The 144,179-nt window shown below is 45.1% G+C and overlaps 1 protein-coding gene across 1 annotated transcript; it reads right to left on the bottom strand.

Moving 5' to 3' along the window:
- Positions 1-83,638: 83,638 nt before the first annotated feature.
- On the bottom strand, positions 83,639-119,956 carry Fam174b (family with sequence similarity 174 member B). Its single transcript, XM_045146102.1, has 4 exons — positions 119,801-119,956; positions 119,390-119,703; positions 91,848-91,979; positions 83,639-85,411 (listed from the first exon to the last, which is right to left on the bottom strand). Exons 1-4 carry the CDS (start codon positions 119,954-119,956, stop codon positions 85,408-85,410), a joined length of 606 nt encoding a protein of 201 aa, XP_045002037.1. The 3' UTR covers positions 83,639-85,407.
- Between the last annotated feature and the right edge of the window lie 24,223 nt (positions 119,957-144,179).

Here is a 144,179-nt window from a genome sequence, read left to right as displayed (position 1 = left end):
CCTCCTCAAGTGTTATTTCCACCAGGAGCCCTTCCCTGACCTTCCCATCCCAAGTCTGGGTTAACTGGCCCTCCTTTGGGCTTCCATAGTACCCTAGTGCTTCAGTGTTAGGCAGCATTCCATTACCCTAGCAAGTGCCTGATATAGCATATAAAAAGTTTGTCTGCTTGGGCTCACAGGTTTAAAGTTTCAGTCCAGGAATGATTGGCTTTGGAGCCATAATGTCATTATCATGGTGGGAATACGTGACAGAGAAAACCACTCACCTCATGGCCTAATAACAAAAAGAGAGAAGGGAAAGGGGTTGGGGGGGTGGGGTCTCAGTATTCTCTTTGAAGAAATCCCCCAAAGGTATAAGACCTGCAACAAGGCACAATCTCCTAAACCTCTACAGGGATCAAACCAATAACTCATGGGCCTTTATGGAACATTCTAGATCCAAACCATAGCAGTTTTACTCCTGTTCGGTGACCTTCATCCCTGCTAGTGTACACATTCTCCGGGGAAGGAGTGATGTATACCATTCACTCCATATACCAGTTCCTATCATGTAACAGATGCTCAGTGAATATGCATGGTAAATGAATGAATGCTTTACTGGTACCTACTGGAACTTTCTGTAGATGGTCTCCAGGAAGCCATTATCTATTCCCCACTATCCAGCCATACTGTCTGTCCAAAACTATGCTTGTTATTCTTCTGAGAAAACCCACCAAATAATATATTACTGGGTTCACCATGTATTGCAGGTTTCTTGAAAATTAAGCCTGTAAACCACTGAAACAGCAGAGCCGCTCTGGACACCATTGTCAAGTGCAGTGAGGGCCTTGCTGGAAGTGTTCGAAATTTGCTTTGCTCATAGAATTGAGAAATTTTGCGTAAGATTTCTACCATTAATGATTTTGGAGGCCAACAATAAAGCCTTTTGCTTTGTTTTCATTATTCAACAGCTCTTTCAGGAGTCAATGCCAGGCACTTGTTCTAGAATGTTCAGGAGCTGTAAGAGTGAAAACACAGATAAAAATCTCTGAATTGGCGGGACTTATGCTACACTGCAGAGAAAAGGTGATAATGAGATATAAACACACAACACATAAAATGTTAAACAGCAGCACATGCTAATAAGAAAGGTATATGAGGGGAAATATAAAATGTTAAGGGATGAGTATTTGTTAAATATTTTTATTTATTTGCAAGAAGAAAGAGAGAGAGAGAGAATTGGGCATGCCAGGGCCTCTAGCAGCTGCACACGACCTCCAGATGCATGTGCCACTTTGTGCGTCTGGCTTTACGTGGGTATGGGGGAATCCAAAAGCTCCGCAGGCAAGTGCCTTAACTGCTGAGCCATCTCTCCAGGATTGAGGGATTTTAGATACTCTAAGAAAGGCTTCATCAAAAAAGATGGTTTACAGAAAAAGACCTGAAGGAAGGAAAGGTTCCAGCTAGGCGGATGTTGGGGGAAAGCACAGCTGGCCAAGGGCACTGCTGGTGGTAAGGCCCTGGGCAGGAGAGCAGCAGGTATGCCAAATGCAACCGAGGAGGCCAGTCTGTCTGGGGCAAGGGAAAGAGGAGAGAGGAGCAGTCAGAAAGGTCCCTGAAGCTCTGTCAACAAGTGCAGCTTTCCCTCTGGGAGTAAGTCTCTGGAAAGCATGGAAGACAGCTGAATATTTAAAATATTGTCATATGTCAAGACACAATCCAATATGTTCTATGATCAAAGCTAGATAAAAATGTAGCATTTAATCCCTAACACACACACATGCGCGTGCGCGCACACACACACACACACACACACACACGCACACAAAGGTAAAAATGTGCATGTGCATCTTTCTGTTTGGTCATTTTCCTACAACAAGCTATCCCTCACAATATAGTTACTTTTTAAAATTGTCAATAACTGTAATATGACTAGCATAATGGATATAGAAAGTATAAAATTACAAACATGACGAAAGTTAAAATTAAATGAATGCTATACAATGATAATCACTGTTTTTAGTATATTTCCTTTTTTATTTATAAGTATTGCTTAAATTTGTCCCCACCCCACCCCCTTTTTTTTGAAGCTGGATCTCATTGTAAGCCAGGCTGACTGGGAACTCACTCTAGTCCAAGTTGGCATTGAACTCATGGCAATTCTTTTTATTTTTCTTCAATATTTTATTTATTTGCAAGCAGAGAGAGAAAAGAGAGACAGATAGAGAATGGGCACACCAGGGCCTCTAGCCACTGCAAACGAACTGCAGACACATGTGCCTTTTGTGGATCTGGCTTACGTAGGTCCTGGGAATTCAACTTAGGTCTTTTGGCTTTGCAGGCAAACACCTTAACCGCTAAGCTATCCCTCCAGCCACAAACTCACAGCAGTTCTACCTCAGCCTCCCACATGCTGGAATTAAAGTTATATGCCACCATGCCTGGCTAAACTTTTTCTAAATGAGGGCTGGAGGGATTGCACAGTGGTTAAGGCATTTACCCACAATGCCAAAGAACCCAGGTTCGATTCCCCAGGATCCATGTTAGTCAGATGCACAAAGGTGACACACACATCTGGAGTTCATCTGCAGTGGCTGGAGGCCCTGGCATGCCCATCCTCTGTCTCTCTCTCCCTCTTTCTCTGTCAAATAAATAAATAAAATATTAAAATTTTTCTAAATGAGATATAAGTACATTCCCACCTATATGTGAGCATCAATACACAGGCACATGTGTTTCCCTCATCTTTTATCATAAACATATTTGCAATAGCATCAAAAATAATTTTAAAAGCCGGGCATGGTGGCACATGCCTTTAATCCCAACACTTGGGAGGCAGAGGTAGGAGGATCGCTGTGAGTTAGAGGCCACCCTGAGACTCCATAGTGAATTCCAGGTCAGCCTGGGCTAGAGTGAGACCCTACCTCAAAAACACAAAAAAATAATTTTAAATTATTTTTGACATAATATATTTTGGTCATTTTCACCCTCCATTACCCTCTCTTATTGCCCTCCCACTTCCACTGATTTCAGTGAATCACAAAAATATGTTTGTTTTAAAAGGGCTCCAAAGCATTTGACCACATTGAATGAACCTTAATTTCCTTATCATTCACTTCACTTTTTTCCATTCTTTCGAGCAGCAGCTCCACTTATGAAACAGGTAGTTTCTAAGGATTGTTCCCAACAGCAGAGAGAGCAGGTGGGATGAGAATGGGGGTTGGGGGGAGGGAATATCCTTAGGTTGGCCATCAGGGTGGGGATATTCTGTGAGTGGATACCCAGAGGTCACTACTGTTGCCTTGAAAATGTAAATCTGGCATCATTTCAATGGTGGCCTTTCCTGGAGCTTAATCCTTCCCTCACCCCTACTCCTGTGTAATCAGTTGTGAAGGAAGACAGAGAAGCCTGCCCCCTGCCCAGCTCCAGGCCCCTGGTGTGACAATAACACACTCCTGACAACGAGGCCGCTGATGCTGTCGGCTCACTCCCCTGAACTCAGCCATCCTCTTTCCCAGCCACACATCTCAGAAATTGAAAGACTCAAGTCACAGACTCTGGCATCCTCCATGTTGTTAATACTACTCCTGTGCTCCCTAAAACGTTCCCAGATTCCAGCCTTCCCCACCCAGGTATCCAGTGAGAGTGACTTCCAGGTTGGGGTGGCTGAGTCACAAGGGCACAAGGACTTTGTCCTTGTCTTTCTGGTCCATGAGGAAGAAACAAATCAAGCTTCTATCGCCCTCCATCTCATGGTGGAGAGTCTAATCCTCACTCATCATTTTCTGATAAACTAGGCACAGCTAGGATGCATAAAGACAATAGTTCTCAACCCTATATACACATTGCTTGTTGGAAATACAGAATCTTGGGCTGCACTAATGAACCGGCTAGTAAGTCAGCTAATGAATGGGAGCCTGTCCTTTAACAAATGCCATAAGGGTTCCTCCATAGGGTAATATCTGAGAGGCATTACTACAGGCCAGAGGTTCTGACTTGAGCATATATCAGAATTACCTGGGATGCCCGATTGTCATTCCACCATGAAAATCAATGGAAGTTTGATACATCTACAACACTAGGGATGGACCTTGGAAAGTTTATGCTGAGTACCGCAAGCCAGGCAAAGGAGAACATGATATTATTCTGCTCATGTAACATACCCAGAGTAGGCAAATCTGTACAGACAGGAAGTAGGCTAGAGGTCACCAGGGACAAGGAGGGGTTGAGGTGGGGAAGCAGTCATTGCTTAGCAGATAGGAATTTACTGCAGATGATAAAGATGTCTGGGGTATAGACAGTGGTGATGGATGCACAATATTGTACATGTCTTTAATTACTTATAAATGAGTAAAATAATAAGTATGCATGCACCGCAAGGAGGAGGACTTGAGTTTGATTCCCAGAGTACACCTTTTTTAAAATGCCAGGCATGATGGCACAGGCTTATACTTCCTATGCTGAGGACGCAGAAAGAGTCAGATCCATGGGGCTCACTGGCCAGCCAGTTTAGCTTAATTGGTGAGTTCCAGAACAATAATAAAACAAAAAACATGTCTCTAAAGAAGATGGACAATTCCTAGGGAATGATACCCAAGGTTGTCCTCTGGCCCCATAAATGCATGTGAGCTCATACACACACACGGGGGGGGGGCATTTTTTAAAATTGCTTTGTTTATTTTTATTTATTTGAGAGCGATAGAGAGAAGGAGGCAGAGAGAGAAAGAGAGAGAGAGAATGGTTGCGCCAGGGCTTCCAGCCACTGCCAACAAACTCCAGAAGCGTGCGCCCCCTTGTGCATCTGGCTAACAGAGAATTGAGCTTCGAACCGGAGTCCTTAGGCTTCACAGGCAAGCGCTTAACCACTAAGCCATATCTCCAGCCTGAGAGAGACATTTTTAAAAAGCTGATAAGAAAAAAAAAATAGAGGGCTGGAAAGATTGCTCAGTGGTTAAGGCACTTGCCTGCAAAACCTAAGGACCTGAATTCAATTTCCCAATACCAATGTAAAGGAAGATACACTGAAGTGGAGCATGCATTGGAGTTCATTTGCAGTGGCAGAAGTCCTGGCATGCCCATACTCGCTCGGTCTATATCTGCCTTTCTCTCCCTCTATGTGTGTGTGTGTGTGTGTGTGTGTGTGTGTGTGAGATTTATTTATTTGATAGAAAGTGACACAAAGAAGAGAGGTAGAATGGGTGTACCAGGGCATCCAGCCACTGCAAATTAACTCCAGATGCTTGCATCACCTTGTGCATCTGGCTTACATGGGTCCTAGGGAATCAAACCTGGGTTCTTTGGCTTTACAAGCAAGTGCCTTGACCCACAAGCCATCCCTGAAGCCCCACCCCATCTCTCAAAGAAATAATAAATTGAAAAAAGATTTTGAGCACGTTTCTTCATTAAATTAGATGAGAAAGCCCATAGAAAGGATTCTAAGGCCAGTTTAGTGAAACAATGGGTTTATCAGGGGATTCAAAGGCAGCTGAACTATCAGGAAGTTCCCTGTGCAACTTATGGATACCTATACCACCAAATATATATAATTTGAGAGACAGCAAAAGAGGCCGATAAAGAATGAGCATGGCAATGCTAGGGTCTTCTGCTACTGCAAATGAATTTAAAAATAATAACCAGGGCTGGAGAGATTGCTTAGCAGTTAAGGCATTTGCCTGCAAAGCTAAAGGATCTCAGTTCAAATCCCCAGGACCCACATAAGCCAGATGGACAAGGTAGCTCATGTGTCTGGAGTTCATTTGCAGTGGCTAGAGGCCCTGGCATGCTCATTCTCTCTCTCTCTCTCTCTCTCTCTCTCTCTCTCTCTCTCTCTCTCTCTCTCCATATTTCTGTATCTCTCTCTCTCAAATAAATAAATAGATAAAAATATAAAAAATAATAATAATAACCAAATGTTTGTTTTCTACATGAAACAAACTTCACCAGCAAAGACATATACAAATTGAAACTAAAAGGATGAAAATGACACCTCAAGTAAATGGAATCCAGAAGGAACTAGTAAGAACTATAAATGTAAATTACATTCATCTAGCAAAGCGGATAGATACACTACTGAATTTTACTAGACTTTGAAAGAAGAATGAACACCAATGCTTCTTAAACTATTCCACAAAGTAGAAGGAATGTCTCCAAGCTCAATCTATGAAAGCACTATTAAATTGAAAAGAAAAACAGAAGAGGATGCAACTTAAAAAAAAAAAAAAAAAAACTTTAGGGCAATGTCCTTAATGAACAGAGACACAAACTCCTCAACAAAATACTTGCAAACCAAATTCAGTATTTAAAAGATCATACACTATTATCATGCTGATTTCATTCCACAGTTAGAAGGATGGTTCAACATATACAAGTCAGTAAAAATCATACATCAAAAAGAATAAAGGACAAAAAATAATCTCAATAGTTGTAGATAAAGCCTTTGACAGGCTTCAATATCCTTTCATGATAACAGTCCTGAAGAAATACATCAATGTAACAAAGGCACTATTCAATAAACATATAGCCAACATCATACTTAACTAGGAGAAGCTGAAAACATTTCCTCTAAAATCAGAAATGAGAGCTGGATGTGGTGGCACACACCTTTAATCTCAGCATTCAGGAGGCTGAGATAGGAGGATCATTGTGACAAGGCCAGCCTGGCCTACAGAGTGAATTCTAGGCCAGCCAAAGTGAGAGTAAAACACTGCCTCAAAATAAATAAGGGTCAGCTGCGGTGGCTCACACCTTTAATGCCAGCATGTGGAAGGCAGAAGAGGTAGGAGGATTGCCATGAGTTTGAGGTCACCCTGAGACTGGTCAGCCTGAGCTAGAATGAGACCTTTACCTTGGAAAAAGTAAATAAACAAAATAAATTCAGGAATGAGACAAGGATTACCATGCTCATCACTCTTACTTAAAATTGTACTTGAAATTTTAGCCAGTGCAATATAACATGAAAAATAAATAAAAGAGACATAAACACAGAAGGAAGAACTCAACTTTCCCTGATTTGCAGTGAATATAATCCTACATTAAAAAGACAATAAAGACTCCTCCAAAAGACTTTCTTTTTGTTTTCATTTTTTTTGTATATATTACAGCAGGTTATACTCTTATCCCTTCACTCCTGCTTCCATTTCCCCCTCCTCAATGGGGTTATGGTATTCATTGTGGGGTCATGAAGGCCTCAGTCAGTCCCTGTGAGGTAGTGAGGTACCATGCCTCAGGGTATTCCTACCTACTCTGTAGCTCCTATAATCTTTTGCCCCCTCTTCCACAATGTTCCCCAAGCCATGGCAGGCTTGCTGACAGTCTGATTTAGTGTTGAGTTCTCTGCAGCTTCTGGATTTCTGCTTTGATGGGTTCTGATTAATCACCATGTCTGTCACCATTACCCTGGAGCTGGTTGTCAGTGTAGCAGTAAGAGAAGTATTCATGTTGACAGCTCTTCTGCAGTTTCTCCTGGGCCTCAATAGATATAGTAGAAGTGGTATGCCTCATGGTAGGCAGTCAACTATCTTTTTGTCTTATTGATGTAGCTTGGTTTTCCTCCATTTTTCTCTGCCTTCTGTAAAACAAAACAGATTCTCCAACCAAGAGTGAGAGCATCTTCAGTTAAAGGGGATATGGAGGTTGCAAGCCCATTCTTCTTTGCCGGAAAGCAGTGGGGGCTTCTCTCTGAAGTTGATGAGTTTCCTGACCATGGGCTCCTGACTTGATTTCCAGTACCAAATATGTGTTCTTTCTCCCTGAGCAGCCTCTTGTCCAACCAGAGAGCAGCAGAAGCTGCATGCCACTATTGCACAAGTGTGTACTTCTTGTCTGGTGAATTGATTTCATAGTCTACAGGTCCCCTGCTTATTCATGCTGTTTGTGACCATCGTCTTCCAGCAGCTCCCATGGGGCTTTCCAGCACTATTAATGCTAACCAGGAGGGAACTAGTTTCCCTTTTGGTTCCTGCATGCTATTCTGATGTCCCATGACTACAGCCTGTGGTATCTTGAGCAATAAGTCTTACCTTCCAAAAGACTTTCACATATCTTGAGTTTGTGGAGAGCTGTGGTGTGAGTGGATAAACAAATAAACCTGATAAACAAATTCAGAAGAGTATCAAGATATAAAATTAACAAACATAAAAATCAGTAATGTTTGTATATAGCAACAAATCCACTGAGAAAGAAATCAAGAAAACAATCCCATTCACAATTACCTCAAAAAGAATAAAATGGTGACTTCTGGTTAAGATGGAGGCATAGGTACCATGCCAAAGCAGCCTAGGGGGGGTGGGGGGAAAGCCAAAAAATAAAACAGAAAAATACACACTTTTACTAAAAAGTGAGTTACATAGGAAATTGAAATGGCAGCAGAGAAGGAGGAGAGATCCAGAGCATCCAGAGCCCATGTAGGCCAGCAGAAGCACCTCAGGCAGGTCTGCACACAGGACCATGACAGTGGTGGTGGCGGTGTGCTAGCCAGCCACCAGGCTAAGCTGGAGCTGCAGGAAAAGCTAGGTGAGGGGACTTTCCACTCACACCAGAGCTCTCCACAAACTCAAGATATGTGAAGGGAGAATGGCAGTGAACAACAGAGGAACAGATTATAAGGTCGAAGGTAGTGGAACAGCGAGAGAACTAGAGCAGCGTCAGCAGCATCCTTTCCCCCAACGCCAGTGCCAAGCTCCAGCGAACAGAGCAGTGGTCCAGGGACCTGGCCATGCCTATACGAACAAACAGCAGGGCCCAAGCAGGAGTAGAGGTAACTGGGATTACACCGGCGAAGGCTCTCACCTGGTCACAAGCTGACTTGGAACCTTCAACAGACCAGAAATCTTAACCTCCTTGCTCTCAGGATTAAGGGAGTGGGTGAGGCACCACACAGCCTAAGGGACAGACAGAGAATCTGGTTGTCATAATACCTACTCTTGGATAAATACTCTGACCTGTTTTTCATTGAAAGTGTACATTGTTTAGTTACATTTTAGAAACTATCTGTATTTGGTTCCACTCAGTGTACTTGAATACTCTCATAGCAGGCAAACCCAACACCTAGGGTCACTTTTTTAGATACTCTGAGAGTCTTGAGAGTGACACCTAGAGACTTAAGTCCTTACCCTGAAGCTATATAACATCAGATTGATTGATACAACTGATAATACCCAGCTAACTAGAAAATCCAATCACTAAATAATCCAGGATGCAAAAATATAAACATTGTAACACAAGAAACACCAAAAATCAAGACAATGTAAATCCACAAAAACTATTAATGCATCAGAAATGACCTCCAGTGAGAACGAGTTAGAGGAAATGCCTGAGAAAGATTTCAAAAGAATGATTATAAATATGTTCAAAGAAGTCAAAGAAGGAATGAAAGAGGAAATCAATGGTATCAAAGAAAACAAAGGACAACATTTTAATAAAATAAAGAGGTCAATACTAGACATAAATAAGGAAATAGAAATAATAAAAAAATATTCAGAATTACTAGCAATGAAAAACACAAAGAAATAAAAAACTCTGTAGAAAATCTCACCAGTAGAATGGAAAAAGGAGAGGACAGAATATCTAAGATAGAAGACTAGCTGGCAGATCTAATACAGTCCAACAAAGAAAAAGACAAACTAATAGAAAAGTATGAGTGGGAATTTCAAGATATTCAGACACTATGAAAAGATCAAACATAAGAATTCAGGGCATAGTAGAAGGAGAAGAACTTCACCCCAAAGGCATAGTAGGTGTCTTCAACAAAATCACAGAAGAAAACTACCCCCAAATTGGGAAAGAGATGCCAATGCAGATACAGGAATCCTTTAGAACCCCAGCCAGACAAAACCTGGAAAGAACCTCTCCTCACCATATTATAATCAAACTACCAAACACACAAGCCAAAAAAAAATATTGAAAGCAGTTAGAGAGAAAAATCAAGTTACCTACGAAGGCAAGATTATCAGGATTACAGCAGATTACTCAACACAAGCTTTAAAAGCCAGAAGGGCATGGGGTGATGTATTCTAAGTCCTAAAAAATAACAACTGTCAACCAAGGCTACTTTATCCTGCAAAGCTATCAATTCAAATAGACGGAGAAATAAGGACATTCCAGAACAAAAACAAGCTAAAGGAGTATTTGAAGACAAAACCAGCTCTACAGAAAATACTTGAAAGAATCATCCATTCTGAAGAAAAAGAAAAGCACACATATAAGGAACCGGAAAAAAAAAACAAACAATACTCAAATACTAGTTAACACAAGAGAGCAAAGCTAAAACTGGAAGAGCTACAAAAAATTGACAAAAATTAATACACACCTTTCAATAATATCTCTTAATATCATTAGCCTTAATTCCCCAACCAAAAGGAATAGGTTTGCAGACTGGGTTAAAAAGCAGGATCCTTTAATTTGTTGCCTCCAAGAAACCCACCTTTCTAGAAAGGATAGACATTATCTTAGGGTGAAAGGTTGGAAAACAGTGTTTCAAGAAAATGGACCTAGAAAACAAGCAGGGGTTGCTATCCTAATATCTGACAAACTAGACTTCAGTCCAACATTAGTTAAGAAAGTTAAGGAAGGCCACTTTATATTGATTAAAAGCACACTCCAACAGGAGGACATTACAATCCTAAACAAATATGCACCTAACATGTGGGCCCCCAAATTCATCAAACAAATGCTATTAGAACTAAGGTCACAGATAACACCAAACACAGTGGTATTGGGTGACTTCAATACCGCACTCTCATCAATTGACAGGACATCCCAGGAAAAAATGAACACAGAGGCATCTGGACTAAATGAGGGCATAGAAGGAATGGACCTAACAGATATCTACAGGACATTTCATCCAAATGCTACAGGATATACATTCTTTTCAGCAGCACATGGAACATTCTCTAAAATAGACCATATATTAGGACACAAGGCAAATCTTAACAAATTCAGGAAAAATTGAAATAATTCCTTGCATTCTATCTGACCACAATGGAATCAAACTACAAATCAATAGCAAGAAAAGCTATAGATCATACACAAAATCATGGAAACTAAACAATGCATTACTAAATGATGAATGTGTCAATGAAGAAATCAAGAAGGAAATCAAAAAATTCATAGAGTTAAACAATAATGAGAACACAACATACCAAAATCTCTGGGACACAATGAAGGCAATCCTAAGAGGTCAATTTATAGCTTTAAGTGCCTATATTAAGAAATTAGAAAGGTTGCAAGTAAACGACCTAATGTTTTACCGTAAAGCCTTGGAAAAAGAAGAATAAGGCAAACAAAAAATCAGTAGATGGGCTGGGCATGGTGGCGCACTCCTTTAATCCCAGCACTTGGGAGACAGAGGTAGGAGGATCTCTGTGAGTTCAAGGCCAGCCTGAGACTACATAGTGAATTCCAAGTCAGCCTGGACTAGAGTGATACCCTACCTCAGAAAGCAGAAAAAAAAAAAATCAATAGACGGGAAGAAATAATAAAGATTGGGGCAGAAATTAATGAAATAGAAACCAAAAAATCAATCCAAAGACTCAATGAAACAGAGTTGGTTCTTTGAAAGGATAAACAAGACTGATAAACCCTTAGCAAATCTGACCAAAAGAAAGAGAGAAGAGACCCAAATTAATAAAATTAGAGATGAAAAAGGTAATATCACAACAGATGCCAGAGAAATTCAAAGAATCATAGGGACATACCATAAAAACATATATTCTATAAAGTATGAAAATCTGAAAAAATGGGTGATTTCTTTGATTTATATGACCTACCTAAATTAAATCAAGATGTGATTAATCACTTAAATAGGCCTATAACAAGCATGGAGATCCAAGCAGTTATCAAAAATCTCCCAACTAAAGAAAGTCCAGGCCCAGATGGATTCACTGCTGAATTTTACCAGACCTTCAGGGAAGAACTAACACCATTGCCTCTTAAGCTTTTTCATAAAATAGAAAAAGAAGGACTCCTACCAAACTCCTTCTATGAAGCCAGCATCATCCTGATACCAAAACCAAGCAAAGATAGAATAAAAAAAGAAAATTACACACCAATCTCCCTCATGAACATAGATGCAAAAGTACTCAACAAAATATTGGCAAACAGAATACAAGAATATATCATAAAGTTCATTCACCTTGACCAAGTAGGCTTTACCCCAGAGATGCAGGGATGGTTCAATATATGCAAATTGATAAATATAATACATTATATAAATGGACTGAAGGACAAAAATCACATGATCATCTTATCAGATGCAGAGAAAGCATATGACAAAATCCAACATCCCTTCATGATAAAAGTCCTACAGAGACTGGGAATAGAAGGAACATATCTCAATATAATAAAGGCTATTTATGACAATCCTACAGCCAACATATTACAAAATGGGGAAAAACTGGAAGCTTTTCCACGAAAATCAAGAACAAGACAAGGGTGTTCACTGTCTCCACTTTTATTTAATATAGTACTGGAAGTCTTAGCCATAGCAATAAGGCAAGAGATGCACATAAAAGGGATACAAATTGGAAAGGAAGAAATCAACTTATCATTATTTGCAGATGATATGATTCTATATATAGAGGACCCTACATACTCTACCAGCAAACTGTTAAAGCTGATAAACACCTATAGCCATGTAGCAGGATATAAAACAAATACACAGAAATCAGCAGCATTCCTAGATGCTAACAACAAACACACAGAGGATTAAATCAGAGAACCACTCCCATTCACAATTGCATCAAAGAAAATAAAGTACCTTGGAATAAACCTAACCAAGGAAATAAAGGATCTCTACAATGAAAACTATAAAGCACTCAAGCAAGAAATTGCAGAAGACACAAGGAAATGGAAAAACATCCCATGATCCTGGATTGGAAGAATTAATATTGTAAAAATGGCAATCTTACCAAAAGCAATCTATACATTTAATGCAATCCCCATCAAAATCCCAATGGCATTCTTCACAGAAATAGAAAAATCAATCCAAAAATTCATTTGAAATCACAGAAAATCTCAAATATCTAAAATAATACTGAGCAACAAAAATAAGGCAGGTGGTATCACCATTCCTGATTTTAATCTATACTACAGAGCCATAGTAACAAAAACAGCATGGTACTGGCACAAAAGCAGACATGTAGATCAATGGAACAGAATAGAGGACCCAGATGTAAGTCCAGGTAGCTATAGCCACCTGATATTCGATAAAAATGCCAAACATACTCATTGGAGAAAAGACAGTCTCTTCAGCAAATGGTGCTGGGAAAACTGGATATATATCTGTAGAAGGATGAAAATAGATTCTTCTCTCTCTTCATGCACAAGAATTAAGTCCAAATGGATTACAGACCTTAACATCAGACCTGAAACTCTGAAACTACTAAAGGAAAAAGTAGGGGAAACCCTTCAACATATTGGTCTTGGCAAAGACTTTCTGACTATAACCCTAATAGCTCAGGCAATAAAACCACAGATTAACCACTGGAACCTCATGAAATTACAAAGATTTTGTACTGCAAAGGACACTGTGAATAAAGCAAAGAGGCAACCTACAGAATGGGAAAAAATCTTCACCAGCTGTATATCTGATAGAGGATTAATATCTAGGATATACAAAGAACTCAAAAAGTTAAATAATAAGAAATCAAACAAGCCAATTAAAAAATGGGCTATGGAGCTAAAGAGAGAGTTCTCAAAAGAAGAGTATAAGCATCTTAAAAAATGTTCTACATCCCTATACATCAGTGAAATGCAGATTAAAACTACATCAAGATTCCATCTCACTCCTGTCAGATTGGCTACCATCATAAAAACAAATGACCATAAATGCTGGCAGGGATGTGGATAAAGAAGAACCCTTCTACACTGTTGGTGGGAAGGCAACCTGGTCCAGCCATTGTGGAAATCAGTGTGGAGGTTCCTAAGATAGCTAAAAATTGATCTACCATATGACCCAGCTATAGCACTGCTAGGCATATATTCTAAGGATTCATCTCATTTCCTTAGAAGCACATGCTCAACCATGTTTATTGCCACTCAATAAACATGGGGAAATGGAACCAGTCTTTATGTCCCTCAACTGATGAGTGGATAATGATGACATGGCACATTTATACAATGGAGTTCTACTCAGCAGTAAAGAAAAAGGAAGTTATGAAATTTGGGGAAAATGGATGGATCTGGAAAGGATTATATTAAGTGAGGTAACCCAGGCACAGAAAGCTGCATATTCTCTCTCATATGTGGATCCTAGCTATAGGTGATTGGGCTTCTGTGTGAGAAGGAAAAAACTCAGTAGCAAAGGACATTAAGTTAAAAATTAGATATAAATGGAAGAGAAAGGAAGGGAGGAGGATACTTAACAGGATGGTATTCTTAATAGGTTGGTATTGTATGTAATGTAAGTAGAAGAATAGATTAATGGGAGTGAAAAGGCCCAAATTGAGGTCAGGGGAAGAGATTGAGTAAAGGAAAGGTGGAGGGAGGGCTAATCAAAATCTAAGAGGATACAAATAAATCATATGGAATCCTCCAGTTTTGGACAATGGAACACTCAGGAGCCATAGATCTTTGTTAGACAATTTTCAGTGCCAGGGATGGGATTCCTCCAGTGAGTTGTTGGCCAGGGAGGTTCCTGATGCCCCCAAAACATTATAGGCCATTGCCATGGCCCTTGGTTTCCCACCAGGAATAGATGGTAAGACCCTATTGCTGAAGACTCCACATACTTGGGCTGCAAGGCCAATGAGAAATCCTGCTGAAACTGAGCTGATAACCTCCTCCATGTAGACCAGCTGACAGAAAGCTGGAAGAAGACATTCTACATGTAGTTCAATGAGAGAAAGAGATACCACCAGTGAAGATACTCAACAGTGGACACTGCAAGCCTTATAATTGGCCAGCCAGCCCAAATGAGCCAACGGGTGCAATAGTGGCACATCTGTCATGATGGAAACCAACTGCCCTCCAATTGGACTGGAGGCCCACTCCATGGGGGAGCGGGGGAACACATCCCTGATACTGAAAACTTAAAACAGAGGTAGTCATGAGCCCTAGGGGTGTAACATCTGCTGATGTCTGGCAAAATACTTATCAAACTGCTCAGTAAGCACTTCTCTTAATATTTATACCCTTATATTAATGCTACTCTCACTTTGGGTAGAGAATCTTCTCTTTTCAGATGGCAGTGACCTTGGGATGACTCAGAAGGTATCATAGTGCTGGAAAGAAGTGACTGGAGTACTGAGTAACATCTCGATCACATCTTCCAAGGCTCAGGGTCTAATGCGGAAGAGGTGGCGGAAAGAATATAAGAGCCAAAGGAAGGGTAGGACTCCTTACAACGTGCTCCCTCCAGACATAAAATGGCCTGGATATCCATGGCCTCAAAGTACCTGACACTACCTACACAAGACCATCATAAGAGGAGGAAAAGATCATGACATCAAAATAAAAGAGAGACTGATTGAGATGGGGAGGGGATATGATGGAGAATGGAATTTCAAAGGGGAAAGTGGTTGGAGGGAGGGTCTTACCATGGGATATTTTTTATAATCATGGAAAATGTTAATAAAAATTGAGAAAAAAATTAAAAAGAATAAAATACCTAATAACAATCCTAACCAAGGAAGTGAAATATTTCTACAATGAAAACTGAAATTAGTACTTCCTTATAATCTAACCATACCACTCCTGGGTATTTACCCCAAAACTCAAATCATCACACTACAGAGATACCTATGCTTATTGCAACACTGTAGACAATAGCCAAGTTATGGAATCAGCCAGTTGCCAATCAGTGGGTTAATGAATTAAAAAATTATGGATATATAATTATAAAATGTGTATATATGTAATTGTGTGTGTGTGTGTGTGTGCACTATTCAGCCATGAAGAATGAAATCATATTGTTTGCAGGAAAATGAATGGAGGTTTTCATGTTAGGCAGACTAATCCAGACTCAGAAAAAACAAGTGCTGCATATTGAATTGAGAGTTGGGAAAAACATTAAAGAAGAAGAAGGACTCTCATGGAAAAAAGAAGATTAGCATAAAGGGTGACAGGATAAGAGAGTAATAGGAGTGAATATGATCAAAATATGCTATGTGCATGTATGCAAATGTCACAATGAAGCCTGCTTTTTATGCAATTAATATGCATGCATAAAAGCAGAAGAACAGTAGTTTGGGTTGTCCTGTGCTTTTTATGCATGCATATTGGTTGCATAAAAAGCAAGCTTCATTGTGACATGACAGCCCGAGGCAGGGTGATGGTAGCAGACACTGAGGACGCTCAAAACCTACCAAAGCAGAAGCCCAGAGGCTGCTGAGCACCCAACAACGGAAGCAGATTTAAAGCACACCCACCAAGGCTCAGGGAATTTTGCGGAAGAGTGGGCGGAAAGATGGTAAGAGCCACGGGGTGAGAAGGAGTATCCAGAGCCATTGCCCCCCAGCAACAATGGCTGCTCTCACAACTCACAACCCACAACCCCATGGTGGGCACCAGCAACCCAATCAAGAAGGGCCCCAGTGGAATGGGGGCAAAGAGGAGGGAAATGATGGCACCATCAGCACATGATTTGTCCACACAGAGTTTCTACTTAATAAATTAAAAAGCATGAGAAGAGGCTGGGGAGATGGCTCAGCAGTTAAAGGCCCTCGCTTGAAAAGCCTGCTGACCCAAGTTCAATTCTCCAGTCACCCATTTAAAACTGGACATGAATTCATTGGCAGCAGCAAGAGATCATGATGTGCCCTTACACATGTGCATGCACACACACACACACACACACACACACACACACACACACACAGGTAAATAAAATTATGTTTTTAAAGCATGAGGAAAATTCAGTTTTTCTAAAAGACAACAAAAAGAATTCACTTCTTCTTAGCTTTCTGAAACCTCCCCTCCCCTCGGCTCTCTTCTCTGTACCCCACACTGTATTCACACAGGCAAACCCCATCATATCACTGTTGCTGCTCCAGCTCCTGCTCTTAATTGAACAGACTAACCTCCTACACAAATAAAGAGCCCCACTTGCAACATCCCTTTAGAACTGCTAACAGAAAATGCTGGTCTAGGGGTCAGACCTTTGCAATAAGGGTGATAGCTAAGGATTGCAAAACCTCATGAAGGGGCCAGACAGGCTGGAGAGTTGGCTTAGTGGTTAAGGCATTTGCCTGCAGAGCCAAAGGACTTTGGTTCGATTACCCAGGACCCACATAAACCAGATGCACAAGGTGGCACATGTGCCTGGAGTTCACCTGCAGTGGCTGGAGAACCTAGCATGTCCATTCTGTTTCTCTACCTGCCACTTTCTCTATCAAATAAAAAAATAAAATTAAAATATATTTTTTTAAGCCAGGTGGTGGTGGCGCAAGCCTTTAATCCCTGCATTTAGGAGGCAGAGGTAGGAGGATCACCGTGAGTTCCAGGCCACCTTGAGACTACATAGTGAATTCCAGGTCAGTGTGGGCCACAGCAAAGATCCTACCTCAGGGAAAAAAAAAAAAAAGAAGAAGAAGAAGAAGAAGGAAGGGAGGGAGGGAGGGAGGGAGGAAGGGAAGAAGGGAGGGAGGGGACAGACATTTTTGGCAGACTAAGGGGTTTTATTACCTACTTGTGCTTCTCTGGGCTACCAAATTTGTGCCAGTTGGTTACCTTAACTGTAAGCCCCTTGTAGGGGGAGCTGGTTAAAGCAATAGGATGAGCATGTCCAGGGGAGGATTTAAATACTCCAGCTGGCCCCAGTGCAGATTCTGGACTTCAGGGGATAAGAAAATAAGAAGTGAGCTCCAGGTGGCTTTGACTGAAGTCTTTCCCTTCAGAGAAGATCCTACTCAGCCTAAATATCATGAGTAAAGATGTAGCCATAAGAGACGTAGATGCTAGACTTTGGAAACTTTTCAACAGTAACTGAGAGAGATGCAGCTAGGGGTCTGAGAGGGGACTTGTTCTCTCTTTTTGTAGATACATAAACATCTAAAATAAGTATCTTGGAAGAATGAATTGAAATGGATAATTGCCAATTTGGAAAGAACCCAAGCATGTGGCTTAATATTTTCAAAAAGCCCTAGAAAGTAAATAAGCTAGAAATGAAAACAACTCCTGGCTATTCCAATTGAACAACTGAATCCCAAAGTTTAAAAAAAAAAAAAAACCTGTGTTCTCACAGAAGCAAGAGTCAGTGAATAGGAACACCTGAGGAGAATGGGAGAATGCGGACTATACAGCTATTGAGCACACCAGTGTCACATATTAGTTATGAAGCAGAAAACAACTGTCCAAGGCTTAGCCAAGGGTGCAGCAGGAAGAGAGAAGCATTCAAACTTGACCAGTCCCTGCTCTTTATGCACACACATAAGGACAGTAATTGAGGGCCTAGAGAGATTGCTCAGTGGTTAAAGTTCTCGCAAAGCCTGATAGTCTGGGCTTGATTCCCCAGTACCCACATAAACTTAGATGCATAATGTGGTGCATGTGTCTGGAGTTCGTTTTCAGCAGCAGGAGGACATTGGTGCGCCCACAGTCCTCTCTCACTCTCTGTCTTTCCCTCTCTCCTCTCGAGAACAAATGGGTTTTTTGTTTGTTTGTTTGTTTGTTTTAAATGGATGATAATTGAGCTTTCTTGTCAACACAGGGGTCTCTCTATAGATAGCAGATCCCCTTACTACAGCACATTCAGATGGCTATAGAGAGCCAAAACACACAAATGACCATAGTTTGTAACAATCCTGAGCCCGCTTGCTTGCCTCAACCAGTGACAGCTACCTCTGGACATTGGCAGGAAAGCACGCCTGTCTTCCCAATGACAGCTCCATCCTGCTTGGTGAGGAGGTATGGAGTGTGCGCGTGGAAGAGACAACTAACATAGCGCTCTCTGCAGGAGCCCGGGAGTTCTACCTGCTGTGCACTCTTAAGTGCCTGCTCTATGTACTATTTAAAAAACAAGAGTTAGCTATAGTCTCAGAATCCCTAAGGACCAAAGGCAATATGAATATAAATAAACTAATTGTAGCAGAGGCTTAAAAGGTCAAATTGATTCTTCCAAAGCTTTGTCTAAACTTCCTGAGTGCACTATTGAGACTGAAGCCAAAGAAGGTCTTAAGCCTATTACAAGCAGCTTAATAGAAACAGATTATTCGTTCTTTGCACTGGTTCCTGCAATACCTGTTTCGTTTGTTTAAAAAAAAAAAAAAAACATGTTAGCAGTTAATGACACAGGTTGTCTGAGATCTTTCGCAACTAAAATAAGTGGTTATTTGTCCCCAGCAATGCCTATCCCAAATGCTTCATAACTCCTAGGCTCACCTAATGCCAAATACTTTGCTGAAATATTTTTATGCTCACTTTTCTCTACCAGCCCAATTAGTAAAGATAACAGAAATGCATTTGTCTTCACCTCCAGGGAATCGGCAGTCCTCTACGATTCATTCTTTCATGGGGAAAAATTAAGCAAATTTATTAAGATATGGGAAAGGACCAGAGTTAATGGAGAAACACAATTTGTAGAGGTGTGCACACACATCACAGCACGTGCCCACCACACATACTATACACACACTCACATACACCACAAAAACAAACTGGACGCTGCCGGTCAAGATGGCATCCGCCCCACCACGCTGCACCTCCCGGGGAAGGAAAGGCAAGACATTAAGGGCTCACTGGGTCTTCTGGGGAAGCAGTCCCTAAGAGACCTCCAGTGGGAGGGTACAGAGGGGCAGAAAGGGAATCGGCTGATTCCCACGCTCTCGGGTAGCCCACCAGCCCTCATACCCTCCAGAGCCGTCCTAGCCATAGGCCCAGCCACAGGTTCCTCCTGCACTAACTGCAGGCCAGGGGGCCCAGGCCAGCGTAGCTGCACCTGCGCTGTAGCGAGCGGCTGACTGTCTGATTCCCCCTGCCCCGTGTGACCGCCACGCAACTCCCCCTACCCCCGGAGGCCATTGCCCCACTCCTCTGCCCCAGTCCCCCTTGACTGCCATGCCACTCCTCCTGCCCCTACCATTATCACATTCCCCCACCCCCCATTCCCCCACCCTCCACCTCAACCCGCTCCCTCTGCTCCCACAAACTTTGTCAAGCCACCCCACTTGCCAGTGCCCCCCATCCCCTTGTGAACCCAGGAAAGACAGATTAGCTCCACCCACCCATCCAGGCTCCTAGACACCTTCCCTCTGGCCACCGCCCCCCATCGCCCTGTCCACTCCGGGCCTCCTGACCATGCACTCCCATACCTCAAATCACAGAACAACAAGCCTCTACATCAGGTCATTGGATCCCCACCACAGCCTCATTGGCTCCTTCCTTGTGAGGAGGTAGGCCCAACTGCCACCAGAAAAATAGTGGAAGCAAACATAAAAGGGAATAACCAATGAACATATTTCAAGGGTAGACTATAGCTTGCTCCTAAATTAAATAAGGCTTGTACACTGTGATATGCAGACCACAACGCAAAAAGGAATAACATGAAAAATCAAATGCAAGTAAATCCAATAAGATCGCTCAGTCCTACAATGGATGTCTCTAATCAAAACACAGAAGAGACATTAGGATCAGAACCCCAAAATGAAGTTATCAGCTGTGCAACCCTGTCCAAGAAAATGGCAGAACTTTCAGAAAAGCAACAAAGAACTGATAATCGTATGAATGGTGTCATCGCTAGACTAGACCTAATAGATAAGACCTTGGAAGGTGTCCAAAGACAGTTAAATGAGCTGAAGGAGAGAGAAAAAAAAAAGAGGACCTCAATAACCATCTGGCTAAGTTCGTAGAAGACATAAATAAATGCAAGAATGAATTCCAAGAAGCATCAAGAAAATCCGAAAATGACGTGAAAATGGAACTTGACAGAGGGATGGAAACTATACATACAAAAGTAGTAGGAAGCCGGGTGTGGTGGCACACGCCTTTAATCTCAGCTCTCAGGAGGTAGAGGTAGGAGGATTGCAGTGAGTTCGAGGCCACCCTGAGACTATGTAGTGAATCCCAGGTCAGCCTGGGCCAGAGTAAGATGCTACCTCAAAAAAGAAAAAAGAAAGGAAGAAAGAACGAAAGAAAAGTAGTAGAAAATGAAAAAACAAATTGAACAAGCCCAAAACTCTATAGAAGCTCTCAGGAATAGAGTCAGTCATGTGGAGGACAGAAATTCAGAACTGGAAGACAAAACAGAAGAAACAGTTCAAGAGTCCAAAAGTTTCAATAAATTCAAAAATTTCTGTGAGGGAACTATGGGATACCATTAAATGTCCTAACATTTGGATCATAGGAATACCAAAAGGGGAAGAAATTCAGACCAAAGGCATGGAGAAATTATTCAACAAAATTATTGAAGAAAACTTTCCCACTCTCAAAAAGAAGGCCCATCAAGTTATAAGAAGGTAACAGAACTCCAAACAGACTGGACCAAAGGAGAAACTCCCCAAGACATATTGTCATTAAGACTCTAAACATTGAGACCAAAAAGAAATCCTAAAAGCAGCTAGGGAAAAGCAACAAATTACATTTAAAGGTAACCACCCCAGATTTACTTCAGACTTCTCAATGGAAACCCTGAAAGTCAAAAGGGCCTGGAATGTAACACTGCAAAGTCTAAGAACCTATGACTTCAAATCCAAACTACCCTACCCAGCAAAAGTATCTCCCATAATAGATGGTGAAAGAAAAACTTTCCACAATAAAACTCAGCTTTACAACTATATGAACACAAAGCCAAACCTGCAGAGAGTACCTCAGGAAATTCTCCACAAATCAAATAACCAACCTCAAGTGCCTACAAGAAACAGATCACAATAACCAAACTCAGAGAAGGCACAAAAAACTACAAAGTCCAAGAAAACAGCAAACCACATAAACCACCATGATATGGCAGAGATCAAATCAAACCTAACAGTCATTACCCTAAGTATTAATGGCCTTAATTCACACATCAAGAGACATAAACAGGGTGGATCAGAAAATTAGACCACTAGGGCTGGCCAGATGCCTTAGTGGTTAAGGCATTTGCCTGCAAAGCAAATCCAGGTTCAACTCCCCAGGAGCCATGTAAGCCAGATGCACAAGAAGGCTCATGCATTTGAAGTTCCTTTTCAGTGGCTGGAGGCCCTGAGTGCCCATTCTCTATCTGCCTCTTTCTCCTTCTCCCCACCTCTCTCTCTAAAATAAATTAATGAAAATAAAAATATTTTTTAAAAGAAAGAAAATTAGACCCCTCAATCTGTTGTCTTCAAGAAACCCACCTCACCACTAAAGACAGACACCTCCTCAGGATGAAAGGGTGGAAAATGATATTCCAAGCAAATGGGAATAAGAAACACATAGGCGTAGCTATACTAATATCGGATAAAACAGACTTCAAACCAAACGTTATCAAAAAAAGACAAAGAAGGCCACTTCCTACTTATCAAGGGAATGATCCAACAAGAGGATATCAAAATCATAAATATTTATGCACCAAACACAGGGACACCACAATTCATAAAACAAAACCTACTTGACAACAAAACAGAAATAACCACCAACACCATCATAGTTGGGGATTTCAATTCTCCACTATCAGCAATAGATAGATCATCTAAACCAAAAATCAACAGGGAAGTGAGAGAGCTCAACAAGCCATAGAACAATTAGACCTAATGGACATCTACAGAATATTCTCCCCCAAATTCACAGACTACACATTCTTCTCAGCAGCCCATGGAATCTTCTCTAAAATAGATCATATACTGGGTCACAAAGCCTGTCACTACATATTCAGGAAGAGTGACATAATCCTCTGCATCAGATCACAATGCTATATTGCTAGAAATTAACAACAAAAGAAGCACCAGGAATCCCATCAGCTCCTGGAAACTGAACAACATATTTTTAAACAATAAAATGGGTAATGGACAAAATAAAAAATGAAATTGCAACACTTTTAGAAATGAATGACAATGAGAGCATATCGTACCAAAACTTATGGGACACAATGAAGGTGGTCCCCAGGGAAAAATTCATGGCACTAAATGCCTTCATAAAAAAAGCAATAAGACAGGAGAAAGAAATTCAAGGGATACAAATTGGAAAGGAAGAAGTTAAATTAGCTCTGTTCACAGATGACATGATCCTGTATGTAAGAGACCCAACAGCCTCCATCTTAAAATTCTTAAAGGTGATTAACTCCTTCAGAAAAGTATCAGGATACAAAGTCAATGCACATAAATCAGTAGCCTTTCTATATGCAAAAGACAAAGATACAGAGAAAGAAATAAGTGACATTGTTCCATTTTCAATAGTAACAAAAAAAAATTAATGAAATACCTTGGAATAACATTAACCAAGGATGTGTGAAAGACCTATACCATGAAACCATAAAAACACTCAAAAAAGAAACTGATTAGGACTTGAGAAAATGGAAAGACCTCCCATGCTCCTGTATAGGCAGAATTAACATTGTGAAAATGGCAATCTTACTAAAGGCAATATACAGATTTAATGCAGTTCCAATCAAAATCCCAACATTGTTCTTAGGAGATAAAAAAAAATGATCTCAAAATTCATATGGAAAGGCAGAAAGCCTCAAATATCCAAGCATATCCTCAGCAAAAGAAACACCTCTGGGAGCATCACCATACATGATCTAAAACTATAATAATAAAACAGCATGGTACTGTCATAAAAACAGGATTATAGACCAATGGAACAGAATCGAGGACCCAGACTTTGGGTCAATTAACTACAGCTACTTGATATTTGACAAACGCCCTACCAATATAGGCTGGAAAAAAGACAGCATCTTCAATAAATGGTGCTGGGCAAACTGAATAACCATATGCAGGAAAGTGAAACTTGATCCACACATCTCGCCATACACAACAATCAAGTCCAAATGGATCAAAGGACTCAATATAAGACTGGAAACTCAGTTACTACTGGAAGAAAAAATAGGAGGAACTTTCCATGATATAAGAATGGGAAAAGACTTCATGAACAAAATCCCAGTAGCACAAGATCTTAAACAACCACTCATCCATTGGGATCTCATGAAGGTGAAGTTTCTTCACAGACAAGCATACAATAAGCAGATCCAATAGATTACCCACAGAATGGGAGAAAATATGTGCTGGCTATTCAACTGACAGAGGCCTAATTTCTAGAATCTACAAAGAACCCAAAAAACCTAAACAATAAAAAGTCAAATAACCTACTCACAAAATGGGGCAAAGAACTGGACAGACAGTTCTCAGAGGAAGAAATACAAATGGCAAGCACACTTAAGAACATGTTCACCAGGTGTGGTGGTGAATGCCTTTAATCCCAGCACTCAGGATGCAGAGGTAGGAGGATCACTGTGAGTTCAAGGCTACCCTGAGACTACAGAGTGAATTCCAGGTCAGCCTGGGCTAAAGTAAGACCCTACCTCAAGAAAAGAGAGAAAGGAGGGAAGAAAGAAAGAAAGTGTTCATCATCCCAAATCATCAGGGAAATGCAAATTAAAACAACTATGAGATTCCATCTTACCGCAGTAAGGACAGCAAACATTAAAAAATCAAATGAAAATAAATGCTGGTGATGATGTGAAGAAATAGGAACCCTTATTCACTGTTGGTAGGAATGTAGGATGGTAGAACCACTATGGAAAGCAATATGGAGACACCTTAAAAGGTTGACTATAGAGTTACCAACAGACCCAGTTATTCCCTTACTGGGCATTTATCTTAAAATCTCCATGCCTCAGTTCAGAGAGATTTGCTCAACCATATTTACATCTGCTCAATTCATAATAGCTAAGAGCTGGAATCAACCCAGATGTCCATCATTAAATGAATGGTTAACCAAGATGTGGTATATCTACATGATGGGATTCTACACAGCAGTAAGGAAAAATTACACAATGAAATTTGAAGAAAAATGGTCAAACCTAGAACAGATCATTCTCAGTAAACTCAACAAATCACAGAAAGATAATTGTCATATAGTCTCACTCATCTGTGGCTCCTAACATGAATCTACCTGAGATACCAACATACCTAATAAGCATCTTGAGGACCAGACAGTAGGGTGGGTGGGGCAGGTGGGGAGAGGAGAGTATGGGTGGGGGTGAGGGACAGAAAACTGGACCCAAATGGCAATGGTACCATAAAATTCTACATCCTAAACAACAGACTAAATGATTGAACCTTTATCAGGCCCTTAGAGGGAACACCTGAATCATAAGGCCCTGGAGAGAGTATGATGAAGACTGACCTTAATCTCCTGTTTCCCTCTCCCTCTCTCTCTCTCTCCATCTTCTCTCTCTTCTCTCTATCACTTTTATATTACTTATCATTTTCCTCCTTCTCTTCTTGGGCACTGACCTGTGACTCCCAGTACCAGCATGTGGCTAACATCCACAATGAGCTGTTGATCAGAGAAACCTACTAGCTTTCCCAAAAGAAGACAGATTTCTGCCAGAGTACTTGATGACCCACCAAAAGTTAGTGATAAGACCCTACTGCTGAAGACACCATATGTTGTTGGTATGTAAAATGGAGTGACCTGGCTGGAATCTGGAAGAGAGTCAGTCTCCAGACAGTTAGCTTGTCTACTGCCAGAAAGTGCTATATGAGTGACTGGGAGAAAATGACCAACATCTATTGAAGCAACTCGTGGTCTAAGCTACTCAGCAGCAAACAACAGGATGTAATGCTCACACAAATGCAGTAGTGGTGCACAGCCATGATGGGAAACCAACTGCTCTTGTTTTGGCTAACTGATCTACACAGTGGAACGAACCCATAGCTGGAGCTGGGAATCAAGTCAGAACCATATCCAATAATGACCCCACTCTCCATTATCAAGCTCCCACCAATAATTTGCTACAAGAGGGCCTATACCTATTAAATTCTCTCCTTAAAAGCCAAAGTTTATCCCATTTATCTGGCACTAACTTCACTGTCCATTGGAGAATTTGCTTCTCTTGTTAAGATAAATGCAGGTTCTACAGAGACAACCAGTCCATCACACCTCAAAAGGGCCCCAGCTGAAACTAAGAGTATTTGGAGAAACAAGCAAGAGTGCTGCTTCCTTCATGAGCCTGGTACCAGCACAAGGGTAAAGGAGATAAGCACAGAGAATAAATACTCAATTCCTACCAAACCAGATATCCAGAGACACAGAGGCTCCCAAGAACTCATCACTGAAGTAGACCTAAAATGAATCCAATGTGGCTCAGGGAAACTTGCAGCAAAGGGGCAGAAAGAATGTTAGAGCCACATGTTGGTTCATGATACACAGAGATATTGCCTCTTACCCATTTAGTGATGGCTAACCCCACAGTGTACAGCCAACATTCCCCAACATGGAGGGTCCCTGCAGAGGGGGAAGGGCAGGAAGGAGGCTAACACTGGTACCAACATCACTGTATACACACTATGTACATAACTATTAAAAAAAAACTTTAATTGAAGCTCTGTCAAGCAGCATGCAAAAATAAAGATTTTTTTAAATGAACTGGAAAAATAGACTTAACATAGCAAGAGATATTAAAAGAATCTACTTCACAAATTATATAAAAATAACCCAGGATGGATCAAGGGCTTAAGCATCAAAAAGTAAATCTTAGGACTATTAGATTTCAATGTAAGGGAAAGTTGATAAGGAAGGATTCTTTAAGAAGCTAAAAGATTCAATAACATAAAAGACTGACTAATGTGTCCATATCCATATGGAGGGGATGAGGAGATGGTTTAGCGAGTAAAACACTTCCCACGCAAGCACAGGGGCCTGAGTTCAGGTCCTCAGCACCCATGTGAAGTCAAGTGTGGTGGTGTGTGTGCCTATCATCCCAACACTGCGCAGGCGGAAAGGAGAGCATGCCTGGGCGGGCTGGCGGGCTAGTCTAGCTGAAATAGTGAGCTCGGCAGTGCAAGACCCTTCCTCCAATATAAGGTTCAGAGCAACTGAGAAAAACATCTGCCATTGACTTCTGGCCTTCACATACACATGTGCACATGTGCATGCACATCTGCACACACATATACGAGCGCACATACACACATGCATGCACAACACATGCATGCAATTACAAAGAAAAGAACTTTCCTGCATAGACAAGAGACTGGGCAACTCTTCACAAGAGGTAAAGCAAAAGGTGGACGGGTTTGATGGAGTTGAGAGATTTCCTATCTCATGACTCCTTTTTCCTCTGTGACATAGAAGGCAAGTTCATGCTTGGAGGGCGAGTAGGGTAAATGTGGGCACAGAAGGTGACAGGAAGGAAAGTTGAGTCCAGAATCCAGGGGCGTAGGGATGGTATACTCTCATCACCAGGAGAGGGGAGTAAAACCCAGGAACGTAATCAGCCGTCAAGACTTGCTGAACCCTAGGCCTGGTAGATGCCTACATTCGTGCCTCCATCTGTCCCGTAGTTTGGCTGTCTTGAAGCCTCAGCTGCAGGAGGACAGGGAATGGTTCCACAGCCAATCCTCCAACCTATAATTAGTATCAAGTCCTCCCTCCCTGTGGTGGTTTGATTCAGGTGACCCCCCATAAATTTAGTTATTCTGAATGCTAGTTTTCCCCCCCAATGGCAATTGGAAATCAAAACATCTTAGAGGTATTGTGTTGTTGGGGGTGGGTTTGTGGGTGTTATAGCCAGTGTCCCCATGCCAGTGTTTGGCACACTCTCCTGTTTGCTATTGTCCACCTTATGTTGACCAGGGAGTAATGTCCACCCTCTGCTCATGCCATCATTTTCCCTGCCATCATGGAGCTTCCCCTCAAGTCTATAAGCCAAAATAAACCCTTTTTTCTCAAAAGCTGCTCTTGGTCGGGTGATTTCTGCCAGCAGTGCAAACCTGGCTGCAACACGCCCCCTTCTGGGTCCGCAACCCCATCACAGTCCCAAACTCCTCACTACAGTGACTTTCCATCTCTTCTGTAGATTCTTGATATTTGAGTCACAAAAGGCTTCTCTAAAGATACTGAGGAGGTACCGCCCAAAACCCTGCTCCACTAATTCCTAACTGCCCATTGGTCATAGTTTAATTGTTTAATTGCAATATTTCACCCAAAATTAATTGGCAATCGTGCCTGTAACTGTGTGAGCTCTGCAGGGTTGATCTCGTTCTGCTCGTCAGCCAGGCACCCCAAAAGAGCTCTGGGCTAGTCCCTCAGGCACTACCTTCTCCCTGTGACCTGAACACTGGGCATCACTTGGCCATACCGTAAGGGACTTGTACTTTTTTTTCAGAGCTGCAAATAACAATTCTTTAGCTTCTCTTGAATGCCCAACTAATAGGAAAACTGCCCACAGCCACATGGCCATCTTGATGCCAAGTACAAGACTCAAAGTTCTCCCTAAGTTCACCCATCATCTTCACATCCTGAGAAGCCCTCCGGATTCTTATTGTGTGCCAAGTTCCCTCAGGGAACAACTTGTCAATTTGCCCCTGTTATAATACCAGCTTCCAAGCTCAGGGGAAAACAAGAATACCAAAGAGAAAGATACTGTGGGCTCTTTGTTCTAGGTCCTTCCAGTGATATTTTCCTGGACTCTGGACCTAGAAATAACCAGAAATAATTTGGTAAAGGTATAAGATATTATCAAGCATTTGCTAAACCCATAATGTTGTCAAGGTTCTGAATTCAATGTAAGGTATAGTTTAATGATCCTGGAAGATTCCATTCTCTTGTGCCTTATTCCTGGCATATTTCTATAATCTTATGTCCCAGGCAGTCAACACATTTTACCACAGGACTTTTTTTTTTGCTTTTTTTAAATCATTTCAACAGAAAACAAAATTTCCCAGGAAGGTTATTTGATTGCCTGTACCTCTCCTGTGGAGATCGGGTAACAGAATTCTAGCCCTGGTTCTGTCATTCATTAGTTAACTAGTTAGGTAAATAGGCTTTGGCAAAACTATTTTTCTGCTCTGTGGTTCTTCCTTTTCTAATCTAAGAAAGAAAGAAAGAATGAACATGCAGAGCTACCTCCTACCTCACCACAGTGTTGCGTGCATTACATATGATGGACATCAGAGTACTTTGCAAAGTGCAAATCTAAGGCGTTATGTTTCCCTTGGTGAAAGTAAATATAGGCCATGCATCTTCTCTGCAAGAGTGTAAAAGTTTGGAGTTTCCACTAAAGGCAAAATTGCCGATATTTATCGAATGCCTTTTGTTTGCATGCATGGCTAAGTGCTGGTACATATACCGTCTCACTTTGCCTTCATAGTATTCATAGTGAACCTGTGCAGAAACTGCTATGAGAGCTACTCCATGGATAAGGACATTAAGATCCAGTGAAACATGACCAAGTAACTCACCACCTGTCACATATATCTCCTTCTCCACAAACTCCTCCAAGACACAGGCTCCTTCTAGCTCACGACATTGCCATCTGAGGAGGTGGTCCTCCTCATCCCAGATGGAAAGCACCACCATATTCCAAGCAGGAGAAAGAAGGAATGGAAGCAGGCTAGCGTCTTCTTCCCCCAGCCATCAGAAGGTCCATAGCTCCACCACCTGATAGCCCACCCCCAACTCAGAATGCATGAGCAGCCTAGGTGGTGTGGGAACAGGGAGAGGGGGGGACACATAGCATGGGGGTAGGACTTGAGGTTCAACTATTTCCCTACCTTCCCCTGCCTCTCTTACGGGGTGAGAACAGTAAGTTTCTAGATGTGAATAAGAAGGCTCTAACAGGGCATAGTGAAGCAGGCCTATCATCACTTAGAAGGCTGAGGCAAGAATGTCAACAGTTTTGAGGCCAACCTGAGCTACGTGATGAGTTCAATGCCAGCCTGAGCTATTATTTCTAAGAAAAGCATTTTAAAAAAAAATCTCTAAACAGACAAAAGTATCTTGTTATAATCCCCTCTTCCCACAGACTCACAGTGCTGAGCCAATAAACCATTAGAGATGTAAACACACAACCCAGCATTTGTTCCAGGAAATAAAACCACTACCAGAGGATGCCTTGTTCACTCACATGTTAACATTTAAAACCTGCAACATCAAGTTCTATTTATCATGGACACCAATTGCTACTTTTCATACTTTGTCTTTCAAAACATTTTGCACATTATCGATTGATTAGAGAAAATAACTACTAAGGCATCTTCAACATTTCTTATTATTTCCATTTTAGCAAACATTGTCCTCACTGAAACCCACAAGCAAGGAAGGCAGCCTGTGGGTCAGAATGAACTTATTTCTCCCACCATTCTTTTCAGTGTTCAAAGGAAAGTAGGAGGTTCTTCAAGCTGTGACAATGAATTCAAAAGAATTTGAAAATAATTCATTCAAGTTTAATTATTTTCATTTCATGATTTTTATTAACTTTAGGTTATCACACAAAGTAATCATCTTTACAATGTTCATAAATGTGTCATTATCATTTTTATTTTTATATATTTTTATTTTAATTGTAGAGAGAGAAATAGAATGAGAATGAGACTGGACTTGCCAAGGCCTCTTGACACTGCAAATTCCAGATGCATGCACCACTTTGTGCATCTGCTTTAATGTGGGTATTGGGAATCAAACCAGGGCTGGAAGGCCCTGCTTGCAAGCACTTGTAACTGCTAATCCATCTCTCCAGCAACTCAATATTATCATTTTTTATACCAGCTTCCAAGCTCAGGAGAAAACAAGAATACCAAAGAGAAAGATACTGTGGGCTCTTTGTTCTAGGTCCTTCCAGTGATATTTTCCTGGACTCTGGACCTAGAAATAACCAGAAATAATTTGGTAAAGGTATAAGATACTATCAAGCATTTGCTAAACCCATAATGTTGTCAAGGATCTGAATTCAATGTAATGTACAGTTTAATGATCCTGAAAGATTCCATTCTCTTGTGCCTTATTCCTGGCATATTTCTATAATCTTATGTCCTAGGCATAAACCATTTGTTCCTGGGCAGGCTATCAGAAGGAAGAGCTGAATTTTTCTCAAAAAAATTTTTACAAAATCCATATGAATTAAATACATTTTAAGAATATAAATTAGAGCCGGTCGTGATGGCTCACGCCTTTAATCCCAGCACTCAGGAGGCAGAGGTAGGAGATCGCTGTGAGTTCAAGGCCACCCTGAGACTCCATAGTGAATTCCAGGTCAGCCTGGGCTAGACTGAGACCCTACCTCAAAAAAAAAAAAAAAAAAAGGATATAAATTAGAGTGATCAGAGCTAACATATGAATTCTTAGTACATGCCAACCATGGCTCTATATATGTTTTATATATTAATTCATTCGATAGCCAATAATACATCCATAACCCAATAAGTAAGATATTATTTGTCATAGTTTATATTGTCACCTCGACAGGGCCTAGAGTCACCTGTGACGGATTATCTTGATTAGGTTAATTGAAGTAGGAAGTCGCACCTTAATTGGTGGCACGATTGCATGGGCTGGGGTCCTAAACTATATTTTAAAAAGAGAGAGAGAGAGCTGCGTACACAATGGCATTTGCTGTTCTTGGCTTCCTCGCTGTGCTGAATATGAGCAACTGCCTCCAGCTCTTTCCACGGTCCTTCCCCTCCATGATGGACCGAAACCTGGAACTGTAAGTTGAAATAAACACTTCCTTCCTTAAACTGAATTTTGCCAAGTATTTTGCCTCAGCAATGAGAAGTTAGCTGGTAGATGACTTTAGTCCCCAGTTTACAGACAGAACTGAGAGACAATAAAGTCCAAGGAGCCACCCAAGCTCTTACTTAGCAGTAAAAGTCTCAATCCCAGCAATGTCCCTCTATGGTCTGTGTATATATGCCCCACTTTGTAAACATGCAAGTCAATATAAAACTAGATTTAAAATCAACTGTTTCCTAAGAAAATTCATACATTTGATGTAGAGCTAGTTAATACTGACTCTTTCTCTCTCTCTCTCTCTCTCTCTCTCTCTCTCTCTCTCTCTCTCTCTCTGTGTGTGTGTGTGTGTGTGTGTGTGTGTGTCTTTCAATATGATTTGTGAAGGTCTATTGATGTGTGTGTGTGTGTGTGTGTGTGTGTGTGTGTGTGTGTGTATGAATAGTCAAGTTGGTACATTGGATAATTTTAAAATCATGATCAGCATCTTTTCCTATGTAAGTTTCCAACACATTTGCATTACTGTGCAATCATTTGAAGAGTCTAACTGCTGCCTGACACCAAAACCAAATTGGGAAACAAAAACAGCTCTCTGTTTCCAGGAAACCCAAGGTCACCTGAGTTATGGACTTGAGTCCCATCTAGCGTTTCTAGCACAAAGAACAGAACTTTCCTCTCTTCTAAAAACTTATGAAAAACAAGAAGCTTCCTTTGTTATGTGGATTTCTCTCTTTCTCTCTTTCTCTTTCTCCATCTCTCTCTCCATCACTCTTCCACTCCTCCTCCCTTCTCTTTTTCTCTCCCTCTCTCCCTCCCTTCCTTTCTCTCTTTGCCTTCGGACCCAACCATGCCATCTGTGGTATAACACTACAACTCTCCTAATCAAGCTTGATTCTAAAAGGACATTTTGTCCCAATGTCTCTCATCAAGCCAGTCTGTTCTGCTGTTTTCCATCTCATGTCACTGACCAAGTCAAAAACAATCTAACTAGGGGTGTAGAACAGAGAGTCTAGAAATGGTGCTATGGAGTCAATGTTTGTGTCTCTTCAAAATGTGTACATTGCCCTGGGCATGGTGGCGCATGCCTTTAATCCCAGCAGTTGGGAGGCAGAGGTGGGAGGATCACTGAGAGTTTGAGGTCACCCTGAAACTACATAGTTAATTCCAGGTCAGCCTGGACCACAGTGAGACCCTACCTTGGGAAAAAAAAAAGTGTAGATTGCAACTTCCTCCCAAATGTGATGGCCTTTGAAGGTGGGAGGTGGGGCCTTTGAGAGGTACTTAGGTCATGAGGGTAGAGCCTCATGAATGGGATCAGTATCCTTTTAAAAGACCAGGCCAGCACCCTAATCTCAGACTCTCGCCCTGCAGAACCGTGAGAAATAAATGCCTCGTAGTTAGAACTGCTGGGTTGCTGACAACAGACTGGGCTGACTAAGACAGATGGATTCAATTTTTCCCAAATTCTTGGTTCTCAGTAAACCAGAAGTAGCTTAATAATGGGCAATGCTGAGCAGCAGGTTTTCAGCCAGGCCTCGGCCACCCTGGCTCTGCCGATGCACTTCTGGGTTGCTTCTGCTCCAGAGCCTGCAGAACTTTCCCTACTCAAGATGGAGCCTTCGTCCTCTTGCAGTCCAACACAGAAGCCACCAAAGTCTCCCTGAGACGGAGACTGGACATCTCAGTGCTGAAGGCACCTCCTCATCCCCACCCTCCTGGAACCCACCAGCTTCTGGAATAGGCTCCCCCAAGACACTTCTATTCGTATCCACCAGGACAAGGGAATTAGAAGTTACTCCCCCAAAATTTTACCTCATGCTTCTGTTTCTCTCTCCTTCCAGGCTGACCTGAAACTCACTCTGTAGCTCAGGCTGGCCTTGAACTCATGGCAATCCATTTACTTCAGCCTCTTGAATGCTGAGGTACAGGTGTGTACACCACCACACCTGGCCTCTGGGAGGTTTCCTTAATCATCCAGTCTGCACACTCCACAGCTGTCAGAAGCCAAGTGGGAAGAAGAAACAGCCATCATTTATCATCTCGCCTTTTCCAAATAAGACAAATTCCTAAAAGTGAATCTCTACATTCAACCTTTCTAGCCCGGGATCTTCTGGTAGAAGAGTCCAGTGCCCAACAAGGGGCCTTACCCTTGAGAGCGACACTGCAGACATTGGAGCCCAAGCAGAGTATAGGGTCACGTCTAATCCCACTGCAAGCCAGCTGGCCCCCTTCCCTCCCTTTGTAACACCACTTTCCACTACATACCAACAAGCTCACATCGTGCAACATCCATGCAGCCGCCGGGGAGCCACCAGGGCAGCAGCTTCTCTGTGGAAGGGTAGACCAACACAAGCCTCCAGGGCAATGGCTGCTCTGCTTTGAACTGACTCTTCCTTGGGACAGGTCAGGCTCACCTCCTTTCTACCAGCTGCGGGATCAGACAAAGAACTTTAGACTTCTTTCCTGCCCAGGACTCACAGGTATTTTGCACCCCTTTGGAGGTAGGACCACCACCTTTTCACAGCTCAGTCATCAATGCCCACCTAGAAGCTATTTCCGCAAAATATGTCCCTCTGGGTGACAACTTTCCTCCTCATATTCTTCCTTGATATTAGGTCTCCTCAGAAACCCGATACTCAAGATTTCCTCCTCTTTCCCATGCAACCTTTTTGCTCACCCTCTCTCTCAGCTTCCACCCTGCTCTCATCACCATACTCAGCAGAACCATAGTCTAGAGCTTTCACTAAATCCCTGCCTTACTTCAGCATCTCCTCCCAATGCTGGTCCATTCACAGCTTCCTCTACCCTTTCAGGATCTTAAGCTCTGTCTATCTTGGACAGACTTGCACTATTTCATAGAAAAGGGGCTCATTCTTGGTGATACCACCCCCCATGCCCTCAGCTGCAGGATGTGGGCTCTCACCTGGATAGTACACACTGTGATTCACTTGCCCTTGTTCACCCTTGAGGCTCCAGGATTTTCTTTTTCACCCTGTCAGTTGCTGGTGATGAAGGGAAACTCTGTAGTACTATGCTTAAGTGACTTGTCCATGATCCAGCAATGCACTGTAGTACTATGCTTAAGTGACTTGCCCATGATCCAGCAATGCACTGTGATCCCTTCTAGGGAGCAGGGCTGCCGTTCTCAGTTGCCTCACATGTCTCTTCTCAATGTCTCATCTTTCTTCAAGACTCAGTCTCAGAGTTCTGATGAATTAATTCCCAAGCAAGGATGTCTTGAGTTGGTGTTCTTGGCCAGATTTCCTCTTTGCATGCAATAGGTCAAGTGAAATGGACAGCTGGGCAAAATGAAGTGACTTAGAGGGAGGCAACTTTATGAATAAGACCCAACCCCTTCTGTAGGCATCTGCTTCCCAGGCATTGGTTTGCTTTATCCAAGTTATACTCTCTGTAGTAGAGTATGTCTTTTTGTGTCTTCCCGTCAGGCACTGAACTTGATGGGAGACTTGTGTTGCCCGTTGGACCACCTGTCTTGCAGTTGGGCTGTGTACCAAAGTCACCAGCTTCATCACACTTGGCCACTGGATCAGACTCACCAGCAACAATGCAGAGTGAATCCCCAGCAGCTGAAAACCTTTGTTTTCTTCCAGCGGCCAGCCCTGGTCCAACAGGGTCTCCATATTGTGAAATTCACAGCAGGAATTGCTGTGCAGGAAGAAAATGTCACTGTCAGTTATAAACCAAAGGTTGGGGCTCACTCTGCAGCTCCTCTTCATGGCTTCCTAAGGGAGAACTTCCAGGATTTCAGACTCTTGAGGCCCTTGGTCACTGAGCTCAGTATCCCCAATGGGGCACTTAAAAGCTGCAGTCCTAAGAACCCATGCTTCTGCTAAATAAGCTTTGAATGTATAGCCCAAAGCCATTTTAAGTCCATGCAGTCTAAGTCTGGACAAGAGTGAGGCATAGGTGCAGCAGAAAGAATTGAAGAGACAAGAGCCCAAGTCTTTGGTGCATCAGGCAGAGTTCTTAGGGCTCCAGAGACAGATGGCCCAGGCTCAGAGGAGATCATTCTCTCCTGTGGAGCAAACACTTGGAATTCACATAAACTCTTTGAGGACAAGTTTCCTTGTATGTAAATGAGAGTGCTGGACTCTGGTGTCTAAATCAACTTCCCAACTTCCTATAGCAGACAGGGTGACATCCCTCCAGAGTCGCTCACGTCCCTCTCCCTGGGATCTTCAGAGATGTTGTGCATCAAGAGGGGATTAAAGGCGCAGATGAGGTTGAGATTGCCCACCTGTTAACCCTGAGAGGAGATGACCATGGATGACCCAGAGTAAAACCATTACATCTACAAACACCCTTAAGAAGGAGAGAGGGGGCTGGGAAAGGCTGTATCAGAAATCAAAGGCAAATGTGAAGGTGCTGGCTTTGAAAAGGAAGGAAGGCGGTATGTGCCAAAGGGTGTGGGTGGCCTCAGAAAATGGAGAAAAAGAATTACTTTTCCATGAAGTCTCCTCAAGGGACACACTTGCTCACATTTCTATGTCAGCTCACAGAAATAACGCCTTACACCTCTGGGGTCTAGAACTTGGAGACTGTATATTCATACTATTTATTTGTTACAGCAGCTGTGTGAAACTAATTCACCTTCCCTGTGGAGCTGTTTTCTCCCAATTAAACACTCCTTTGCTGGAAGGAAAAAAAAATAGTCTCTGGAGACTCAGAAAGTTCATAACATTTAGAAGGCTAAGGAAGCTCAGAAGTTACAAAATACATAAGGTTATAACAGCAGTAAGGAGTTGCTGTGGAGGGTGGCTCCCCCGTGCAGCTGCCCGCAGTTGGGCTGGGAGCGGCAGGAGTGGAGCTTTTGTGCTGCCGCCGCCACCGTTGAGTCACCCGTGAGAAGCCCGTGGGCTCGCCAAGCTGGACTTAGGTGAACTTGTTTCTTTGGCCTGTCACTAGCGTCCATCTGGGGTGAATAAGCATTTCTCTAGGGAAAGCCACACAGCAATTTCTAACATCCACACCACAGTTAACATCCATTTGAATTCTTCTTGGCATCACTCCATCTACTCTGTGTTTGACTCGTGGAACCCCAGCTACTGGCCCCACTACAGAATCCTCATAGCATGTATTTGGATGCTCTGCAGAAAAATAACCCAGCATCTTTTTTGTCGTTTCCCAACCACGGTCATTTAAAGCAAATCACTTCTCCGGTTCTCTTGCACACCAGCTACTCCTCAATGGCTCTCCCTGGTAATGCAAAGCCAATAGTCCCTTCAAGGAATTCACTGTACAGTTTGAAAAGAAAAAGGTAGATATCCAGGACTCCTTGATGTTTCAAAAGTTAGAATGGAGTTGAAGGGACCCTCTCTGTGTTAACCTGGGCCAACTGTAACATTGGAGCCACAGCATCAGCAGGAGCCCAGCTGTAAGCCCACCCAGACACGTGAGATGTTATACTAACGAGTAATTCTGAGTAGGGCCAGGACACAGAGTTCCATAAGGATCTTTTCATGTTCCACTTTGTGTTGCATACTTCTTCGGACTTCTTCCTAGTAACAGGGAGCAGTAGGAAAAACATCTGTATGATGAACAACAGAACATATCTTTTGCCTCATGCCCCCATCACTTCCCCTTCCTAATTCTCAAAATGGCATTTCAAATGTCTTATATATCTTTTATATAGATAGATAGGACAAGCTCAAACTCTCGAGTTGTTCTTTTGTTTTTGCAACTTGGAACAGGAATGCCACTAGGACCTGGAGTCCAGTCTATATCAGGGAAGGTGAGTGATGAAGGAAACGTGCCCTCAGTCCCTCCTCCTGGCGTGTCAAGCACTGCTCAAATGGCCAGATGGCACTAGATCAGGAAATAGTCTGGCACGCCTTTTAGATGTACTATCTAAGAAAAAATGCATTCGGGTTGAGGGTTTCCTGTTTCTATAGTAAGATGGGGTGTTTTCTGAATCCAACCAAGTGAAACCAGCCATTATAGAGTTATGAGTCACACTGACAATATCAGAGCTATAACAAAAGCAACCTGTAAACGTTCTGGAGGCAAGAAATCTTCTGGCTTCCTTAGCCAGAAGTTCTAAACCTAATTTATAAAATTTATAAACCTAATTTGTAAAAGTGCAATCAACATCCAGCAAGAAAAGGGGCCCAGGTAGCTTCAAACATTTCAAAATCACTGTCACCTAGGAGGAGCTAGCAAAAGACGCCAGGAGCTATCATGAGAATAAAACTTTCTTTGTTGGACTGGGGATGTAGCTCAGTGATAGAGCACTTGCCTAGTATGTGCCAAGGGCCCTGGGCTTGATCCTCAACACTGGTGAGAAGAAAAGAAAAAGTCTTTGTTATTTTTACTTTCAATTTTTCTGTCATCCAAACAAATGATGAGCTGTGTTGGTGTCTTTCTGTTCCCAGCTCTTGCTCTCCCACACCTCACTCTTTCCTCTCTCTGGCTGCCCAAATTACTAACCAAGTGTCCACAGGCAGATGGGGGCACTACTTCTCCTGGATGCTTTTCCACCTCGATAGAGCCTCAAGGACTCGCTTCTCCTCCAGTTCCCGCTTCTTGTGGAGGACAGACCTCTTTTAAAAGGGCCCATGAATCGGTTCCCTCTTCTAGTGAAAGAGCACTCTCAAAGTAGCAGAGCTTCTCTTCCTGCCCACCCCCACGTTTGTCTTATCACAGGACTCCACCACTTCATGGCAGCATGGAGCCACGCACTCTCACACAGCGACCCTAGCGAGGCGTTCCCACTCTAAAGCAAGGGCCTGCACACTTGCGTCAGTGGCAGCGTCCACAAGCCAACTGTGTGAAGATTGATTGTGTCAGGACCAACTGGTCAAATCCAGGACCCCAGAAAGTAGAATAGGTGCATCTTTGGGTAAAATGTAGGCCCCAGTGGAGGGTAGAATAGCTCTAAATTGAAGAAAGTTTCCTATTGTGGCACACAGTCAGCCTATGAAATGATCCACTTGCAAATGCTCTCCTGAGAAAGGAGAGATATGGCATGGGTGTTCAAGGAAAACATTCAGCTAACAGACAGAGAATGCAGGCAGGAGACCAGAGAGCTGACGATACATTCAACAACATAGGAGACCTTACCCATGTGACTGGAGGAGGGCAAGTACAGAGCAGTAGATAGGTGAGGGACAAAATCATCATTGGGACCAGACTAAGATGGTCTCTTTAAATTGAACTAGAGAGACAGGACTTTATTCTGTTGGTGGTGAGGAGTAATTGTAGGATTCTGGAGAAAAAATAAAGCACTCCTGCTACATGAAGCTTGAGAACTACAACTCCAATCAAATCTGTGGGAAGAGCAGGTAGATGGGAGTGTCCGAAGGCAGAAAAGCTATAAGGGGCTGAATATTATCCCACCAAAAGTCATGTCCCTCAGAATCCCAAAACGTGGTATTATTTGGAAATTTGGTATTTGCAGATACAGTTACCTAGACAAAGAGCTCATTCTGGACTTAGGTGGGGCCTTCAACCCCGTGACCAGTTGATCTACAAGAGGAGAGTACACCAAGGCTGTACCTAAGGGAAAGACTGAGTACTAATCAAGGCTGATTGAGGAACTCAAAAAACTGCCACCAGAAGCTAGAAGAAGGACGTGACATGGGCTTTCCTCGCAGCTCCCAGACAGAATCAGCCCTCGCAACACCTAGATTTTGGACTTCTCATCTCCAGAACCAGTAAAGAGTAAATGTGTTGTTTTGGACCACTCACATTGTAGTAACCTGAATGACAAAAACCCCAGGAAACTAGGACAGAGACCAATAAATAAATCGGGCTAGAGTGAGGGCCTGGAAATGGCATCTGATACCAAAAACAAAAAAATAGACCCTAGAAAGAATCCAGCTCTCTATGGTGTCAATATCAAAGAAGCCTATGGCCTTTGGGGGTGGCCATTGTACAGAAGATAAACTTGATCTCCAAGACTTAGAGTCATTCTGCAAGCAACACAGAGACTTATGGTAATGCTAACCCAGAGATAAGGACGTGTGTGTGTGTGTGTGTGTGTGTGTGTGGTTTCTCTTCTGTTGCCCCATATTCTTTTTGGAAGGGGCTCTATGTAGTGTGTGTGTGTGTGTGTGTGTGTGTGTGTGTGTGTGTGTGTGTGTGTGTGTGGTTTCTCTTCTGTTGCCCCATGCTCTTTTTGGAAGGGGCTCTATGTAATCTACATACTAGCCCAGTGTGGACTGTAATGAAACCAGGATAGACGCTGAGCTCCTTCACCAGCATGAACAAGGGAAGTGGGGAGTGGCATTTTTTGAGAGTAACTCCAAGCAGGGGTAGGGAGTGAGTGCAGAGGAATAATTGTGCCCCTGCCAACATCCAGGGTCTTTCCATATTGGGGAGAAGAGAGAAGAACATTTCCGGGTCCTGCCGTCCCCTTTTGACAGGTGACATAGAAATAGCCCCTGGCCTTCCTTCTGCGATCAAGACTCACTCACCTGTACATGAGAAGGCACAGTGGCATGTGCTCTCATCCCAGAGCCTGAACAAGGGACAAAGTCTAGAACAGCTAAGGGGCTAGTGTAAGAACTACCAGCACCCTGGGCAGCTGTCAGCAAAAGAGCTCCTAGCATTGCCTCTTCAAGAGGGAAAAGCCCACAAGCACTGGGAGCTTGCGTGATGCCTGTCCCTGGACTCTCACCTTCGGGTTCTCATTCTCCCAGACCCCTCATTCTTCTCATACCCTGTGTTGTCTTTGCCCTTGACACCTGGGAGTTCTGAAAGTGATAAACGGCCTCGTCCGCCCACCTTTGCACAAGTGGGCACTACAGCCACCTCCATCTATAGCATGATTTACCTTTTTTTTCCCCCCCAGGGGACCCCCTGGAAGGACACTCATCCGCAGCCTTATGCATAATAGCAATATACAACTGAGCATCTAAAGAGCCAACAGGGATGATCATTTTTGATAGATTCTGGAACATTTATGCAGTGTAACATTCTCTAACCACTAAAAGTGATGTTTGTAAGATCAAAGAGTTACAGCCAGGAAGAGGAACCTAGTGACTAAGAGGTAGGGACCAGAAGGAAGGGCGCCGCTCACAGAATATTATTCCTTTGCATCTGTGGTATTTGGAACCATTTGAATCTTAGAAACAAAATAGGTAAGTAAAACTTAAAGGATTTGGGGAAGAAAAATACAGAAATGTTTTCAAGAAATATTAAGTGAAAAAGATAATGCACTGGGAAAAAAAAAAAAAAGTATTCCCATAGTCCTCTGTCCCCCACTCCCAAAAAGGAATCAAGGAAAGCAAATAAGACCTAGCAGGAAATTATTCAAGGTGTGGCAGAATCAAGGGTGGCCATGCTGCCACCCGCGCGCGGGCCACTCACATACCAGAGAGTCTATGAATACAGCCCAACACATTTGTATATTGGTATGTCACATTGTCAAAAGCCTGGACGCCCCTGCCCGCAGTGGAAATAACAGGTGACTGCTGTCATCCTCTTCTTGTTTATACCTACATCCCTAACTTCTCCGGGGAACACACTGTTGAGACAGGGAGGCCAGCCAACACGCCGTACCCTTCAAAAAGAAGTGCCTTTCTCTTTGCGCTTCTTTTTTGTCTTGGATAAACTTCTAAAGGAATAGAAAGGCTGTCTTCAATTTCCTCGCTTCCCACCATACCCAGAACCGCCACCCTGAAAACTGCCTCTTCCCACTGCTGAAGTTGGTTTCTCAAGACCGGTCTGACTGGTGGCATAACACACTGCCCCCACCATTGCCAGACCCCCTACAATACCGCTTGCAGCACCCCCGCCCCTTACTCCTACTGCCCTCTGGGCTACATCTGTGTTCAGACATTAATTTAGCAACTTCTATGTGCTTCACACATCACTAGGCATCTTGCGAGACACATCAGCCTTTCAGACTTTGTCACTGTCCTCAAGGAGTTTGTTTGCCAGTGGGACAAGAGAGAGTGGGCGTAGGCCCTCCTGAGGCACGTGGGGGGGGGGTAGCTCTCTCAGGCTGAACCATGCTCCCCTGTGTGTTTGGCCAAGTTTCCTAACCCACCTTCCTCTTCCTCTTTGCCTCTGTCTTGCTCCTCTGTCTATACATATGCCCCAGAAAGCCTTCCTTGTCCTTGCTTCCCTCCCTGAGCTATCTCATCAGCTCTTGTTAGGGAAGCTCCAGGACGCAGCGCTCCAGCAGGCCAGCCTGACCACACAAGACAGACAAGACATACCTCTATGTCCATGTTCCTAGAGACCACAGGGGACTTCATGTCTCTCCAACTCCCAGCTCCCAACTCAATTCCAATTTTTTTTTTTTTTTTAGGTAGCAGCAACCTTTCCTCAAGGCCAGCTGACTCCCTCTCTCCCTATGCCCTTTCTGCCCCCCACTGCCTCTTGCCTTCTCCATGGCCAAGACCGCCTCTCTTGACCCCCGTCTTGACCTCGCTTTACCCTTAAAAAAAAAATGCCTTTCTCTTTGCACTCTTTTTTGTCTTGGATAAACTTCTACAAGGAATAGCAAGACTGTCTCCCTCTCTTCCCACCATGCCCAGACCTGCCACCCCCAAAAACTGCCTCTTCCCACTGCTGAAGTTTGTTTCTCAAAGCTGGTCTGGCTGGTGGCACAGCAGCAGTCACTTAGATCTGTCCCTTGCAGACCAGGCCCTGAGAATTGCATCTAAAATGCCCACATGACCCTTCCGCTGTCCAGCTGCTCACCAGAACCCATGGAGTGAATTCCAGCGTGAACCAACCCCATCGACTCCTCTCCTACTTCCCTCTGTGAGCCCCTTTTCCTCCCTGTCTCCCCACACCTCCTGCCACGGCATACCTCTTTGCCCATTCCCAAGCTATGCGTCTCACACCAACAGCCCCTGCCTGAGCCCTCACAACCACTGGGCTGGCTATGTCCTCTTTTATGCAAGTTTAGCTCAGATTGGATCAAGTGCCAGGTGGATGGCCCTTCCTTATGATTATCGCCGAGCAGAGAGCTCACTTGGTTATACTGCCGTGATACGTGTGCTTTTCTTCCGTGCGGGCCTGGGGGCAGGGGGGCAAGGGGGCAGCCATTTTGAGTAGTCACTGTAGTCCTCCACTCTTGGCATGAGACCTGACTCACGCAGCCACGTTGTGGAGTGAACCAATAGCCATCATCGCCATCAGAGGAGGAAGCCAGCTATTTCTTAGTTGTGGATGCATTGTGGACTGGAGTGGAAGCCATTCAGAGCTGAGCAGGGTCATGGGCTCTGCCTGGGAGGCAACAGTTTCCATGTCTCTTTGTCTGAAGGTCACCCAAACCAGGAGGAAGATCATACCTAGTTCCACTCCCCTTCCCAGAAGCACAAAATAAGGAAAGTAAGGTCTCTGGCAGGAGATTCCTTCCCAAAGTGCCCAGACTGATGTTGGGAATGGGGTGCTGGGAAACCAGCATAGGCAAGTACTGTGTCCTGAACCTCATTGACAAAGACCTTGAACCAAAGGCTTCAAATGTGATCTCCAAATAAAGCTTTACATAGCCATTCTATTTTTATGCATGTCGTTATTATTATTTTTTTTTTTAGAAGGAGGGCTCCTGTCCAGCTCTAAAATGTGCTCTGCAGGTCTTGATACAGGGTAGAGGATACAAAAACATCTGAGCTGCCTCTTTTCTATCCCTCCTCCTGACCCTACCCCTGCACACAGTAGAAGACAGCAGAGCTCAAAAGCTCTGCAAGGCACAGCCAGGGTCTGCCAGAGCAGCGCCTCCCACCAGAGGTAGGAAACATGAACAACTCATCTTCAAGAAAGTTGGCCCCTTCTTCTTGTCGTTGGTAATGGCTTATTAAACCCAGCACTGGGCTCTCCACAAAGCCCTGTCAAGGCACCTGCCTGGAAGGACATGGGCCATGGCAAAGAATGAGCAGGAGCAGGAGGCAGGGGAAGGGCTGTGTCAAGGTCAAAGCCCCCTGGCCACCAGAACCTCCCCTAGCTGGCACACCAAGTTTTCCTTTAGCTACTAAGGTGGAGACATTAGAGGGTCTCACATGAAGCTGAGACCACCCTGAAACCTGTGATGAAAATTAAGTTATTAAATTAACTCATCACATTTTCACTGGGCATTTCCAGTGACCTAACTTCTGGGAATCTACAAAGCCATCTGGACTCCAGTCCTTATAACCTGAGAGAGAGCCCACCTGACCATAGAACCAGGGAGCCAACCACTGAGAATGTTAAGAAGGGAACATTCCAATGGCAGTTGAAGGCAACTGTCATGTAGTGAGGCCCCCAAGACAGCAAAATCTGCAGTCCTGGGAGAGGCACAGTTGGGAGTTAGGGAGAAAGTGATGGAGAGAAGAGGTAGGGAGTAATCCACTTGGCCCCAAGGACCTGAAAGGAAAAGGCAGGGAAAACAAGGAAGGAAGAGTTGAGGCCACTATTACCCAATGGCCTCACCGGAACCTTCAGTTTGGTAGCCACTGAACTGGCCCTTTGGTAACCCCACAGGCATGGCTACCAGCTGCCTCTGGCACTGAATCATGGGTGATCACCATGAATCAAAATGCATTTGGTGCCAAGCCAACAACCTTTTTTTCACATAAACTAATTAGCAATGGCATGTTCAATGAAGCTGGTCCCAAACAAGAGTCAAGGGGATGGCACACACATGTCTATGGATCACATTTCCCTGTTTACATGCTGATGGTACAAGTGCAAAAGAATTAGCAGAAACATTCTCAGTTTAGGATACCTCACCCATCCCAGTAAACTTGTCATGCCCCAAGCAAAGGAAAAAAAATAAAGCAGCTGGGTAGTTCCCTTAATAGGTCCTTAGGTCTACTTGACTTAACTGTGTGGGGCTAACAAATGTCACTTTGAAACTTTTTAGTATCCCGTAGGCCTCCTGGGAGTTTGGTGCACCTCATCACAGTATTTGAAAATGGCAAGCCATTACCTGGGAATCTTGGTGGAGGCCATTCCACTAGAATGGGATGATAAATAGGCATGTCTTGGATCTCCATAAAAATGTGTTGTTATAAAAGCAACTATCTGTGCTCATGGCGTAGTTTCTAAATCAGTTACTTTATTCTGCAGCCCTATAATCCCAAACCCTCTTGGAAAGATTTGCCCATAAGTAATAGTTTAGTGGACTCAAATCCACAGTGAACATGGAAACATCTATAAGGATGCTTCCTCCAAAGGTCTCCACATTGCCCCCAATGTACACAGAAGTTTAATGTACAAAGTTCACCCTATTGTAAAGCAACCAACAGTGAATCCTGCTCTAGACTCTTACATGTTATCTCATCCTAGCCATCATTGTTCTCTACTCTGTGTCTCTGTGTGTGTCTTTCCCTGATCATGCAGAACATGCTACAGGCCAGAAACTAAGGTCTCCATTCTTCTCAGGTTCCCGCATTTGCTACATGAAGTGCTCATCAGTGGGGAAGGCCCTGCACTGATGCCTGTGGAAATAGTTGTAAGAAACAGCCAGTCCCTGCTGTCATATGAGTTCAGTGATGAGTCTCTTGAGTTGGGATCACTTCTTATTTCCCAAATGGGAATAAACTGACAAGTCAAAACTGAGAAGTAGACTGTCAACTTTGTCCTGGGAACAATACCAAACACGTACATGTGCATAGCTTCTCTTTGTCTGGTGCATTTTTCTACCCTCTTCATAGTGTGTTGAATGCTAGGGAGCTAATAGCCCTGGACGGAGTAGGGAAGGGGGCATTAAGGAACAAAGGACAAGAGAAAGAGGGGATGGAGGAAGTGAAAGGGGTTTTGATAGGGGTTTTCAATTCCTAGTCAATGTTGCCCCAATTTCAGTTGTATACAAATGCTGGCCATACCATAGACATCCTTGAATTGTCTTTCTGGTGTCCACAATGATTAATAAACAGAATTTTGTAAACTTTTTGAAAATGACTCCTCTAAGTTAAGCAGGTGGCCCATTCAAAGCAGTGTGTTCTATATTCACTGTTTCCTTAGTAAACTGTAATCACCTCTGTGTGCCATCTCTACTGCCCTCACTCTGAGGTGACTCATCCCTGTCAGCCGCCTTCACCATGAAGCCCCACCCCAGAGCATCCTGTGTCCATACACAATGCACTCCTCCCCTCTCCACTCTGGATGCTGTGCTCTGATCCCAGGATTGCAGCTCATTCTTGCAATGAATGACAAAAGCCTTTTCCTGTTTTCTATTGCTCAGATGCAGTTTATAGCTAGCCAGAGGCTACTGATTTGATGAAGAAATCCAGCAGGTCCAGCCTTCCCCAGCCCTTTGGGTTGTTTGTAATGACCTTCTTTCTTAGTTACTTTGATCTTCCAGGATGGTAAACAAACTCTTTTTCACCCCACTTTTTTCCGGGGTTTGGTTTCATGCTGTCAAATAAGCAGTTACCTGCCCTGTCCCAGGTCCCATTTCTCATCCCAATCCCCTGAGCTCGATAGCAGTCTGTCTTATAAGGCTACTGATAAATTCCTATTTTCCCATTCTGTCTCACCTGTCTGGTTCCCCCAACTTCCCTTGGGCTCTCTGTTCCTGGTGTGCACTTCTCCAAAGCCAACATGAGGCTCCCAAAGCAGTAAGAAGCCACAGAATGTAGCCAGCCTCCTCCAAAGAGGTTTCTGGAAACAGGCCTATCTCCACAGGCCCAACAAAATGGGCCACCTGATTCCAGGAAGGGCCCCAAAGTGCTTTTGAAAAATCCATGAGACCAAAACTGAGCCTATACCTTAGTTCTGACATAACCCACGGGGCTTGTCTTCCCAGATTCTCATTTAGACCTGCTTTTCAACTGTTTTTAAACCACAATTGGAAATTCACTAAACCTCATCACTACCAGGGGAGGTCCTTAGATAAATCCAGGTGTGTAACTTGAGTACCCATACGAAGCTGTGGATGCATCTTGACTCTCTTTGTAAGTGAAAGCTTAAGGATTGTGTCTTTATTACTTCACAGTACTAGCTGTAAACCTCTACATTGATTTCACAACCCACCAATGATTTGTGACCCACAGGATGGAAAACAGTGTTGTACGAGATAGATGATAGGTCTGGTTTGGCTTTGCACTCCCAACAGGATATGGAGGAAAGTTCTAACCCTGAGCTAATCCCAGAGGGTCCTCTCTACCCCATCTCCCTCCAGGCCTGGCACAGGGCAGGTCAAGCATGTGATGCATCTCTTTCTCCATGGCTATAGTCTCTCTTATCTCATTCTGGATCCTCCCGAACCAACTCTTCTCATTGATGAGATTGTGGGGTGGGACGGGGGCTGAGCACAGGTGTCCCCAGAAGCTCCTGTGGGAAAAGGGAGTGGGTAGGTAGGCAGGGAGGAGAAACCAGTACATGGAGAAGAGAGAGGGGTGACATCCTGCTTCTGACCCCAGGACAAGGGGCTGGCTGGCAACACAGCCCAGGGAGTTCGGGCATGTAGCCTGTGCCCATGGTCTACTCACCAAGCAAAAGACCCATCTCGCAAATTACATGCCTCTTCTCTCCACCAGAAAACCCTTTAGACCATCTGTGACCCTGAGACTCCATGAGGGGTATGCTGTGACCCACACCCCAAATGACTGTGGTTCACGTGGAAACCACAGGGAATCATTTAATACGGAGCTTTTCAGTATTGTCCAAAGAAATTTGGTTTAGTCTGACTTCCTCTAGCGCCCGGTCACCGCCTGGGTAAGCAGTTGGTACAGAGGACAGCGGGCCTCTCTCCCACCTTCCAAAGCTGCCCAAGCGCTCAAACACACTCACATTTCTTCCTCCATCCCTCCCTGGACAAGGCTCCTGTGCTGGCTTGGGACATTCATTCAGTTTAAATGCGTGACACTTGTCATGTGTATCTCTGCCCACCTCCCTGCAGGCCTGTAAGCCAGTTGCTCTGAAAGCTCAGGATGTCCTCCAAAGTGGGGTTGGCAGCATGGACCTCTGCAGTGACAATGGATCAAGCCACTCTGGGGCTAAAGTTTTGTGGGTATTCCATGTCCTTTCATTGCAGAGAGTTCCCTTGTCCCCCAGGATATGAAGATGTATCACTCTGGAACAGGGTACTTGGGGTCCAGGAAAGTCCTTGAACCCCCAACTTTAGGTTCATTTCTAATTTTAATCAAAGAATTAAATAAAAAAGAAGACTGACAAGAATAATTATTAAATTGTTATATTTGTTGAGGGAAGTGCAGGGCCAAGGAAAGGCACCCACTTGGCCACAGATCCCACATGGAGGGCCTGGGAAAAAAGCGTGGAAAGAGAAGAGAGAAAAGGAAGTTCAAGGAGCTCTTACCATGTGGGGAGCTAGAGGGGATAAAGAACCTATGTGGAAAGTAAGGGCCAAGGGGCCTTCCTGGCTAGGCCTGAGCAGAGCCAGCCCAGCCACAGGAAAAACTCACCCACAGCAGGAATTTCCCAAGTGGTCAGAAAGCCTGCCCCCCCCCCTTGCAAAGGCATTTATAACCTTATAGGGGTGGGCTGTCTTTAAGCTCAGGTGAACCAGAGGGACAGCTGGTGGGTAAGGGCTAGGGGCTGTCTCAGGAAGAGGCTGGCCCTAGCCCTGACACAAGGTTCCAAAGGCTGAACTTGACCAGCCATAATGTTTAAATCCTATGAAAGACCTCCATCCTAGGAAACCTCCATCCTAGGAAATGTCCAAGATGTTTGTGGGAAAACAGGTCTAGGGAACTAGGCAAGAGATAAGAAGTCAGATCATCTTTGATTTCTAGGAAGAGCAGACTTTCCTGCTTTCTTTTTACATTCAGGGGCCCAGTTACCCTAACTGTACCCCCACTCAGCTCCACTCTGTTCTTGCATGTTCTTTCTTTGCATCTCCCTGCATACATTCTCTCTGCCCAGGCTCCTTCCAGGTCAGAGATGACCTCAAGGTAGAATGTGCCAGCCCTTGCCTAGAATGCTATGACTCCATTAGGCCAGTGACTAGGACTCATGGAAAACTCTAAAACTCATAAGCCAGTGGAGACCATGGTCTCCACACCCTCCATTCAAAGCCAAAAGCTGCGAATGACCCTAAAATGCAACCCATGCCCACAATGAATTTACAGTGTGTCTGGAGAGAAGAGCACAAAGCAAGAGTGCAAGGGAGGAAACGGATCGGTTTGTAAAAATGTCAGGGAACGAGACCCTGGCCTAGAGGGAAATTTAAGTTGGAATCAGAGCAAAATTCAATTCAGGAACTGGGGAGAGCATTCCAAAGAGGGTGGGGGAGCCCCGGAAGTGCTCACAAACAATGGCAGAAACTTCTGGACAGGGAAAAGAACTAGGTGAGGTCCAAAGCAAAAGGTGGAAGGTGCCAGCTGGGCCTCATAGAGCCTGGTCTTTTGCACCAGGCTAGAGAGTTTGGGCTTTCGTCTGTGGGCAATGGGAGGCTCCTGGAAGCTTTGTGAGCGGGGTGCTACAGGTACTAAGCGGTATCTGGGGAGAATGGATGGGGAAGGACCAGAAGGGTTGAGTCTGAAGGTTGGAAGGCCAGTCGGCCAGCCAGGAGTGTAGAGGGACTTAACGATGATTTGCTAACTAACGGTTATGTTAGCGTCAAAGGCGACATCCAGGTTTCTAGGCTGGAAATGATAGGTACCTTTCATAATAAAAGAAAGGGCAGTTCTTGAGAGTATAGTCCAAAGTTCATTTGAAGAACTCTCTCCATGTCTCATGGCTGAAGTCCTGTCCAAGGGATGCCTCACTGTTTACCAGAGCTGTCTCTAGGTTACAGTCTAGATCCGGGCAGCCCTGACAGGGCAGGCTGGGCCACCCTCTCTCCATGGGTCAATTAATAGTGAAAAGCAAAAACAAGGGGAGGGATATGTATTCAATGTGGCCCCATGGGGAATGTTCTGAGTCCTAATGTGAGGTTTAGGTTTAAAGAGAAAGCAAGAGGTATACACAGCTAAGTAGTGTCAGTCAAGGTGTGTTCCTACCCATCATGATTGTCTTGGCTCCAATCTCTCCTGCAAGGTGGTCTGACAAGTGAGAACTGCATGAAATCTCTTTCCAGCTGAGACAAGCCACCCCCCACCAACACACACACACACACAAACTATGACTGTCACCAGGTCCCCAGCCTTTTCCTTCTCCCACCTTGAGACTCCAGGGAAATTCCAATTTGGGTGATCCATTGTTTCAATAACTAAGATAGCCAAAGGGAGGAGCCCAAGGTTTTCTTCGAAATATTTTCATTCTCACCAGGCTGGTTACATGGGTGGCCCACCATCCACCCACCCACCTCCAGCTCCCTTTCACTGCACGCATCACGCCTGAGTGTTACTGTGCCTTTCATGGCATTCTGTCAGACAATGAATTGAGAGCCCAACTCCCTGGCCAGCCAAGCTGCCCAAGCAGGAGCAGGAGCCACGCTTTGTCCTGGCAGGGTCTAATGGTCCAGGGCAGGGGGCACCTGCAACCAACCGCACTAAGCCAGGGACTGACTTGTCCTTGAGGAAGTCGTCCATGTCCTTTTCTTCTCCCAGTGTGAGGTAGCCAGCAAGCCCACCAGCTCTACTTTCCCTAGTTCACCTTGGCCTTCTTTCTGACCAGCACATTGGGAAGGTCAACAGAAATGTCTATAAAGAAGTAAAGTGTGTCCAGGAACAAGGTCAGCATTGTTTCCCCATGGTCTGATCACCTAGCAAGTCTGGTTACTTTCACATACAAATGCAGTCTACCTTTCTCTATCATTTAGATGTTTCTCTTGGTGCCCTGAGCCCAGCTACTGCCCCTAAGATGCCATTTGTGTTCACACTCTGGGCAAGAGCAGTCCTTGCTCACCTCTCCTCTTTCGTATTGCCAGAGAACCTCTGTGGCCTCTGCCTCTAATAGTACCTGTGACAAACAGCAAAGGCACCTCTCCCAGCACTCTGGCCCCTGGTGCCCCCTCTATGGGGCAGGCTTGGCATTGATCAACATACATGGGAGTAGGTGAAATTGCTCCAGAATATTATCTGAGAGAAGTCCAGCTCAGCCTCCGAGGTTCCCCCAAGTCCAGAACAGTGGAGCTGGAAGACAAAACAGACTAGAGAAAGCCCATCTGTGTCTTGTCCTCTGTTCTTTGGTCTTGATGGAAGCTTCAGGCCACTAAAGACGAGATTCCCCCTGGCGCTTTTGAGTCTCATGACTCTTCTGCCTAAGATTTTAGTGCTAAAAATTTCCTGTGCTCCATGAAGGGACTGGCCTTAGGAAGCGCACGGCACAGAGGCCACTGCAGACTGAGACTGACGAGGCACAAGGATGCCCGCCCTGGTGACACTGGGCGGGGATGCGCACTGGACAGGCCTCAAAAGAGCAGAAGCGAGGATGGAACCAGCACGCCCCTGCAGGCCCCTGTCGCCTAGGATGTGAGATGAGGTCTTGGGGCAGGCGTGCGTGTGTTACGCGTCATTTTCTGCAACCTGTCAGCGCTGGCTTCTTCATCCAACACAATGAAATCCTTCCTCGTAAATGCCATGGCTGCAGCGCAGCCCCAGCTCCATGTCCTGCTCCCATCCTAAGTGTGCTGACATTTTCCTGAATGGCAAAACTCTCAGGATGCTCCTTGGAGAGACCTTCCATCTCCAACGTGGAATGCTTTTGGTGGTTGGTGCACAGTATCAGCAAAAAATGAGTGATCCCACGGCCACGCCTGGGGCAGAGGGAGAGGCAGGCACAGAAGCAACAGTGCAAATGCCCTGGCCTTTGCCGGTGGATTGCAGCCGCGCTCCCCCATCAACATGGAGTGTGACGGCTGTCAGAATCCGCCTTCAGAGTCGGGTGTGGTGGCGCACGCCTTTAATCCCAGCACTCGGGAGGCAGAGGTAGGAGGATTGCCATGAGTTCAAGGCCAGCCTGAGACTGCACAGTAAATACCAGGTCAGCCCAGGCTAGAGCGAGACCCTACCTCGGAACCACCCCCCCAAAAAAAAAATCTGCCTTCAGAATCAAAGGGACAAGTGATATCCTCATTCAACCTGATGTCACCCTTTGTTAATCAGCTCTCCACCTCTGTGACAAAAATGCCTGAGAAAAGCAATTTAAAGAAGGATGGAAAGAAAAACACAGAGTTTTTGTGGCTCACGGTTTCAAAGATTTTGGCCACAATCGCTGTGGGCCTGTGTCAAGGCAAAACAAACTTAATGGCACATAGCATGTAATAACAAGTAAAATTTAAAAACAAAAAACAAAAAAAAAACAAGGCTGCTCACCTCTTAGCATCCAGACAGCAAAGAAAACAGAACACGCTGAAAACAAGATGTACTTCCCCAGGGAACTCCCCATAAGAACCCATTCCCTTCAACTTGGTTAAAAGTGTGGACCACCTCCCCCATAGCCCATTAAATTAAAAACCCATCAATGCAGCAATCTGTTAAATCAGACCCTTTAATGATCCAATTATTTTCCAAAAGTCCACCCACTGGCATCTAAGCCTTCCACACATAGTCTTTGAATGATATTTTATATATAAATCCTAACCATGTTTTGTGTGTTTTTAAACTTTTTCTGTTTCTTGGCTTGGAGGAGATTAGGATCTTTTGACAGTCAGAAGTTTTTTTTAAAAATATATAATAATTTTTTATTTGAGCATGCACACATGCATGAGGGAGAAAAGGGGGAATATTCCAGGGCCTTTTGCCACTGCAAATGAAATCCAGACGCATGTTTCATTTTGTGCATCTGGCTGTGAGGCTTTGCAAGCCTTTAACCACTGAGCCATCTCCCCAGCCCTTAAGAAGCTTCTCACATTCAGGGTATAATTTTCTTTGGAAGTGTGTTCAGGGCTCTGTTCCTCATCTGAAGCACAGTCCCCTGGTGGTATAAGTGGAGAGGTATTTTCCATACCTGAAATTGGGGGAAAATTTTGACAGGCAGTGGCAGAAACCTGTACCTGGTATTGGCCCTCACCCAAGGCTTCCTAGATGGTGTCATTTTCTCAAGCTTCTCTTTTTACCCTTCTCATCTTCATCCAGCTCCCACCTGAGGAAAACACCAAACCTCTAAGTTTGGGTGACACCTAAAAGCCACAGTAACTGGTCTCATTACTCCAGCCTTCACTCAGACCAATCAACCTTGACAAGAAAGACAGAAACGTCACTGTATAAAACTAGCATAGGTGTGTGTGTGTTGGCCTTGGTGGGCAGAGTTTCAGAAACAGAAACTCTATACACATTTTACCTACCTCTGGTGTCTTTAACCTCCTGGCCTGAGTTTTCCTCACAATCCCTTCTAAGTAGGGTGCATGGGTAAGGATGCTCCCAAACCTCTCCATGAGAGTTGTCCCATTGCGATGTTCAGGTAGAAGCCTGAACATCCCTACGTGTGACTGTCACTGGACAGTAAACCCAACCGTTAGGTATGCATGGGATGATCACATTTTCAGGGTGGATCTAAGAGGGCCTTGGCCCCCAGGTGAGCCACAGCCACACCTGGCCCAGCAGACTCCCACTTTCAACAAAACACAAAGCTGTAAATCGGGGCACAGTCCTGGCTTTGGGCCGAGCAAGCTTTCTCCGGTTAGTCCTTGACAAGTCCCTCATTTGACCCCCCAAGTTTCGCTGTCAGGAATTTGACTCAACAAGCCCCACTAATTTTTGGCCTTCTCTAGGCTGGTTGGGCTCCTATGCCAGTTGTTGGCTGTTCAAACTTCCTGAGGAGAGTTGAATGCTGAGGGGCTCTCTCTTGCTTTGGGGCCTTGTTGCCACATGGTAGCCCTGTTGAGCCCTGACCCAGAGACAAGTCAAACTGACAAATACCCTTGCTGGTCTTCCTTCAAAAGGAAGGTGGGCGCACTCTGACAATTTCAAATTCAGTAGCAGGTATGACCATACATATATGTGCCTAGGCCACATGTTGCCTCTTCCCTGCCACATGCTATACTAGAATGCTCAAAGAGCATTATCTCTGGTATTGTTTCAGTCTTAACTTTGGAGACATTTATGAAGGTTGACCAGAAGTACACATGCCCACTTACATCCATGTAATTATTTTTGCACTCTGAATATTTGGGCAGGTCACACAAAATTCTGGAACACTCATGTTTGGGATGCTTCTGCATGACTAAGCAAGAGTCTTTTCAAGGGAAGAGACTCTATTTCAAAAAGCTGAAGCCAACCCTCCCACTCCACAGGGTCAGCTAGGAGGAAGGACCACTGAGCTGCAGTTTCTTGAGGTGGCATTTATAACTTTTGTAAGGGACAGAGTAAAAAAAGCTGAAGCCACCTATATTCACATTCCTTCAGTATGTGTGTTTGGACCATGCTGCTTGCTTTGGGAATATGGTTACGCTTTGGTGATAACTTACTCTGTGTATTTCAGTGTTGAATTATCTAAACAAAAATTCTGTCTTTATCATAGACAATGGTGGGGGGTCCTCTTTGTTTAGAGCTGGAGACGAGAAAGCCTTCCATTGGACTGGTACTCTAAAAACAGAATATTAGCAGAAAAACCATCAGCCCCTAAGCCCTCTCCTCATAAGTAGAACCTGTCATGTTTGATGTTGAATATGGTATAAATTTGAAGAATATTAACCTTATTTCTGCTCTGGGGCTAGAATTATTTGAGCACATTAAAGTTGGCTCTGCTTATCACTTTTCTTAAATATCACAAGATTTAGTAGGCATGACCAGAAGCCTGAACATACATGCCAACCTGTGTTGGCCAGTGTTGTGCTCTGTTGTAGACCCCCCCAACACACACACACACACACACACACACACAGAAAAAGAGAGAGAAAAAAATCTACAGGAAACACCTCAGGCCAGTATTTTTCCCTCTCTGCCCATCAAGTGACTTCTCCTTCTAAATGTGCTACTTACGGATGGCTTCATGAAGACTGTTGAGGACCAGCCCCCTACCAAATGAAAAGAAATCTTCCCAGTCAAAGGCAACTTCTTTTTCATCCTATTATCATCATCATAAATAAGACCCTATTGCTGAAGACTCCACATACTTGGGCTGCAAGGCCAATGAGAAAATCCTGTTGGAACTGAGCTTATAACCTCCCCCATGTAGACCAGCTGACAGAAAGCTGGAAGAAGCCATTCTACATGTAGTTCAATGAGAGAAAGAGATACCACCAGTGAAGATACTCAACAGTGGACACTGCAAGCCTTATAATTGGCCAGCCAGGCAAAATGAGCCAATGGGTGCAATAGTGGCACATCTGTCATGGTGGAACCAACTGCCCTCCAATTGCACTGGAGGCCCACTCCATGGGGGGGGTGGGGGAACACATCCCTGATACTGAAAACTTAAAACAGGGGTAGTCATGAGCCCTAGGGGTGTAACATCTGCTGATGTTTGGAAAATGTATGTACTACACTTATCAAACTGCCCAATAAGCACTTTTCGTAATATTTATACCCTTATATTAACGCTACTCTCACTTTGGGTAGAGAATATTCTCTTTTCAGATGGCAGTGACCTTGGGATGACTCATAAGGTATTATAGTGCTGGAAAGAAGTGACTGGAGTACTGAGTAACATCTCAATCACATCTTCCAAGGCTCAGGGTCTAATGCGGAAGAGGTGGCGGAAAGAATGTAAGAGCCAAAGGAAGGGTAGGACTCCTTACAACATGCTCCCTCCAGACATAAAATGGCCTGGATATCCATGACCTCATAGTGCCTGACACTACCTACACAAGAACATCATAAGAGGAGGAAAAGATCATGACATCAAAATAAAAGAGAGACTGATTAAGATGGGGAGGGGATATGATGGAGAATGGAACTTCAAAGGGGAAAGTGGTGGGGGGGAGGGAGGGTACTACCATGGGATACTTTTTATAATCATGGAAAATGTTAATAAGAATTGAGAAAAAAAATTCTCTTTACCATAAGAAAGGAAAACAAATCCTTGTTGAAGGACCAGAGTTTGTCCATCAGAGCTAGGAAGAGAGTTGTTTGGGGGCAAGGAAAGTATGGGGTTAGAAAAACCTTAATGGACAGATGGCCCAACTTCTAATAAGCCATTATAATTTCTGACCCCATAATTTAACCAATAGACCCAAATAGCAGGTCTATAATTATTTACTGGGGTGACATTTTGGAAATGTGTATTCCTTGAAAAATATAGGAAACTACTTTTCTCAGTTAATTGAGCATTTTAGAGTGATGTTCAGAAATGTGTTTCTAAGCCAGAGGCATATCTGATTATACTAGTTTTCATAATGAATCAAGCTAAAAGAAAAGGCAGAGTCAATAAGTATGTTTTAAAAATTCATTTTGGGGCTGAAGAGATGGCTTAGAGGTTAAGGCAATTGCCTGCAAAGCCTAGGGACCCAGTTTAAATTCTCCAAGTTCCACATTAGCCAGATGCACATGGTGCTACATGAGTCTGGAGTTCATTTGCAGTGGCTAGAGGCCCTGACATCATACCCATTCTCCCTCTGCCTCCTCTTTATCTCTCTCTCTCTCTCTCTCTCCATGCAAATAAAAATTTTTTGAGAAAGTAGATCAAAGCTACTTTCATGGGATAATTTTGTTTTGGGGGAGGTTGTACATTTTTTTCGAGGAAGGGTCTCACTTCTAGCCTGACTGACCTGGAATTCACTATGTAGTCTCAGGATGGCCTCAAACTCATGGTGATCCTCCTAATCTCTGATTCCTGAGTGTGTATGATTTTTTTTAATTGCAATGAATTTGTACACCAAAAATGGTATATTATCCTCATTTTTGTGCTATTTCTAAATAATGATCATCTGCCATATGCCATATTCTTACTTACAACACGCCATATCCTGACCTCTCCAAAACATGAGTTGCTTTCTTTTTAAATAATTTTCTTTTGAGGCTCTAGAGACTGTTTAGATAAAAGGAAGAGTTACTTCAAAATATCATTCAAATAAGGATTTTGATGAGATGAATATAACTGAGAGATCTGGCAAGGACTATCCTGCAGCTAGTATGTAGGACTAGTTTTATGTCTGTGTCCTACATCAAAAGAATTCATTAGGATTGCCTTGCTTTGAGTTTTTCAGCTACCAAGTTCAGTATAGGTCAAAATCAAGAGAAAACTAAGCAAAAGAGAGAGCTGTTCAGCCATGGACCACTAGCTAAAGGCACTGAATGACTTGAAGATGCTTAGAGCGAGCATGAACTGTCCAGCCAGTGCAGTCAATTTATGCACAGAATGTCCACAAAGTAAAGGGGAATTATTTCAGAATACTTGAGATGTTTTACTAAACACTTGCCTTTATTTATTTTTGAGAGAGAGAGTGAGAAGGGGCATTGCCACAGGGCCTCTAGCCACTGCAAATGAACTCCAGATGTATGTGCCACCTTGTGCATCTGGCATACATGGGTACTGGGGAATTGAACCTGGGTCCTTAGGCTTCACCGGCAAGTGCCTTAACCACTAATCCATCCCTCTTGCTCAAACTCTTATCTTTTTAAATACCTGCATGTGCTGTGCTGCTAAACCAGTAGCTGGAAAAGGTCTCCAAGATAAAAGGACCTTGACGAGTTTCATAAGGGTTTGTCTGGGGTTTCTCCCTATCACGGGGAGGCACCATCCCTCCTGCTTACGTGCTTGTCTCAGCCCCAGGCTCCTGCAGCCCACATTCTCAATCCTCCTGCAGCTGGGCCACCTGCCCAAGCACCATGCCATGACACCACCACGGAATGACCATTCTCAGGAGCTGTTCTCCCTCAACTTGGGAATGTGGGTCATCCTGTTCATTTAGACCTCCAAAGTGGTGGTATGAATGTTTCTCAATCCTGTTCCTCACCTTGACGAATACAGAATAGCATGCTGTCCTTTAAAGTTATTTGAAATTTCAAAACTCCACCCATAACTTACAAATAATTGATTCATGGGCCTGCTGGGTTTAAGCTGCACTAAGGCTGTATACCAGAATGCTACAAGTAATTTAATAAACTCTTTGAATTAATAAGAAATTAGCAGCCCAGGATAGAGGTTCACACTTGTGAGAAGCTGAGACAGGATTGCCACAAGTTTAAGTATAGCCTGAGCTACAGAGAGAAAGAGACTTGGTCATTAATATAAGAAAGGAAAGAGAAAGAAAGTGAAGGGGGAGAGAGATGGAAGGAGAAAGGGAAGGGAAGCAAGGAATGGAGGGAGGGAAGAGGAAAGAGAAGGAAAGAAGATAGGGAGAAAGGAAAGACAGAAAAGAGTTAGGAAAGTAGCCTAAAAACAACAAAATCAGAAAATTCCTTTACAAAGATTGACAAGACCCAGTAAAGAGATACATAACATTAGGCTAAAATATTGGGTACATCAATACTATTAATTCTACTATGATTTAGGTAAAGTCCAATCCAAATTAAGTTCCATCATGATCTCTTTTTTTCTTATTTTATCCTTGTGAAAACTCAACTGGAAGGGAACAAAAAAAAAGGGAAAGTTCGAGTATGTGATGAGGTATTTTCCCCAAGATATCTCATATTGTTGAAAATCTAGCAGCATCATGCTGTCACAAGATTGTGCTCAATGAGGTAGACACAGCCCTGAAATGTTATATATGGATTTCTTTTTGTTTTGCCTTGTTTTGTTTTGTTTTTTAAGGTAGGGTCTCACTCTACCTCAGGCTGACCTGGAATTCACTATGGAGTCTCAGGGTGGCTTTGAACTCATGGCGATCCTCCTACCTCTGCCTCCCGAGTGCTGGGATTAAAGGCGTGCGCCACCACACCTAGCAAATGTTATATATGGATTTCTTGTTGTGTGTGTGTGTGTGTGTGTAATATCGTGTTATGTTGTATATGTGTGTGAGCACACATGCAGAGGCCAGAGGAGAACATGGGGTACCCTCCCTTCTGACTTTTCCACCTTATTTCCTTGAGACAAAGTCTCTCACTGAATCTGGAACTTGATGTTTTTTAGTTAAACTGACCAGTGTGCCCTATTTCTCCTGTGTCTGTCTCGCTTGGGACTGAAGTTGAGGCACTGCAGCCACACCCTGCTTGTCCTGTTGGTGCTGGGGCTCAAACTCAGGGCCTCGTGCTTCAGCCGCCAGCGCTCTTACCCACGGAGCCACCTCTCCAGCCCCATTATCCATGGTTTTCAACTTTAAGGCTGATACCAAGGACACTCAAAACATACCAAAGCCAAAATTAAGAACACGCTGAGAGCACAACACTAAAGTAGACTTAAATCACACCCACCATGGCTCAGGGAATTGTTCCGTAGAGGGGCAGAAAGATTGTAAGAGGCACAGGTGGGAGGAAATGCCCAGGGGCCTCACCCTGCCCTACAATGGCCAACTGCTGCTCCCACGCCTCATAAGCCCTTACTCCATGGAGGAGGGTCCTCAGTGTAATGGAGGCAGGGAGGAGCGAGATGATGGTACCAACACATGATGTGTCTATACAAAGTTTCTACTTAAAAGAAAAAGTTAAAAATAATTTATAAAATACAAAACTTAAGTCTGAAAAGGAAATCACTAGAAAATGATGGTTAATGGTTATCTAAAATGTGGTCAGAGAAAGTGGGGCTAAGTTTGAGCCTTCCTTCATACCATATGCCAAAATAAAATCCTAGCATACAGAACATAAAATACGAATACAAAAATACCTTAATCACATCTCGACCTATTGGCTAAGATAGAACACCAAAAAAATTCCCTAGAAGAAAATATTGTAATATAGTTAACTAAAGCTTAAGTAAGCAAGAGCTTTCTGAACATGAAGTAAATAGAAATAACAGAAGAATGAATTGCTTCAGAACATATTCCTAACATGAAGTACAGTGATAAAGTAGCTCAAAACATTTGGTGGCAGGAGGGTAGAGAAACTAGAGATGTAGCTCAGTGGTCGAGCACTTGCCTAGCAAGCACAAGGTCCTGGATTTGGTTCCAGCGCCAACACCAACATAAACAAAGAATAGACAAGTTTAATGTAGATAATGCAGTTACCTATCAATAAGTAAAACAATCAAGCTACTGCCAAAGAAACTCAGTCATATCATTCTTACAAAAAAATACAAATATGTAATTAACTTCATGAAAGGTGTTTTAACTCAAAGGTTAATACAAAAAATGACAACTCTTAAAATGATGCATTTTTATAAAAATTTCAATATGTAGGTTGGAGATAGTGCTCAGTGATTAAGGCACTAGCCTACAACTAACGACCTAGGTTCCATTTGCTAGTACCTACATAAAGCCAGATGTACAAGGTGGCCCATGCATCTGGATTTCATTTGTGGTAGCTGGAAGCCATGGTGCGCTCTCTCTGTCTCTCTCTCGCGCTCTTGCTCTTGCTCTTGCTCTCGCTCTCTCTCTCTCTCCTTGCAAATAGATAAAATAAATTTCATTATGTATATTCCTTGTTCATGGTATCATGTGACATACAACATTTTCCTACAAGTATATAATATGCATTAGGCATATTCCTCCTTCCCTAATATTTTCATTTCTACTTTCATGTCATCTGCACATCTATGACTTTATGTATATATATATATAAAATCTAGGAACCACAACTGAGAGAAAGCATACAATATTTATATATACAATATAGACTGGTTTGATTCACTTAATTTAATTAACCTGCATTCATTTCCCTGCAGATGTGATAACTTCATTCTTCTTTATGGCATTGTGTACACTTCATTTTCTTTATCCAGTTAAACAGCTCGGTTGACTTCATGACTCTCGTGAATAGTGTTGTCATGAACATGAACACTGATGTGCAAGTATCTCTGTGACAGATGAACTCAGGAGCCTTTGGGTATATACCCAGAGTGGGAGAGCTATTGCTAGTTTTTGAGGAGCCTCTACCCTGGTTTCCATAGTGCCTGGACTGGTTCACATTCCCACCAGTAAGAGTTCTCTTGTTGTCCACATCCTTCTCACGGTTTGTTGCTATTTCCTTCGTGGCTGACATTGTGACAGAAGTAAGATGGAATCTCAAAGAATGGCCAAGCCAGAGCTTCCTGCCACTGCAAACAAACTCCAGACACACGGGCCACTTTGTGCATCTAAGTTGCTGTGGGCACTGTGGAATTGAACCCAGGCTGTGAGACTTCACAAGCAAGAGCCTTTAACTGCTGGGCTACCTCTCCAGCCCTCAAAGTCCTTTTAACTTGCATTTCTCCAGAGCTAGTGGGGTTGAACATTTCCTCATGTGTTTATTGGCCTTTTGTATTTTGTCTTGTGAGAATTGCCAGTTTCTTTAACACATTCCTTGATTGGGTTGCTCGATTTCTTTTCTTTTCTTTTTCTTTTTTTTTTTTTTTTGCATTCTTTCTTTATATATCCTAGAGGTTAATCCTATCAGATGTATAGCTAGCGTAGATTTTCTTTCTTTCTGTAGGCGATCTCTTTGCTCACTTGACTATTTCCTTTACTGTGCAGAAGCTTTTGAATTTCATATGAATCCATTTGTGAATTGTTGCCATTATTTGCTGAAAAAATAGAGTTCTTTTCAGAAAGTTCTCAACTGCACCTATATCTTGATGTGTTTGACCTGCCTTCCCACATAAGAGGAACAAGAGCACTTTCTCAGCTGATAGTTACATATTCACTGCTGACCGGGTGAAGAGGGATGATCACCAGGGAAGGTGGCTCTGACACCCTGGAGAAGCTGGCCATGGGAAGCAGAGGTGACAGACAGCTCCAGCCACCGCATCACCAGAGTACTTACTTAGATCAGCTAGTTTTGGTTTCCTGGCATCCCGGCATCCTGAAGAATTCCTCAAAATCTTACCAAAGTCCTGGCTTTAACTTTAGGGAGTCTCCATCTACTACTCAACTCTACTAGAGACTCACACAGCAGGGGAGAGAGTAGTCTACCCCATCCTTTCCTTCTTCCCAGGGGCAGATCCTGGGCGTATTCCTTCTTGCAATGCTCCTTTGCTGGGTTTCTCAGTAGCATTTCCCCTCCATGCGCCTCCTGCGACTCTGTGACACAAGCGCTCTTATGGACGGTCAGTTGTGGACATAGTGGTTGTGCTCTCACAGGCGACCACTGGGGACAGAAGGGAGCAAAAACATTTGGGAAGCTATAAATAATTGAATTATGATAGAGTCAATTCCAGTAAATATCATTTAGTTAGGAAATGTCGGGTCTAGGAGAGGCTCTGATTAGGAAAATACATGTTATAACCCTAAGTAGATGAAGTGAGACACAAACATACCACCAGCATGACATCAATTTTTATAAACTATCACACAGAATAGGTTGATACACAGAAAAAAGGTGGTCTGCAGTGTAGTCAACTTGTATAGGTTGGCTGGATCTCTCCTTTGAACAATGAATCATTCTTTTTCTTCTTATCCTTTCCTATTTTTCATATTCTCTGCAGTAAGTATAAATTCTTTCATAATCAGGTGTTGCTAAAAAAAAGAAGGATTAAAATTGAAAGTTCAATCTGTTGTCACAAGAGGTCAGCAATCATGAGAAAAGCCAGTGTAAACAGAAATGACTGTAATGAATGGGAAGAGGACAGAGAGAGCACCCCCACACGCGCTGGATGGGAAGAGTGGGGTTTAGGGCTGGAGGGATGGCTTAGTGGTTAAGGCGTTTGCCTGCAAAGCCAAAGGATTCAGGTTCAATTCCCCAGGACCCACGTTAGCAAGATGCACAAGGGGGTGCATGCATCTGGTATTCATTTGCAGTGGCTGGAGGCCCTGGCGCACCCATTCTCTCAGTCTCCCTCTTTCTCTCTCAAATAAATAAATAAAAATAAAATATTTTTTTAAAAACATGTGGTTTAGATGACAGAAGGGGTTGTGTCTACCAACATAAAATGGGCATGCAGGGCTAGAGAAGATGGCTTAGAAGTTAAGGCATTTGCCTGTAAAGCCAAAGGACCCCAGTTTGACTCCCCAGGTCCCACATAAGCCAGATACACAAGGGGACACATGCATCTGGAGTTTGTTGGCTGGAGGCCCTGGTGTGCCCAATTCCCTCTAAATAAATTAATTAATTAAATATATTTTTTAAAAAAAGAAAAAAAATGGACATGCACCATTAAAAAGAAGAGGACTTGTGAGAAAAGTCCCAGGAAATACAAAGAGAGAGACTAAAATTACAGCAGCAGTGAGCTTTCCTTATCAAATTACACAATCCATGGAAACCATTGAAGGTTGATAGATGACAAACACTATGTTCTCCATACCACCCCTCTGATTGCCAGGTTAAAATGTTACCCAGAGAAAGCTCACACCCTTCACTAGCTAGAAGTAGTTTGTCTCTTAATGGTAATGTTCACTTTCCTCACACCCACCTTCCTGGCTGATAGACTCGGTGGCCATGAGGTCCTGTGCACAGTCATGGCCACCTTCCAATCCAGGAAGGGCAAGTATTCATTCAAGAATCTACTGTTTTACGTTTGTCTGTTTCCCCACTTTAAAGGGACATACTTGGGAAAGATCCCATCAGTTTAGATGATGCAATAATCACATGACCCTGAAGACTCTACACACCTAACCATGTTCATGTGTCACTACATTCTCAGACACAATTACCATAAGAAATATCTTGCAGGTGAGCAAAGGCAGTATGAGAAACAGAGTCTATGCAGATATACCCCTGTGGGGGGGGGGGCAAGCTTTCAGGAAGTATTGCTGATAAAAGCTCACCTCACTTTCCCTCACATGGATAAGGAAGAACAGGGACCTATCCTTCCATCACTTCTCCTTGTTGTGACCTAAAGAAACCACTACTAGCTCAAGAATGAGTAAATTTTTAAGAGAGAGTGAAAGGAAAGGACGGGCCAGGTATGGTGGCACAGGCCTTTAATCCCAACACTCAAAAGGCAAAGGTGAGAAGATCACTGAGATTTCGAGGCCAGCCTGAAACTACATAGTAAATTGCAGGTCATCCTGGGCTAGAGCGAGACCCTACCTCAAAAAACAAAGCAAAAAAAAAAAAAAATGAGCTGGAGAGATAGCTTAGTGTTTATGGAATTTGCCTGCAAAGTCTAAGAACCCAGGTTTGATTCCTCAGTACCCATGTAAGCCATATTCACAAAGTGGTATAACCATCTAGGGTTTGTTTGCAGTGGCTGGAGGGCCTGTTGTGCCCGTTCCTCTCTCTCTCTCCCACCCTCTCTCTCTCTCTTTGCAAGTAAATAAAATATTTTTAGGAAGGAAGGGGAAACTAGGAGCCAGGATATATCATTGTCATTAAATATTTCTGATATCTTAGTATAAGCACTTGGAACTATAAACTTCCCTCTTAGAACTGCCTTCATAGTATCCCATAGGTTTTGGTATGTTATGTTATCATTTAATTTTAGGAATTTTTTTTAATTCCCTTCTTGGTTTCTTCAATAATCTACCATTCAGCAGTGATTGTTTAATCTCCATGAGTTCATGTGTGTTCTATAGTCTCTCTCACTGTGGGTTAGTAGCTTTATTCCATTGTGATCAGCTAGAATATAAGGAATTATTTTAATTTTCCTGTAGTGTTAAAATTTGCTTTGTCTCCTAGCATTTTATCCATTTTAGAAAATGTGCCATGTGCTGCTAAATAAAAGAAAAACATGCATATTCTGCAGAATTTGGATGGAATTACTGAAGATGGCTGTTGGATCCACTTGTTTCATGATATCATTTAATCTAGATGCTTCTCTGTTTACTTTTTTTTTTTAATTTTATTTATTTATTTGAGAGCGACAGACACAGAGAGAAAGACAGATAGAGGGAGACAGAGAGAATGGGCACGCCAGGGCTTCCAGCCTCTGCAAACGAACTCCAGATGCGTGCGCCCCCTTGTGCATCTGGCTAACGTGGGACCTGGGGAACCGAGCCTCGAACCGGGGTCCTTAGGCTTCACAGGCAAGCGCTTAACCGCTAAGCCATCTCTCCAGCCCTCTGTTTACTTTTTATGGGGAATGCCTTGTCAATTGGAGAGAGTAGGGTATTGAAGTTTCTTCCTACCATTGTGCTGGGATTAATCTTTGACTTTATATCTAGTACTGTCTGTTTAATGAAATTGGCTTGCACCCACGTTTGGTGCACATATGTTTAGAATTGTAATGGCCTCTTGTTAGTGTCCCCTTAAACAGTATAAAGTAACCTTCTTTATCTCTTTTGACTAATGTTAGTTTGCAGTCTATTTTATCAGATATTAGAACAGCAACATCTGCTTGTTACCTGGTCTTAGAAAAAAAAAGTCCCATTTTCCATCTTTTTACCATAAGACACCATCTGTCTTTTATGGAGAGGTGTGCTTCTCGGAAGCAACAGCGGAAAGATGCTGCTTTTTATCCCATTCTGCACTAGCCTTGTGTGTTCTGGCTGGGCAGTAGAGACCATTTAACATTCACAGGTATTATTGAAAGGTGGATATTAATGACAAAGGAATTTTGGGTTCCTTGTATGCCAACACACTGATAATTTGGGGTGTTCCTGGGTCTTGGTCCTATGAATTCAAAGAATAAAATCCACGGACCAGAGTATAAAGTACAGAAAAATTTTAATATAGCTTAACAAGATTTTAGGGGGAGAAAGGGAAGGGGGGCTTAAGCCTAGAACATAAGAAAGGGAAGTAAGGTGGAGCTCTTGCCCAGGGAGGGAAGAGGAATGGGGTTTAAGAAGCCTACCTCAAGATTCAGTTCTAAGTTGTTTTTTTACGAGGAGTGGCTACATAAGAAAGATCCAGTTCCACAAGTTACTATGGACAAAGACCAAATTTTAGAAGCTTTCTAGTAATCTAGGTAAGGATAAGTTTCTGTCCTGTAGGAAGGGTACAAGCTTAATCTAGAAGTCTTTTCTGGAGAGGGTAACATCCAGGTTTCTGCAATCTTAGTGACATTTTCTGCTTTTAGTCAAGGAATTTTTAAAAACACTCATTTTGGGGGGTTCTTGTACCCTGACTGCCTAGCCAACTTCTTTTTCCTATTAGTAATTCATATTATTCTTATTAATTTTGTAATGCTTGGTGGTTTTCTCTTCCTCTCTTACATTAAGCATTATTCAAGCTTGGATTATTCTTTTCTTTGGCCTCGTATATGTGCTTTTCCTTCTCTTTAGCCCAAAGGATTCCTGAAAGTAAAACAGAGTTAGTAGCCATGAATTCATTTAGCCTGTTTTTATAATGGAAAATTCTTTCTCTTTCAATAGTAGGTATTAGGTATAGTAGTCTGGGTTGGCAGTTGTCTTCCTTAACTTGAAAGACATTATGAATATTCCTAGCTTTTAAAGTTTCTGTTCAGAAAGCTGTTGTTATTCTGATGGGCCTGCCTTTATAAGTGACTTGATACTTCTCTTTTGCCGCTTCAAGTCTGCTCTTTTGTTCAATCTATTTAGTACTTTAATTATAATATAGTATTTGGAAAGCCTCTTGGGACATGAAGTAAGGATGTTGGAGGATTTGGCCCAGAGTCAAGAAGACACTCAAGATCTCTTCCACGTCCAAGGTCAGCAAGCCTCCTTACTCCAATCCACATCTATCCTCCTTTCTAAGGCTCCTAGGTATGTGGCTAAGCAAACACACCCCATATTCAGTTAGTGAGAGCATGTGACTACCTTCTCTCCAGGATGAGTAGAGTATATGCTCTTTCCAAATAGCTATAAAATCTACCAGGTGTTTTCCTATATGTCCCATGAGCTAAAATGAAGGTAATAGTAATGAAGCAGCTCTGAAAGCCAATTTTGTGAATATAGCAGAGGTATCAGCCCCATTGAGGAGGAATGGCACAACACAGCACTTCATACCTGCCTGCCCTTTAACAGACCAGAACAACTGTCCTATAGTGTGAAAAAGGAATAAGCATCTTTTGTGTCTATGGTAACTATCTTTCGGGTCTGTTTGGTAAAGCAGCTTGGCTGGTCCTAACACAATCTCAAACATGTAAGTTTTCCTTTATCATTCAACCAAGTGATAGCTTTTTGATTATGTACAATTCTGTACTTTGATAACCTAGGGAAAAAGAGATATGGGTGGAAATTTAAATGAAGGATTACACATTCACAAGATTTTGTTGATGTTAACCTCTGTCAGGTGTTCCTCCATTTGAAACTGAAGGCCAATGTGGAAATTCATCCTAAGGAACTATAAAGCTGAAGTCTGTCCTTCAACAAGAAGCTCCTAAGAGTCTTTCAGGCAGAGCAGCTACTAGAAAGTGAACTGGATGCAAAATTGAATATGAAGCCAAATCTTTGCCCTAGAGAAATCAGCATGCTTAAAAGCATCTGCAGTTTGTTGTAAGCCACTGTACTGTCTTTCTGCATGGCTCAGCTAGGTCTCAGCTCCTCAACACCCCTTGTTTGATGCTGACTGAAGTTGTTAATAGAACTTACGGATCTATAGAGTAGAACTTCCAGGTAAATGGTCTTGAGCTGGACTTGATGTGTTCATCAGAGAGCCATGTCTGTGGTCCCTGTGTCCTCCTAAGAACAATGATAGTTTGTATTGGGTGCCAGAAAAGCAATTGAATAGAGTGATCAGACAGGTTCTTACTTAACCAGCTACTTGGATAATACTGATAGAATGCCATTTGATGTGTGAGAGAGCAAAATCAGGAATTCTGGAAGGAATTATAGTGCTTTCTTTGATTTCTCTTCTACTGCTAAATAAGTGCTTGGTGTGTGTGCCACGTCTGGGGGGAAATGACAGAAACTTGTGATGATAGAAAGACTAGGGGTACCTGGAAAAATGACTGCCCCTCAGTCGACAGAAAGACATCTTTGTGAATCCTCCAAAGCATCTCCCAAGTTTCCACTTTAACACAGATGTAAAGTGTGTTCGCATGGTACCTAGATCATAGAACCTGCTATGCAGTCTCTCCCCAATTCCCAATAAAATATCCCCTAATATTCCTAAATTTAAGAGAACCTTCACTAACTGCTTTCTTCATTGTGGTAGGATGTGAAGCACACTCCTCCAGACGGGCAAATGTACCTCCTCTCACAGAGCACATCTTTCCTAACAAGGGCATGGGACCCACTCTTGGCCCATCCATCTGCTCTTAACTCTGAGTCACAGGAGCTTCACCAGATCTGAGGTGGTCCTCCCCACTTCCCACAGGCAGTCTTCAGAGGAGAAGTTGATGCCCCAGATTCATCATTAACTGAAAGAGCCACTGCTCTTGAACCTACCACCAGGCTTAGCAAGTGATTACGCATAAGTGAACCTTGGAAAGGTATTTTAAATCTGGGGCCATAAAAGGGAACACACTGTCAGCTTTCTCCCTCTTCCAAGGAGAAATGCCCCAAGTTCCAATCATAACTTTGACTATATTACCAGGAGGGCTGACTGGTTTATAAGTGTCCTTGACTTTGTTGAGCACCACGAGGGGCTCAGGGAATACTCAGAGGACTGTGTTGTTCTTCCTAACAGAAGAGCATTCCCCTTTGCGTGGGAAGGAGGCTCGGGAAGCAAAAAGAGGAGAGACAGTGATGGTGTACAGGGAAAGTACACAAACGATATCTGCAGACTGTCTGTGACTTAGTATCACATGCACACACACATAGGTTTTTTTTTTTAAAGGCAATAGCAGAGTCCAAATAATGTTTGGTGTGATTGCAGTATGTGGGGGAAATGATGTGAGGCTTGGTTTCTCAATTCTCAATAAGAGCAGCAGGAATTCAAGCAGAAGCCTGAGGTCAAAACTGGGAAGAAATCTAAGGGTATGCTTTGGTCTTCTGAATATCTGAATATTTGTTGCCAAGATTAAGGTGATAAGGTAATCTCCCAAGCTTGAGGGGACAGAGAATACCCTCTCCCAGAGCAGGCAGGAGAGGGCAGCCCATCCATCACAGACAATTCATCTTAGTGGAACTCAGTCACTTAGATATCTTGAGAAGTGTTAAACTGCAGTCATGCAAATATGTCTATCACACATGCGACTTCTTAATCTGTGTGCTGGGAGGGAAAATGTAAATGTGAACCCCCAGAAGATACCACAGCTGAATGAGGTCTGTCTCAATCTCTGTGCTCTAGTGAAATCAGATATGTGAGCCTAGCAATGTCATTAACTGGTCTCAGTTCCTAATTTTCCAGCCACATGAACTTCTGCTGTGGCTGTCTTAGCTGGCATCCAGACTACCCAGGCAACGAACCAGGCTGCCTCTAGACTGACACTCCTCAATCCTGTACAGCCTTCTTCCTTTGGTGCTAGATTGCTGTACCCCCTGCTATATCCTGCAGCTATAAACTAGATAGAAGAAGCTCCCCAGTGTTCCAAAGGATAGGAAGAGGGAAGCTAAAGAAATGCTATACATGCCATGCGATAATAGATAGCGTCATTCTCATAGTAGAACAAGTAAAATGTTGGGGGAAGGCAGTCTGTAGAACAGAGAGAACAAAATTCTGCCCTCGTGACAGGAAAGTAAAAGATTCCCACACATATCCTTACACAGAAAAATGGGCCTGAGAATGTAAAATCTACATGAACAGAGATTTGATCATTTTTTGGTCTGCTTTGGAATTTGATACACTCCTGGTGCCCAGCATAGGAGTTGGTACATAGTAGGTGCTCAATAAATATTTGTGAAATGAATGAATGAATAACAGAGTAGACAGACCCATTTCTTGAAAGTACACCTATGTAATTATAAAGTTGAAGAGGACAATGATAGCAGAGCTCCCCAGGCCAGTTCCCCAGATGGTGGTGGTGAGCTGGCTCATTTCTAAAAGCATGCTTTTCTTGTGGAATCACAGGAGGACCAGAGAAGGCATGAGACCTCCATCCAGTAATTGAGTGCAGAAGAGAGAGCTTAGTTTCCTTTGGTATCCAAAACTGATAAAAGTACAGGGCCAAGAAAATCTTTAGGAAAAGAGAGACAGAGAGAGAGAGAGAAAGAGAAAGAGGACTTGTTCCTGTGGACCATCAGCATGGTCTATAGATATACCTGCTTGGATCTGGACCTCTCCTCTGCAAAAAGACCTACAGCCCCCTTCAGCACTTATGACTCTTCCTCTCTCCTAAGCTGTCCCTGTTTTCATGGTCCCTTTGGCAAATATAGACCTGCAGCAGGAAAAATTAAAGAGACTAGCTTTGAGAGACTCTTGAATAGCATCTGCTCTCCACCCAGGACCCAGCATGCCCCACACCCACACATAATCTCATCCTGTGTATCTCTGAGATAGTGCGAACCCCAAGTTAAAAGGGCAAGAGAAATTGCTAAGACTTCTGCTTCTAGAAATGGCCCAAAAGGCAAGGGAAATGATCCAGTGGAGCCCCTTTGGAAAAGAAGGGTGAGCACTTAAGAAGAAGAAAGAACCAACATCTGGAAGATATGGAAGCGAACACAACAGAATTGAAGTACTGGGCTAAGGTGGTCACAGAGAACAGAAGCATGAAGCTAACTCCCAAAGCTGCTGTTGCCTTGACAGCACCAGTGGACCTGGATGGACTGAATGTGAGACTGAACTGAGCTTCCAATGGGCTCCTAAGCAGAATTCACAACCCACGAGCCAACCCACCCTGAAGAGTTATACTCTCAGAATAAGAGTGAACAATATAAATCAACTCTCAAGGAACTTGCAGCTTGGCATCATGCTAACACAGAGTGTCCAGTGATGAACTTAGATGGGATGATGGGGTTCTGGTAGTGTCACGCTGCAGGGTATCTGTCAGAAGTAGAAAACTGTCCACTCTAAATGAAGATAGCATCATCTTGGGCCTTAAATTATTCCTACAAAGAGCCACCCCACAAGTCCTTCCTCACCAGGAAGCCCTGGTACATTACCTTCATCTACAAATCTAAAATATCATGGAAGTTGCCCCACAAGGAAGCAAATGTGGTCTGAACCATGGGACAGGAACAGACCTGGTACCTCTCCACACTCCGGTCGGCCCTTGCTGGCCACTTTTCTGGGATGAACCTGGATCCAAAGACAGGCTTTCTAAATAATCTTTTGTATCATACTGGAGGCTGCTTCTTGTTAAGTAAATAAAGAAAAAAATCCAAGGTAGGCCCATTCAAATATACCACACTCTCTGCCAACAATTTTCTTTATAAGGAAATATAATGTTCTCTTAGTTACCAAGGAGCCCTGTCCTGGAGAAGAACTCTTAGAACACTAGGAAGTTGGCTCTAGGCTCTTTGTTAGGGAAGTTTGCCCTGTGAGGGACTCAGAACACATCCTACCTCTTAAACCATTTCTCCTGAGCCATGCTCTGGCCTTCCCCTCTCTAGTCAAGTTCTTATCCCTTCCTGTGCCCTCTTAATTAGCTTAGAGATTGATTACCTCTTAAGCTTATGTGGTCTATACCAGCAGAAGATAACCACCCCACCTTCCCTGAGAACACTCAGCATGACCACAGATTTTTAGTTGCTTAGTGTGTCTGCTTTGCTTAGCTTATATATAAACCTGAAAAGGCAGAAACCAAGTCGTATATTATGCTCTTAATTCCTAGAACATACCTGGCCCAGGGCAGAATGAGAATCCACTTCCAGGGGATGGGTATGATCCCAGCCTCTCCCCTGTTGGGATCCCTTGCTTTCCAGAATGCAGGGAACCCTCTCCTTATCTTGAATCATTTACTTCTTCTTTTGTCTCCTTCTGCAGGAGACTTTCTCAGTGCCTGAGTGCTTACAGCAAAGCTCCAGCTGCCCCCCTCTCCTGATTAAAAGCACCCTCAAAAATCCATGGAGAAAGGACCCCATATGATTAGATCATTCTCGTAGGATACTATCATTATCACTATCAGAAGTGACCACCAGTCTGTCACAAGAGTCGAATACAAGACCCAGGCTTTGCAAAAAAAAAAAGAATCCAAGCATCCAAGCTCCCATCTTTGTCCAACCCAAAGAGGGTATCATGGGGATACTGCAGATAGGTAAGCAAGTGTACAGGCAATGTCTGAAGACCTGGCCCCTCAGAGAAAGAATACTGTTTTCTCTGGAGTCAACAGGTAGGGAGTTTGACCAGGGATGATGGCAGAGGGTGAGGGCCCAGGAGCTTGAGATGGCTAAGACTCTCTAAAGAGGGGAGCTCGGGGGCTGGAGAGATGGCTTAGCGGTTAGGCGCTTGCCTGTGAAGCCTAAGGACCCCAGTTCGAGGCTCGGTTCCCCAGGTCCCACGTTAGCCAGATGCACAAGGGGGCGCACGCGTCTGGAGTTCGTTTGCAGAGGCTGGAAGCCCTGGCGCGCCCATTCTCTCTCTCTCTCCCTCTATCTGTCTTTCTCTCTGTGTCTGTCGCTGTCAAATAAATAAATAAAAATTTTAAAAAAAATAAATAAAGAGGGGAGCTCACTATATGAAATGAACAAGCCAATCCGGACTGCCTGGTGTTTCCTTTCTGGTTTTGGTTGCTGCAGGGTGGGATTAAAGCACTGCTTAATACGAATGAAAAACAAGCCCAAAGAGCAAAATGGGCACAAATAGAAAGTCAGACAGTGGCCTGCGACAAAAGGGCCATTCCACTGTCGAGGGGACATTGGCAAGTTTGAAGAAGGCCTAAAACATCTTTGTGGATATGTATGTCTACCATACACAGGCTGGCTCTCCACAGAAGACCTCAACACCTCTACAAAGTCAAGATACTACCCCCAAATAGTTCACATGATAGAGTATTGATTGTGTACTGTTCCCAGCACAATGTAGTAAACAGAGCAGATGTGCCCGAGGCAGTAAGTAGGAGACCCAAATGACCTCATGACCCCAAGCCCTCAGACCACCAAGGAAAGCTTGCAAAGTAGAATTACACTTGAGTTCCCTAAATCTTAGGTCTCAATGGAACCTAAACACCCTGGTGGGCGACAGTGCCACTTAAAAGCAGAAATTGAACTGACCAATTGACCCAAGCAGTCCATGCAAATTGTATGTGGCATGCTCAGGATCAAATGACACCACCTAGGCAGACATAAAGGGGCTTTGGGCTAGGAGACAGAGCCAAGAAAGGACTTCAGACAGCCTCCTAAGTTGTGGAAAGAGTGTGCACTTTAAAGGGAAGAATTTAGACTTTTAATCTGTTACCAGAGGGGGAGCCAATGGAGATTTACCACCCAAAGGAATGCATGGCCAAAAAAGTGCTTGGGGAAAACCCTCCTGAGGTGGTGTCTGAGGAGCCCTAGAGCTGAGACTCCACTTAGGGAACTCTGTAAGTGTTCAGGCTCGTGGGTGCATGACTTGAACAGGAATGGGGTGCGGAGGGAGAGAAAAGGGCAAGAGGGAGAGAGGGAAGGAGGGGGTAGGAGGGAGAAGGGAGAAGAGAAGAAGGGAGGACTGAGACTCTCAATGACTGGAGAAGCAGCAAGAATCAGGGAGCAGGGGCCAGGGCAGAAGGGACAAAGGGCAGGCTGGCAGTGCGTCAGACATGATGTGGGTGGCACTGCACCTGGGATGCCCCAAAGAGAAGCGACACCGGGGCGTGTCGGCTGGGAGGAGGATCAGCTATGTGAGAAGCGGCTGTCCCGACCTTCGCCTCGCGTGCTTCTCACATGCTGACTCCTCTCCCCGGCCCTCTCAAGGATGTAGAGGCTTCGCATCACCTTGCATTGGGCTATGGGAAGAATCTGTGCCTGGCTGGTTAGAGAAATAAGGCACCTCTGTCCAGCAGATACTCACAAGCCTCTGAGTTAACCCATGTACTAGAGCAGCCCCTCCCACCTGCTGCCAGTCCATTGCTGACTCTGCCAGGCTGACCCTGGTGTGTTGTTCTCTGGGGCTATTCGGAGTCTATGCGGGGTGCAGGCAGGGACTGGCCAGTGATTTCGGCTCTGCACCATTCAGAGCCCCACCTACAAAGGTAGCCCCTAAACCAAACAAGAACCCAAAATTCCTTGTGTGCATCTAATTCTATCCCATAGGGCTCCCATGGGCTAGCCTCGCGATTCTTCACCTCCACTTGCGAAGTCTGAGCTTGTGGCTTCTCATACATCGCAGTTAGCGGCTTCGCTTTCTCTCTTCTGCCATCTGGTTCTTCGTTGTGCCGAACTGTGTCACGGTTTGTCTAGTTTCCAAATGCTTTGCTGTATTCATTTTCTCTGGACAGATAGTGATGATTTGGCCTCAAACCCCAGAATGACACCAGGTCCCGCTTTTTCTAATCCCAGATGAACTCTCACCTTGAAGCACCAGCCCTAGACCCTTGGAACATGTTTTTATAAGTTCCCCACCCCACCCCAGGTCATGTTGCAGCAACCCCTGGGAACCCAACCAGAGACTTGGTTTCCCCAGGGGATCTGCCCCCTGCCTAGGTCACTCTTAAGAAGGGCATGGGACCAAGGCAAGAGTGTCTCTCAAAATAATTCATTTGTAGGAGCAGACTTCCCTGCAGGGGCACACGATCTTCCTCGGGGTCTAGCGAGCTTCTCTCAGTTTTCCACACTCATAGGTGGGGCTGAAGGAAAGAAAACGCTGTAGTACTTTTTAAAGTCTTTTCTACTCATCAGAAAAACCCAGCCAAACAATCTCTTGCATGAGCGGGGGGGAGGGGAGGCTCGTGACCATCCTCCCAGGCTAGGTGACCCTCCCTCCCTCCCTCAGATGTCAAGACCATATTCTGGAAATCTGGTTTCTCAAAGCAGAGTGTATGCTTCCTGCATTGGGGAGGAGTCTGCCCCCCACCCAAGTGCCCACTCCTCTCCAAGGCAGATGATACACTCCCGCAGGCCTTCTGGCCCCAGGTCTCTGGGATGGTATTTGGAGTCACATGAGTGACCCTCCAGCCATAACATCTTTTTTTGGTCTCCATGATTTTGATTCAGAAGGTGTCACAGTATCTGAGGGTTACAGGAACAGAAGTGGGGGTATGGGAGATAATAACAAGGTGTGGCACCATCTTGCAAAGATGAGGCTCAGGAAAGCTAGGAGCCGCCTTGAAACATGAGGCCAGGGAACAGGCAACCGGAAAACTGCTCCCCTTGAGATGAGGCCCTTGGAATAGGAGCATCAGGGTCTCTTGGGGGCCCATTGGAACTATAGTCTTTCATACTGGACACGTTCTGAAACAGCGTACCACATGATCTGGGAAGGCTCCATGGTCAGTGCTCAGAAGTCTTCATATGCTCTCTGGCCTTGGCCTCTGGAAGCTTCGTGAGGAATCCTCACTGAGATTTCTGTTGGGGTGCCTCGGCCTGGCTGTGCTCCGTGGGGTCTTTGGGGCCCCCCAAAACCCCATCATGGGATGCCCAACACTGCAGCTCCCGAGTGCCCTTGAGAGGGTCTCAAACTAGGAAGCACGGAGCACCCTGTCCCCAACTGAGCGGAAGCCAGTGTTGGCCTGACCAGTCATTTGGTCTCACAGTCCCCCAACCCCTTCAAGGTGAAAAGTTCAAGGTTTTCAGACTCCTGGGACTCTTGGTCACTAGGCTGAAGGTGCATCCATTCAAAAGCACTGGGTTGTAAATCCAAGAGTTTTTAATATCTATATCTATATATAATATCAATAGATATACTGTCCTGCTATATGCAGTGGCCACAAGCCTGCTCAGTCAGGATACAGGGTTGTGCCTGCTAACCCACCTGACCTCCCCCTCCTGCATCAGAAGGCCCAGGTGCCCAGGAAGACTAAAGGAGCTAGTGGAGACTCTGGCTCCTCAGACAGATGACACAGCCTGGGCTTTCCCTCTCCTGTGGTGGAAACAGTTGGAATTCACATAAAGTCTCTGAGATTGAGCGCGCCTACCCACTAGTGTAGAATGAGGACGTAGAATTCCATGGCTCCACCAGCACAAGCACCCACTCCCAAACTCCCTGGGGCTGAACTTGCTGTAAGTGGTGCCTTCCTGGGCTCCAGGGCTTCCTCCCAAGCCTAACTCTTAGCAGCTTAGAAGAAAGCTTAGGAAGGTTTGGACACAGCACTCTGATAGAATAACTCCATGACCATGGATATTGGATAGACATTTGGGCTCAAATCAAATTGGAATGGAAGCTCATGGCTGCTATAGAGACAGGCTAGGGAGAACCACTGAACATTAGGGTCATTACAGGCTGCATTGAGTTATAGAAAGGCCGGGGGTGGGTTGATAGGTATGTCGTGGGCAAGAAGCCTCAACTGCCTGCACCATTGGAGTCCTCATCAGACAGGCTGCACGTGTGCAGTGGCTGCCTCTGGGGGCCTTTCTTAGTGTCATGAGGACAGTCATGGAACTACTCACTCTGTCTGCCCACGGAGGGGAGAGCGCCATGTCAGAGCTGCGGAGTCAGGTCCCAGTTTCCAAGCTAGGCAGACAGCACACACCCCAACGGGTGACAGTGATGGCCCCAGGGAGCAGCTGAGCTTGCGGCTTAGGCAAGCATCATTCCGTTTCTTCAAATTTCTGGCTGAAATATTGAAAGAGAACTCATTGAAATACTGAAGGGGAAGCTCATTCAGAAAGGAGGCTACCCACTATCCCACCCCTTCTCAGGGGCCAATCCACATGCTGCAGGCCTCATTCCTTGTCCTCCCGGAGGCCTCTCTCATCCCCACCTTTATTTTTTTTAATTTATCTTTATTAGTTATGGACATACTTAGTATGTAAACAACACACGTTGGTACCATCCTTTCCCTCATCCCTGCTCCTTTTCCAACCCCATGGGGATTTGGGGTCATGCATTGTGGGAGCAGCAGTCAGTTACAGGGGAGAGACAATGGCTCTGTGCATATTGTCCCAATTTATGGCTCTAACATTCTTCCACAAAATTCCCTGAGCCAGGTGCGGTGTGTTTTAAATCTACTTCAGTGATGGGCTCTCTGCTTTGTCTATCTCCTTCACCTTTGGGCTAATATCAGCTTCACCAAGAAAGCGGCATTCTTGCTCATTTCCACAATTCCTCTATGGTTTCAGCTGGCACCATGGTGAAGTGCATGGGTCATTTCTCTCCTCAGGTCTTGCTCCCGTCTGAAAAAGAGAAGCAGATATTCAAACAAAGAGTGAAGTCATGAGATAACCATTATTAAATGAGAGAGAATTTAATGGGTGTAGACCCTCTTATAGCCCAATATTACTGACAGCTTGATATTGGAAAGCAAAATCATTATCTGGAATGATCCTGGCTTGTTTCCCAGTTCCAGATATGGTTCCTTTCCACTGAGTGGATCTGTTAGCCAATCCAAGAGCAGTTGGTTACCCACCATGGCTGTGTGCCACTATTGCACTTGTGTGAGCATCACATCAGGTTGTTTGCTTCTGAGTCGCTTAGACCTCAAGTTGCTCAGACAGATGTTGGCCACTTTCCCCCAGTAGCTCATGTAGCGCCTTCCAGCACTAGATGGGCTAACCATCTGGGGACTAGCTCTCTTCCAGATTCTAGCCAGGCCTCTACGTGGTCCGTGCCAACCGTGTATGGTGTCTTCTTCAGCAGTAGGGTCTTACCATTAACCCCTGGTTGGTAATCAAGTGCTCTGACAGAAGTCTGTCTTGCTTTGGGAGTCATCCCTACCTTTTGCCAACATGGGTTAAAAACAAGTCTCTTGGTAGTGGTATTCTATAACATGCAACTGGTAGACCTGCTTCTAAATGTTCTCGGGCATAGGGAAATGGTAACAACATGAAGTCAAAAAGGTGTCATATGGCCAAATTTTATAGAGAAAAACATGGCAAGGTCACACAGAAAAGTCTGAAAGCCACTTGTAGCAGAGCTGGTCCCTCACATGCCAGGCCCCGAGGTCTCCTCCGTGTCGTGTCTGGCAGGGAAGGGCTCCGTTCTCCCCAGACACAGGTCCTTGAGCGCCACCACCAGCATCATCTGCGGGGCACGTGAGGGTATCCAATAGGTATTTGCAAGGGATGGGTGAGAGAATAGGGAAGAAGGCATAAATTTCACAGGAAAACATGCCAAAATGTCATTAAGGGTTATAGTTATCTGGATAACTTGTTTTTCTCTTCTTGTCATATCATTTATCTTCTGAAACTTCACCAATAAAAAGGTCACCTTTACAATAGTACACTTGTTATCAAAATTCTGCTATGTAAATCCATCTGAAATGTTTTCTCCTAATTCCAAGCCTATTTTAATTAACAGATCCAGAGTTCACTACAAGTTGATCATGTTTGCAGTAGTAGTTGAAACACTTACTCTGACAGACTTTTAAATGCTCCTAAGAGAAATAAGGCTGAGCACCGGCAGCGGAGTGCCCCGCAGACTAGACCTGAGCGAGGCGGCCACACCAGGAAGCAAGGCTCCGCTATGGCAGGAAGACAGCAATGCTGGAGATGTAGGCTGGCTTCACCCAAAGTTCGCCCTTTCAAAGTGCCTGGGTAAGGGAAAAGAGAAAAGGCCACCCGCCCCCGTGCAGTGTTCCCTCCAGCCCAGCTCTGCTCTCCTGGGCTGAGTCTTTTCTGCTTTTGAAGACTCCTCTCCGCCTTCGTCCTCCCTTTCCCTTTTGCCTAGTGGCCACACCCAGAAACCTTGCTGTCCCAAGCCACATTTGCCACCACCATCTTGCTCCACAGAAACAGAACTACCTCAGGGAGCTCCTTATTTTCCTGGTACTCTCGGTACTCTAGACTCCCTCCCTCCACGAGCAGGGTTGAGAGCATCAGCCACCCCTCTGCATGCCTGTGCAGAACACCCAGGACTTTGGCAGCAGGCAGATCCCACTGCCAACAGGAGACAGCGGAAAGCTCATTCCAGGAGCCTGATTTCCTCACTTGAAAGTAGAAATGCTAACAAGGAAGCTACTTGGTCGTGTTGCAGCACACATTAACCCATTAGGGTGAGGTGCCTGACAGTATCAAAAGTTAGTATCATGGACTGGAGAGATGGCTTAGTGGTTAAGGCACATGCCTGCAGAGCCTAAGGACCCCGGTTTGATTCTCCAGGTCCCACGTTAGCCAGATGCACAAGGGGGCACATGCGTCTGGAGTTCATTTGCAGTGGCTAGAGGCCCTGGCGGGCCCATTCTCACTCTCTCTCTCCGTCTCTTCCTCTCTCTGTCTCTAGTTAAAAATAAATAAAAAGTAAAAGAAAAAAGTTAATATCATTAATGCATCCAACTCAGTATTCAAGAGAGATGGGCTCTATTATGTCTGTCTGTTAGGACCAATGATATTGACTCACAGGGGTCAAGAGAGGCATCTAAGGTCACACATGTGGCAAACATTACAGCCTGGAGTCAAGCCCAGGGAATCTGTTTTCAGAATCCAAGCTCAGCTCACTACACAAATGAGTCTCTCTGCAAGACATGTGCCTGAAATACTGCAGAAGCTCAATATATAGAAGCTGGTACTGAGTGAAAGAGACACGAGTCATGACCTAGCTCTATCTAGTATATAGCTTATCACCCTTCCAAACTTCGGAGACCTGGGAAGCCAGCCATGTACCTGCTCCAGTCACCTGGCCAGCCCAGGGGGCCTCTGAACACCTGGGGGATGTGCCTAGCAAAAAGACATGTCACTTCCTGAGTACCCACCACCACCACCGCATGCCAAACCCTCCTTCCGGCCTTGTGAGAGAGAAGCTGAAGATGTACGTCTATGCAAAGGGACGCCACCTCGCCCCCAGTGCAGAGGGAGAAGGATTCCTGGGGCTATTTCATGCCCCTGGAGCAGCTCTCAGATGAAAGGATCACTCGTCTTCATTCATTATGAGGCACTTATACAACTTGGCTGTGCTTCACTTTCTTTTCCAGAACATTGCCCGTAGTTATTTTCTGTGGGTAGTGACTCTAGCTAGATAAAGTATGGAGAGAAAAGGGCATTGACACTTACCAAGGCCTTGAAGGGCTGGGGAGACAGGACCATGTCAGATGATGGGCTGGATGTCAAGGCCAGCTAAAGGGACAGCAGCCTGAAAATCTTGTAATGTGGGGGAAAATCGCTATGAAGAAAAGCTTGCACTTGTCGAGCAGTGGTAATCTTGAAGCTTATCTCTGCAACCTCAATAAGGAAAAGGCCTCCAACCCCCAGCCCAACAGCATGTCCCTCATTTGGCATATAGCCTATGGGGACATTGCAGGCACTGAGTGGGCTCGCCATAATGAGATGAGAAGTAAAAGGGAAGTCACTTGCCCAGAGCAACATCCAAGTCAGGCCTAGGTCCAGCCTGCATGAGTTATATTTGCTGGGTACAGACCATGGCCTGCTATGTGCCCTGACCTCTAGCCGTCCTGGCCTGATCTTCATTAGCAGTGTTTAGGTTCGCTCATACACAGCTCAGTCTGTACATCCAATGTCCCTCCCTGCCCATATACCAGGCACACTGGACCACTCTCAAGTCTACTCATGGTGTCATGTGAACTTCTCCTGGGGAGAGGTGAACAAATGCCTTTTCATTCCAAGCAGGACAATGACAGACCAAAAAAACAAGACTCTATCTAAGATGAGCTTGGTGAACCTATGAGTCTACTGGGCTTACTTATGGGAACATAAGTGAGAGGTTACCTACCAAGAGCCTAAGTTACCCCAAATAGCTGCACTGAGAAGTCCAGCCTAGCATAATGATGACCTCCCCAGAGTTGCAGAGGTCGAGTCCCCATCCAGTTAATCTTCTTCTACCTCCTGTACATTATGTCTCTTCCCATGACCACACGCAGCTGCAGTAGAATTACATTCAGGTGCACACAGTGGAAAGTGGAGGTCCGGAGGGAGGGAGTAGCTGGAATCTAAGGTGAGGGTCTCATTACCCAGCCCAGTGTTTCCTTCTGTGAGGGAATATCAATAGGCCCTAATCTCATGAAGTTGCCACAGCTACTCTATAACACATAGGCACACAAGTGCCCTAGGAAGGGAGGGCACTCCCACCATAGGCCCTGAATCTGGATCAGTGCTTCTACATAGAGCATACCAGGATCTCCAATGAGATCTAGAAAGGAAAGGGTTTCCTTGAGCACAAGGACCGCCCCCCGCCCCTTGTCCTGCAGATAGACTCACTTCCCCATCAAGAAGGCCTCAACCTCATTTAAGTGTCTCTTGGAACATGTGACCTCAATTTCTTTGGCCCAAGAGCTCAGAGAGCTTATGCCGTTCTATTGAAGGAATACCATGTGTCTAATGTTTATGTTAGATAATCGATGTATCTCTAAGAAATGTAAATGTACCCAGGACTTCCAGTGAAGCGATAGATGTTGCACTTCCCTCCTCTGAGACTGCAGCAGGGGAGATTCCTGTGATGGTAGCTAACAAGAATCCCATGATTCTGAGCCTGTCCCTTTTGGACAATGTGTAGCTACCTTAATCTCAGGAGACAGCTGCCTGTACTTAATCACATTTGACAGACCCCCTACCTTCATGGATGTAAATCTCTCCCCTCTTTAAGCGCAGGAGAATTCAGACAAAGGACTGTAAAAAGTCCAGAACAACCTGAGTTCAGGGCCTCTGTTGGTTTTTGGCATGACCCAACAGAGGCCTGCTCGGTAATAAAGGCTCTCTCCCTCTCTCTGAAGTGGATTTTGCCTGATTATTCTCATTGACTAATTAATTCCTATAACAGCTCCAAGTGCCAAGTGTGAATTTTTGTGGTCTGAAAAAAAAAAAAAAAAGTGCCCCCTACCTCTTCCCTTCAGGCAACAGTGCTGGAGAGAGTAAGAAGCTGTGATCTGAGGCCTGCCCCTTGTAAAACACGTGACCCTATACAGTAAATGATGTTCTCTGGCCAATTCCCAGACAAACTGAAGTCAACAAGCAGCCTCACCACACGGGCGGTGGGACTCAGAGGATGGTAAACTCAGCCAAAGGCACGGGAAGTTTGTTTTCGGGTGGACAGCTGGGGAGGGGTCTTGGTTCGGTATAAATAGCTCTTGGTCTGTGAAAATGATCGGAGAAGCCCCAAGTCTCTTCCAGGGATCCTGACTGCTCAAAGGAGCACCCAAGGAGCTGAATGAGAAATTATATGCAAAGGCTCTGAGTACAGAGGAGGAACTCAAAAACCACTGGCAATGGTGACCACTCCCAGGTGCCCTCCCATGCCAGACATTTGCGGCCCAGATTTTGCTAACTTTGACTTTATTACTATTTTTTGGTCTCTACTCCTTTCTCCCTCCCCCCAGGTTGAACCCAGAAATGTGGCCTTCTTCCACACCAACTGTCTCTCCAAGCTACCTCTAGTCTCTCACTCCAGGCCCTGTGGCCTGTTCTTGTCTCTATCATTCACTCCATCTTTCTGCCTATGCTGCACTTTGGCAACATCAGCCATATCACTGCTTTGTGCATATGTCTTGCTGTTCCTGGTCCTGCCCTGTCTACAGGCACTCTCTGTCCAGCACCTCAAGTCTCTGAGGGCCAGTGGAGGAACCCCCATGGATGACTGGAACGGACTCCTGAAGCAAAAGGTCATTCTCTTAGGGTAGGCCACAAAGTCTCACAGGAAGCTCTGTGCTTTAGGGTCTGTCAAGAACAGTCACCATGCAACACTAAATGCATTTTTGCCTTTAAATAATCCCAGTGGCCAGTGAAAGGAGCTTGCCTGTGTTGTTCTTAGGAGCAACAAGTCCAGAAATCACCTAGCACAATCTGTCTTCTGTTTTGTCTTTATAGCACACTCATCACTACCATGTTGGCTGGCTTAGACTCTGGATGCTTCCATGATGACTCATTCTACTGCTCTTCCCTGTCCACAGCAGGACATCTGCTTACAGCACAGGTTATCAGATGGGCCATTTGAACATTTAAACCGGAACCCCGAAAGTCCCACTTTGCCAACAGATAAACATGAGTTCATTGCGTTTCATTTCACATCAATTTGGCTCATCAAAAAATAAAAATATATCTCCAGGAAGATGGAGCTTGCTGATAAACTAACCCACTGAACCTAACAAAAAGTAACAGCAAATTTTGATGGTTTCCCAGGGGAGTCACAAAGTGGCACTTCTGTGAACCGAATGCTCAGTAATAACGCAGGATATGGCTCGTTTGCTTCCCAACAGTGATAGGAAATAAGCTGTTCTCACAAGTTGTACTCTGGTACTGTGTGCGCTGCATAGAGTCCAAACCAAGGGTTCCTGAATTCACAGACAAAGTGCGTGCATGCATGCGTGCGCGCGCGCGCACACACACACACACACACACACACACACACACACACAAGGAATCCTGGCACTGCCAGGCTGGAGGCAATCGCCCACTTCCACCTGTCATTGGGAGCAGCTTGGAGGCTTCATGAAACAGAACCTTCTCCTGTGCTGGTGGGGGACTGGCCCTTCCCACAGCTCTCCTCCATGCTGAGTCATCACCCCTTTTCTGATGCTAGTAGCGTACCCCCCTTTCCCCTGCCAGAGCTACCAATACCAAGATGAAAATCCCTCCAGATGGTTTGGTAACCAAAGTCCCACCAGCAAATGTCTTGTGATGATTCTCCTTTCCATTCAGAGGGCCTCCAGACCCAAGACTCTCAGCCAAAAGGGCAAGCATGGGACACACTGCGCACTTAAGACTTCAGCAGGGGTCTTCTGTGGACAGTCTGTTCATGTCCTTATAAAGTATCCTTTTGAAATGACACCCCAATCTCTTCCCCCTACTCTCAAGTGTCAGAATATCCAGTTTGGTAGGAAATCCAGGCATGTTGAGAATCATCTCTTCCTCACTGGCCTCTGGCAGGTCTGCCAGGCACATGGAAAAGAAACCTTTTGTTTGTGTCGAAGGGGGCCCATGGTAAGGATGGGTCCCCCCAATGAATCCTCAAAACTAATGAGGGACCCCCAACGACTCAGGAGTGTCTCCTCCTCCCTCTCAGGCTGGCTCTTCCCTGAGGGTTAAGAACGAGCCTGGCCAAGAAAGTGCTTGGCCACAGAAGAGGATAATAAGAGGAAGAGTCAAGCAGACCGCGCCTAAGAAGCTTGTGATGATGTCCAGTGGTGCCATATTTGAGTGGAAGTAAGTAAGCTATTCTTTTTGGGGGGCTTTTAACCTCTTAAGGGTTAAGTCTCACCTAGACATATCTCATAGTCATAAAAAACACATGGGGTTATTGTTTTTGTCTATTGTGAGAGAGGTGTTCTCTATGTAGCCCTGGCTGTCCTGGAACTCACTATGCAGCCCAGGCTGGCCGGAGCTCATGGCAATCCTCCTGCCTTGGCCTCCCAAGTGTGGGATATAGGAATGTGCCATCCTGTCTAACTGTCATAGAAATCTTAAGCCAAACCAGGTATGAGACAAAGGTAAGACAGTAGTTTTGACATAATTGGTTCTCTATCCTTTATAAGCACTTAGAATATCCAAACACAAGGAGGACAAAAACAAAAAGTCAGCTTCCAGAAAATAAATCTACAAATGTGTGTATAAAAAAATAGCATGTTCCCAACCCATATTGTTCCATTCCAAATCCTTTTTCTAAAGTACCAGGATACAGACAACCTGTCGAGACCCCAGCCCACCTGATCATCACCCTTGTGCCCACATTTTTAACCACAGAAAGTCATTTACTAGCCTCCACCAGAAATCATCCAAACTCAATGCAAATGTGGCTCATTTTAAAAGGTCTTTATTTTTTTTTCAAGGGTCTTGATTTAAAGGCTGGTGGCACCGAAGTGTCACCAAGGATTTGAAAGGTCACTGCCACTGCCATTCCTGCCAGGCCCAGGGGTGAATGGCTGATGGGCAGATTCGTGGTGTTTTATCTGTAAGGCAGAAGAATCCTGCTGTCCTGACAATTCAGCTGCAGTTGTGGGTCAGGAGTGAGAGGCAGTGGTTCCAGTTCCAAGGCTGAGAGGATGCACAGCTGCAAGGTGCTTCCTGGAGTCACCGACACGGCCCCCTCCTCTGGCAAACAAAGGGCAGGGAGGGAGGGAGGGAGATGATGACAGAGGAGAAATGAAGGCGCTCAGGAGAGCAGGCACAACACCGTGGCCAGGACCAGGCTTCCGGGGGTCTCCCTACTCCCTGTAGAGAACAACACGCCTCTACTGAGCTGCAGAGCAGCCGTGCCCAGCTGGGCCTCAGGAGCCAGGGCAACCTTTCCCACTTACTGCCACCGCCGCCATGGCCCCTGTCAGGAGAGTGGACAGCCTGCAGGTAGGGCTGAGGCCAGTGTGGTGAGAGGTTTCATCCAAAGCGATGGAATGGGGCAACAAAAGGGTAAATACTCAGACCCTAGAGCAAAGGCAAGACGGTGAAAAAGAGCTAAAGAACAAATGCCATTCCAGACTCAACAGACTCCTGGGTCCCAAAGGCACTGCTGCTAGCCTTGCTCCGAGAACCATCTATGAGAAGCAATTCAGAAGGGCAAGTGGCAGGCCTTCAGGAACCTGAGTAGCCCACTGGGGCCTGCTTCCTTCGGGCACCCCGGCACCTGCCTGAGCCCTTCTCCCTCCCATGCCAGTGGGTCGAGGAGGGCTTCCAATCCAGCACGGCCCAGACTGACTTCATAGTGTGCCTTCTTTTAATTCTTTTGTGGGTTTTTTTTTCAGCTATCCAAACCACCATTCATTTAAATTGCCTCAGTGGCTTTTTAACATATTTCTCAGACAGACAACACAGAACTATGGACAAGACAGAGAAATGTCTTAAAACCTCCAAAACAACTGCTAACAAAAAGCTGCCTAGTGATTTCCTTTCCCTCGAGGGGAGAAATTATTTGATAGGTATGCACACCCACGCACGTGCACATACAATTTGTTCCCTGATATTGGAAATTTGAAATTCTTTGTGAACTAGCCATGACTATTTCTGCTTAAATTCTTAAAAGGGGGCAGTGCAGCAAAGTCCTGATGTATGTACTCTTCATACTGTGTACTCGTCTGTGGAGCTGGTCCGGCTCTAAGCATGTCCACTCCGAAATGTCCCACAGCCCCGTACCAAAATAAAGTCAGGCCTGTCGAAGTCAGGAAGATGCCAGAAAGAAGGCGGGGTCAGCAACCCGCACGCAGCTGCAGCCCCGGCTCGTGAGATGCTCGGCCCTCCTCACCTCAGCTCCGCTCTCCTCAGCAGCCTCTGGGAAAAAAGCTCTTTCTAATCAACATGTTTCCACCATTGGCTTCTTAGGAGGGCAGAAAAACCCCTTCAAGGGTATGGGGCATTTCAAAGGGGCACCCAAGGGTGGCTGAGGGGGGCCTTGTGTGCTGACTTGGAGACATTCTGGGCAGATGCCGGACATGCACACTGGAGCCAGAGTTGCACAAGTAACATTGGCTTTTGTTTGTTTTGACACCTCAGGTGAGAGACAGCTCCTGGATCCTCGCACCCCAGGCTGCAGCTGACCAACTTTCCACAGAACGCCAACACAGTAGAAAACGGTTTTACCTGGAAGAAAAGAAAGACCAGGAGTTATCCACCGCCTTCCGTCAGCGCATGGAGCCCATCTGGCTCTCCCTAGTAGCTTCTATCCCGTGAGCCGCATTGTCGCCCTGACCACACTTAGCCTACTCTAGCCACACACGAGCCATTTTCTCGGATCCTGACACACTCCCCACATAAGACCTTTGAACAGGCATCTGCAAGGCACGCTCCACTCTTCAGGTAACTCCATCCCTCAGCTCCCAGGAGACTTCCCTGGTTCCACACACAGCCTCTTTCCACCCTTACAGCCTTCCTTCCTAACCCCTCTACAGATGTTCAGGCCAGCTTGGCAAACCATTTCTATGAACATCCAAGAGTAAATATTTTAGAATTTGCAAGTGCTGCCGTCTCTGTTATATCAAAAAAGCAATTCAGACAAGTACAGGATGCTTGGTACATGGCTGTATTGTGATAAAAACCTGATAAACATTCACCTTGCATGTGTCATGAACCATTCTCCTTCTGACTTGTAAACAGCAGTCTAGAAATCTGAGCTGGGCAGGGCAGGGCACCCCTGTAATCCTGCACGCGGCAGGCCCTTGGGCCATGCTGTCCCCTCTCCACTCTAAGGAGAATCACAAGCGTGAGACCAGCCTGACCTATATAGTGAGACCCTGGCTCAAAAAAACAACAAAAGAAAAAAAAACTAAAAGAAGAAATAGAAATCATTCTTAGCTCTTGAGCTGTTGTTAATTGGATCTGTACCCTCTCTCAAAAGGCCAAAAGGTGGGGGCCCAGCAAGAGGTCTTCAGGTTGCAGGGGGGGCATACTGCCCACAGGGATTCTGGGACTCAGGTCTCCTCTTGGTGTGCTCCCCGGCTCCTGCTGTGGTGAGTGGTTTTGCCCCACTACACCTGCCAAGATGCACGGCCTCACCACACAGCCAAGGGGACCACGCACTGAAACCTCCAAAAGAACGTGCCAAAATCTTTCCTCTTTGTAAGTTGTCTTGGGTATTTACTCTTTTTTTTCCACTGTCCCCACTTTTAATATAGTACTGGAAGTCGTAGCCATACAAATAAGGTAAGAGACACACATAAAAGGGATACAAATTGGAAAGGAAGACATCAAGTTATCATTATTTGCAGATGACATGATTCTATACATAAAGGACCCTAAAGTCTCTACCAGCAAACTGTTAGAGCTGATAAACACCTATAGCCATGTAGCAGGATACAAAATAAACACAGAAATCAGCAACCTTCCTATATGCTAACAACAAACACATAGAGGATGAAATCAGAGAACCATTCCCATGCACAATTGCAACAATAAATAAAGTACCTTGGAATAAACCAACCAAGGAAGTGAAGGATCTCTACAATAAAACTTTAAAACACTCAAGAGAGAAATTGCAGAAGATGCTAGGAAATGGAAAGACATCCCCTGTTCTTGGATCAGAAGAATCAATATTGTGAAAATGGCAATCTTACTGCAAACGAACTTCAGAAGCCTATGTCGCCTTATGCATCTGGCTTACATGGGTAATGGGGAGTCGAGTCTCAAACCAGGGTCCTTAGGGACAAGGTGTTTTCTTACAGTAATGCAAACCTGATTAACATGATAGAGCCAAAACAGGCCAGGGGCGAGAACAGGACGCAGGCCATGAGTTGACAAGCCCTGGATTATGTCTCTGACTGGTGTCTGTCTCCTGCTTGATTCCAGGCTCTTACAACCATATATATATATAAATGAAGGTTTAACAGAATTTAAGAACACTAAGTGAAGGGCTTCAGAAACCCTACCGAACAGCAGGCCAGAGAATAGGCAGCCAATCTCTACCACTACCCCAACACAGAAACGTCCGAGAATGCCAACGTCTGCTGCCCTTGGAGGACAGCAGGTAGATGGACTCCACACAGGTGTACCTCCACACCACCGACAGGTACTGCCGCGGTGGGGATGTCCCAGCACAATTGTCCCGGTGACCGCTCACCCTGCAAGACTCCTAGAAACACCCACAGGGAGCCTCTGGAACATCCTGTGTCTTCATCCCATGGGTGGCTGCTTATACCCGTCCCACACACCGATAAGAAAAGATGGCCACACTTGGACACACAGGGAGGAGAAGCTGCAGATCATAAGGGAGCCCCACACTCATGAGCTCTCGCCATTCCCAAGCCCCTTCCACAGCAGAACACAGGGTACAGCGTTAGCAGAAGAAACTCCAGAGCCCAGCCACCCCGGGCTCCTTAGAAAGAAAGAAACGCTGGGCGTGGTGGTGCACGTCTTTAATCCCAGAACTCAGAAGGCAGGAGTTAAAATCTCTGTGACTTCGAGGCCAGCCTGAGACTAGATGGTAAATTCTAGGTCAGCCTGGGCTAGAGTGAGACAAAAAAAAAAAAAAAAAAAAAACAGAACCATCCATAAGCAGTCACCACCATAGCGGTTACAAGATCCCCGGTGCACTTACAGCCCGGGCCTCAGCCTCCGATAAGGAGGCCACTTCTGTTTCCTCCCCCGCTGGACCCACTCTGCAAGGTCCTCTGGTTACAAACAGTGCACAGCATGGCCTTGCTCCCCAGACTAGAGGCCAAACACAGTCTCCCTGCAGTGCCACAGAAATCTCATCAGTTTCTAATTATTCCTGCAGGAAGCTCTATCCATAAGAGACAACAGGTGGACATGCTTAGAATGCAGGCCCCTACCCACTCAGGGCCACATCATTTCCGCACATGAGAAAAGGGGCACAGAGATCCCCTTCCCACTGAGAGACAGGGCTGGCAGGAGCAGGCGCCTTCTCCAGCAGTCTTGGGCGACACTGGTGTTGGCTTCCAGGCTGCCTGCTATACAAGTGGAAGTGTCTGCATCTGCCCTTTCTTGGGCGATGCCAAAGGGTGTAACAAAAGTCTCCTGTAATAAACCAGGAATGCACAGAGGCCCAAAACATCAGCTGATACAGCATGCCAGACCAACCAAGCACAAAATGCAAGAAAAATCAAAACGTCTCTTGAAATATGCAACCCAGGGTTCTCTGTGCTCTATTTAGCTATCATTTCCTCCTGCCCCCTTCTAATTACCCTTCTCAAATAAAAAGCTGAAGCCTTTATCCCAGCATCTTGTCGAAGCACTGGCAGTCTTAAGGATAACACTTCTGGATGTATGGAGCACAAAAAGCAGTACTGCTAGGCTAGGGGTATAGCTTAGACGTAAAGCACTTGCCGAGAACGCGTGAGGCCCTAGGTTTGACACCTGCCTGGCAGAAAACTTTAAGAAAACAAGCCTGGCTAATCAGGTTCCAAGTCACACAATGTGACTGGAAACTTCCATATGCAATAATCAGAGGCAGGTGACCCACCTCACTACAGTGGTGCTAAAAACATGGTTCTCCTCTTCCCACTTGACCATAAAATAACCCAAAGTCATAATTCAACCACACCCAATTTAAAAGTGGTCTCTGTCCCATACAGTGGTGGCATGCAGCTCCTCAGCTTGGGCTCATGTCTGTTACAGGACTTGTGTTTGCTTCCTGGAGCCCCTTAGTATCTCTCTTCCCACCACTGTATGGGACAGAGAGGGAGCGCTTGTGACTCAAGTGGCCCATGGAAACACGCCAGAGCTGGGAGGCCTGGCTTCTCGCTGATTTTCACCCTTGCTCCAAGCCAGTGAGCAAACTTGCCCTTTCAAAACACGGAAGTATTTTCTGCTACAGTAGCACCTACCAAATGGTCCGATGTAATCACTTACCTCTCCCAATGAATCTCCCAGCCAGCAACAGTGCCCACACAGGACGAATTACCAGCCCAGAAAGAAAACCGTTCCACCATTTGAAGAATGGAGGTGTGTAGAAGTCTTAGGCTACACTGACACCCAGGCCATCAAGAAAAGACCCTATTAATGAGAGCCTCTTGAGGGAATTTTAGGGTCTTTTTTCTTTTTCTTGATTTTAGAGACAGGTTCCTGTTGGGCTGCCCAGAATGACGCCAACCTCAAGATCCTCTGCCTTGCTCTCCAAAGTACTGGAATTATAGGCACAGAACCCCACTCCCAGATCAAAGCCTTTTCTTATTTAGTGAGATGTGAAGACAAGGGTTCCCATGGAATCAGTTCAGTCAGCCAGTATGGACAAGACACTGTCGATGGCTTGGAATTGAAACAGTGATGCATCAAGCCACTCCAGCCACTAAGGGCTCCCTGTCGTATGATACCTACGTCTGCAGGAAGCAGCAGATCCATTTTATAATGAATGAGGACACACTTGTAATGCCCGTACTTGGAGAGGCTAGGGATTATCATGAGTTAGAGAGTTCAATACCAGCCTGGACTACATACAGAGTTCCAGCCAGCCAGGGCTATGAGACTGTTTCTGAATAAACACACACATACTGAGGACATAGTTTTCTTTACATTTTGTTTCAATACAATATAAAACAGAAAAAGTGGCTTAGCAATAAAACCAATATAATCACTAATAATACTATGTTTGGGCTGGAGAGATGGCTTAGCAGTTAAGCGCTTGCCTGTGAAGCCTAAGGACCCCGGTTCAAGGCTCAGTTCCCCAGGTCCTACGTTAGCCAGATGCACAAGGGGGCGCACGCGTCTGGAGTTCGTTTGCAGAGGCTGGAAGCCCTGGCACGCCCATTCTCTCTCTCCCTCTATCTGTCTTTCTCTCTGTGTCTGTCGTTCTCAAATAAATAAATAAAATATTTTTAAAAAATAATAATAATAATAATAATACTATGTTTACATTATTTTGTGGTATGGATGAATATTATGGATTCACTTGATAATTTACAAAAGAAGTTCTTGCCCTAAAATACAAAATATAACTAATAGGTTTTCTCATATTTTGTTATCTATAATCAATCAGTTTCAATGCGTAATTGTTCTTTGTAAAATTTAAATGTGATTAATAAACTCTACATCTAAAACTGGTAAGTAGGGCTGGAGATGGCTTAGCAATTAAGGTGCTTGCTTGAAAAGCCAAGGGACTCAAGTGTGACTCCCAGGACCCACGTAAGCCAGATGCACACAGTGGCACAAGTGTCTGGAGTTTGTTTGCAATGGCTGAAGGTCCTGGCACACCCATTTTTTTTTCTCTCTCTCTCCTCTATCTGCCTCTTTCTCTCTCTCTCAAATAAAAATAAAATATGTTTTAAAAATGATATGTACATATTCCTAAAGTATAGCCTTTTATTCAGACATAAATATAAATAAAATACTGTGGTTAAGGTACCATGTACATATATATGTACAAAAATCTATAAGTGTATCTAATGAAATTTACTTTTGAATTCATGAATAAATTTTTGAAAGTATTAAAAGATGTTTTTTGAAATACTTACATAGCTAGGTATAGTGGTGCATGCCTTAAATCCAAGCAACTCAAGAGGTGGAGGCTGCAGGATCAAGTCAGCGACATAGCAAATTCAAGGCCAACATGGGCTACATGAGACCTTGTCTCAAAAAAAAAATCCTAAATAAGTAAGTTAAATACTAAATAATGGAAAGTCATCCCTGTTCACAGACTAGAAGAGTCAGTATAAGTGTGGTGGTTCTCCCCAAACTGCCCTCTAGAGTTGATATTTGCTGAGTCTGACAGCCACTGATTTGTGCAGGAAGATCAAGGACAGGCGTCAGGACCGCACGGAAATCACAGCAGGTGAAGAAGGGCTTGATGCCCCAGGTATAGAGAAAGCACAGGATGGACGGAACTCAAACCAGGACACCATATGAAGTTTCATTTCATTTTTTCTACTCCCTGGGCCTTGTGAAAGCAATCCCCTCTCTGGTCCTTCAAGGCACAGCTCTTCCACTGAGAGTCTCCCACACTAAAATCACCCCTCAGAGATCTAAAGCTCATACTGCCTAAAGGCTGGAAAGGCAGTCAAGACTCTCCTACAGACTGCCTTTAGGAGTCATAAGTAAATTTCACCCCAACAGGAACCCTCACCACCATCTACCCACATCCTTAACTGGTGGAAAGGGTGTAGCTCAGGCTAGAACACCCTGCCACCCAAAAACACACACACACACACACACATGTAGCCAGTGCATGGCCAGCTCCTTGTCTGAAGTCTGGCTTACTCAGCAATAGCCGGGTGTGGTGTGGTGGTTTACAGCCATAATCCCAACACTCAGGGAAGCTGAGGGAGAAGGACTGCTGTGAGTTGACAGCCAGCCTTACTAGACTGAGACCCAGCCTTAAATACAAAGCAAAAAAGAGGATGGAGGAGGAGGAGAAGCAGCAGCAGCAGCAGTGGCAAATAGCCTTCTCGTCAGAAAAAGCTGGGAGTACACATTCCTCTCCCACGTTCCTGGGTGCTATGGCACCCTGCTCCATGAGAGCACCACCCCAAGGCCATCACTTAGGGAGACAATGACACATGAATGCCACAGCTGAACCATCCCGCCCAACTGACCCCCAGAGCCCAGGAGGAAGCCCCTGCCCGGCCCGCACCTGTACTTGATGTCAAATACTGTGGAGTCCTCATCCTCATCGTCCTCTTCGTTCAAAGGGGCCATCTCCACGCGCTCGGCAGGAGTGGTGATGATGTCGTACTTGCGAGTCTTCTTCAGTCTCTTTCCCAGCCTGGAAGAGGAGAAGCACATTCATGGGGCCACATCTGGGAGAGAGGGCTGTCCAGGCCAAGCCTCAAAGGCTCCACGCAGATGCGGCAGCCGAGGCAAGGCTGGGTTCCCTCCCTGCCATCTGCAGACACCAGGTTCTGACTGAGGCAGAGCATACTCTGCCCACTGAGCCCAGGAGACCCCCTAACCCTTTATCCTCGCTCATTAAGCAGAAATACCTGTGCACCAATAACTCGGTAATTGAGACAAAGAATATTGAATGCAGTATTTTTTTGGATAAGGGACAGGGACTGTTTTTGTATGTGTGTAGTGGATATATAGTTTGTGTGTAGGTGCACGCACTCACGTCTGTATGTATGTACGTATGTATGTATGTATGTATGTATGTGTCTGTGCCTGTGCAGGCCGGGACACTCACACTAGGCGTCTTTGTACAGCACTCCATTCTATTTACTGAGGCAGCGAGTCTGCTGGTCAGCTAGCCCAGGCATCCCTTGCCCCCACCTCCCAGGGCTGGTGTCACAGTCAGGCAGACACACCATCCTGCACGCACACGGGTGCTGGGGATCTGAACTCCAGTCTTCATACCGACATAGCTTAAGAAGTATAATTTGGGGCTGAAGAGGCAGCACAACTGGCAGAGCTCCTGCTGAGCACAGACGCATCCCTGGTTCAATCCCCAGCCCTGCACAAACTTAAGCCATCCTAGCATTCAGTAGGTAGAGACAGGAGGATCAAAAATTCAAAGTCATCTTCAGCTGCGTAGTGAGTTCAAGGGCCACCTGGGCTACATGGGACTGTACCTTAAAATAAAAAAAAAGTTACTATGAATCATGGTAACATTTAAAAGAAGATGAAGGTAACGGGGGGTGGAGAGGTGGTTCAGTGGTTAAAGGCACTTGTTTGCAAAGTCTGTTGGCCCAGGCTCAATTCCCTAGCACCCACATAAAGCTGGACACAAAAAATGGCACATATGTCTCGAGTTCATTTGCAGTGGTAAGAGACCGTGGTATGTCCCATATACACATACATGCACACATGTACGCACACACACAAATGCAAATAAATCTTAAAAAGAAGATAGTGGAGAGATTATGATCAAATTACAATATGTACAGGTATGAAAATTCTCAACTAAAAGATGTTTAAATCTGCCAGGGCCCAGGAGAAACTGCAGAAGCAGCAACATGAGCACTGTTCTTATTACGACCCTCACAACCAGCTCCAGGACAATGGTGACAGACACAGTTATCAATCAAAACCCATTTAAGCAGAAACCCAGGGGCTACAGAGAACTCAGCACTAAGTCAGAACACCAACAGGCCATGGCTCCAGAAACAGTGTGGAAGAGGGGCCAGAAAGACTGTAAGAGCCACAGAGTGGGTAGGAATGCCCTGAGGCCTGGTCCCCTGCCTCCCCACTACCTCACAGGGACTAAGGCCTTCATAACCCCACAGTGAACCATGACCCCACTGAGGAGGGCCCCCAGGAAATGGGAGCAGGTGCAAGGGAGTAAAAGAGTATAAGCTGTTATAATATATAATAAAATAAAATATTTTTTAATTTAGTCTTACAAAAAAAAAGTTTGCTGGGCGTGGTGGCGCACGCCTTTAATCCCAGCACTCGGGAGGCAGAGGTAGGAGAATCACGGTGAGTTCAAGGCCACCCTGAGACTACAGAGTTAATTCCAGGTCAGCCTGGACCAGAGTGAGACCCTACCTCGAAAAACCAAAAAAAAAAAAAAAAAAGTTTAACCATAAAGTAACACATGCTCTAGGCTCTTGCCTATGCTGAGAACTTGTGAAAATGAGTCAACAGTTTCTGTCACAAGGCATTTAGGGAGAATCATTATAATACTACATTGTGACCTTTGGGATGGCAGAGGATCATTGTGGGCCACAGGAAAAAGACTGACACAAGCCACTAACATAAAACATCCTGTATGAGGAATGCAATGTTTTTGTTTTTGTATTTGCTTTTGTTTTTCGAGGTAGGGCTTCACTCTAGCCTAGGTTGACGTGGAATTCACTATGTGGTCTCAGGCTGGCCTCGAACTCACAGCAATTCTCCTACCTCTCTTTCCCTGGGAACAAAGGTGGGCACCACCACACCTGGCCCAGGAACGCAATTTCGACGTGATGGCTGGTGGTAAACTTTGTATGATACTCCTTGAGAAAAACACTCTTCTTATGACCACTGATGGTCTTCACAATTAAACCTCTGTGACCTCAGACCTTATCCCTGTTGCTTTGCCGTCTTTACTGTTTTCACCTTTTTCCTTTTTTTTTATTTTTTATTTTATTTTTTATTTTTTATTTATTTATTTTTTTTTTTTTTTTTGGTTTTTTGAGGTAGGGTCTCACTCCAGGCTGATCTAGAATTCACTATGGAGTCTTAGGGTGGCCTTGAACTCACAGCAATCCCCCTACCTCTGCCTCCAGACCACTGGGATTACAGGCGTGCGCCACCACACCCAGCTGTTTTCTCCTTTTTGAGAGCATTGGATGGTGTCTGTAAGAAAGCAACCAACCCAAGACATCCTAAGTAGGACGCTGAAGAGTCCTGTTCCCTACGCTTTCTTCACACAGACCAAAAACTATTCCTGAGGAGACCATGTGTCACAGAAGCAGGCAGATCCCTTTGTCCCCTGCCTGGCGAGTGTGGGTAAGTTTGCACAATGAAGAGAAGCAGAACTTCACTTTCAATAAACCTGGAAGCTGTGAACATACAAGGTTGTGACTAAAAATGTCTTGGCAACAACAACATGTGTTTGGCGCACCTAGTATGAATCACCAAAAATACGATTTAACGAAGCGTCATTTTAGTCACATAGCAAATTTAATGCCGTATCTTTGGCATAAAGCAAACTATACAACCTATAGCATTTGCTCCTCAAGGTCTTTTAGGTTGTTTTCTAGCTATTCCCTCAGGATTCATGCATTCCTTATAGAGGCAGTGGGAAGGCTCATAAAGTTCACAAGTTACACGAACTCACAGAGTTACAAGCCTCATAAGAGCCAGGCATGGTGTAGCATGCCTCCAACCCCAGCGCTGGGGAGGCTGTGGTAGGAGGATTACAGTGAGATTGAGACGAGCCTGGGGCTAAAGAGTGAGTTCCAGATCAGCCTGGGCTAGACAGAGACCCTGCTTAGAAAAAAAAGAAAAAGAAAAAAAGAAAGAAAACTCACAAGGTCCTTCTCCAAGACTGTATAAGGACTACATCATCCCTGGTGGTAGGGGTCTCTTTCACCTGCAAGCTGCGGGGAACTCAGGGATCCAGCTCTCAAGGGTCTTCACGCATGCTGCGGTGGGCTTTGCCATGATGCAACTGCCTCCAAGTCACCCATGCTCCTCTACGCAACCTCGATAAACATATAGGCTCACCAAACTAGATTTACAGAGAAGCATTTCTTTGCTTGTTTTTGGTGCCCTGACTGGAATGAACAGACATTTGTTCATGACTTCCCAGAATAAGCCATGCGACAGGGCAGACAAGAAAGGTAAGACCGCGGAAAAGGAAGAACCCAGCAATAAAACGTGGTGGTCTCGGGGCTCCTTACAGAACAACTTCTCCTTCCTGTCGTCCTCACAGGTGCCCACACAGGCACAGATGGGAATCTACTGGACTCCAAATACACGGTGAAGAGCCAAGCCTGATGGTAAGATGCTAAACCAAAGGGTCTCGCCTGGATGCCAGAGGTTTGTGGTCTGGGTTTACAAGCCCAGAAGCTTGTAGCTCTAGCCCCTGAGAGCTAAGGCTAATGGCTCCAGGCTTTGTAAGAACGACAGGCTTACAGCTATAGCTGCTCAGGTGAGAACAAGCTCTGGGATTTCAAAGCCAGAGGCTCACGGCCCTGATAAGTAGAGGGCTATTGCTCCAGGCCAGAGACTTAGAGCTGTAGGTACTGAAGTCAGAGACTTGGCTCTGAGTTCTGATAGCCAGCAGCCCAGAACCCACCAGCTCGGCGTCAGGACCTCTGGCTTTCAATCCTTGACAGCGCTTGAGGCTTGCAGTCTTCAGCTCATCAGAACCGCTCACCTTCAGAAGTTTCGGCCCCACAGTTCTGCCCCCTGCCTCTCGCCACCCCTTCAGCTGCCTTGCGGCTGCTGCTACTGTTTGGGTCTGGGGCTTGAGCCCCAGGGCTCTCCTCCTCTTTGTGCACTCAGCTCATCCCACTCTAGCCATGATAAATATAAGTTTGGGGGCTGGGGAAATGTCTCAGTGATTAAAGGTGCTTGCTTGCAAAGGCTGCCAACCAAGTTCAACTCCCCAGCACCCACGTAAAGCCAGATGCAAAATGTAGCACATGTAGCTGGCATCCCTTTGCAGTGACAAGAGATCCTAGGGCATGTGCATGTACACACACACACACACACACACACACACGTGTAAACAGATAAAATATTAAAAAGGGCACGTGAGTAAAGTATCAGAACTAATGCTGCAACAAGGTGTGTGTTGGGTTGCGGTAAATAAGCACGTAGGAGAGAAGTCGGCCGGATGATCCTAACAGTGGAAAACAATCTGTCTATATAGCTTGTGCGTGGACTGTAATTCTACCAGCCTAAGGACCTAGTTTGAATCCCCAGTACCCATGTAAGCCAGATGCAGAAGGTGGCACATGTGTCTAGAGTTCATGTGCAGTGACTAGAGGCCCTGACACACATTCTCTTTCTTTCTCTCCCTCTCTTTTTCTCTCTCTCAAATAAATAAAAATATTAAAAGGTGCTTATGATAAAGATATTTGCAGGGCACCTTCCCGCACAGGTAGTGCCGAGGGAAGGACCAGGCCTGCTGGTTCCTCCCTAGGGGTTGAGGGGATGATGAGCGTCTGAAGACTCAGAAACCTCTCCTGGCCACCGGAGAAAAACCACACTGAGTCGGGAGTCTTTTCAATGCAGGAATAACTCGCTTTATTACTCTGAGCAGTTGCCTATATCATGTTGGGGACGAAGGCGGGGATTTTAGGATGGGGGAAGAGGTAAGGGCCAATAGTAAACTGTAACTATTGAAATGGTAATTACAATTGCCACGAAGTAGCAGGCCAGAAGCCATTAGGCGTCTTGCTGAGTCCTAGCTGGCCAGGGACAGGTCCCCAAACTTCAGCTAGTCCCAGGAAGTTCCACTAGGCCTCACGCCTGGGCCTTTCAGGGCCCAACAGATATTAACATTCTTTTTATTTGTTTTTCAAAGCACAGTCTTACTCTAGCCCAGGCTGATCTGGAACTCCCTCTGTAGCCCCTGCTGACCTCTAATGGCAACCCTCCTACCTCAGCCACCAGCGTGCTGGGACAAGAGGTGTACAACAGATTTAACAACGCTTAACTCCTAGCCAAACACTCTTAGGGAAGGCTGCATCCTGTCGGTCTCAACCTCACCAATGACCCTGACTGTGTTTTGGAAACAGGCTTTGCCCAGAAGCTGAACTGCTAACCTTGCAAACACTGTTGACCCCACATTCACTCCATCAACAGATTCTTCTCTCTCCACCTTCCAAGCCCTTTTAAAAGGAGTAAAATACAACTTTGCTCTCTGCCCTAAGTGATGTATAATCCTTTACCAATTCCTCCCCATGATGAATGAGGGAAATTCAAGATCAGAAATGGCTGCATCTGTAGATTGCTTTTGGTAATATAGCTACTTTCATAATATTAATTCTGCCACTCCAAGAACATGGGTAAGTCTATCATCTAATATCCTCTTTGGTTTTATTTTATTTTTTAGTGACTTCACATTTTCGTTATAGAGGATTTTCACTTTTTTTGCTATTTTGTTTTTCAAGGTAGGATCTCACTCTAGCCCAGGCTGACCAGGCATTCACTACATAGTCTCAGGCTGGCCTCAAACTCACAGCAGTCCTCCTACCTCAGCCTCCCAAATCGTGGGATTGAAGGCGTGCGCCACCACATCTGGCAATTTTCACATTTTTGGTTAGGTTTATTCCTAGATATTCAATTTTTTGCAGCTACTGTCAATGAAATGTTTTTTTATTTTTTTTCTCTGCAATTTCATTATTGTTATATGTGGAAGCTACTGAGTTATGTGTATTGATTTTGTGTCCTGCAACTTTACTGAAAGTTTATATTAGATCTAGGTGTATTAATGTATACTATATAGGATCTTTAAGGTATCAAATCATGTCATCTGCAAATAGGAATAATATGACATCTTCCTTCCCTATTTTTATTCCTTTTATGTCTTCCTATTCTAGCACATTTATTGAATAAAGGTGGCAAGAAAGGGCATCCCTCTCTCATTCCTGATTTTAGAGAAAATGTCTCAGTTTTTCTCCACTTAGCATTGATTACTGTGTACACTCACCATCAAAACTCCAATGATGTTCCTCACTGAACTAAAAAAGCAATCCAAGAATTCATATGGAATCACAAAATACCACAAATATCCAAAGCAATCCTTGGGAGAAAGAACACGAGTGGAGGTCTCACAGTACCTGATCTCAAATTATACCACAAAGCAACAATGATAAAGTCAGCCTAAACTAAAACACAGAAACCAGTGGAACAGAAATAAACCCACATTGTTTTAGTTACCTAATCTTGGACAAACAAGCCAAAAAAGCATTCAGTAAAAAAAAAAACGGCAGCCTACACAATAAATGGTGCTGGCAAAAAGTAGACATCCACCTGCAAAAGAATGAAATTTGACCCCTATCGTTCCCCCTATACAAGTATATATTTAAGGTGGATCAATGACTTTAATCTAAAACCTTACGTGCTGAAACTGCCAGAGGAAAAAAATAAGAAACACTTTGATATATTGGCATAAGCAAGAACTTTCTGAACAGGATTTCAGTTGCACAGGAAATAGCCCCAAGAATTAACATCTGGGACTACATGAAATCAAAAAGTTTCTATACCAGAAAGTTGGAAATGAGCTGCAAAGCCTCCACCTTCTTGGCTAACTGGCATATTGCTGAAAAGTGCTATGCAGGTTGCTGAGTGAAAAAATTCATCACCAGGATTACCCAACTGCTGAAAAACCCTGTGTGCTACAAACCTGACTAGCCAGCCAACAGGTGACCATGGATGCAATGGTGGCATGACTGTTATGGTGGTAACCAAACAGCGCTCTGGCTGGAGCTGAGATCCACTAAGAGAACACATGACATGTCTGGTGCTGAAAACCTGGTTAAAAGCCTACAAAGGCCAGAGACCTTAATGGGGAATCCACAGCTGCTGATTGACTAAATGGATATGCTGTGCCCATCAAACTGCCCTCTAAATATTTAGATTGTTTATTGCTTTAGATTAATGCTGCTCTCACTTTTGGTCACAGAAGATTCTTTTGGCAAATAATGGTGACTTCCAGGGAAACTCAAAACTCATCAAAGTACTGAAAATAAGTGAAGGTTAAATGCTCAGTGCTAAAGCAGATATCTTTACCAAATCCCCCAAGACTCAGGGGACATTCCCAAAAAGGAGGTAGAAATAATGTAAGAGGCAGAGGAAGAAGAGAAGAACTTTGGGACACTATCATCTGGACACAAAGCAACAGCTACGCTATGACCTCATAGCAACTGTCAACATCTCCACAAGACCTCTACATAACTGAGCTCATCCACATTTTGATGTGGATGATGGAGAAGGGTTAAAAAAAAAAAGATATCAAAATAGAAGAGGGTCTAGTTGAAAAGGAGGAGTTCAGTGAAGGGAGATGGGTGAGGAAAGGGCACAAAAGAAGAGATTGGGAGGGCTTGTGTTCATGTATAGGCATGGCCAAGAACAAAGAAACCATCAGCAAAGCAAGCTAACAGCCAACAGAATGGGAGAGAATTTTCACCAGCTTTGTCAGACAGGGGCTAAGAACCAGGACATATGAAGAATGGCAAAAATTAAATCTCAAAAAACAAACTGAACACCAAATATCAAATGGGCTAACAAAATGAGCAGTTCACAAAAGAAACAAATTGGGCTGGGAAGATAGCTTAGCAGTTTAGATACTTGCCTGTGAAGTTTAAGGACCCAGATTCAATTCCCCAGTACTCACTTAAGCCAGATGCACAAGGTAGTGGATGTATCTGGAATTTCTTTGCAGTGACTGGAGGCCCTGGCATGCCTACTCATTCATTTTCTTTCTCTCTCTTTCCCTCTCTCTCTCTCTCTCTCTCTCTCTCTCTCTCTCTCTCTCTCTCTCTCTCTCTCTCTCTCTCTCTCTCTCTCCCCCTCTCCCTCCCTCCCTCTCTCTCTTTCTCCCCCCTCCTTTCTCTCTCTCCTTTCTCTGTCTCTTTTAAATAAATGAAATATTTACCAAAAAAGAGAGAGAGAGAGAGAGAGAAAAGCAAATGACTAAGAAGTATTCATTAAAAGTGTTCAACATCCCAAGCAACATCCCTAGCCATTTCGGAAATGCAAACTAAAAACAGCCTACCTGACAGAGGGCAGATTGAGGAAGGAGGGAGGGAGAGAGACCAAATCCTAAAACTGCTACACCAGCCCTCTTTGAATACCTCAAAGCTACTCTCTGTTTGCCTAGAGCTGATCCAGGCCAGGTTTTCTGTCACACACAACCTAGAGTTCTGACTGCAAGGAGCCTTAAAAGAAGGCACAGCATGAAGCTGAACCACCACTATAATAATAGATACCACCTTCAAAGGTTTTAACATTTTAATAATAAGCCTTCCACATATCAGTATAATTTTCCCATTTGCTAAAACCCCCTTTTAAAGCCAAGGACATTCCCCTGTGTAAAAACAGCCTAAAACTATACTGAGTGCCACCTGTAGAGGTTTTGCAGAAGACAAACACCTAGGTGTCTCTTCCTCCCAGGACTGTGACAAAACAAACACCGTGAGCCAAGAAGATCAGAGCTCATCTAAGTTTCTTCAGGTACCTGCCAGAAAGTGCCCAGGCATTGGATTCACAGCCCAGTGTGAAGAGGGTGGGTCGGGCAGCCAAGGAAGAGAGCAGCCCAAGAAAGCTGCCAAGCACAGCTCTTCTAGAGAATGGACTGGTGTTGCTGGGTCATCCTCAACTGCATGACAGCGTAGTCCCCCCGCCCCCGGGGTTACAGTTTTTCTCCTCTGGAATCCTATTAACCGAGTGGCCTCAAGTTTCATCCCCACCTATCTACTCCACGGGGCCTTGAGCTTTCCCATTTCTCCTGAGGTCCTCCCAAGCCACCCCAACCAGGGATCAGCCCAGCAGCTACTCACTCCTGCACCATCCAGTGAGACGAAGGGAATGGCAGCCACCCCCATGGAAGCCCTTTAGTTGGAAGAATCACACATCATCTCAACACAGCCAGCTGCCAGTGTGGCAGGTAGGCTCCCCTGTGGAGCTACTGAAATCGAGTGTAGGAGACACTGAGGGGCCTGCCCCAGTAAGTGGCTCTCAAATCCTGAACTCTGCACACTCCAGCAGAGGGCAGGAAGCATACCTCAGCCCCGGAGCGCGAGTGGAGGCATGCAATGATTATCGCCCAGGCAACCTCAAGTTTCTCAGATTGCCAGACAGGTCTCACTATAACTAAAAAATTTTTTTAATTTAAAAAAATACTTTAAAAAGGCTGGAGAGATGCCTTAGCAGTTAGGGTGCTTGCTGCTTGCCCACAAAGCCCCAAGAATTCCTGTTCAAATCTCCAGATCCCACGTAGCCAGACACAGTGTCACAAGCATGCAATGCTGCACACGCACACAACGGTGCTCATGTGTCTGGAGTTCATTCACAGTGGCTGAGGCCCTGGCCCATTCTCCCTCTCTCCCTCTCCTTCCCTTTCCCTCTCTCTCTCTTTCCCTCCCTCCTTCTTTCTCTCTCAAAATAAAAAAGTAAAAAGAAGTTTGTGTCCATCTTATGACAACATCAAGCTATCTAAATTGACCTCACCTACAAGTTTAATAAAATACACTACAATGCTAATGGATGCTTATGGGTATATCTATATGTGTGTACACTTGTTCGTATGTGTGGATATACATGTGGAGGCTCATTCTCACATATACTGTCCACCACCTTTGAGGCAGTGTCTTTCATTGGCCTGGAGTGGACTAGCTGGCCAGCAAACCTAAGGGGTCTGCCCGCCTCCATCCATCTAAACTGGGATTGCAAGTATATACCAACATGCCCGGTCTTCTTACATGGGCACTAGGGATCAAACTCAGATCCCCATGCTTATGCAGCAAGCACTCTGACCCTTAAGCTATCTCTCCAGCCCTACTAACAGGTTTTTGGTTGTTTGTTTCTTTCTTTTTGTTTTTTGTTTCTTCAAGGTAGCATCTCACTCTAGACCAGGCTTGCCTCAAACTTACAGGGATTCTCCTACCTCTGCCTCCCAAGTGCTGGGATTAAAGATGTGCACAAGGGATGGAGAGATGGTATAGCAATTAAGGCACTGCCCAGGTTCTATTCCCCAGTACCAACATAAGCCAGAGGCACAAGGTGGCACATGTGTCTGGAGTTCATTTCCAGTGGCTATAGGCACTGATGTGTCCATTCTCTTTCTCTCCTTTGCTCTTTTAAATAAATAAATTTTTTTAAAAAAAGAGGCACAAAGGAGAAAATATAAATTTTTTAAAAAAAGGTACACATCACCATACCCAGATTCTAACAGGTTTTGTTGGGAATCTAGACAAACTGACTCCAGTGGTGGTTCACACTTATAATCCCAGCCCTCAGACGCTAAGACAGTAGGATCACAAGGTCAGGGCTGGCCTGGGCTACAAGGGAGACTCTGTCTCAAAAGAAACAAAGCAAAACAAACCATTGGGATGGGGTAAGCAGCAAGTAGCCCTTCTGAAAAGGAGGAGTAATGAAGAAAACTCCCTTGAGATAGCAGAACCACGATTACAGAGCTAAGCAATGCTGCCATACCAGCAAGCAGCCTGGGTAATGGACTAGAAAGTGCAGAAACAGACCCACCACATCCTAGAATCTAATATCTAATAAAGGTAACATTAAAAACAAGAGGAAATAAGTTACTCATCCAACATCTTGCTGAAAACCAGTCATATTTCATACTTTAAATCATAATAAATTAAGTGGGCCAAACTTAAATGTTGAAAATATAAAAAGGATGATAAATTCAAACATACAAAAAACTATAACTCAGGACAAATGACAAATATTAACAATTTATATTAGAAACTAACCTCCTTAATGGACAGGAGAACCTACAAATCAATAAAAAAAAAAAAAAAGACCAATCACTTAACTGAAACTTACCAAAGGATATAAAAACAGGTAGTTCATGCACAGTGAAGAAATGCAAATAGCTGGAGGCTAGAGAGGTGGCTCAGCAGTTAAGGTACTTGCTTGCAAAGCCTAATGACCTGGGTTTGATTCATGAGTACACATGTAAAGCCAGATGCACAAAGTGGTGTATGCACCTGAAATTCATTTGCAGCAGCTAGAGGCCCTAGCACATCCATTCCCTCTCCCTGTCTCTCTGCTTGAAAATTAATAAGTAATTTTTTTAAAAAACCTGAAAATGTCTTCACAGTCTATACTATGAAGAAATGCCCAATCTCAGCCAGGTATGGTGGCTCACGCCTTTAATCCCAGCACTCGAGAGGCAGAGTTAGGAGGATCACTGTGAATTCGAGGCCACCCTGAGACTACATAGTGAATTCCACATCAGCCTGGGCTAGAATGAGACCCTACCTCAAAAAAAACAAAAATAAAAAGAGAGAAAAGAAAAAAGAAATGCCCAATCTCACATTCAACAACAGAAACGCAAGTTGAATCTTCACAGAGATTCCATCTTCCACCCATGACATCAGCAAAGACCAGAATGTTTAAAGCAATACTGTCCACATGGATGCGGAGAAACAGGTTTGTCATTCACGTTCAGGGGAAGTGCAACTGTTGCAACAAATGCAGAGACCAGCTTGGCTACGTCCATCTCTTACAAAAGTGAAGGCCCTTTTGAAGAAGCTGTCTTACTGCTGTGGAGGATGGGGCAGGAAGATTGCAAGAGCCACAAGGTGGATGAAAACACCATGGGCACAGTTCCCCCCCACCACCACAGACAGAAGCCCTAATTACCCCCCACTGAACATCAGTAATCCTACTGAGGGAAGCCCTCAGGGAAATGGGGATGGCCGAGGGGACATACTACAACCCTATGTTAAAAAATTAATTAATTAATATAAAAACAAAAAAAATTCAAATTAAAAAAAAGAATTTATCCAAAACATATGTTCCCTCTTATGTAGTATGATATACACGTGCCTGTTGACAGACTGATGAAACAAATCACGATACATCCACATAATGAGCACCAAGCCATCACATGATCCAATGAAGTAGCTTTGTCTTCACTGACAAGAACTATCTCCCAGATTCACAAGATGTTCATTTACACAAAGGCAAGAAGTACAGTGTATGTGCATAAGATACCTACCTGCAAAAAAATGTGGACCACCCATCTAACATATATTAATGTACCACTTGTGAAAATAATATCAAATGGAATTTCTATAAAAATATACAAATACAGGCTGGATAAATGGTTTAGCGGTTAAGCGCTTGCCTATGAAGCCTAAGGACCTGGGTTCGAGGCTTGATTACCCAGGACCCACGTTAGCCAGATGCACAAGGGGGCGCACGCGTCTGGAGTTCCTTTGCAGTGGCTGGAGGCCCTGGCATTCCCATATTCTCTCTCTCTCACTCTCGCTCTCTCTCTCTGTGTCACTCACAAATAAATAAATAAAAATAAACAAAAAAATTAAGAAAAAAGAAATATACAAATACATACGATTTATGTCTCCATGACAGACCCAAAGATGAATCACAACCTATCAAAGCAGAACTCCAGAGGCTACAGAGAACTCAACACTAAATCAGACTGTCAGCAGGCCTGTCATGGCTCAGGGACATTGCAGAAGAAGGGGCAGAAAGACTGTAAGAGCCGCAGAGTAGGTAGGAATACCCTGAGGCATGATTCCCTCACTACCCCACGAGGGCTGGCTAAGGCCTTCATGACCCCACAGTGAATACCATAACCCCACTGAGGAAGGCCTCCAGGGAAACAGGAGTGGGAATAAGGGGATAAAAGAGTATAACCTGTTATAATCTATAAAATAAAATTTAAAACAAAAGATTTATGTCTCAGAGCTAAAACCATAAAACTCATAGGAGAAAACAGAAAACATAGCCTAAACCTTTATAGCCTTAGATTAAACAACGGCTTTTAAGTAGGACATCAGAGGCTATAAAGCAAAAAAAGAAAAATAGATGAATTGGACTTCATCCAAATTAAAAAAGGATGGCTCAGTGGCTAAAGGTGCTTGCTTTCAAAGCCTGCCAGCCTGTGTTCAACTCCCTATCCATACACATAAAACCCTGGTGCACCCATATAAAAATAAATAAATAAATGATACACACATTTATTTTAGAAAGTGAAAAAGTAGCCTACAGAATGGGAGAAAACACTGCAAACTGCACACCCAATAAAGCTGCTTGTATTTCCAGTAGCCATGGGTTAACGAACAATAATATCAGTGTCCCACGAGGGCTACCTCCCAGTGAGTAGTTGGTGAAGGAAACCCTGGAGGTCCCCAAAACATTGCCGTGGCTCTTGGCTGCCCACAAGAACCAGACCCCATGGCTGAAGACAGCTTGGTGGCAGGAGCTACGTAGAGATCAAGCTGGATGCGAGCTGGAAGCTTCCTCTCCGCTGGCTAGCTGTCATGGTGTCAAAACATGCTATGCAGGCCGCAGACAGAGAATGGTCATCACCACCACCACCCAGAGGAGAATCCTGCATTCTACAACCCTGACCTACCCAGGCAAGACGCGTCTTCTGGTGCAATGGAGGCATCACTGTCATGGAGGTAACCAACCACTGTCTGCTTGGACTTGAGCCCCACTCCACAAGAGGGAATTCATTCCTGGTCAATTCAACCAGGTCAGTAGCCTATGGATGAAGAGACCATAGGCCCTAGTGATCAAGAGGAAGAGAAAGGACCACTTACACGGGGCCCATGACAGCAGTCTTGCTTTGTGCCCTTGGCTGCAATTCAGCTATGGCTTGGCAATAATTTTGTCTTCTGTCCTTGCCCTGGAAACGCAGCATCAAAGTGAACGTTAAGGTTAAAAAAGCAAAGTCAAGAGCCACAGGGTGGGAAGGGATATCCTGAGAGAGAGAAAAAACAAGTCACATAGAGAATGGGCACACCAGGTCCTCCAGCCACTGCAGACAAACTCCAAGCGTATGCACCACCATGTGCATCTGGCTGTATGTAGATACTGGGGGGCTCGAACCTGGGTCCTTTGGTTTTGCCAGCAAGAGCCTTAACTACTAAGCCATCTCTCCAGCCCTCCAGTAAATGGACCAGGCTGCCCCTCCCAAAGCCCACACAGGGTTGCCCATGGCCTACTCCATGTGGCTTTGCCCCCTGACCTGGCAGCTTCAGAGCCCAAACCAGCAACTCAGCATTCCCCCACCTCTGCTGCCTCATGGCCCAGCCCACAGAGGCCCTGCTGCCGCTCAAGGACAGCACCCCACGGCAACCAGCACGAGAGCCCCGGGGCCCAGCAGGGGCGTCCAGGGTTCCGAGGATTCAGGCTTGAATCTTTTCTGACCTCTGAGCTCCGCCTCCCTCGGAAAACCAGTCACACTTGAAAAATGGTAGAAATGACCCCAGAGCCCCTTTCCATCCCTGGCTGTGCTGCTTTCATAAAGAAGAGGCACCTGCGGGCCCCATGGGACCCCCACGTTTGCTGGGGCCACCAAGGACCCTCCCCCAGGTCTCCGCCCTGTGCAGCATTTGCCCTCTAGGGCAGTCTTATGAGCCAGACAGAGTCCCCAGGAGGCCATGAGCGTGTCCCTCCCACAAGCATGTCCCTGCAGTACCACAGGACCTCCAGCAGCTCAACTCGGCCCCGGCTCCACCCGAGCCTCGCCCTGGCGAGTGCTGAGAGTTTTCTGGGACACCTGGTCCACACCCTAACCTAGGGCTGCCCCTCCCCCACACACACGCTGAAGCTCCTCCCCGCCCCTGTCCCCACACTGAGCAAGCCCAGCTCCTCCAAGTTCATATGCTCCAGTGCCCGGTAGATAGCGTGAACCCGTGAAGTGGAAGTGCACAGCTAAACCTGAGAACCAACACAATGCTCAGTGGTGGCCAGCCCTGCCTTCAAGTCAAAGACTCAAGCAGACGGCCATGCCTGGCCTAAAAAGTGAGCGAGCAGCCAGGCGTGGTGGCGCACGCCTCTAATCCCAGCACTCGGGAGGCAGAGGTAGGAGGCTCGCCGTGAGTTCGAGGCCACCCTGAGACTACATAGTGAATTCCAGGTCAGCCTGGGCTAGAGTGAGACCCTACCTCGGGAAGGAAAAAGAAAAAGCGAGTGAGCGGCAGCGGCCCAGCCCCTGCCTCTTCCTGCGCCTGCACTGCCAGGAGCCCCCTCTACTGCGGGGAGACTCCCGGCTCCCGCGTGCCCTAAGCTGTCTTAGTTTTCGAAATCAGTGTGCAGAACCAGGAAAGCATGTCTGTGAGTCAGAACTTCCAGCTCACCAGTCCTCTCTCTGACTCAGGTTCTAGGCCACGGTTTATATTGATAATTCAGCTAAAAACCCACGAACCCAGACAGATGGGATGATAAGCATTCAACCAGGGTCATTCTTATCTCTTCCCTGGAAGTCAGTCAGCCAGGAGCAACAGGCAGCCTCACCAGTGTGTACAGCACCCAGCTGCTCCCCATCTCCACCCCTGAGGACTGGCAAAGCGATACCGCTGCAGAACTGGCATTCTGGACGCTGCGCTTGTGCTTCTTACAGAATTATACACTGTGGACCAGAGAGCCCCCAACAATCTCAACTACAGGCCTAGGGTTTCTCACCTTCATCTGCACCCCACTTGTCACCCCTCCCTAAAACCCAAGGGACAGACAGCTTCCGTTCTCCAGGACAAAGGCAGCACGCCCCCGGTTCAGCCTGTTCCGGGAGCCACACTCGACGCCAGCTGCAGCTAATGTCCCCAGCCTGTTCCTCCACTCGCCAGGTGTGTTTGCAGAGGGCTGGATCCTCTGTTTGTACAGTGGGCGCCACATGGGGCAAACAAGGCTCAAGGCAAAGAAAACAGGCTCCAAAGGCAGCTCCTTGGCTGAGCAACAGTGACCAAGAGAGACCCGGACCTGGAAGCTATAGGGTCACTGTGCTTTGGGACACGCATCATTCCTGGCCCTTTTCATTATCCACGTGGTCCTGAGCACGGAGAAGGGAGGCCTGGCACAACCAGTGCCCACCACCCACAACTTCCAGAACCACCACTTCTCAGCCAGAGGAGCCCAAGGAGTTCAAAACCAGGCACCCAGCCTCGCGCCTGCTTGCACACACAAGTTCCACCTGAGCTGCACCGAGTCTGTTTGCACACGCATAGGCCGTAGGCTGGAAATGACCAACACACGTATCCTGTTTGGTTTGATCTGCACACTGATTCTGCAAAGTAAGACAGATGAGAACACTTAAAAGTTGGGAGTCTTGGAGCTGGGGGGGTGGTTCAGTGAATAAAGCACTTGCCAAATAAGCATGAGGACCTGAGTTCGAATCCCCCATCCTGGTAGTACCTGCCTATAATCTACATGTGGAGACAGACAGTGTTCAGGGCATGCTGGCTAGCTAGAGTAGCTGAATTGGCGAGCTCCAGCGAGAGACCCTGTCTCAGTAAGTAAGGTAGAAAGCAACAGAGGAAGACTCTCAGTGTCAACCTCTGGCCTCCACGTACACCTGAATGCGAAAGCGTACACACACCTGAATACAACACATGCAAACCACACACATATGAACATGCATACAACACACATATGCATACCAACACATACACATGTCAAAGAAAAAGGTTGGGAGTCTTTGCGTAAAGTTCTAGAGCCCATCATTTCTCAGTCGACAGGGATTGTCCAGGATCTGTGATTACAGCCCAGGAAGGGACAGGGGCTGCTGCTCACCTTGGCGTCATCCTTGTCCTCTTCTCCCTGCCGGACCCCCCTTCTCTGTGCCCTCCTCTCCCATTCCTACCAACATTTGCTTCCTTCTCCTCTTCACTACACAGACCTCCAGTCCTGCAACCGTTTCTTTCAATACTCTCCTCATGCCCCAATGGCAGCCGGGCCACTATTTATCACTCACTCACTCAGCAAGCAGGCATGAAGGCCTTAGGTCTGTCCACACACAGACCTTAGACTACTGCATCCCACATCCAAATCCTCCATTTGCTCCTTCCAACAAACCAAAACCTCTGCTGGAATTGGTGGGAAGAATGAGTCAGGCCCCTCCCCCATCCCACCCCACCCAGCTGTGTGGTTTTGAGCAAGACACTTCCTCCCTCCGTGCCTTGGTCTGTTCATCTGTAAAATGGTGCCCCAACAGAGTGCCCCCTCACAGGTGGCAGGAAACATAAAATGTTCTGCATGGAGCCTAGACCACGGTGGCAAGTGCTTAGTAAATATTAGCTGCTCTTATCACTAACACTGCGGTGTTGTCGTCCAAGAGCTGTGCCTATCCAGCCCCTCCTCCTCCCCTCTCTGCAATGCCTTCCTGGGCAGCTCTGTCCCCAGCTGATGACACTGTAGCTGTCCTTTCTCAGTCTATTAAGGGTGCTTTTAATTCATGGCATCTCTAATAAATTGGCATGGCTTCCTTCCTGCCGGGCGGTATCCCTCTGAGGTGCTCTGTGTCCAGCAGTGCCCTGTGTCCACAGGAGCTCATGAAACGCATGGAAGAACATTCCATCTCCAGGATGTTGGGAAGACCAGATGACAGGACCAAAATTCTTCCTGGAGCCTGCTGAGCGCACAAACTCTCAGGTTTATATCCTGCACACTCACTGGTGAGCTAACAAACCCTCCCAATGGTGAGCCTCTCCTTCCTCAACCATACAATGAAGTTGGTGGAGGAAGGTCAGCAGAGCCCTGAATGCAAATGAAGAAAGCCCCACGCCTGAGAGGTCACAGGTCCCAAAGCCTGCCGGGGCTGGAAGAGCCCTGCCTGAGCCCTGAGTCACAGACCCTCCCCTAAGCCACAGCTGCCAAGCTGAACACTTCTTCCTCCACTCCAGAAAAATAAACGTGGAGCCCAGATCCCTGGAACACTGCCCCCAGATTAAACAGAGGTTTTCTTTTTCTTTAGTGAAACCTTAAGAACATGATTCTGAAGGTGTGTTCCTCCCAAAGTCTTAAAACAAAAGCACCCCCTCCCTCACACACACAACTCAGGAAGCCTCCTTTGCTCCAGCCCCAGGGAGGCTTCCCTCTGAAGCCCCTCCCAGGCTCACCTCCACTTAGCCCTAGGGGTGCCTGGTGTCTCATGTGCAAAGACCCCCAAATGCAAAAGTATGTGCTCATGGGAGTCCACAGTAAAGCCGTATAAGCCAGAGGGCTCAGGGTTAAATTAAAGAGGGATTTTTTTCCCCTTCCTTTTCAATTTGATAGAATGAATCAGTGGCAGGTGCCAAGGCCTCACGGGCCCATTCATAAAGGCAGTGACAAGGTGCCTCCTTTATTGGGAGAACTGAGGAATCAAGGGGGCTCACCAGGGACAAATATTATCAATTTCATTTCAAAGAGGCTCAAAGGTACCTGCACCTGTCTGATTATTTTGTCCATATGGCTACACGATGCAGAAGTCAGACCAAAAAGCTATAAAAGATACCTGCTTTCAGAACTGTATTTCTAGATAACAGGACACTTGGCTGCTTAAACAGGAGCTTAGTTGATGCAATCCTATTCTACGAGGCTGACACCTTACCGCTCAGCCGCCGCGACCTTATTCTAAACATCCCAACAGCTCTTGGGAGCACAGACCCTGATTAATGGTTGGATTCACAAAACTGCTCACATTGGTCAGCTAGCTGATAAGGACACCAGGAGTCTGAGCATGTGCATGCTCCTACCTGGGTGATCCATTTCCTTGTTTTGCTTTTGTTGTTATTGTTGTTGCCCCAGGCTGGCCTAGAACTCATGGCAATCCTCCTGCCTCCTAAGTGCTGGAATTGTAAATATGATATAAACATGCTAGGAGGTTCTTTCGGTACATTGCAGGATGTTTTGGAATCCTAACCTCCACCCGTTAGATATTAATAGTAACCTTCCCCAACCCCAGCCCCCCCTTATGAGACAAATCAAAAGCTCTCCACACATGATGAATATTACCACCCCAGGTTATTTAAAAAAAAAATCAGGCCAGTGAGATGGCTTAGCAGTTAAGGTGTTTGCCTACAAAGACTAGGTATCCCGGGTCGATTCCCCAGGACCCATGTAAGCCAGCTTCACAAGGGGATGAATGTGTCTGGAATTCGTTTGCAGTGGCTGGAGGCCCTGGTGCACCCATTCTCTTTCTCTCTATCTGCCTCTCCCCCTCCCCCCCTCTCTCTTAAAGAAATAAATAAAATAAAATTTTAAAATGGAGAGAACTTATTCTTTCCATATGTCATGATGTTTTAGAAATTGGATGTTTTTAATCTGGATTTCATGTGTGTCTCAGATTTAACTTATTTCCTGTGCTTACATAAAATTTAACATGAAAAAAAGACAATATATCCCACTTATATTTTATTCTCCCTCAACTCAAAGCCTTGGTCAACAATTAGAAATTATCCACTTTGGTAAACAAGTCTCATGTTCTTTGTCACAACCATGAAAAGGGTCTGAACTTTCTTTCCATAGCTTTACCTAGAGCTCTAACTTATGACCCCACCACAGGGGCTGCGGGTGGGGCTCAGTGGTGGGGCACTGACTTGACATGCAGGAGGCCCATCACCACAGAAAATTAAAGGAAGGAAGGTTTGAAAAAGGACAAACTTAGGGCTGGAGAGATGGCTTAGCGGTTAAGCGCTTGCCTGTGAAGCCTAAGGACCCAGCAGTTGGAGGCTCGGTTCCCCAGGTCCCATGTTAGCCAGATGAACAAGGGGGCGCACTCGTCTGGAGTTCATTTGCAGTGGCTGGAAGCCCTGGCACGCCCATATTCTCCCTCCCTCCCTCTCTCTCTCTCTCTCTCTCTCTGTCACTCTCAAATAAATAACTAAAAACAACAACATAAAAAGGACAAACTTAAATAATAATATTGTTAAACTATTAAGAAATAACTAGAAACATTAAAATGGCAACTTTCCCTTAACACTAAAAGTGTTGATTTTATGTTCTCTTTTTTTATTTATTGACAAGTTTGATACATGCATTAAAAGTATTTTTATCATAACCCATGTCACCTTCTCTTGATCTTCTCCTCCTAACCCTCCCATTGAACCCCTTCTTTTTCTCAATTACTCCCTCTTCTACCATGATATCCCTCCCTCCCCCTCCCTCTCTCCACCTCCCTCTCTCTCTCTCTCTCTCTCTCTCCTTGTGTGTGGGCATGGCCCACCAAGTTTAATTAGCTTTGCCTACATGGGCATATTTTTTCTTTTAAGTTTTAGTGTTGGGGTCTCTTGTTGCTACAAATGAATACCAGACACTGTGCCACTTTTTGAGTCTGGCTTTACCTGAATGGCTGGAGAATCGAGCCTGAGCCAGCAGGCTTCTCAAGCAAGTGCCATTCGCCACTGAGCTTCTCCTCAGACCCTATGTTCTCTTTCAAATAACTTTTCTTCCTACTGTAAATATATAAATGTGGACAGATAGATAGGTAGATCGATCGATCAGTCAGAAAACTTGGGACATGCAGCATAAGCAGAAACTGAGCTCCTTTTCAAAGCCTAGATAGGGAAACTCCACCTCTGACTTACCACCACCTCCAGGACATGGTGGAACTCACTTTCCACTGTATCAAGCAACATCAGATCATCCAAAATTCAACTTCCCAATCCCTGGGGAAGCCCCAAAACTAATCATTTCAGAAAAAGATTTCACAGAGATTTTAAAATAAGAAGGGGCTGGGCACGCGGCCAAAGGAGACGTGAGAGAAACGGCGCCTGAACTATGCTACTGGGAGGCCAGCCAAGCCGGGGAGGCAAGGTTGTGCTCTGGAGGTGGTGAAGTGTCCTCGGCTTGCTGCCAAGGTCTTCATAAGATACCAAAGCTCAAAGAGGAAAGTGTTTTAAGGGAACCCCTGGGGCAAAAGGTCCTGATAACAGTAGTCTCTGGTATGTGTATCATCACTGAATCCATGCAAAGCTACAAGATGTCTCCCAGCAGCAGAAAAGCAGGGAGAAAATCAGTTTTCTACCCTTAACACCGTCTTCTTTTGATCCCCTGCCAGTCTCAAAGGATGAAGTCAACTGATCCAGGGAGTGTCTGTGCGCCACATGGAAGTGACCGCCAGAGGGCGCTCTGGCTCCAAACTACCTTTCCTGATTTGGCCTCGGGTCTATAAAGTTTTGCCTTTATAATGAAACACACAGAAAAGATGGAAATGATTCTGCAACTAATGGATTCGGGTTGGTTAAGAATCATGGCAAGGGGATGTGAGGGCGATCTGGCGGCGACATCTGTCACCCCACTGATTACCGTGGTTGATTCGACTAATCTGGCTGACTAGGCGGGTGACCCCTTCCTCCCTCACCACTCCAAGTGCGTCCCTCTCGATGCTGCGCGCTAGGAGAAAGAGGACCAGTCTTCAAGAAGCATGGTGAGAGACTGGGGAATGTAACCTAGTCAGTAGAGTGCCTAGCTAGCATGCATGAGGCCTTGCATTCAATCCCTACTAAGAAAAGAAAAAAAAAAAAACTGCTTGGTAATGATCGTCTATAATCCCAGCACTCAGGAGACAGGCAAGAGAATCAGAAATTCAAGGTCCTGCTCAGCTTTACGGCTAGTTCTAGGTGAGTGTGGACTATATGCAACCCTGTCTCAAAAACAAATCAATCAGGAGGCAGAGGTAGGAGGATCACCGTGAATTCGAGGCCACCCTGAGACTACATAGTGAATTCCAGGTCAGCCTGGGCTAGAGTGAGACCCTGAAGAAAAAAAAAAAATCAATGGGGCTAGAGAGATGGCCTAGTGGTTAAGATGACTGTAAACCTAACTGCCTAGGTTTGAATTCCCAGTATCCACATAAAGCCAGAAGCAAAGGTGGTGCACTCATCTGATGCATCTGGAGTTCATTTGCAGTAGCCAGAGACCCTTCAAATGCCTATTCAAATCCACTCATATTCTTTCTTTCTCTCTCTCCTTCCCCTTGCAAATAGTAATAAATAAATTGGGAAAAAACCAGGAGGAGAAGGGATAGCTCATGAATGATAAAGGAATTAATCAATGTGTAGACATTTGTACTTTTGTGAAATGAGCTCACATTGCCATGCAGTCTTGTAACCTGCTAACCTGCTGCACTAAGCTATATACAGCCAGCATTATGTTGATGTCATTATTTTTAACAGCTGTTAAGGGTTACAAGTGATTATTTAACCAGTGTCAATGGGTAGTTTATGTGTGTGTGTGTGTGTGTGTGTGTGTGTGTGTGTGTGTTTTGCTTAGCACTGCTTAGACATGCTATGAACCAGCTGACATCAAACTCATGATCCTCCTGCCTCAGCCTCCCCAGTATTGGGATTAAAAGCATGCACCACCGCCCCCCCCCCAAGCTCTATGCAAGTTATTGAAGTCCTTGCACTATGAAACAGAACTGGTCTGCATATCCTGACACATGCATGCATTTTGGCTTCCTTGTCTAATCATTAACATCAAAAGCAAGTGCTAGCAGTGAAAGACATGCGTACATCAACAATGGAGTTGCCTGGTGCAAGGTTTCTGTATTTTTCCTTGGATCCATATTTTTCCTCTTGTCTGGCAAGTTGATTCCTTCAAAAAAAAAAATGGACAGAGTGGAACTGCCACCTTAAAGCAACACTATGCTCCCTAAGACAAGGAACTGACAAGACGCAGATCCCCATCGCACAGGTATCTCACATCCACCATACATCAAGTCAGAGGATACTTGGAGACTCATCAGCAATATGAAATACTTGGGAGTTGAACATTCTTGTGCTAAAAATATCTGTATGAAATGCCAGCCTGTTCCCGGAACAATACTAGGTGTGAGAGAGACACCAAAGATTAAGGCCAGCCCTGCCCTTGGGAGCCCTCAGCCTGGAAAGGCAGAGGGGCATGAAACTTAAAACTGAGTGTGTTTAGAAGCTCAGAGGGCCCTGGCCCATGATGCAAACACAGGGGAGCCAACCACAATCAGCTGTCCAGGTTATATTGGTGTCAGACAAGGGTCAGCACAGAATGCCTGCCGTGCTCAGGCCCTTTCTCTGGTTCCAAGTCACCAGGAAGTGAGCAGCTTGGCTCCACACCCACTCTGTCCCTGCCATGACACCCTTCTGCTTTGCCAAATGCTGACAGCTGTGGGGACAAGTGACCACAGACTGAAGCCTCTGGAACCGTGAGCCAGTATCAATCTTTCATCTTCTATTTCCCTCTGGAATTTGGTCACAGGTGAATAAAAATCGGCAGAGGATTTTTTTCTCCTTTTACCTGAGTCTGCGGTATATGTTTCACATGGCACCAAAGTCTTCATAAAGACATGAAGACCTGGAACCAGGCTGTAGTGGCTTACGACCTGTAAGCCCAGCACTTGGGAAGTTGAGGCAGGATTGCTATGAGCTTGAGGTCAAATTGGGTTCAACCAAAGAAATAAAGGACTGAAGACATGGTTAAGCCTGAATGGCGTTATGCTAAGCTGTGAATATGAGTGTGTGTGTGTGTGTGTGTGTGTGTGTGTGTGTTACTGGGGAAAGAACTCAGAGCCTCATATGCTAGGCAAATACTCTACCGCATGACACCCTCAGCCCTAATTTCAATAATATATTTTATTCCACATATCAAAATACTATAATTTTTAAAAATTAATATGAAAATCACTAATGACACATGTGACTGTTGTGCTAAGTCTTTGAAATCACGTGTGCATTTAGTACTTATAGCACCTCTCTGTTCAGAGTCGTATTCCCAGTCCTCTATGTTTTTTTTTTCTTTTGGGGCAGGGTAGTAGTTTATACCCCAGGCTAGCCTTGATCTCTTGATGTGCCCTCGGCCTTCAAAATGCTAGGATTGTAGGCATGGCACCACCATGTCTGGCTGTATTTCCAGCTTTCAATAGCCATAGATGGCAAGAGGGCTACCAAGATGAACAGTTAAGGAGAAACAGGGGCCACACTGGATTAGAAAAGTCAATCCTCCTCCTAAACACAAGACCACATAATGCCTGTGGAGAACCTCCGGAATCCAGCAGGACTGGGAACAGTGGGGTACAGGACAGAGCTGAGACCAGGACTCGGAAACGACACAGGGACTGCAGAGACAGCCCAGTGGGCAAAATGCTCAGTGCCCAAGTGTGAGGACCTGAGTTCAGATCCCCAGAACCCCAGAAAAGCTGGGCAAGGTGCCAAGTGCCTGTCATCCCAGCACTGGGGGGGGTGGGCACATGGAATCTCTGGGGCCTGCTGGCTAGCTAGTCCAGCCCAATCACTGAGCTCTAGCCTTATCTCAACGAATAAAATGAAGAATGATTGAGGAAGACACCTGATGTCAACCTCTGGCCTCCACATGCATACCCGGCTGTGTACACAAGTGTGCCTCCCCACACACACAAGCACACATACATACTCACAGCATACTCAAAAAAAAAAAAAAAAAAAAAGGAACCGAAGGTGGCAGAACTACACTCATGAAAAGCCACCCTTGCCCACAGGCCCAGGAGTTTTTATACAGGAAGGACTGGGAAGGTTGAGGAAGGAAGAGACCAGCATTCCAGCAGAAGAGGACGGAGGGAGCAGAGGGGACAAGCAGCATCCTTGACCTAAAGAGCATTACCATGGAGACAAAGGAGGGACATGACTGAGGGCAAAGTGGTAGCAGGTGAGCCACGTCATTAGAGGAAGGTGGTGTGAGCAGAAGCGAGATGGTCTCCGGGTCACTGGACAGTTGCATGGGCAGGACTCGGTGCCTGCAAGCTGAGGGGATAAAACGCAAGCAGGTCAGGAGGACACCTGGCCCACAGCCCGGCTGCTGGGGGAGCCTGATGACCAGAGGAACACGGGGAACGAGCGGCAAAAGCCACAGAACAGACACCAAGTGGCAGAGCCAAGATGTGGGTCCTGCCCTGGTCACACAGATTTGCAGGGCGTTCTAGAACCCACAGGTGCTTGTTCCGTGCTCTGGGAGGAGCTTCCTTGTCTGGAACCCAGCACTTGGAGCCTGGGTACCATCAAGGCCCTTCCCCGCTGCAAAAGGCTACAGATCCTGTGCAGATCAGAATACAGACTGGCCGCTCTCTGCCTAGAGACTCGACAAACACCCTTGCTAGGAAAAGGAGGCAGACCATGCCCAAGAGCCCTTTCTCCTTTAAAGTCACTGTCTTCCTTCCATATGACACAGAGCCCAGCCAAGGACCCTCCCTTCCAGGCGTGAGTGCACGGCTCCCACTCAAACTCAAAGCCCCATCCTCTCACATCTGGCCACATGCTGCCTTGTCTTCTCCTCTACCCCTGGGTAATGAAGAGCAGACTGGCAAAATAGTTCAAATGCCTTCTGTTAAAAGTACACAGCCTTGTGGGTTCAGCCTATTTTGAGCTAAATGCTTCCAACCTCCAGGCTCAGAGCTGCATTGGGCGTTAGTTGACTTGAACGGAACATTGAGGAAGCTGGCAAATAACAACCGTGCTTCTGCCACATGCCAGGGCCCCATCAGGCATAGTGATACCAGAACCCAATGAGCATCCTGCCCGCTGGGGCTCTTGGCTGAGTACAAGAACCAGACCATCCCCGCCGCCAAGTAGCAAAGCAGAATAATGGTTCTACTGAAGAATCCACAAGGTCAGGGCTGGGCGGCCCCAAACGGAGAGCAGTGGCCCCATGCGTTTCTCCAGAATAACTACTACTCAGCGGCCCACAAGAAGTCTGGGAGGGGAGGAAACAGAAATCCCACCAGGGGTAGGAAAGCACCAGCCAATGTAAGAAAAGGGGCAAGAAATGAGAGACATAGGGACTGGAGAGATGGCTCTACCGTTAAGGGCATCTGTCTGCAAAGTCTGATAGCCCAGGTTCAATTCTCCAGTACCCACATGAAGCCAGCTGCACAAAATGGCACATGTCTCTGGAGTTCATTTGCACTGGCAAGAGACCCTGACATGCCCAATCTCATTCTCTCTCTCCTTCCAACTCTCTCTGCTTGCAAATGAATGATAAAATATTTTTTGAGAGAAAAAGAGGAAGGGAAGGGAAGGGAAAGAAAGGGAAGGGAAGAGACACAGCTCAGAAGGTCTGGTTGATGGTTACAAGTTGGTCTAGGGATAGGGCCCCAAATGCCACACACACACAGCAGAAGCTCCAGGTCTACATTGTGGCTACCGAAATTTATCAGCAGAGGAGTGAGGGTAGTGGTTAAGGGTGGTGAGCCAAGTCACATAATGGCGGGGGAATGTGGGACCATAGTCCCCTTCTCGGTTCTCAGACCACTGCATTTCATCACAGGACCCAGGAAGAAAAACACTTGACCTCAATGCCACACAGAACTAAGAGCAAATGTCAATACATAACTCCCAACCCTGCCCTTCCCAGGTCTGGTTTCTGCTTCTGCTCTGCAAATGCTCCCCAGAGGAGCAAGCCCTTGGCCCAGAACTTTCAGCAGCTATGAGACACAGAAGCACAGTGTGGGGCGGAGGGCAGAGATCAACTAACACTCGCACCTCCGGGCGTCCAGGCTGGCCAGCCCAGGGAACAGGACGTGTTCAGCTCATTTCCTACAAAACCAGTTTCCCCCACATTCTAGGGATATGTCCAGCTGGCCTCTTCTGTAGGACTGCACCTCACTACATCGGGGACCTTCCTAATCCCCCAGACACTTTCGCCTTGACCTTGAACAACCTACAGAAGCTTCACTGAGATCCCCCTCCGTGAATGTGGAGCTGGAACAGCTTGGCTAGCCAAGGGATCTGACAGAGAACTCGTAATGGAAAGTCACTGAGGCCACCAAAGGTCACCAAGCCTCCCGAAGCCCATTCCCAACCCCAGGAAAAAAGCAAGTGTCGCGTGTGTGCGTGTGTGTGTGTGTGTGTGTGTGTGTGTGCGCGCGCGCGCGTATGTAGTTCACACACGCTTCTGTAAGAGAAAAGGGGAAAAGCAGATGGACATAGGAGAGCTGCAGGTGGGAGAGAGGAGAAGAGTGACCAAAGTTTATTTGGATAAGCCATTTCTTCCCTCTGTAAATGTTTTCCTTATCTCCGCTTTGAGCATGAAAAATAAATCCCTGTCGCAATTCCGAGCACTGCGGTCAGCTTTGGAAGCATGAGCAGCCAATCGTTGAGGCAATGGCATTCAGCATTCACCGCACACTGGACATCCTTAACGGCGGGTGCTAAAATGTGTGGCCCCCCCCCAAAAAAAAAAAAAAGAACGAAGTGAACAGAAGAACGCAGCCCACTCTGCCGAGGGGGCCCCCGCGGGCGGGACGCCCGGGGATGCGGCTGCACCTGTGCGCGGGCGCGGCGGGGCGGGGCGCGCGGGAGCGGCGGAGAGACGCACCTGAAGACGCGCAGCAGCAGGCAGGCGACGAGCAGCGCGCTGAAGGCGCACGCCACGATCACGGCCGCCTTCAGGGTGGGCAGGTCTCGGAGCAGCGTGGAGATGCGGGTCACCAGGGCGTCGCCGCTGCTGTTGGAGGCGCCTCGGCCGCCGGCGGGCTGGGTACCGTTGCCGGGCCCCGGGCCGGGAGGCGGCGGCGGCGGCGGCGGCGGCTGGAGCCCGGCTGGGGCCGGGGCGGAGGCCGGGGCGGGCTGGGCTCTGCTGGCGCGGGCGGCGGGCGCGGCCAGGAGCGCGAGCAGCAGCAGCAGCAGCAGCGGCGGCGGCGGCGGGGGCGGCGGGGGCGGCGGGGGCGGCGGGGCCGCGGCGCGCATGGTGCGGACGGCGGCTGCGAGGCCTGCAGCCCGGGCTCGCGCGCCCCGGCGGCTGCGCGGCGCTGGGCAGGAAGCTGCGGAGCCCGGAAGAGCCCGCGCCGCTGCCCCCGCCGCCGCCGCCGCCGCCGCCACCAACAGCAACACGTTGCACCGACTCATTAGCCGGGCTGCGGCCCCGCGTGGGCGGGGCAGGCATCGCCCGGGTCCCCGGCGGCGCTCCGCCCCTCCCCCTCGGCCTCGGGGGTGGGGGAGGGTCCCGCACTCGGGACACGGAGACCCCCGTGGAGAAGCCATCGGTGTCACGTTGTTTCCTTGGCAGGCTCGGCGCTGGGCATTTCACGCGTTTTATTGATGTCGTTCAACACTGCAGTCCTCCCCCGTATGGAAACAGGTATTCTATTGCCTTCATTTCCCAGCAACCCAGATTGTGTCAGACTGGACATCAAAGACTGTGGGACAACCCCCCTCCTCCATCTTTACACGTTGGGCAGATGAAATTTCTAGAACGAAGTAGTCCAGCTGATGCTCTTGGGCAGTAAATATATTTTAATACCCTCCCCCCCCCACTTGCCTCAAAAAGTTTCTTATCTAGAGTTTGCAGGCATTTTTCACTTCCGCTGATGAACTGGATTAGGATGTGCATTTTTGCATCCGCACTTTGGCTGTGGAACAGTATTTGGAAGAAATAACAAGTCCCCAGACTCCAAGTAGTAATTCATTAGCTAGTTGTCTCTAGTATATAAATAAAATGATGCTCAGGTAGAAAGTTATGAGGGTTCTGCTGGCAGTCCAGGAATTGATGGAGGACTAAGTGCTTTCCTGGAGAGAGGGTTCCCACTACCTGGGGGGTTCCTCTTTACCCTGAAGACAACCCTAGCGGACACTCCCATGATGGGTAAACAGCTAAACACAGAGTAAGGACCTAGTGACTTTTAAACAGCTCACCTCTGGGCCTGCTACAGAAAGAGGGGTAGATAAATATAATACTGCATTCATTGTCTATACGTGTGTAAGAAAATTACCATAATAAACTACACCAAAACTTGGCAGCTCATCACTAAAGTTTATTATCTTGGACTCAGTTTAGACAGCTGCTCTGCTTCAGCTCAGTCACCTTCTGGAATATCCAGCTCTGCAGGGACTGTCACACTGAAGTCTCGGTTCCCCACCTGCTATGGGTCAAGGGCCACCCTTGAGTCCTGATGTGCGGGCCTTGCAAATACACATGCACCATCAAAGTATTCAAGCCAAGTTGGTGATAAAGTCTGTTAGCAAGACAGGAGGCAGTTTATGGAACTTAATCACAGATGTGACATTCTGACACCTTTTCCTGAATCTACTACTTAGAAGCTTGTCACCGCTCTTGTCTATGCTTGAAGACATGGGTCTTCACAATGTGGCAGGAAATTGGTCTCATCAGGGCCACATACACATGCAGTATGATTCATTTTAATGTGGGGGGACAAACAGCCACCAGATTATCAGAAGTCGTTGCAAGTGAAGCACTATGTATAATGCTTGAGAAAGCAAGCATGCCCAGTGGCACAGATAGGGTCATGTGATTAGGGTCTTCCCAGTCTAAAATTCCTTGTTATGGTACATGATCCACTAGTCAGCATTTTCACATCACTACGATAGAACATACAAAGGAAATTCCTTAAAGATCTGGTTTTGATATCCATAATTTCACAGCCTATTTTCTGAGAATTAAGCCTCAGATGTCCCTACCTTCTAATTTAATACTTAGCAGAAATTTCCAGATAGGAGAGCAAAAATGTTTTCAACTTCAGAGCCGTTCAACCAGAATGAGAGTTCTGACCATTGGTGGCTTTAGCCTCCATTAAGGACTTAACCAGTGAAAACGAAGTCCTTAACATCTAAAATAAGAGTAATAGCACCTAGCATAACATCCCAGTGCGTCCTTAAGTAAAAAAGTGTCAACGCTCTTTCCTTCTGCTGCCACAACCCATGGGCAGTAGACTTGTTTGGTTATTTAACACTGACATGACATCAAGAACGTAGGGAACAGGCCAGTGATGGATATTTGGGAATTAATGCCTCCTGGAGGGAGTATATTGTTGGGGGCGGGCTTATGGGCTTTATAGCCAGTTTCCCCTTGCCAGTATTTGGCACACCCTCCTGTTGCTATGGTCCACCTTATGTTGGCCAAGGGGTAATGTCCACCCTCTGCTCATGCCATCATTTTCCCCTGCCATCGTGGAGCTTCCCCTTGAGCCTGTAAGACAAAATAAATCTTTCTCAGAAAAAAAAAAAAAAAATGTAGGGAACAGGGCTGGAGAGATGGCTCAGAAGTTAAGTGCCCTTCCCTCACAAGCAGGAGACCATGAGGGGCCTGACTCTGCCCAAGTTCAAATCTCCAAATCCTATGTAAAAGCGGGGGGGGGGGGCGGGGGGGGCATGGCCGTGTGCACGTGTAGCTCCAGTTCTATAGGGCAGGGGCAGGGGCAGATCGCCCGGAGAGTCGTTGTTAGCAGCCCCACACGCTCTGGGAGTCAGAGAGGGAGATACTGGCTCCAAACAAGACCAGGACACCTAAGGCCAGTAACCCACACAGCAAGCAAGTATATGGCATGCCACCAGGGCACATATATGTGTATGTGTATATACCACACACATGCACTACATGTAAACACACAAGCATAAAGAAAAATATAAAAAGCATAAATGTTAAATTTGTTCAGTAAAATGAAACTAGACTCTTCTCCCTAGTTGTTGCTTCCTTGTAACTTGCCCTATCGTAGAGTTCCTTAAGCATTTTGATTTAAATAACCATGAACAATGACCTTTTTAACCTGCAACATTGATTGCTATCTAAACAAGGGTTATTGGAAGCAGGTTAGTTGCTTCCAGAAATACTATCCACTAAAGCAGTTCTAAAATGATGGCCTATGGACTCCTGGGGTCCCTGACACCCATTCAATATTTGGGGTGAAATCTGATTCCACAGTGATGCTAAGATATGACTAGCCTCTTTCATTGTGTGGACGTTTGTACCCATGGTACAAAAACAATAGTGAGGAAAAGTGATGGTGGCAGCAGGAATCAAGGCAGGTCCTACTTTATACCAGTCACACTCTCTACAGCCATGCATGACAGAGACAGAGCCACTTTCGCTTCAGAATTCCCTGGGGGTAGCCATGAAATTATCAGCTCTTGACTCTGGAGAGCATACCACAGTAATACCGTATGTGGTGAAATGGGAAGAATGAGTAAATTACTTCCGCAAGCTGGAAACGGATGGAAGGCTCACGAACAGCGAGCATGCATTTCTTAGAACTATACGCTGGATTCCAAGACCTGTGAACCATACTTCTCATGAAACAAGCTTCTTCATCAAAAGGGTGACTGACAAACTTCAGGCCAGGTCTTTGGCAGGCATTTTTCTCAAACATGAACAAACTGACTCTGTCAAACATACCAACTGACAGTATTTTGGCTAATGATAAAATCTAAGCCTTCAAGTAAAAACTAGAATTTTTAGAAAACTTGTCAAATAGGATGCTTTCTGTCATGAGCTTGACAGTTTTCCAATACCACAAAACTTTTCTGAGGAGCACCACAGTGATATCATTCATTCATTTATACATTATATATATATATATATATATATATATATATATATATATATATATATATATGAATTATGTGTGTGTGTGTATGGTATGAGTGTTTTTTATTATTACTATTTAGTAGAGTGAAAAAGAGAATGGGTGTGCCAGAGCCTCTAACCACTGTAAATGAACTCCCAACGCATGCGCCACCTTGTGCACCTGGCTTACATGTGTCCTGAGGAATTGAACCTGCGTCCTTAGGCTTTGTGGGCAAGCACCTTAAGCACTAATTCATCTCTTCAGCACTGAATTTTTTTTTTTTTTTTTTTGAGACTGGTCTTTCTATGTAGTCCAGACTGTCTTGGAACTTTTTTTTTTTGAGGCAAGCCCAACCGACTGACCTTTTTTTTATGCGAGGGACAGAGAGAGAGAATTGGTGTGCCAGGGCCTCCAGCCACTGTAGTCGAACTCCAGACACGTGAGCCACCTTGTGTGCCAGTGTGACCTTGCACACTTGCATTACCTTGTACATTTGACTTACATGGGATCTAAAGAGTCAAACATGGGTCCTTAGGCTTCACAGGCAAGGAACTTAACTGCTAAGCCCATCTCTCCAGCCCTGGCTTTGAACTCTTAATTGTCCTGCCTCCACCTCAGAACTGGGATTATAACCATGTGCCATGTGGAATTATGGGATATTTTTAGTGCATTATGATCAAACATGTTAAAATTTGGGAGATCTGCTTAAGTCAACCAACAAATGTTTACAAACAGCCCCATGCACATAGTTATGCATCATTTATGAGTCAAAGATCCATCCATTGTGAAAGAGCAATCAACGTGGATCTTTTTTAAGAGCTGAGGATGAAACTTAGGGCTTTAAAAGCACTCAAGGAGCTGGAGAGATGGCTTTGTGGTTACGGCGCTTGCCTGCAAAGCCTAAGGACCCATGTTTAACTCTCTGGGTCCCACATAAGCCAGGTGCACATGGTGAGGCAAGCATATAAGGTCACACATGCACACAAGGTGGTGCATGTGCCTAGAGTTTAATTGCACTGGCTGAAGGCCCTGGTGTACCAATTCTTTCTCCCTCTCCCTCTCCCTCTCCCTCTCCCTCTTCCTCTCTCTATCTCTATCTCTCTCATACACTCTCATTTTAAAAATAAATAAATAAAGCATGCTAGGCAAATGCTCTGCCTCCAGGTAATCCACAGCCCACACCAAGGGATTTGTTTTAATTGGGTTTTTAATGCGCATACAAAGTAATGGGTTTCACTATAGAATCTTCGTCCATACTTTGTTTTTGTTGATCCTTCTTCCCCACCCACTCCTGCTGCCCTTTCCTCACCCCACACTCTTCCCTTCTTGCTTCCATGTTACATGTACTCCATTACCTTCCTCCTCTACCCCTTCAGACCTTTTTTATTTCCCCTCTCATGGTCCCTTTTCATGGCCTATACCCACATTTACACACACATAAAAAATCTAAAAGCTAGGCTTTGTGTGTAAGAGAAAGCATGCGGTATTTGTTTTCTGAGTCTGGGTTATTTGGCTTAATAATTTCCAGCTCTATCTGCTTTGCTGCAAAGCCGTGATTTTGCTTTTCTTTATAGCTGAATAAAGTCGCATTGTGTCTATGGACTACATTTCGTTTATCCATTCATCTTTTGTCGGACAACTAGGCTGATTCCAGTTCCTTGCAACTGTAAATAGTGCAGCAGTAAACATGCGTGTGTTTCTGTGGTAGGACTTGGAGTTCTTTGGAAACATACCCAGGAGCAGTAGAGCTGCTTCATATGGTTGTTCTATATTTAGTTTTCTGAGAAACCTCCATACTGATTTCCACTGAGGCCACAAGTTTACAACCCCACCTGCAGTGAATCTTGGCGATCTTCCTTCCTCACATTCTTGACAGCATTTGTTGTCATTCTTTTTTTTTTTTTTTTTTATGTTATGCACTCTGACTGGGATGAAATAGGATCTCCAAGTAGAGTTTAATTTATATTTCCCTGATGGCCAGGGATGTTGAACACTGTTTTATTTATTAGTGATTTTTATTTCTTCTTTTGAGACCTGTTCATTCAGTTCGTTAGCCCGTTTATTGATTGGATGCTTTGGAGGAGGGTGGTATTTAATTCTTCAGTTCCTCGTGTTTGAGACTAACACACAGCTGAAGCATAGAGGGCAAAGATGGCCTCCCATCCAGTAGGTGGTCTGTCCACTCTGTCAATGGCCTCCTTAGCTATGCAGAAGCTTCTTGATTTTGTGTAATCCCATTTGTCAGTCTGGGGAGTTATTTTCTGTGATATTAGAGTTATTTTCAGGAAACATTTGTTCATATCTACATCTTTAACTATATTAACCTAACTTTTTCTCTACCAGTTTTGGTGTTTCAGGTTTTATAATTAGGTGCTTGATTCATTTTTGAATTAGGTTTCGTGCCAGATGAGATAGTCTAATCTCATTCATTTGCATGTTTTTCCAGCAAAAGTCTTTTAGTCCAGTGTAAGTTTTTTTAATCGCTTTGTCAAAATTTAAATGTCTGAAGCTGTGTGTTTGTTTCTGAATTTTCTGTTCCATCAGACCAATGCATTTTGATAAAATACAAAACATTTATTGCTGTGGTTTCATTTTTATACATTGTAACTAATCTTTAAGAAACTAATTAGGCATTCTGGTGTGATGGCAGAGATGTGCACAGCTATCTGAAAAGATATTAAAATGTTTTTCCCTTTCTGATGATGTATCTCAACAAAGCTGGAAGTCACAGTGGATTGAATGCAAAACCCTATGTGAGGATCTAACAATTTCCCCATGAAACCAAACAATAAAGAAGACATTTGATATGTAGCTCAGGCTGGAGTATCAGCTTTGGTGACACTCCCCTGTAATTCCGGCACTTAGGAGGCTGAAACAAGAGAAGCACAAATGGGGGGCCAGCCTGTGCTACAAGTTAGTTCAAAGCCAGCCTGAGCTACATAAGCTTGAACTACTGTATTGGTTATTTTTCTCTTCACTGTAACCAAATACATAATAGAAGTAACTTAAGACAGAGAAGATATATTTTGGCCCACAGTACAAACAGTATAGTACCTCATGGCATAGAAGGCGGAGTGGCATTCTTGTAGTGGCAGAGTGTGTGACACTTGTGTCATGGTGCCAACCAGGAAGCAGAAAGAGCCTCCAGCTGGAACCAAGATCAGGCTGCAACCTCAAGGTCCACCCCCCAGCAACTGACTTCCCACATACCCCCCCCCCCAACTGTTCCACATGAACCAAAACACATGAGCCAGTGGAGAACATTTCATATACCAATGATAACAACTGTTTAGCAAGTCTCTCTTTAGAAAAGAAGGGCTGGGTGTGGTGGTACACTCCTTAATCCCAGCACTTAGGATGCAGAGGTAGGAGGATCACCAAAAGTCTGAGGGCACCCTGAGGCTACATACTGAATTCCAGTTAAGCCTGGGCTAGAATGAGACCCTACATTAAAAGAGAGAGAGAGAGAGAGAGAGGGAGGGAAGGACAGAGGAAAAAAGGAAAGAAGGAAGGAATGACGGGGAAGGGAAGGACCAAATGAGGACTCGGTTGGTAAAATGCTTGCCTCACAAGCAGGAGGACCTGACTTCAACACCTTAGAATTCATGTAAAAAATATGAGCATGGGGCTGGAGAGATGGCTTAGCACTTGCCTGTGACGCCTAAGGACCCTGGTTCGAGGCTTAATTCCCCAGGACCTATGTTAGCCAGATGCACAAAGGGGAACACGCGTCTGGAGTTCATTTGCAGTGGCTGGAAGCCCTGGTGCACCCATTGCCTGTCTCTCTCTGTCTGCCTCTTTCTCTCTCTCTCTCTGTGTCACTCTCAAATAAATAAATAATTTTTTAAAACAATGTGAGCATGGTAACACATGCTTGTATTATCAGTGCTGGGGAGGTAGAGACGAGAGGATACCTGCAGTGTGCTATCAGCCAGTGTAGCTGAACTGGTGAGCTCCAGGCACACATGAAAACACACATACACTTTAAAAAGTAGAAAATGTGGGCTGAAGGGGTGGCTTAGCAATTAAGGCATTTTCCTGCAAAGCCAAAGGACCCAGGTTCAATCTCCCAGGACCCACGTTAGCCAAATGCACAAGGGAGCACACGTGTCTGGAGTTCATTTGCAGTGGCTAGAAGCCCTAGAGTGCCCATTCTCTCTCTTTCTCTGTCAAATAAATAAATAAAAATAAAATAGAATAAAATTTAAAAAGTAAATGTAGGTAATGTGCCAGGCATAATGGCGCACACCTTTAATCCCAGCACTCAGGAGGCTGAAATAGGAGGATTATTGTGAGGTCAATGCCAGCCTGACACTGCATAGTGAATTCCAGGTGAGCTGCACTAGAGCAAGAGTCCACCTCAAAAAACAGGAAAACAAATAAAAAGTTAACTTGAGTTGATGTAAATAAAAAGGAAATCTCTTCCTTCAATGAAGAAAGTATATAGGATTGGCTGACTCCACTACTCCATGCTGCCAAGGACCTTAGCTGTTTCTATCTCTCACTCTGTTTCCCACTACATAAATATTAATTATAGCAGGCAGACCTCCTGGTCACAAGACATGTGCAGTGGCAATCAGGGTGTATGCCTTGTTCACCTAGAGCAAATGCTGTGTAACTTTTGGAGGGGAGACTTGGATACCTGTTCACCCAAGATAGGGCAACAACAACAGACCAATGGAACACTTCCACCCAATGTGTTTATTGGGGTCACTAACGGGATCATGGATGCCTCAAAGGCAGCTGAATCACTGAAAAGTCCACCCCAGCATGGATGATTCACACAAGCTGTATCCCTAGAGCTCCCTGCCCAACTTGCAGGCAGTTCCACAGAAGACTCTCCCCCAGCAATTATTTGCTGTTTTTATAACCATGGAGAAGAGCCTTGTGAGTCTTGCAACTTTCTGGGTTTCCTGAGTCTCATTAGCCTCCCTTCCTCACTCCAAGAGGAAATCTTTCCATTCAGAGGAGATAGCTACACAACACTCTACCCCTTCCTTTGGCTCTTACATCTTTACATGCCTTCTTCACCAATGTTCCCTGAACCTTGAAGGGCACAATTGTTGCAGGAACTTTTCCTTGGGAGATGTAAACAAATGCCTGTTCATCCCAGATAGGGGCACTGACAACAGTCCAAAGTAAGCATTCCACCAAAGTCCAACTTGGTGAACCAATGAGCTTGTTTGGATTACTTATAGAGCATGGGTGAGGGGTTACTTGCCAGGAGTATGGATGACCCCAAAAAATAGCTACATCACTACAAAGTCCCACCCCATCATGGATGATGACCTAATGGGACCTGCATCATGGAGTCCCACGTTTAGTTAACCTTTCACTTCCTATATACGCTAGTATTTCCCAGGTCACTGGCAGTTCAGGAGTAGGGCAGGAGGTAGTAAGGGCTGGAATCCCTGGTAGGATTCCTCTCTCCTCCCCATCCTACTAGCATTTGTCAATAAGTTTATTATCATAACCACAGATGTAGCTTTTACTGTATTGTTTTGCTGATCTCGTTACCAAGGCTACTGGGCCAAGGTAACCTCTACTCCAAGATGATGATGGGGCAATCATGGTATTCGGAAAAGAAAACATCATACTACAACAGTGATATACATGTCCAATTATTTTCTTCCACTTATGTTTAGCATAAGGCCACTAAGCCACACCAACAGCCACTTATTCTCAGCATCTTGACTGGTTGTGATCTATGGAGTAACCACCATCTCAGCAAAAGTTTCTCTTTATGACCAAGGCTGATGGTAGCAGTGTTTTATAGACACAAACACAAGTCTTTCTAAAGACAATATAACAGGGACATCACACCCTCTTAACAAAACAACAATACTAGCCTCCTCACTGGGGCATATGACTTACCCAGCCAGATTTTTTAATAGAATATTCTGTTTATTTGAGAGAAAGGGAGAGAGGCAGATAGAGAAAGAATGGACACACCAGGGCCTCAAGCCACTGCAAGCAAACTCCTGATGCATGTACCACTTTGTGCACTTGTCGTACGTGGGTGCTGGGGAATTGCACCTAGATCCTTAGGCTTCACAGTCAAGTGCCTTAGCCACTCCATCCCCCAGCCAGATTTTTGCTTTGGCTTACAGTATCAAAGATGAGTTCCCTCCTGTTGAGTGGGATTAAAACTAATCAGAAAGTGGTTGGTTGCACCCCTGACAACTGTGTCACAATTGCCCCAGCAGTGCTATCTTGCCTGACGTGTTTGGTAGTATAGCACCCAGGATCCATAAGCAGACCTGTCGGTGACAAGTCTCCCCTGGCCTCCCTCAGCACTGTGAAAGCCAGCCAACAGAGAGGAAGCTTCCAGCTCAGTTCCAGCTTGATTTCTCCAAGTCCTGCAAGCAAAGCACGTGGTGTCTTCTGCGATAGGGACTTAACACCTAGTTCTGGAACGCAACCAACAGCAGGGGGAACAGCCTTCATGGCTTGTGGGGACTCCTACTCAATAACTCAGGGAAGCAACCCACACCACCCCTGGCACGGGGAGTTTTACCCAGCACCTTGTGGGTGCTGGGAGTAACTTTTTCCACCCACACCAAGTGCCTTCTGCATTTAAACTCTTTACCTGCTATTTTTTAATTGTTCTTTCAGCTGCTTTTCAAACTCCAGAACACTCAGTGGCTAGCATTATGTGATTAAACTGCTTTACAGAGGACAAGCAGGATATGTGAAGATGCGCCACATTTGTTCCAAGCAAATGCTAACTGGTCCTGGGATTCAGCAGCTAAAGCAATGCTAGGATAAAATATGAGCAGCACCCGTTACAGAATGAAAGAAGTCCGTCACTTGTATCTGTTTCCTCAAGTAAGCAATGTTGAGTAGACCGCCGTGACTTAAGTGGCATCACTTAGCTCTCTAAGTTCCGCATTCTCCACAGGCCTTGTATCTTCCTCACCCTGAGATACCTGTGGGGCCACTGTGCATCTCCCCAGCCCCAGTGGGTTTACTGGGGCCAGCATGTGCTGCTCAACCCAGATCAGGGCCAAGGAGCGATAGGCTCACGCGCTTGGCCACTGCACCGGCCACTGGAGCCAGCACCCCGGTTTTAACACTCAGCTGTGGCTGTTGTCTCTCGACTAGCCACATCTGGTTCTTGGCATTGGAGAACAATCTCCACTTCTCGACTTTCTTGTGTGGGAAAAATGTACACGCCATACTCTGGGTGGTGGGTTAGGGGAAAATAATTGTCCACCCTAGAACAAGTTTAATATCTTCCACCTGTTCGGCTCTGTCTTCCGTTCCTTCTTTCACCCTTTGGTGAACTTCTGCTCAGCCTTCCATAGGCTTCACTAGCATGGTTTCTGGTTCTCAGTCAGGTTTCCCCTAGGAAATGTCTGTTTGGCATGCTTAATGCAATATCAAAAAACAGAGGTAACTGCATAGCATATGCTAATTACTGATAAGTCATCAGAGCAATGAAGAAAAATCATTGAAATAGCAGAAAATATTAAATTATAAACTGATTTTAAAAACTGAATGGCTCCTGGATATCCTAAGGAGGGAGCTGCTGGCATCCTGTGTGGCACACTTGACGGAGGCAATGACTGAAGAGCAAACCAAGATAACTTGGGTAACGAGGTCTAGACCATCTTTGAATTCAGAGCAAGAATAGCCATTGCACATCTCACACTTACTTGCTGCTCTCATTGGATGTTTGACCACAGAGGAAATGAGTCTTAGGCAAATCTAACCCTGTTGAAGAGAGATATGCTCCATTCTCTAGGAAAGCTAACTTAAACTGGAAGGACACCAGAGCAAAAAAAAGATTGGAGGGAAATAAACCAACATATTAAGCCAGGGGTGTTATCATAAACATTTGTATTTTCTTGTTGTTGTTGTTGTTGTGTGTGTGTGTGTGTGTGTCATATGTATAGGATGTATATTGTGCGTATGTGCATGTTCATGTATGACTGAGGGTACATCATGACACGGCATACATGTGAAGGTCAGAGGACAATTTCAGGTGTTGGGCCTCACCTTCCACCTTGTTTGAGGCCAGATCTCTTGTTATTCACTACTGTGTTGGACAGAAGATTCTTCCCTCTCCACCTCCTTTCTCACCATAAGCACACTGGAATTACAGGTACCTGCTATAGCATGCAGCTCCATGCGGGTTCTGGTGATCCAAACTCAAGTGTTCATGGTTGCTTGGAAAGCACTTTACCTACTGAGCCATCTTCTCAACCCTTGTATTTTCTTCTTTTCCATATTAGAGGGCTGTAAACAAAGCTTAGTACTAGAGGGCTTCCCTAGCAAGTGCCAGGCCCTAGGTTCAATCCCAGCACCAAAGGGAAAACCTTTCCCTTATCAAAATTTTCTAGTTTCTGCTATAAATACAACTTAATTTTGCAATTCTTACTATATATGTATGTATGTATGTGTATATATATATATATATATATATATATATATATATATATATACACATATATATATATATATATATATATATATATATAGAGAGAGAGAGAGAGAGGGAGGGGGGGGAGAATGAGAACCAGTATCCCCCTCTATCGCAGGCTGATCTAGAATTCACTATGTAGTCTCAGGCTGGCCTCAAACTCACAGTGATCCTTCTACCTCTGCCTCCTGAGTGCTGGGACTAAAGGCATGTGCCACCACACCTGGCATTTGTCTGTTTTTTTTAAGTGTGTGTAATGTGTGCATTTGGTGATGCAGGTGTGCTTGTCTCATTGGGTGTCCTCCCCTATTCTTCTTCTGCCTTATTTCTTGAGACAGGGACTGTTACTGGCCTGGAACTCACTGTTTTTCAACCAGACTAGCTGACCAATGAGCCTCAGCAATTCTCATGTCTCTTCCTCACTTAGTGCAAGGGTTACAGGCATACATGGGTGGCCACACCTGGCTATTTTATTTTATTTTATTTTATTTTATTTTATTTTATTTTATTTTGTGTTTGGGGGGTAGGGTCTTGTTCTAGCCCAGGCTGACCTGAAATTCACTATGTAGTCTCAGGATGGCCTCAAACTCACAGTGATCCTCTTATCTCTACCTCCCAAGTGCTGGGATGAAAGGCATGTGCCATCACACCCAGAAGAGAGGGAAAAAATGGTTATACCAGGTCTTCTAGCCACTGCACATGAACTCCAGATGCATGTACCACTTTGTGCTTCTGGCTCTAAATGGATACTGGGGAATTGAGCTCAGGTAGTCAGGATTTAAGGGCAAGCACCTTAACCACTGATCCATCTCTCCAGCTAAATGCTGTGTATATTTTAACCTTAACAATTTTATTGCCTAAAACTAATAATGGTGACATCCATCTTATTTTACTGTAACTTCAGGACGAAGATTCACCAAGATGACCAGGAAGTCACCTGGCCTGGGGAGCTGGCATGGCACCAGCTGTGCTCATTTTACTCTCCACTAGGAATGAGAGGATTGCATGACATTTGGGGTACTTTATGAATAACTCACCTTTCTATACAAAAATAAACTTGGGAGCATGAGTAAGGAAAAATGTGAATGGCAGACTCTTCCTGCTCCACCCCCCTAACACTGGATAGTGAAATTAAATGGGGTGTGTGTGTGTGTGTGTTATTGCAGGTGTGTGCATGCCACCCCATGTAGAGGTCAGAGGACAACTTTCAGGTGTCAGTCCTTGTTTGAGGCATGGTCTCTTGTTATTTGTTTTATTTTTATTTTTATTTCAGAGAGAGAAAGATGCAAAGACAGAGAGAATGGGTGTGCCAGGGCTTCCAGCCACTGCAAACAAACTCCAGATGCATGTGCCATCTTGTACATCTGGTTTATGTGGGTCCTGGGGAATTGAACATGGGTCCTTTGGCTTTGCAAGCAAATGCCTTAACCACTAAGCCATCTCATTCTTGTTCTCATTCTAGCTGGACCATGAGCTTCCAGAAAATTCTCCTGTCTCTGCTTCCCATTACAGAAGTCCACCACAGCTTCTTGGTTTTTTTTTTGTTTGTTTTTTTTTTTTTGTTTGTTTGTTTTGTTTTTGTGGGATGTTTGGGGATCTGAACTCAAGGACTAGGGATTAAGTGGCAAGTGCTCTATTCACAGAGCCATCTCCCCAGGCCCAAAATTCCACACAGTAGGTTTTAAGGCATAAAAATGTCCCAGAAAGCAATAACCAGGATTCATTGAGCTATACTTCTCTGGATGAATTTGACTTTCCAGACTTCTGGGAAAGAAGCTTTGGCACCCCTATTTTACATCTGAGGAAACTGGGGCACATTAGTATAGGATTTAAGAGGGGTTCATGCAGTCATGCAGCAGAAGAATATGTGGCCTGGTAAGGAATCGCTCTCAAGTACTGGAGAGATATTTTCCCTCAATGTGGAGAAACAGCTGACTCACCATCTACCTGAAGGTGACCATGGCAAAGGAGTAGAGAAGCCCAAGACCACTCAGCCCAAAGCCCAAAATCAACCCCACAGTGTTGCAGCCCATCTTTCAGCTCTCCCAAGTATGTTAGTAGCTTTATGCCACCTGAAAAGCTTCTTCCCAAGGTAACAGATATTTGCTGTGTTTCTGTGGCATCTTAGGTGCCACAGAGAAGCTAAAAGCTGGGAATGGTGGCTGACCAATCCCAACACTGAGGAGGTTGAGACAGGAGGAGTGCCACAAGTTTGAAGCCAGCCTGAGCTAAGTAGTGAGTTCCAGTCAACCTAATCTCCAGTGAGACCCTGTCTTAAAAACAAAAAAATCTCTCCTCCAAAGAATTATATGGCAGGTGCCCTCTGCCATGATGAACACCATTCTGATTTGCACATGCTGGATGCTGAACTGATCACTATTCAATAGTTTCCAAGCCAAAGATGAAATGGTTAAGCAGCAGATATAACTGGTTTAAAGTATATTGCCCAGTTACGGCTAGAGATGGTCAGGATTAGTGCCCACTATACCTAATACACATCACACCCATTTCTATGAAGTCTTGTCATTAACCCTCTGTTTTCTGGATCTTTCTTCCACATGAATGAGGAGGAAATGAAGACGTGGGTCGTCCACAGTTGTAAGTTGAGAACTTACCTTAACCACAAAAACAAGGCACAAACCCAAGCCTCAGTCTCAGGACTCCTAATCAAGGCCAGGAGTATCTGCAAAGATTGTGAGCAGTGGTTCTTTGGAGACATCATCTTCCCTTGCACAGCAGAGCCCTGTGTGGCTGAGGATGTCAGAGAGGGCACTGTAAGAGCAGTGCTGACTCTAGGGGTAGCTCCCTCAGTTGGCAGAGTGCTTCCCTGGCATCCAGGAAGCACTGGGCTCAAGCCCTCGCACTAAAAGAACTAGGCCTGGTGACACATGTCTGTAATTCCGGCACTTGGGAGGTAGAGGCAAGAGGATCGGAAGTTCAAGGTCATTCTCAGTTATATGGTGAGTTTGAGACCAGACTGGCCTACATGAAACTGTCTCAAAAACAAATAAAAGTAAAAAAGCCAGGTGTGATGCCTTTAATCCCAGCCCTTGGGAGGCAGAGGTAGTGTGAGACCCTACCTTAAAAAACAAAAAATAGGGCTGGAGAGATGGCTTAGCGGTTAAGCGCTTGCCTGTGAAGCCTAAGGACCTCGGTTCAAGGCTCGATTCCCCAGGACCCACGTTAGCCAGATGCACAAGAGATCGCATGTGTCTGGAGTTCATTTGCAGTGGCTAGAGGCCCTGGCGTGACCTCTCTCTCTCTCTCTCTGTCTGTCTATCTGCCTCTTTCTCTGCCTGTTGCTCTCAAACAAATAAATTAAAATAAAACAAAAAAAAATTTTGAAAAAGAAAAACAGCCGGGCGTGGTGGCGCATGCCTTTAATCCCAGCACTCAGGAGGCAGAGGTAGGAGGATTGCCATGAGTTCAAGGCCACCCTGAGATGACAAAGTTAATTCCAGGTCAGCCTGGACCAGAGTGATACCCTACCCCGAAAAAAACAAAAAAAAAAAAAAAAAAAGAAAAGAAAAGAAAAACAAAAACAAAAAATAAATACATAAATAAATAAAAGAAAAAATTTAAGGACAGAAGAACAAGAAGAGGAGGTGAAGGAGAAACTATGCTGACATAAGGGAAGAACCTTCCAGAACTCTAGTAAAATCTCCTGTATATATGCTTCACTTTCTATGAAACACACACTTCAAATATCAGTGATATTCTATGTCCAAGTCCAACTCTAAAATAGGCTACTATGTCAACATCATCAATATAGTAGAAGGAATTATATTTCTCCTAAGTGACAGAAGTCCTTCCACAATTTCCCCTCCACACCCAGTTCTAGGAACCTCCAGGTAATCTCACTGTGGATGTGCTGGGTGAGAAGCCAGGGTTTGGCTTATCCTGGTAGAATACTGATACAACATGGCCAGGTGGGGTCAGATAAGATTAGAGTCATGCACTGGTGGTATAAAACATGGTTCGCCTCTCCTAGATTGGCATGACTGGTCAGCTAATGTCCTCATACTTGGAGGGCACATTGAAGGAGGCAGGTAACTGACTGTAAGCCAATTCCCTAACACAGTAAGCCAGCCATCCCTCAGTATCCTTGGAGAAAGAGCTCCAGACCCTGTGGATCTCAAAATCTGCAGATGCTCAAGTCCCTCAGATAAGATGGCAGAGTGTTTATACGTAACCTACAGGCACAGTCCTGAACTCCTGAGTCCTTTCAGTCATTTCTAGATGACCTCTGGTTCTTAGTACGAGGTAAATGCCATGTCAGCAGTTACTATAAGAAATAACAAGAAAAAAGTATGTGCATTTCAGAAGAAGAGGATTTTTTTAATTTTTCTCGTATTTATTTTTGTGTATAGAGGGGTCGCATGCCAGGCTCTCTCACTGCACCATCATTTTTGCATGCAGCTTTATGTGGGTGCTGAAGAATTGGACCCAGGCCAGCAGGCTTTGCAAGCAAGTGTCTTTAAGCAATGATCTATTGCCCAGCCCCTGAGAGGAGTCACTTTTTTCTTAATTCCCTTTGAGTTTTGTTGACTCCTTGAATGTAGAGCATAGAGTGGGGTGACTTTGTGAAGAGGATGAAATGAAAGAGAGATATTTAATCCTAAACTATCTCCATAGGGTGATTAAGCCTTATGGGTTTTCCAGCTCCAAAAGACTTTTCAGAATGCAGGGCTTTCTGCTTTACAAGCAGACTGGGAACCAAGTGTGGTGCACATGCCTGTAATGCCAGCACTAATAAAAAGAAAAAGAAGGAAGCGGGATGAGAGAGAAAAAATTAGTGATGAGTGTGAGGAGATGAATTAAATGCCCTCCCTCTTCAGAGAGTATGTCACGTATCAGAATGGGTTCCACATATGAAAGATGGGACATTGAGAGGACAGGGCCCTGAGGACTGGCCCCAGCCTCCGCTTGCTTGTGGCCACCTGGCCTATGGAGCTGACATGCTACCAGCTGCAGCTCATTTTATTTTTCACTAGAAATGAGATGATTATCATATGATATTCATGCCTAATTTTATAAATAATTCATTTTTCTCTGCACTAAGTAAAATAGCCTGAAGCCAGAGCATTTCAAAGAAACATCAATGCGTCATTCATAAAATAATAATGTGCTAGTTTGCCAGCCAGTTTCTGAAAGTCCTAGAGGGAAAGTAAACCATGTTCTAGCTCTATTTTTAGTCTGGAAAGGTTTCGGATCCCCTCGGCATATAAGGGCCATGTTAGACTCTCTGGGAAACAGGGTTGTCCCAAACTAGCTACCTTGGTACAGGGCAATCTGAACAATAACTTGGCCAATGGGTGTTTATGAAAGCCAAATGCACAATTTTTTTACTCCACGAAAATAAATTACAAATGACTGGGGAAATAAAGCTCCTGTGAGTCTGTTTCCCAAGCCTGACCCAGAGCTTCCTGCTGCAGAGTAAGCACAATTCTGGCAACGGGAAGTTACCATGATGGGACAATTACAGAGAAAACAACTGTGGTAAATGATACGTTTGGGCTTCATGGAGCATGGTGGTTTGAATGGGAATATATGTCCCCCATGGCCTGAGGTATTTTTGATTAAGTAACTTGATTCTCCAGCAGCCAGACTAAAGGAGGTTCACTGGAGGCAGATCTTGAGTCCAGCCCTCAGGTGTGTGGAAAGCAGTGGGAGCTCTGGCTGTTTTGTGGGGCTGGCTGTGGGTGGTGTCACTCTGCTTGGATCTATGGAAGGGAGGCAGCTTCTTCTGCCATTGATGGTGTTCCCCATTTATAAGCCTGAAATGAACACTTCCCTTCTATAAGCTGCTTTTGGTCAGGTGTTTGTCGCAGCAACAAGGAACTGACTGCACAGAGTGAATTCCCAATTCCCACCCAGCATCAAGCACTGGTTTTTACATAATACCCAGGTGGATTTTATCAAAATATCTTTGTTTTTAATTTTTTATTTGTTTATTTGAGAGTGACAGACAGAGAGAGAAAGAGGCAGAGAGAATGGGTGCGCCAGGGCCTCCAGCCACTGCAAGCGAACTCCAGACGCATGCAACCCCTTGTACATCTGGCTAACGTGGGTCCTGGGGAATTGAGCCTGGAACCGGGGTCCTTAGGCTTCACAGGCAAGTGCTTAACCACTAAGCCATCTCTCCAGCCCTCAAAATATCTTAAGAAAGACAAAAATAATAATAATGTTGCCTGGCACAGAGTGGCCCTCCAAGTTTGCCATACTAAGGAGTTTCTATGGAAAAACAAAAAGTTCCAGGCAAAGCAGGGCCATTTGGTCACCCACCAAAGCAGAGGAAGTATGAATTCCCGGGACAGGGATTAGAGAGACAATAACTACTGTTTCATTCAATGGGAATATTGAACAATGTCATTATCTGTTCAGGAAATTAGTTTATAGGCAGCACTGGTGATGCATATCTATATTACTAGCATTGAGGAAGCTGAGGCAGGAGGATGACAAGTTTAAAGCCAGCCTAATCTGCATAGCAAGTTTAAGGTCAGCCTGAGCTATGTAAGCAGTTCTCTGTCTCAAATAACTTAAGACTAGAGATGTAGCTCAGTGGTAGAGTGCTTGCCTAACGTTTCCAGTGGCCTCGATTCCAACACTGGAACCTTGAAAAGGAAACAATACGTTATAATGTTTTGTCAGCATCAGATGCTATGACCATATATTCAAACTAGTACATCTCTCAAAATGGTCAAAAGGCTTTGCAAAATTAAGATCTCTAAATTTGAGATTATATTTCATTTGTTCCTAAAATAAGTCCTTCAAAGTAGATTGTCAAAATAAATAAAAACCTCACACTCAGCTGGTAAATGGATATTGTGCCCATCAATCTGCCTTCTAAATATTTGTGTTTTATGTCCATAGATCAGTTCTGTCCCAAGCTTTGGTCAGAAATGTTTCTTTCAATAGTGAGTGGTACTTACTAAAGAGACTCATAGTGCTGAGAATAAAGTGGCTGTTGAATGCGCAGCCCTAAATTGGACATCTATCTTAACCTCTGCAAGGCTCAGGAAACATTGCAGAAGGCACAGGAAAAATGTAAGAACCAGAGGACAGGAGGGAGCCTGCGGAACGCTGTTGTCTGAACACAACATGGACTCACAGCGACTGTGGTCAACTACACAGCACGTGCACAAAGTTGAGCCCTCAACATTCCATCACGGACGGTAGAGGGTCTATGATGCCTCACCCTCCCTCAGGAGTCATTGGCAGTGAACAGTTGCTGAGGAAGGGGAGACATTTTCTTCAGTGGTGCACCCACTGCTAAGTTGCCCATGCTCCAGCAAATAACCTCCCATCCATGCTCATGCAAGCAACGCTAATTAAACTCAGTAAGTCACACAACAGGCGTCAAAGTAGAAGAGGGACCAGCTGGGAAGGAGAAGGGGTCCGTCCACTGGGAGCAGAAGGACAAGAGAAGGTAATGGAGGTGAATCTGATCAAAATACTTCATATACATATGTAAAAATTGTGCAAATATAAAAATTTTAAAAAAAAGAAACTCAGCTGGATGTGGTGTCTCATGCCTGTAATTCCAGTAGTACATGGGAGGCTGAGGAAGGAGATCCGTGAGTTCCAGATCAGCCCCAGCTAAGTAGCCAGACCCTGTCTCAAAACAAAACAAAATTTTGCACAACTTTTTACCACTTAGGCTTGCAATCCTGAAAGACCATTAATTCACATTTTTTGTTTTATTTTAAGGACAAGGAAATGAACTCCCAACAATGTTATCCAACCAGATTGGACAGGAGAATTTGATGGGGCTTTCCGTCCTCCAGGGAGGCCTCTCTTCTGCTGGCTCACGTCACATCTGCTTAATATTGTCAAACCATGGAAACAGCAGGCTGTGGCCAAAGAGAAACATTTCTTTCAGTTTCTCAAGTGTCTCCTAGGAGAGCTGCAGACAGCGGGTGCTGACATAATGTTGGCTGACAGAGCCCTCACAGCCAATGGAGCCGTAGCGGTGGGCGCCACCCACAGAGCAACTTTTCAGGGACTGCAGCAGGCCACAGAAAAGTCCTGAGGTTCACATCCCAGGGAGGGCCTAACCTCTGAGTGAGGGGCGCTCATCTGTCCACAGCCCCTTCCACAGCTGGGCATTTCTCTCATACACATCAAAGTGGCTTCCGATTGAGAAGTGAACAACCAGCTGGGCAGAATTAAGCAGGCTGCTTTACTCAGAAAGGCTGAGGGTGAGGGCATGACAGTCCCTCCTCCACATGGCTAGGTGTCAAATTAACACTGACTGGGAGGTGAACCCCAACAAAGGCACCAGCTGTTGCCTCTGCTCCAGGTTGCAAGTGAGAGTCACCACCAGGTCCAGAAACACCCCCTCCATACCTGTCCCGGATGTGAACTCTTCTAAACGGAAGCCAAATTCATTCACAAGCGCAAGTTTGTTCATCTGCCTATTTTCCCAGTGTGCACAGGAATGTACTAGCTACTAAGTCGGAACTTTTGCGAGTTTCATTCTTCACTGTATCATCATCAACTAGCAATGTAACAGATTGAAACTGCTCAGTGTTCCCAAGAAAACGAATAAATAGCGTCCACTGTGCAGTGCAAACATTGAACAGAGCTGAAGAGATGACTTAGTGGTTAAGGTGCTTGCCTGCAGAGCCAAAGGACAGGAATTAAAGCCAGGTTCGATTCCCCAGTACTCACGTAAGCCAGATGCACAAGGTGGCACATGTGTCTGGAGTTCATTTGCAGCAGCAAAAGGCCCTGGCACACTCATATTCATTCTCTCTCTCTCTCTCTCTCTCTCTCTCTCTCTCTCTCTCTCTCTCTCTCTCTCTCCCCCTACCTCTAACTCCAACAAAGTAAATAAAATTTTTTTTAATGAGGGGCTGAAAAATCTGGGTATGGTGGTGCACACCTTTAATCCCAGCACTCACGAGGCAGAGGTAGGAGGCTCGCTGTGAGTTCAAGGCCACCTGAGACTACATAGTAAGTTCCAGATCAGCCTGAGCTTAAGTGAGGCCCTACCTCAGAAAAAAAAGAGGGACTGGAGATATAGCTTAGCAGTTCAGGTGCTTGCTTGCAAAGCCTAAGAACCCATGTTCGACTCTCCACATCCCACATAAGCCAGACACACAAAAGTGAGACAAGCACAAGGTTGCACATGCCCACTAGGTGGTACAAGCGTCTGGAGTTTGATTGCAGTGGCTGAGGCCCTAGCATGCCAATTCCCTTTCTCTCTCTCTCTCTCTCTCTCTCTCTCTCTCTCTCTCTCTCTCTCGTTCTCTTGCTCTAAAATAAAAAGAAATTAAAATATTTTTAAAAGTTGAACATACAACCTGCTGTTGTCTTGCTAAATGTATATATTATGCCCATCAAACTGCCCTGTATGCACTTTTTTTAATGCTCATACCCATATATTAATGCTACTCTCACTTTTGGCTAGAGAAGCTTCTCTTTTTAGATGGCAATGACCGCTGGGATGACTCAAAAGTTACCATAGTGCTGAGAAAATGTGACAGTGGAATGTTCAGCACTGAGACATCTCTATCACACCTTCCAAGGCTCAGAGTCCATTGCAGAAGAGGTGGCAGAAAGAATGTAAGAGCCAAAGGAAGGATAGGACTCCTTACAATGCAATCTTTCAGACACAAAATGGCTTTGATGTTCATGACCTCACAGTGCCTAACACTACCTACACAAGAGCTTCATAATATGAAGAAAGAGGATGAAATTAAAAGAGTCTAATTGAAAGGAGGAGGGGACTTGATGGAGGGTGCATTTGAGAGGGGGTGTAGGAGGGGAAGGGAATTATTATGGTTGGTTGTCTATAATTATGGACGCTGTCAATTAAAAAGTTTTTAAAAGGGCTGGAGAAATGGCTTAGTGGTTAAGGCATTTGCCTGCAAAGCCAAAGGACCCAGGTTTGATTCCCCAGGACCAACGTAAGGCAGATGCACAAGGTAGCACATGCGTCTGGAGTTCATTTACAGTGGCTAAAGGCCCTGGCGTACCCATTCTCTCTCATAAATAAATATTAGAATTTTTTTAAAGTTTTTAAAAAGCTTTAATGTCAGAACCCAAGAGTTGCCATTTACTCAAGTTCAAGTTGTGAGTAAATTAACTGAAACTTAACCTAAGCTATGATTTCCTCATCTGCACTATGGGCATAAAAGTGACAGCTAATTCAATGTCCTTTGTTAGGCTAAAATCAGAAAGCACATGTGAAGAGCTTAACCTGTACTATTAAATAATCTATGAATGCTGGACTCTCACTGCTCACACGTGTATGGTGTGCATTCGTGGCAGGGGGGGGGAACAGGTGGTGAGTGGATGTGCACATATGTGAACACGGACATGAAAGCCAGAGCTGATGTCAGGGTCTCTCTCAATCAATAGCCATCCTATTTTTAATGACGAGGCCTCTCGCTGAACCTGGAACTCACTCAGTTGCCACAAGCCCAAGGACCCTCCTATCTCCTCCTCTCCAGCACTGAGGTTACAGGCTCATGCTCCCTCACACCCAGGTCCCCACTCTTGTATAGAAAGCACTTGCCAGCTGAGCTATCTTACCACCCGTGGACTCTACTATTTTGATGACAAGTTCATAAGAGTATATGATGTATTTTGACCATATTTGCTACCCATTACCCTCTCTCATCCACCTCCCACTCTCAATGATCCCCTTCTTCCCACCTGGCTGCCCTTCTACTTTCTTGTCTGTTGTTGTTCTTGGTGAACCAGTGAATTTAATTGGAGTTGCTTGCATAAGCAGTGGTAGGATGTTATTTACCAGAACATAGGCCACTAATTGACCAGTGACTATCCCTCTTAGCTATCAACAAGTAACTTCTAACAGGTCCTCAGGGAGGGCTGGGCCCTCATGAGCCCCTCCCTCATTCACAATGAGATGTTGCTGGGCCCATGCAAGTAACTGCCCACTGCTGGGAGTTCATGAGTGCAAGGGCCATGTCCTTTCTGGAAGACAGTCTTCAAAAACACCCCCTTCTTCCAGCTCTTACATTCTCCCCACCCCCTCTTCTCAATGTTTCCTGAGACTTGAAGAGGGTGACAGATGTTCCCTTTAGAGCTGAGCACTAGGTAGTCACTTTTTCTCAGCACTTTGACCATTTATTTTTCTTTTTTCATATTTATTTATTTATTTATTAAAGAGGGGGAAAGGGAGAAAGTAGGTGTGGCAGGACCTCTAGCCACTGCAAACGAACTCCAGCTGCATGCGCCACCTTGTGCATCTGCCTTATAAGGGTCCTCGAGAATCAAGCCTGGGTCCTCAGACTTCACAGGCAAGCACCTTAACTGCTATGCCATCTCTCCAGCCCCACAGAGAACATTTAAAATGTAAAATGGAACATCAGACTCCCGTGTTGAAGGCCTCTATGGTGTCTAAACGCCTTCCCTTAGTCTCAATTTCTTTTTTTTTTTTTTAATTTGAGAGCGACAGACACAGAGAGAAAGACAGATAGAGGAAGAGAGAGAGAATGGGCGCACCAGGGCTTCCAGCCTCTGCAAACGATCTCCAGACGCATGCACCCCCTTGTGCATCTGGCTAACGTGGGACCTGGGGAACCGAGCCTCGAACCGGGGTCCTTAGGCTTCACAGGCAAGCGCTTAACCGCTAAGCCATCTCTCCAGCCCGAGTCTCAATTTCTTAATGTGATCCCAGCCTCATCTACTCAACTGTCCAAGAGCCCTGAGCCGTCACTTCACTCAGTGCTGAAAGCACAGGAATGTCAGACAAACAAGACAGCGCTAATAATATTGGCCATGCCATTGTAGAGTTCCTGAGAATACTAGAGACAGAATTTCTGCCTTCATCATCTTCCTGTCTCCATACTGAGTGTCATAGTCAGCTTCCATGCTGCTCGGATGAACATTCAAACCAGACAGTTTATGGACCAACAGGATTTATTCCTGCCTTACAGATCCAGGAGAAGTTCCAAAATGGTGGAAAAAGCTGGCCCCCTTTACAGAGAAAAACTACCACCAGCACCACAAGCCAGCACACTCCTGGAACCCCAGGCAGAGCTCAGACTGCTCCCTGCCTACCATAGGCTGTAATTCCAGATCCACCCACAAACTGGAGCTAGAGTCAGCCATCCACAGGGACACCTCCTCCAGCCAAATGGCAGGAGATCTAAGTTACAGGCTTTAGTTAACGCCTGAATCTACTGGGGGAACATCCATTCAAACTACCACAAGAGTATCAGACACACGTGCCATCCATAATCAGTAAGGACTTGCTGAATGTGCTCACTGAGCTCGCACAAGGCACACAAGAACTGCAGGTCAAGGCTCAAATCCTATCCCCTCACTGTCAGACCCTGGGCAGCTTTCATTTACATATTTATTTGTGTGCCACAGAATTGCCTGAAGACAAATGTCTGGGTCTCCCT

Source organism: Jaculus jaculus, chromosome 3 (assembly GCF_020740685.1).
Source record: "Jaculus jaculus isolate mJacJac1 chromosome 3, mJacJac1.mat.Y.cur, whole genome shotgun sequence".
Classification (NCBI taxonomy): Eukaryota; Metazoa; Chordata; class Mammalia; order Rodentia; family Dipodidae; genus Jaculus; species Jaculus jaculus.
This window is presented reverse-complemented; position numbering and strand designations above follow the sequence as displayed.

Excerpts from the sequence above, each read along its gene's own strand:
- Fam174b (XM_045146102.1), bottom strand. The coding sequence starts at position 119,956 with ATGCCTGCCCCGCCCACGCGGGGCCGCAGCCCGGCTAATGAGTCGGTG. Across the intron at positions 119,704-119,800 it reads CCGCGCAGCCGCCGGGGCGC|CTGCTGCTGCTGCTGCTGCT; the intron begins GCGAGCCCGGGC and ends CCGCCGCCGCCG. Across the intron at positions 91,980-119,389 it reads CTGCTGCTGCGCGTCTTCAG|GCTGGGAAAGAGACTGAAGA; the intron begins GTGCGTCTCTCC and ends CTCCTCTTCCAG.